Source organism: Salvelinus namaycush, chromosome 2 (genome assembly GCF_016432855.1).
Source record: "Salvelinus namaycush isolate Seneca chromosome 2, SaNama_1.0, whole genome shotgun sequence".
In the NCBI taxonomy this organism is placed as follows: Eukaryota; Metazoa; Chordata; class Actinopteri; order Salmoniformes; family Salmonidae; genus Salvelinus; species Salvelinus namaycush.
In genome coordinates, this window is record NC_052308.1 from 9,462,673 (window position 1) to 9,580,589 (window position 117,917).

At 44.1% G+C, this 117,917-nt stretch overlaps 3 protein-coding genes and 1 pseudogene across 8 annotated transcripts; 3 read left to right on the forward strand and 1 right to left on the reverse strand.

Moving 5' to 3' along the window:
• Positions 1–9,309: 9,309 nt before the first annotated feature.
• LOC120058677 (guanine nucleotide-binding protein G(s) subunit alpha) lies at positions 9,310–44,219 on the reverse strand. Of its 5 annotated transcripts, none has more exons than XM_039007426.1 (11): positions 44,082–44,219; positions 40,906–40,978; positions 36,399–36,453; positions 36,106–36,225; positions 28,646–28,743; positions 13,016–13,144; positions 12,820–12,878; positions 12,290–12,410; positions 11,960–12,090; positions 11,620–11,687; positions 9,310–11,455 (listed from the first exon to the last, which is right to left on the reverse strand). In XM_039007426.1, the coding sequence occupies exons 1-11, from the start codon at positions 44,155–44,157 to the stop codon at positions 11,309–11,311; spliced, it is 1,077 nt and encodes a 358-aa protein (XP_038863354.1). In that variant the 5' UTR covers positions 44,158–44,219; the 3' UTR covers positions 9,310–11,308. The 5 variants fall into 5 exon arrangements, with proteins under 5 accessions (XP_038863354.1, XP_038863360.1, XP_038863380.1 ...); XM_039007432.1 differs by lacking the exon at positions 44,082–44,219 and adding an exon at positions 42,873–44,036; XM_039007452.1 differs by lacking the exon at positions 44,082–44,219 and adding an exon at positions 41,165–41,187.
• A 16,807-nt stretch (positions 44,220–61,026) lies between these two features.
• LOC120058714 lies at positions 61,027–62,379 on the forward strand (annotated as a pseudogene).
• Positions 62,380–64,978: 2,599 nt separating this feature from the next.
• LOC120058725 (probable protein BRICK1) lies at positions 64,979–67,436 on the forward strand. Its single transcript, XM_039007470.1, has 3 exons — positions 64,979–65,258; positions 65,996–66,078; positions 66,191–67,436. The coding sequence occupies exons 1-3, from the start codon at positions 65,000–65,002 to the stop codon at positions 66,215–66,217; spliced, it is 369 nt and encodes a 122-aa protein (XP_038863398.1). The 5' UTR covers positions 64,979–64,999; the 3' UTR covers positions 66,218–67,436.
• A 223-nt stretch (positions 67,437–67,659) lies between these two features.
• Positions 67,660–87,145, forward strand: LOC120058736 (RNA-binding protein 5-B-like). Of its 2 annotated transcripts, XM_039007486.1 has the most exons (25): positions 67,666–67,777; positions 68,035–68,059; positions 68,776–68,941; positions 71,106–71,264; positions 71,488–71,557; positions 71,982–72,055; positions 72,875–72,958; positions 73,286–73,346; positions 73,714–73,776; positions 73,908–74,068; positions 74,291–74,388; positions 74,489–74,576; positions 74,659–74,730; positions 74,830–74,893; positions 75,651–75,742; positions 75,858–75,966; positions 83,022–83,113; positions 83,246–83,428; positions 83,647–83,787; positions 83,913–83,990; positions 84,104–84,292; positions 84,434–84,508; positions 84,645–84,748; positions 85,472–85,601; positions 85,987–87,145. In XM_039007486.1, the coding sequence occupies exons 2-25, from the start codon at positions 68,052–68,054 to the stop codon at positions 86,110–86,112; spliced, it is 2,487 nt and encodes an 828-aa protein (XP_038863414.1). In that variant the 5' UTR covers positions 67,666–67,777; positions 68,035–68,051; the 3' UTR covers positions 86,113–87,145. The 2 variants fall into 2 exon arrangements, with proteins under 2 accessions (XP_038863408.1, XP_038863414.1); XM_039007480.1 differs by lacking the exon at positions 68,035–68,059 and having other exon boundaries at positions 67,660–67,777.
• The last annotated feature ends 30,772 nt before the right edge of the window (positions 87,146–117,917 follow it).

Genomic DNA, 117,917 nt, shown 5'->3' on the forward strand with positions numbered 1-117,917 from the left:
GCCTATGCCCTCCCATAGCTGCGCCCCTGCCCAGTCATGTGAAACCTATAGATTATATATCAAGTAGTAATTATCTTTAGTTTAGATTTTTGTAACATAATTGTTCCATTATACAGATGTAACTTTAAACCGTCCCCCCGCCCCGACACGGGCGCGAACCAGGGACCTTCTGCACACATCAACAACGGTCGCCCACGAAGCATCGTTACCCATCGCTCCACAAAGGCCACGGCCCTTGCAGAGCAAGGGGCAACACACATCTAGGTTTCAGAGCAAGTGACGTAACTGATTGAAACGCTACTAGCGCGTACCCGCTAACTAGCTAGCCATTTCACATCCGTTACACAAAGCTGCAAAAAAATGATTGATTTCGTATCGTACACATAGCGTTTTATCGCAGATTTTTTATTTTGAAGGGAAAACCGGAATTTTTAATGTTGCTGCAGAAACGCTAATGCTGCTGCCGTGACGCTAATCCTGGGCAGCACGCTACAGTCGCCTGGGAGGGTGAAACATCCGTGAAGCGCGCCAATGCATGGACAATTCTTATCAGTGGTGTAAAGTACTTAAGTAAAAATACTTTAAAGTACTACTTAAGTAGTTTTGGGGGGTATCTGTACTTTACTTTACTATTTATATTTTTGACAACTTTTACTTCACTACATTCCTAAATAAACTAATGTACTTTTTACTCCATACATCCCTGACACCCAAAAGTACTCATTACATTTTGAATGATTGGCAGGACAGGAAAATTGTCAAATTCACGCACTTATCAAGAGAACATGGTCATAAGTATTGCCTCTGATCTGGCGGACTCACTAAACACACATGCTTCCTTTGTAAATTATTTCTTAAGTGTTGGAGTGTGCCCCTGGCTATCCGTAAATAAATAAAAAAAACAAGCAAATGGTGCTGTCTGGTTTGCTTAATATAAGAAATGTGAAATTATTTATACTTTCACTTTTGATACTTAAATATATTTTAGCAATTACATTTACTTTTGATACTTAAGTATATTTAAAACCAAATACTTTTCGACTTTTACTCAAGTAGTATTTTACTGGGTGACTTTCACTTTTACTTGATTCATTTCCTATTAAGGTATCTTTACTTTTACTGAAGTATGACAATTGGGTACTTTTTCCACCACTGGTTCTTATTATACCGTAGTCACAGAATTTCTAAACCCAGAGGCGCAACATCGCGAGACTTCCGGGAAAGCTTACTAAAACAGACCACACTGGGGTTTGGAGTGTGAGAAGTCAATGACAGAAGTGAACAATTCTTCCTTGGTTGTTAATTTTCGCGAAATCTAAAGGCACAACCTAGATTCGAGCCAATGTCTTAAGTAGTTGAACATATTACTCCAACCTCGTGAAAATGACAAACTGACACGTTTTCATTTTCGTAAAATACTGCTGTCGAAAGACTGCCTTCGATTTGAAGGCATGCACATGCGCAGTTCGGCGCGAGAGACCTTTTGACGTGTTTCTACGCATGAGCTTTGCTAGCCAACATCGCCTACAAGTGTGATCGGGGATTTCTATTCGAGAATCAGTTTTAGCCTATCTTCATACTGTACCAAATATTTTTTATAACTAACTCAAGATAGACCAGAGACAGAGCATATCGTTTCCAGTGGGAGCATAAAAATCATAGTGGGCATGACAAGCAAGGAGGTGGGCAGAGCCAAGCACGAGTTAGCGAGATCCTATTGGCGCGTTCTATCATAATTTGCATATTTCCGTTTGTGAACGACTACTCTGTGAAGTGCGCGTGTGCATTACCTAAATTCGCCCTTGCAATGCTTATAAAGAACGTTTTTTTTTTTTTTTACTTTGGCAAAGGGTAAAGTCTATCAAACTTTGTCCACTCTGTTCATAACAGACTCTTGTTTTGGAAACGGAAAACTGTATTGAGATGAAATGTTTCATTGATGAGAAAATTTGCAGAAAGTCTGCCAAAATCCATCTCGCTCCATCTTCTCTCGCTGACAGCCACTGGGCTTCCTCTCATCTCATCACACATTCACATTTATACATCCGGTGAAATATCTAATTGTGACAGTAAGGTCTTTGTGACTGTATTCTAACTGTACTGTCTTTGACTCAGTGGCATGGACGGCGATTACCGGACTTCTAAATAATTCTTTACACATGACCTGGGATGAATGTCAATAGTTTAAAATCCATCCATCTCGTTCATCTGCATTAATCTGAACACAGGTGAACATAATGTGTTGGATACCTGCCTAGTGCCTACCTGGTATTCGCTGTGACCTCTACATTTCTTTGAAATCAGCGTAGATGAAGAAAAGGAGACCAGGGAATGAAGTCTCTTTAGATGCAATCTTGGCCTAGTAATGCAATACTATTCAGCTGATCAAATCTCTGTGATATTCTTTGTTTAAGTAATTACCAGGTGAGTAATAAGACTACTTTCATCTTCCACGGAGTTACGTTTTAAAAGTTATAATAGGTCAGGCTACTGAATAAATGTTCCATCTTATGAAACTGTGGCAACATGCAAGGTTTGCGGATCCTGTTTCGAAGCTGACAGCTGATTGGACAAACAGATGATAACTGCCTCACACCATTGATGATCATCTATACAACATTAATTCCGGAGACCTTAAAGCTATAGAGAGCCTTAGTCTCAGAGACTGTCCAAAAACAACCGCTCGCCACTAGCCCTTCTAGGTTTTCAGAACTAAAATAATTGAATAAGTTTAAGCGACGTAACCAGGAAGCTCCCTGCTCAGCATTCAACACCATAGTGCCCTCCAAGCTCGTCACCAAGCTTGGGACCCTGGGACTGAACACCTCCCTCTGCAACTGGATCCTGAACTTCCTGACTGGCCAACCGTGGGTGTTGAGAATAGGCAACAACACCTCTGCCATGCTGACCACAGGGTTGTGTGCTTAGCATCCTCCTGTACTCCTTGTTTTCCCACAAGTGTGTGGCCACGCACGACTCCAACTCCATCAAGTTTGCTGACGACATGATGCGGTAGGCCTGATCACCAACAGCGATGAGACAGCCTACGGGGTGAAGGTCAGAGAACTGTCAGTGTGGTGCCAGGACAACATTCTCTCCCTCAACGTCAGGATGACCAAGGAGCTGATCGTGGACTACAGGAAACAGGGGGGTTGAGCTGCACCATTGAGAGCATCCTGACTGGTTGTATCACCGTCAGGTATGGCAACTGCACCACCTGCGACTGGAAAGCTCTACAGAGGGTGGTGCGGACCGCCCAGCGCATCACTGTGGGGCTATCTCCCATCCATCCAGGACGTACATGCCAGGCGATGTCGGAGAATGGCCCCAACAATAGCCAAAGACTCCAACCACCCAAGACATGGACAGTTCTCCATGCTCCTGTCCGGCAGGAGGTACCTGTGCATCAAGGCTCAGACAAAACAGACTATCCCCTGGCGTTAAGACTGTTAAATGTTGTGGGGTGGCAGGTAGCCTAGTGGTTAGAGTGTTGGACTAGTAACTGAAAGGTTGCAAGATTGAATCCCTGAGCTAACAAGGTAAAAATCTGTCGTTCTACCCCTGAACAAGGCAGTTAACCCACTGTTCCTAGGCCGTCATTGAAAATAATAATTTGTTCTTAACTGACTTGCCTAGTTAAATAGAGGTTTAAAAAATGGCTAACAACTACTCCCTCTCACACAGACTCTATGACCATCCACAGGTCTCTACCCACTCAGTCACAACCTACGCTGCTGCTAAAATGATTATTGGGTTCTGTGTGGCTCAGCTGGTAGAGCATGGTGCTTGCAATGCCAGGGTTGTGGCTTCCATTCCCACAGGGGACCAGTATGAAAATGTATGCACTCTCTACTGTAAGTTGCTCTGGAAAAGAGTGTTGTCTAAAATGTGATTAGATTTATTATTCCATTACGATTAGTATGTATCCAGCTACTGGTCACTATTACTCCTGTTTACATGTGTATATTACCATTGGATTTGAAATTATACAATGACTATGAGGTTAAAGTGCAGATTGTCTGTCTGCTTTAATATGAGGGTGTTTCCTCCATATCGAGTAAACCGTTTACAAATTACAACACTTTTAGTTTATAGTCCCCCCATTTTAGGGGACCAAAAGTATTTGGACAAATTCACTTATATTTGTATTGAAGTTGTAAAAAGTTAGGTATTTGGTCCCATAGTACGCAATGACTACATCAAGCTTGTGACTAGAAATGTTTGATACATTTGCTGTGCCCAATAGAAATGAATGGTAAATAATGTATTGTGTCATTTTAGAGTCACTTTTATTGTTAATAAGAATATAATATGTTTCTAAACACTGATACATTAATGTGGATAATACCATGATTACGGATAATGCTGAATGAATCATGAATAATGACGAGTGAGCAAGTTAGTGGCATAAATTCACTATGTGGAATACAAGTATGTGGACAGTCCTTCAAATTTGTGGCTTCGGCTATTTCAGCCACCTGTTGCTGATAGGTGTATAAAATCGAGCTCACAGCCATGCAATCTCCATAGATAACATTGGCAGTAGAATGTCCCGTAATGAAGAGCTCAGTGACTTTCAACTTGGTACCGTGCTAAGATTTCACCTTAACAACAAGTCAGTTTGTCAAATTTCTTCCCTGCTAGAACTGTCATGGTCAACTGTAAATGCTCTTATTGTGAAGTGGAAACGTCTCGGAGCAACAATGGCTCCACCGCGAAGTGGTAGGCCACACAAGCTCACAGAATGGAAGAGCAGTGCTGAAGAGCGTAAAAATCGTCTGTCGTTGAATGCAACACTCACAGTTCCAAACTTACTCTGGAAGCAACGTTAGCACAATAACTGTTTGTCGGGAGCTTCATGAAATGGGTTTCCATGGCCTAGCAGCCACACACAAGCCTAAGATCATCATGCGCAATGCCAAGCATCGGCTGGAGTGGCGTAAAGCTCGCCGCTGACGCGTTCTCTGGAGTGATGAATCACACTTCACCATCTGGCAGTCCAACAAACAAAAATCTCTGAGGAGAACGCTACCTGCCCGAATGCATAGTGCCAACTGTAAAGTTTGGTGGAGCAATAATGGTCTGGGGCTTTTTCATGGTTCAGGCTAGGCCCCTTAGTTCCAATGAAGGGACATCTTAATACTACAGCATACAATGACATTCTAGACGATTCTGTACTTCCAACTTTGTGGCAACAGTTTGGGCAAGGTCCTTTCCTGTTTCAGCATGACAATGTCCCCGTGCAAAAAGCGAGGTCCATAAAGAAATGGTTTGTCGAGATCGGTGTTGAAGAACTTCACTGGCCTGCACAGAGCCCTGACCTCAACCCCATTGAACACCTTTGGAATTAATTGGATGCCCGACTGCGAGCCAGGCCTAATCGCCCAACATCAGTGCCCGACCTCACTAATGCTCGTGGCTGAATGGAAGCAAGTCCCTGCAGCAATGTTCCAACATCTACTGGAAAGCCTTCCCATAAGAATGGAGACTGTTATAGCAGCAAAGGGGGACCAACTCCATATTAATGCCCATGATTTTAGAATGAGATGGTCGACGAGCAGGTGTCCACATACTTTTGTATCTAGTGTATCATCTAGTGTATCATATACCCCCCTCCAAAATGCTACCCTCTCCTGTTATTGTAATGGTGAGAGGTTAGTGTGTCTTGGGGGTATGATATTTGTGCGTCCGTAACTTTCTCACCCATCATTATTCACGATTAATTCAGAATGATCAGTAATCATAGTAGCATCCACATTAATGTAATAGTGTTTAGAAACATATTCTATTCTTATTTACAATAAAAGTGACTCCAAAATGACACAATACAGTATTTACCATTCATTTCTGAAACTCAACAAAAACAAACAGCAAATGCATCCAACACATTTGTAGAGTCACAAGCTTGGTGTAGTCATTGTGTGCTATGAGTATGGGACCAAATATTAAACTTTTTACTACACATCTATGTGAATTTGTCTCAATACTTTTGGTCCCCTAAAAGGGGAGGGGTTAGGCTATGTACAAAAAGTGCTGTAGATTCTAAACGGTTGACCCAATGAGGGTGAAAATGCCCTCAAATGAAAGCTGACAGTCTGCACTTTAACCATAGTCATTGTTCGTATCATTTCAAAAGAGCCAAAACAAAAACAGAAGTGTCACAATACTTTTGGAGCCCACTGTTCATCCACTACCGGTCACCTTTTTTTTTATTTATTTTTTTACATATAAATCCACCTCATCCACTCCAGTAAGGTACTGGCACTGACCTGTACAGTGCATTCTGAAAGTATTCAGAACTCTTGACTTTTTCCACATTTTGTTACGTTACAGCCTTATTCTCAAATTGTTTAAATAGTTTTTTCCCCTAATCAATCTACACACAATACCCCACATACCTCACTAGCCACTTTAAACAATGCCACTTCATATAATGTTTACATACCCTACATTACTCATCTCATATGTATATACTGTACTCTATACCATCTACTGCAACTTGCCATCTTGTTGTAATACATGTATCACTAGCCACTTTAAACAATGCCACTTCATATAATGTTTACATACCCTACATTACTCATCTCATATGTATATACTGTACTCTATACCATCTACTGCATCTTGCCATCTTGTTGTAATACATGTATCACTAGCCACTTTAAACAATGCCACTTTTTATGTTTACATACCCTACATTACTCATCTCATATGTATATACTGTACTCGATACCATCTACTGCATCTTGCCTATGCCGTTCTGTACCATCACTCATTCATATATTTTTATGTACATATTCTTAATTCCTTTACACCTGTGTGTATAAGGTAGTTGTTGTGAAATTGTTAGGCTAGATTACTTGTTGGTTATTACTGCATTGTCGGAACTAGAAGCACAAGCATTTCGCTACACTCGCATTAACATCTGCTAACCATGTGTATGTGACCAATAAAATTAGATTTGATTTGATTTAATGACAAAGCAAAAACAGGTTTTTAGAATTTTTTGCAAATGTATTAAAAACAAAACACTGAAATACCACATTTACATAAGTATTCAGACCCTTTAGTCAGTACTTTGTTGAAGCACCTTTGGCAGCGATTACAGCCCCGAGTCTTCTTGGGTATGACGCTACAAGCTTGGCACACCTGTATTTGGGGAGTTTCTCCCATTCTTCTCTGCAGATCCTCTCAAGCTCTGTCAGGTTGGATGGGGAGTGTCACAGCACAGCTATTTTCAGGTCTTTCCAGAGATGTTCGATCAGGTTCTGGCTGGGCCACTCAAGGACATTCAAAGACTTGTTCCGAAGCCACTCCTGCATTGTCTTGGCAGTGTACTTGTGGTCGTTGTCCTTTTGGAAGGTCAACCTTCGCCCCAGTCTGAGGTCCTGAGCGCTCTAGAGCAGGTTTTCATCAAGCATCTCTGTACTTTGCTCCATTAATCTTTTCCTCAATCCTGACTAGTCTCCCAGTCCCTGCCTCTGAAAAACATCCCCACAGCATGATGCTGCCACCACCATGCTTCACCTTATGGATGGTGCCAGGTTTCCTCCAGATGTGACGCTTGGAATTCAGGCTAAAGAGTTTCATCAGACCAGAGAATCTTGTTTCTCATGGTCTGAGAGTCCTTTAGGAGCCTTTTGGCAAACTCCAAGCGGGCTGTCATGTGCCTTTTACTGAGTGGTGGTTTCCGTCTGGCTACTCTACCAGATTGGTGGAGTGCTGCAGAGATGGTTGTCCTTTTAGAAGGTGCTCCCATCTCCACAGAAGAACTCTGGGACTCTATCAGAGCTCACCTCCCTGACCAAGACCCTTCTCCCCTGTTTGCTCAGTTTGGCCGAGTGGCCACTCTAGGAAGAGTCTTGGTGTTTCCAAACTTCTTCCATTTAAGAATGATGGAGGCCACTGTGTTCTTGGGGACCTTCAATGCTGCAGAAAAATGTTTTGGTACCCTTCCCCAGATCTGTGCCTCGACACAATCTTGTCTCGGAGCTCTACGGACAATTCCTTTGACCTCATGGCTTGGTTTTTGCTCTGACGTGCACTGTCAACTGTGGGACCTTATATAGACAGGTGTGTGCCTTTCTAAATCATGTCCAATCAATTGAATTTACCACAGGTGGACTCCAATAAAGTTGTAGATACAGCACAAGGATGATCAATGGAAACAGGATGCACCTGAGCTCAAATTCGAGTCTCATAGCAAAGGGTCTGAATACTTGTGTCAATAAGGTATCTGTTTTTTTATTTGTAATACATTTGCAACAATGTCTAAAAAAAACTGTTTTCACTTCGTCATTATGGGTTATTGTGCGTAGATCGATGAGGAAAATGTTTTATTTAATCCATTTTAGAACAAGGGTGTAACGTAACAAAATGTGGAAAAAGTCAAGGGGTCTGAATACTTTCCGAATGCACTGTACTTGCATTCTCGTGTTCTTTCACTCTCATCGTAGTTCTTGTCTGGTTTTTATTCTTACTTTCATGTTTTATTCAATTTTTTCTATGATTATCACTGAATTGTAGGAAAGAGCGCTCAAGGCAAGAATGTCACTGTACACCTGTTGTTTCCTGTGCACGTGCTTCCTGTGCACGTGGCGAATAAACGTTGAAACTTGAACTCATGATCTATCCAGTTGTTGTACCCGAACAAAGCCTCCCACCCCGTGTGTGTGTGTGTGTGTGTGTGTGTGTGTGTGTGTGTGCTTTACTCAGACAGTGTAACACTCTGCTTTTACAGCCGTAATTTAAGTCTTTGTACAAAATGTACAGGAAGTGTTAGACACATGGAAAAGCAACATACATTGAAAACACTCAATGTAAAAAATGTAAAAGCCAGGTGTTTTTTGGTGCTAAAATTACACTCACTTATTGCTGCAGCGAGTTGGGCTAGGAAAACACAGGAGACATCAACATAAATATACTAAATGAACGAAATAGCTGAAATCTGGTTTCCCACCACTGTCACAGTACCACCATTTGAAAAAGGCAAGGGCTATGCCTCAAGAGTGAGGCTTAGTCTACTCTCATGTTCAAATCTGGCAAAAGGTGACAAATAAATACATAAATACTACTATGCATTTGTAAAACACAGAGCCATGGCGGAGCATAGTCATATGGCTGAATGTGTACTGTCATTTTCTGTAGTACAGAGAGGGTCATCTTGGTTGTCACCTGGTAGTAGGGCAAGCCTGTAGAAATAGAAGAGGCTCAGTCTGGTGAATATGGACATGACAGAAAATGGTTGCTTCGAAAAATAAATGGTACTCAGCCTCTGCAAGGCAGAATTAAAAATGAACCAAACACTAATACATTTTTTCTTATTTTTTTAAGCAAAAATAATTTGGTTTATGTAGAAACAAGCGATGTTTTGCATTTTGATATTATCCTCTCCTTTAAAAGAGTTAAAGCTTAAAAAAAGAAATACAAATTAGTATAAGCTCCTCCCATTACACCCAGATTAAACGTAGGCCGATGTTGGTGACAAAAAACGAAGAAAATCTGGGGAGAGCTCACAATGGAGATACTATAGATAATAACATACATATAAAATATACAATCTGAAATATATTTTATATATATTAAATTGTGTTAGGGTTTAATATATTTTACTACAAAACATTAGGATGGGATGTCTGCTTATTTTTCTTCTAAAATTCTATTATATATAAAATCATAGGAAAGTAAAGCAAAACAAATGAATCAACGGACAAACAAATGTGGGAAAATGGTAACTAAGCAACAGATGGCAGCCTCGTCCCCTCACCCCACCCCTACCCAGGGTGCACCAGCACGGGGGGCGGCTGAGGCCTGCCTAGCTATACAGCGCAGTGAAACATACATTACATCTTAGCTCATTTTACAAGTACAGTCGTGATCAAGGCACAGGGATCTTCTACAAGTATTTTTTTTCCAATAAAGTTGTACAAAATAATACATTTTACAGTCTGTACAAGAATAATAGTCCAGCAGTAAAATAAAGACAGACAGACATACTGAATGCTCGGAGGCTGGGAGACAGGAGAGGAGAGGTGGCAGGGAATAACACAGGGATGTGTAGGGGTAAGTAATGAGGGCAGGACACAGGTGTGTGTGTGTGTGTGTGTGTGTGTGTGTGTGTGTGTGTGTGTGTGTGTGTGTGTGTGTGTGTGTGTGAGTGCGTGCGTGCGTGCGTGCCATGTCTGTCCTTTGCTCCCTCAACTTTTTATTTCCGTGTGTTGTGGTTATTCTTTCCTTGTTAAATAAAGCCGGTCTATAATCCCCAGGTGTTGAAAATAGTTCCATGTTTTGTGAGCTGGAGTCTGGTAGCAGCGGGAAGGGAGGGAGAAGAAGAACAGACGGGGTGATTTGGGAGGTAGGAAACAGGAGAAACAGGGTTAAATGGTGCACAAAGGCAGATCGCGCACACAGTGTACACCAACACACAACATGGGGAACTAAAAAACTTAAAAGTTGACTTGTGTTATTACAGGAATATATCATATTTATATATATACACACACACACACACACACACACACACACACACACACACACACACACACACACACACACACATATATATATATATAGAGCTTGGATTTTTTGCACTGCATGATGTTCACTGTATGCATGAATTCATGTATTATATGTTTAGATTTTTCTCCTCATTGATTCCAGAAAAGCAAGTCATGTGACAGTCTTGTGTCCGAGTCACACTCAGTTCTACATGCATCCATCCATCCCCAGGCAGAACGTGCTCACAACCTGCTTCTTTATTGGTTACATTCCTCCATTTTTCCTTCCCAGAGCCTTCTTCAGTGTACTGTACATACTGCATCTCTCGAGGACATCTCTTGCCAGAGTAACTCAAGACTGTGTGTGTGTGTGTGTGTGTGTGTGTGTGTGTGTGTGTGTGTGTGTGTGTGTGTGTGTGTGTGTGTGTGTGTGTGAGGAATATTTTCAAGTAAAAGAATGAATGTGAGACACTGAAAATGAGAGAGGAATTGCACATTGCAGACCTGAGCACAGTTTCAAAGTGCAGTGGCGTGTTCAGCAGTCCTAGCTTGTTACAGGTACAGTACTGTGTTTAGGAGTCTGTTGGCTTGTTACAAGTACAGTACTGTGTTTAGGAGTCTGTTGGCTTGTTACAAGTACAGTACTGTGTTTAGGAGTCTGTGGCTGCACTGTCACTTTCTTACTTTGAAACACAGTGTCCCCAGGAGAAGGTGTTTGTTTTTCAGGATGGAAGGGGAGGGCTGGTTGAGTGATGAGGGGACTAACTGATCAAGGATAGGCAGAACACTGAGAGTCTCTTCTCCCACTCACATCACAAGAGCTCGTATTGTCGTAGGTGCATCCTCTGAATGATGTCTCGACAGTCGTTGAAGACGCGACGGATGTTTTCAGTGTCCACTGCGCAGGTGAAATGGGGATAACAATAGTGCCTTCCGTCTCCACTGGCTGTGCTGATCCTCTGAAAAGGTCACACAGAAGAGAAGGGTTTCATTATCACATATGGCTGTGTGCATATTGGCCTGAGACTTCTATACACATTTGGTACTACTACAGTCTCACAATATGCTTGGTTTATTACACAAAAAGGTCAACAAAAAAGTGACTAGACATTAATGAATGTACCAGAAACTCATCACGTATGAAGTACTTTGCCCTTGTGACACGAGGATCCTCCCCTGGCTCTGGTGTTGCTGGGTCGGAAGGACAGAGACATCAAACTCAGTGGACATCAGTTATATACCAGCATCTGTTTAATCACTGTATACCAGACATTTTCATTTCCATCAGTAAAATAATCCATGTTAACAAGATTCATTCTTCACCAGAGAAGAGTTCGCAAAGTGTTCCGAAGTGTTCAAAGTTATATTATTACAATTATTACATTTCCAGATAAACTTGAAACGTTGACAGTCTTGAATAGTTCCAGTAGAGAGTTGCTCAGGAGTATTACTGTTTCCCTTACCATCATCTGGCGTAGTGTAGCGCCCAAACTCTGGGAAATACTCTTCAATTTTAGATTTCCCCGCAAGCACCTTCTCTGCTAGCAGATCCTGTTTGTTCAGGAAGAGAATGACAGAAATGGTCCGTAGCCACCTGAGGAGAGAAACAATAACAAAGGGAGTTGAAGTGGATGTATTCAAATCAATGACATTTTAAATTAGCATAAAAGGTCAACAATCCATATCGGCAACTGCTGTGGTTGGGAATCACACAAAACAACATTATGTCAAGGACAGGAGTGGCTTTGTAAGGGGGAGAGAACTGAAAGTGGTAGAGGCCAGAGAGATCTTGCCTGTTGTTCCAGATGTTCTTGAAGAGGTTGAGGGCCTCCTGCAGCCGGTTGGTCTGATTGTCTTCCCGGATCACCATGTTGTAGCTGCTACTGGCTACCACAAAGATAATGGCTGTCACATCTGGAGGGAGGGAGGGAGGGACGGACACACAGACAGACAGACAGACAGACAGACAGACAGACAGACAGACAGACAGACAGACAGACAGACAGACAGACAGACAGACAGACAGACAGGGAGACAGACAGACAGGGAGACAGACAGACAGGGAGACAGACAGGGAGACAGACAGGGAGACAGACAGGGAGACAGACAGGGAGACAGACAGGGAGACAGACAGGGAGACAGACAGGGAGACAGACAGGGAGACAGACAGGGAGACAGACAGGGAGACAGACAGGGAGATAACCACCACTGGGTTAGACATGATACAGGACATGGATGTGAAGGTGGATGCATCACATGCCATTTGCTTATACACTAATTGGAGGTAGAAATACAACAGTATTAGATGGTGCAGAGGCCTTACCATTAAAACACTGAATCCACTTTCGGCGTTCATCCCTCTGACCTCCAACATCAAACATACTGGGAGAGGAGAAAAGACAATGAGAGTTACTTACTGCCCAATATATCCACTGATAACAAGTAGTAGAAACACAGAGGGATCAACAGTTAACTAGGGTATTCATCTTGAAGAAAAATGGCTGCCATTTCAAACTCACTGAAAATTGACTTTGTCTACTTGGAATCTTGTCTCAAAAATCCCTGAAGTCAGTACTCTGCATCTCAACAGGTCCTGATCAGTAGGAGAGTAGTCACTCTGCTTCACAATTTCAATCTTTTCTAGAAAGCTGTAAAAGAGGATTACACATTTATTGACAGATATTAAAGGACACAATATGATATTTATAGAGTATATTGTGCATACAACTGACAGAAATACATAATTAGTACTATACCCAAATGGACAATACTCCAAGAAATATAACAATATTCTTCATTCCTGAGAGACAGATGACTGAAACCCACACAGTACCCAGAATTACCAAACATCAGCCTACCAACTCTGAAACATTCTCAAACCAGAACTATTGTCAAAAACCAAAACCTCACTGGGTGCTGCATTTGAGACATTAGATTTATGTTATCTGTCTGCGAATTCAGCCAACTACATGTTTCACCATACATTTCCTGTCAAACTAACCAGACCGTAAACATTCTCAAGATGGCACTAGCGGTCATTCCGCCTCTGGCAAATTCCATACCAGGCAGATTGAGACTCGGGCAGGGAGACTACAGTCACCAACCAGTAAAGCAAAAAGATGATAACACTTCCACAACCGACCAGCGGAGGGGTGTATTTATTCTCCACAGCGAGACCAGAGGTTTGCAGTGTGAGTCACCAGCCGTTTGCTCTGTCAGACACTGTAGTCACTGGAGCTGCTGCTGTAGTAGTAATAGTGAGGGGTGGGGGGGCTCTGTAAATGTTATATGCATATAGTTGAACCATTAAATATGTTTAAGCTGAATTTAGAGAGCTTATGGTCTACAGCTGACTGACTGTTGTGCCTTTAGACTGATGTGACTTGTTGTGGCCAGCCAGCAGACGGATCGGATCCACCCCTCCCTCTTTTTCTACATGTGAACCTGGACCCTAAGTGTGGACTGCCGTCATTGGTCCAGTCTACTGGGCAGAATGGTGTGACAAGCCCAACCTCACACCATGGTCATAGGCTACACATTTCAATATCAGAGAGGTATTGTGTTGTGTCGTTCCAACAGTCAAATACAATGACTGCTGTCTGAAACGAAGGTAAAACAGCTCAATTCCACAGTGAAGTGCAGTGATTCAGGGCATTACTGAAGATCCCCATGGAGACCAATAAACTTTGATTTGATTGGAGAATAGCTGTAGGAATGGGAGGCCTGGTAACCCGCCTCATGTCCAGAACCCCAACATTGACAATCAGTGTGCTGCCTGGCTGCCTCTCAGGGAAGAGGTATATAACCCTCTGAGATAACTAGGAATGTGACACACTGGTGTGAAATGTGACCAGAGGCCTGCAGGTCACACACAGAGAGAGGAGGGGGATGTCAGACAGACAGACAGACAGACAGAGATTCACATAGACAGACATGCTTCATGCTCACACACGCACTCGTGCGCCCGCACGCAGAGCCAGCTAGCTCCCATCTCCCTCTTGGGGCTGAGTGGCGAGGCTGTTCTCATACCACAACTGCTCTGATGTGCCCATGGATCCAGTCCAAAAACACATCTCAATTTTAGAATTTCTCCCTATTAATAGAGCTAGTCCTATAATAACCATCCCCCAGTAGTCAGACTGAATAATGATGTAGAAACACTAACCTGGTGTGCTTTTATTGGTGGCAGACTGACGTTTGTTTTTTATTTTCTTTAACTAGTTTGGTGATCTCAAAAGTATTTCTGGGATATAGTGTTTGTGTCCATTTGTCCAGCACTGGTAAATGGAAATTTAACTTACCACCCCAGCCTTTGAGATTTCCAGTAATTTCAGTATCTTTAACTTTATCTTTAACTTTAAGTAACAATAGCCTAAGTTTAATAACAGAGACATGTTCTACAAAGCAGGCTACAATGTGGCATAACTTAATAGCTCTGGGGCATTGCTCCAAAAATCTTAAAGACAACACACACACAAACACACATACACTGAATCACGTGAATTATATAACAATGATTATTTGTTTATATTTTCCACCAAAGAAAATGTATGGGATCTACTGATGCCAACCGATAACATTGTACAGTCAAATTGTTAATGGGTCAAGTTCACCTCATTGAACTAAAACCCCGTAAAATACATAATTTAAAAACGGTCAGAATTTTGAGGCATTGTCCTCTCACAATTTTCTATTTTCAACAAAACGTTAAACACATTCTGGTTTGTACAAAATGGGTTTAGTATAACATGGGTTTGCTTATTGTTGGTTAAGATTCCTAATAGTTGTTCTACTTCAGAAGGAGTATTTCTAAATATTTCCCTACATCTCATAATGTCATCCGCTGCACATCTGGACTTGTTTCTCAGCCGTCCCGCAGCCTATAACTGATCCACCACACACTGTTAGAGAAAAGACAACTCCAGCCTTTCCAATAGATTATAATATTCCACACCATGCTAGTGAGCAGTGTCATGGCAGTGTTTGCTAGCTGAGCACATGCGCAGAAAGAGACATGTGACCATGTCAAGATGCTAGATCAGGAACAGAGAGTGGGCCTGGAACATACATGGATACATTGATAGAGAGATTAACCATGCAAGTCTACAAGTCTATCAGTTTTGTAATACATTTGAAATGTGGCTTAATACATATTCCTTGAATAGGAATGACCTGATCCTAATCTTTACAAACATGTTGATTACAGATTGTAAATAGTATGATAATTAAAACCCTTACATTGGATCATCATTATTATAACTACATTAAATATATTATTGCAAACAACCCACTATTTCACTGTCCCTAACATCCCTCCGTATTTAAAGACACACACACACACAGAAGTCGCTCTGACACAGAAGAGAGGGAGAAAGAGAGAAAAGAGAGAGAATACATTACAGAGCTGCGCCAAAAATAGCTTCCTGGCGCCCTGGCCTCCAGCTTGGTTGTTATGGTGACAGAACCACAGGCGCTATAAATAGACTATCAGCTCCAAATCTTTAGTGACTGGAGTGGGGCCAGAGAGAGGGAGAGACAGACACAGAAAAGAAAGAGAGAGAGTGAGAGAGAGAGAAAGAAAGAGGCAGGGAGAGAAGAAAATAGGGGGAGGGAAACGTGGAGAGAGACCAGCAAAGGGAGGGTGAGAGCCCCCCCCCCGCCCAAAAGGGCTGTTGAGCACAGAATGCTGGAAGTAGAGAGGGAAAGGGGTAACAGGCTCTAAACAGGAGAGCATTCTAGAAATAACAACCGTCTGGGATCGCAACAATGTAACTACGTACGCAGACCAGGGGTGTATTCATTAGTCGGAATCTGTTTTGCAACGGACACGTTTACGGTTTACTCTACGAACCAAACTGAAGCAAACAGAGCAAGCGGGACGAAACCGGGAGGGACCTACCTGAATTTGTCCAGCTGCACGGTCGTAACACTGTAGTGCGTCTCACAATTTTCCTGGAGTGTATCCATTAGTCTCGTTTTCGTTACAAAACGTTTCGTAACAGAAAATGTTTCGCAATGGAATCCGACTAATGAATACACCCCAGGAAAGTTGCGAGACGCGCTACAATGTTATGGCCATGCACCTGGAACCAACAACTGTTTACCTATTCTCACGCTGGAAATGCAGTCAGCTAGATAAATAGGGAGGATTTTATATGCGTGCAGTGTGTGCGACTACACGAAAATACACACACACAAACTCAGGCCTTTCAGTTTGAAAAGCCCTCTTACGCTCTCCCCCAACCCTGTTTCCAGTGAAACCTCTCACCCTCCCTCTCTCTCTATCTCTCTTTGCCTCCCTCCCTCTCTCCTTCCTTCTCTCCCTCATGTGATGACTCAGTCCCAGCCATTTCCTGCAGAGACACTTCTACAAACCGGATGGGGAGAGAGAAAGAGAGAGAATGGGAGAGAAGAGTTTACCAAGTGAACAATGTATAGCAGAAAAGTGAAGATAGTGTGACTTTGAGAGAAAGTAGAACTGACAGGCCAGACTGAATGGTCTATAGCTCCGTTGATACATATGTCAGTGGCTAGTCGGCTAGGCCAGGGGTTCTCAAACTGGGGTCGCGGAGGTACTGCAGCAGGTCAACGGCCAGATCTAAAAATATTTAGTCATATTGTTTACGTTTCATAAAACATTACTAACAACAACAGATTTAATGAATGTTGGCCAAGGGATCCGGGGAATAAGTTTAGAGGGTGTAATATAGTACAATGTAATATTATTGTATTATCTAAAATGTATTTTCTTAACCCTGGGCAAAATGGGTCTGGAAGGCTCACAGGGATATTGGTATCCACAGTACTCTACCAATTATACATTTTAGAACTTAATACTTATTGTATTTCCCTAAAACATTTTTGTTTTTATTTTTACATAAATGCACTGTAATTTAAGCTTTAAACCTGCAAAATGTGTAGAATTACAGGACATGAGCTTTAAAGCTGCAACAACAACAAAAATCTTTGCCCAAGGACTATACTTTTTTTGAATAGCAGGAAATTAGCTTGAAAACTGCACACATTTCTCTCCGATGCCAGGAGGTGGGCCTTTAAAATGTTCCTTCCCAGGGCCCGAGACTTGGTTCATGCAATGCCGAAGTCAGATTAAAACTCCTTGTATACTATTTTATCTCACTAAAGAAGAATTTGCTATCACATAATTCTCGTGACAGGTTCCTGGCCCCAAAAAGTTTGAGAACCCCTGGCCTAGGCTACTCCACACAGCCCTATTTCCTCAGCATTCCTAAAGCTGTCCACATCAGCCTGAGAGGAACAGCTCAACAACCTCTCTCTGCTTTGTCTGCGGCATCGCAACTTCACTTCCCAGTCCTGTTCACTGAATTATGTAGTGCGTTTAGGTACAAATCTTATCAGGGAAACTGAGATACAAATGCAAAATGAGGCCTAGTTTATCAAGTTTGGTATGGAATACAGAATCAGTCCAAAGCAAACACAATTTTGACTTGAGGGACACATTGGGCTTTTTAAAAACCAGCGGAGGGCCGATTTGTTCGTCAAAAGCAATTTGCGGGCCAGAAAAAGGGCAGTTATTTGACATTTTTAATCTATTTAACTATCTGGTTTCGACATTCAAGAGTGGCCTGGAGTGTTTTTTACACCCCTCCCCACCCATGATTTTGACAGAGCAATGAGCAGTGCTATTGTCAGACAAGACCGTAATACTCCTAATACACAGGGAAAGAGCTTTTTATTTTGAGATTTATTTCTGTGACATTCATGTAGGACTGAGATTTATGCAGGTTAACCGTGCTCTCAGTAGGTCTCAGATCAAAACTACTTGACGTTTTGTTTTGGGTATCTGTTTGGTTTAGTATCTATACTACCATATCGTCTATACTGTATGTTACTGTTGGAACTTTTCAAGGCACTCCCCAAATTGACCCCCAATTCATAACGGGAGCCGGTAAAAGTTTGCTCTCAAGAATATGTAACGTAACATGTTTTATCACAGTTGTTAAGGAATGAAAATGTAGCGCTCAGCCAGAGAAAGACATTTTGACAACACAATAAGCAATACTTTCAACAACAGCCATTTCATAACTTCTAGGCCTAATATGTGATGCCCATGAGAGGGTGGTAATCTATGTGGTATAGAATGAAATGAAGCAGATACATGGTGCTCCCGAGTGGCAGAGCGGTCTAAGGCACTGCATCTCAGTGCTAGAAGCATCACAACAGACCCTGGTTCGATCCCGGGCTGTATCACAACTGGCCGTGATTGGGAGTCCCATAGAGCGGCGCACAATTGGCCCAGCATCGTTAGGGTTTGGCCGGGTTTAACTTTTTTTTTTAGTTAATCTTTATTGAACTAGGCAAGTCGGTTAAGAACAAATTCTTATTTACAATGACGGCATACCTGGGAACAGTGTTGTTCAGGGCAGAACCACAGATTTTTACCTTGGTTAGGCCGTCATTGTAAATAAGAATTTGTTCTTAACTGTCACGAGCTGTAACGTTCGTCGTCGGAATGAGACCAAAACGAGGCGTGGAAAGTGTTCATTATTTCATGTTCACAAAAACACTCAAACAAAATGACAAAAGGAGAAAAAACAGAAGCGCACAGTTCTGTCAGGGAAACAACCTAAACAGAAAACAACATCCCACAAATCCCAAACGGAAAATGACAAATTATATATGATCCCCAATCAGAGACAACGATAGACAGTCAGGGTGTGACTCGGGTGGGAGAATCTATGTTTTCTATTTCTTTGTTGTTTTTGCCTAGTGTGGTTCCCAATCAGAGGCAGCTGTCTATCGTTGTCTCTGATTGGGGATCAAATAATAGTTGTCATTTTCCGTTTGGGTTTTGTGGAGTGTTTTCTGTTTAGTATCTGTGCCTGACGGAACTGTTCGCTTTCGTTTTTGTATTCGTTATTTTGTTTGAGTGATTCTTGACAAATAAAGATCATGAACACTTTCCACGCTGCGCTTTGGTCCACTCTTCCTTACGACGACGAGCGTTACACAAGCCATGCAATCACATGGACGTTGTATATGAAGTGATTGCCTACAGTCTATTTCAGCACCTTTCGGACAGTCAACATGTCACCCTGTTGCATTGCTAAAATTATTAAGATACAAAACATCCTTAATTAAAAACAACACAGACAACCAAATGTGACAGGAAGTGCCATGAAAACATCAAAACCTAAGAATCTGATGACAACAGAGCAGAAGTGATTCCATGCGCCTGCCTCCATCTGACTGAGACTCAATTCAACCTCCTCCACAAGTCCTTATCACAGTTCTAATAACACATTTATCACAGTCCTTAGAACAGCCTTACCACAGTCCTTAGAACAGTCCCTAGAACAGCCTCATCACAGTCCTTAGAACAGCCTTACCACAGTCCTTAGAACAGTCCCTAGAACAGCCTCATCACAGTTCTTAGAAGAGCCTTAACCCAGTCCTTAGAACAGCCTTATCACAGCTTTATCACAGTCCTTAGAACAGCCTTATCACAGACCTTATCACAAGTCAGAGAGAAGGGAACACTACCAAGTCCTTATCACTGCCAGAGAGGCGTTGGAACACTACCAAGTCCTTATCACCACCACAGAGAGGGGGGGGATACTACCAAGTCCTTATCACTGACACAAGGGAATACTACCAAGTCCTTATCACAGAGACAGAGAGGGGGGGATTCTACCAAGTCCTTATCGCTGACACAGAGAGGGGGGAATACTACCAAGTTCTTATCGCTGCCAAAGAGAGGGGGGAACACTACCAAGTCCTTAACGTTGCCACAGAGAGGGGGAACACTACCAAGTCCTTATGTCTGCCACAGAGAGGGGGAAACACTACCAAGTCCTTATCACTGACACAGAGAGGGGGGAACACTACCAGGTCCTTATCACTGACACAGAGAGGGGGGAATACTACCATGTCCTTATCACTTATACAGAGAGGGGGGAACACTACCAGGTCCTTATCACTGACATAGAGAGGGGGGAACACTACCATGTCCTTATCACTGACACAGAGAGGGGGGAACACTACCAGGTCCTTATCACTGAGACAGAGAGGGGGGAACACTACCAGGTCCTTATCACTGCCACAGATAGGGGGGAACACTACCAAGTCCTTATCTCTGCCACAGAGAGGGGGAAACACTACCAAGTCCTTATCACTGACACAGAGAGGGGGAAACACTACCAAGTCCTTATCACGGCCACAGAGAGGGGGAAACACTACCAAGTCCTTATCACTGCCACAGAGAGGGGGAAACACTACCAAGTCCTTATCTCTGCCACAGAGAGGGGGAAACACTACCAAGCCCTTATCACTGCCACAGAGAGGGGGAAACACTACCAAGTCCTTATCACTGCCACAGAGAGGGGGATACTACCAAGTCCTTATCACTGACATAGAGACGGGGGAACACTACCAAGTCCTTATCGCCACCACAGAGAGGGGGGAACACTACCAAGTCCTTATCACCACCACAGAGAGGGGGATACCACCAAGTCCTTATTACTGACACAGAGACGGTGGAACACTACCAAGTCCTTATCACCACCACAAAGAGGGGGGGAACACTACCAAGTCCTAATCTCTGCCACAGAGAGGGGGGAAAACTACCAAGTCCTTATCACCACCACAGAGAGGGGGGAACACTACCAAGTCCTTATCACCACCACAGAGAGGGGGGAACACTACCAAGTCCTTATATTTGCCACAGAGAGGGGGAAACACTACCAAGTCCTTATCACTGCCACATAGAGGGGGATACCACCAAGTCCTTATCACTGACACAGAGACGGGGGAACACTACCAAGTCCTTATATTTGCCACAGAGAGGGGGGAACACTACCAAGTCCTTATCACCACCACAGAGAGGGGGGAACACTACCAAGTCCTTATCGCCACCACAGAGAGGGGGGAACACTACCAAGTCCTTATCTCTGCCACAGAGAGGGGGAAACACTACCAAGTCCTTATCACTGCCACATAGAGGGGGATACCACCAAGTCCTTATCCCTGACACAGAGAGGGGGGAACACTACCAAGTCCTTATCTCTGCCACAGAGAGGGGGGAACACTACCAAGTCCTTATCACCACCACAGAGAGGGGGAACACTACCAAGTCCTAATCTCTGCCACAGAGAGGGGGGAAAACTACCAAGTCCTTATCACCACCACAGAGAGGGGGGAACACTACCAAGTCCTTATCTCTGCCACAGAGAGGGGGATACCACCAAGTCCTAATCTCTGCCACAGAGAGGGGGGAACACTACCAAGTCCTTATCACCACCACAGAGAGGGGGGAACACTACCAAGTCCTTATCACCACCACAGAGAGGGGGGGACACTACCAAGTCCTTATATTTGCCACAGAGAGGGGGAAACACTACCAAGTCCTTATCACTGCCACATAGAGGGGGATACCACCAAGTCCTTATCACCACCACAGAGAGGGGGGAACACTACCAAGTCCTTATCACCACCACAGAGAGGGGGGAACACTACCAAGTCCTTATCACCACCACAGAGAGGGAGGAACACTACCAAGTCCTTATATTTGCCACAGAGAGGGGGAAACACTACCAAGTCCTTATCACTGCCACATAGAGGGGGATACCACCAAGTCCTTATCACCACCACAGAGAGGGGGGATCACTACCAAGTCCTTATCGCCACCACAGAGAGGGGGGAACACTACCAAGTCCTTATCACTGACACAGAGAGGGGGGAACACTACCAAGTCCTTATCACCACCACAGAGAGGGGGAACACTACCAAGTCCTTATCTCTGCCACAGAGAGGGGGAAACACTACCAAGTCCTTATCACTGCCACATAGAGGGGGATACCACCAAGTCCTTATCACTGACACAGAGACGGGGGAACACTACCAAGTCCTTCTCACTGACACAGAGAGGGGGGATACTACCAAGTCCTTATCACTGACACAGAGACGGGGGAACACTACCAAGTCCTTATCGCCACCACAGAGAGGGGGGAACACTACTAAGTCCTTATCTCTGCCACAGAGAGGGGGATACCACCAAGTCCTTATTACTGACACAGAGACGGGGGAACACTACCAAGTCCTTATCACCACCACAAAGAGGGGGGGAACACTACCAAGTCCTAATCTCTGCCACAGAGAGGGGGGAAAACTACCAAGTCCTTATCACCACCACAGAGAGGGGGGAACACTACCAAGTCCTTATCACCACCACAGAGAGGGGGGAACACTACCAAGTCCTTATATTTGCCACAGAGAGGGGGAAACACTACCAAGTCCTTATCACTGCCACATAGAGGGGGATACCACCAAGTCCTTATCACTGACACAGAGACGGGGGAACACTACCAAGTCATTATCTCTGCCACAGAGAGGGGGGAACACTACCAAGTCCTTATCACCACCACAGAGAGGGGGGAACACTACCAAGTCCTTATCGCCACCACAGAGAGGGGGGAACACTACCAAGTCCTTATCTCTGCCACAGAGAGGGGGAAATACTACCAAGTCCTTATCTCTGCCACAGAGAGGGGGAACACTACCAAGTCCTTATCACTGCCACATAGAGGGGGATACCACCAAGTCCTTATCCCTGACACAGAGAGGGGGGAACACTACCAAGTCCTTATCACCACCACAGAGAGGGGGGAACACTACCAAGTCCTTATCACCACCACAGAGAGGGGGGAACACTACCAAGTTCTTATATTTGCCACAGAGAGGGGGAAACACTACCAAGTCCTTATCACTGCCACATAGAGGGGGATACCACCAAGTCCTTATCACCACCACAGAGAGGGGGGAACACTACCAAGTCCTTATCGCCACCACAGAGAGGGGGGAACACTACCAAGTCCTTATCTCTGCCACAGAGAGGGGGATACCACCAAGTCCTTATTACTGACACAGAGACGGGGGAACACTACCAAGTCCTTATCACCACCACAAAGAGGGGGGGAACACTACCAAGTACTAATCTCTGCCACAGAGAGGGGGGAAAACTACCAAGTCCTTATCACCACCACAGAGAGGGGGGAACACTACCAAGTCCTTATCACCACCACAGAGAGGGGGGAACACTACCAAGTCCTTATATTTGCCACAGAGAGGGGGAAACACTACCAAGTCCTTATCACTGCCACATAGAGGGGGATACCACCAAGTCCTTATCACTGACACAGAGACGGGGGAACACTACCAAGTCCTTATCTCTGCCACAGAGAGGGGGAACACTACCAAGTCCTTATCACCACCACAGAGAGGGGGAACACTACCAAGTCCTTATCTCTGCCACAGAGAGGGGGGAACACTACCAAGTCCTTATCTCTGCCACAGAGAGGGGGGAACACTACCAAGTCCTTATCACCACCATAGAGAGGGGGGAACACTACCAAGTCCTTATCACCACCACAGAGAGGGGGGAACACTACCAAGTCCATATATTTGCCACAGAGAGGGGGAAACACTACCAAGTCCTTATCACTGCCACATAGAGGGGGATACCACCAAGTCCTTATCACCACCACAGAGAGGGGGGAACACTACCAAGTCCTTATCGCCACCACAGAGAGGGGGGAACACTACCAAGTCCTTATCTCTGCCACAGAGAGGGGGAAACACTACCAAGTCCTTATCACTGCCACATAGAGGGGGACACCATCAAGTCCTTATCCCTGACACAGAGAGGGGGGAACACTACCAAGTCCTTATCACCACCACAGAGAGGGGGAACACTACCAAGTCCTTATCACCACCACAAAGAGGGGGGGAACACTACCAAGTCCTTATCTCTGCCACAGAGAGGGGGGAACACTACCAAGTCCTTATCACCACCACAGAGAGGGGGAACACTACCAAGTCCTTATCTCTGCCACAGAGAGGGGGAAACACTACCAAGTCCTTATCGCTGCCACATAGAGGGGGATACCACCAAGTCCTTATCACTGACACAGAGACGGGGGAACACTACCAAGTCCTTATCACTGCCACAGAGACGGGGGAACACTACCAAGTCCTTCTCACTGACACAGAGAGGGGGAACACTATGAAGTCCTTATCACTGACACAGAGACAGGGGACAATTACCCAGTCGTTATCACTGCCACAGAGAGGGGGGATACTACCAAGTCCTTATCACTGACACAGAGACGGGGGAACACTACCAAGTCCTTATCACTGACACAGAGACGGGGGAACACTACCAAGTCCTTATCACCACCACAAAGAGGGGGGGAACACTACCAAGTACTAATCTCTGCCACAGAGAGGGGGGAAAACTACCAAGTCCTTATCACCACCACAGAGAGGGGGGAACACTACCAAGTCCTTATCACCACCACAGAGAGGGGGGAACACTACCAAGTCCTTATATTTGCCACAGAGAGGGGGAAACACTACCAAGTCCTTATCACTGCCACATAGAGGGGGATACCACCAAGTCCTTATCACTGACACAGAGACGGGGGAACACTACCAAGTCCTTATCTCTGCCACAGAGAGGGGGAAACACTACCAAGTCCTTATCACCACCACAGAGAGGGGGGAACACTACCAAGTCCTTATCGCCACCACAGAGAGGGGGAACACTACCAAGTCCTTATCTCTGCCACAGAGAGGGGGGAACACTACCAAGTCCTTATCTCTGCCACAGAGAGGGGGGAAACACTACCAAGTCCTTATCACTGCCACAGAGAGGGGGATACCACCAAGTCCTTATCCCTGACACAGAGAGGGGGGAACACTACCAAGTCCTTATCTCTGCCACAGAGAGGGGGGAACACTACCAAGTCCTTATCACCACCACAGAGAGGGGGAACACTACCAAGTCCTTATCGCCACCACAGAGAGGGGGGAACACTACCAAGTCCTTATCTCTGCCACAGAGAGGGGGATACCACCAAGTCCTAATCTCTGCCACAGAGAGGGGGGAAAACTACCAAGTCCTTATCACCACCATAGAGAGGGGGGAACACTACCAAGTCCTTATCACCACCACAGAGAGGGGGGAACACTACCAAGTCCATATATTTGCCACAGAGAGGGGGAAACACTACCAAGTCCTTATCACTGCCACAGAGAGGGGGATACCACCAAGTCCTTATCACCACCACAGAGAGGGGGGAACACTACCAAGTCCTTATCGCCACCACAGAGAGGGGGGAACACTACCAAGTCCTTATCTCTGCCACAGAGAGGGGGAAACACTACCAAGTCCTTATCACTGCCACATAGAGGGGGACACCACCAAGTCCTTATCCCTGACACAGAGAGGGGGGAACACTACCAAGTCCTTATCACCACCACAGAGAGGGGGAACACTACCAAGTCCTTATCACCACCACAAAGAGGGGGGGAACACTACCAAGTCCTTATCTCTGCCACAGAGAGGGGGGAACACTACCAAGTCCTTATCACCACCACAGAGAGGGAGAACACTACCAAGTCCTTATCTCTGCCACAGAGAGGGGGAAACACTACCAAGTCCTTATCACTGCCACATAGAGGGGGATACCACCAAGTCCTTATCACTGACACAGAGACGGGGGAACACTACCAAGTCCTTATCACTGCCACAGAGACGGGGGAACACTACCAAGTCCTTATCACTGACACAGAGAGGGGGAACACTATGAAGTCCTTATCACTGACACAGAGACAGGGGACAATTACCCAGTCGTTATCACTGCCACAGAGAGGGGGGATACTACCAAGTCCTTATCACTGACACAGAGACGGGGGAACACTACCTAGTCCTTATCACTGACACAGAGACGGGGGAACACTACCAAGTCCTTATCACTGACACAGAGACGGGGGAACACTACCGAGGGAGGGTCTTCACTTTCCCTCACTAACCCAGACAGATTTTCATTCCATGCCGACACCTTCATCATTGATGCTAAAGTTGTCTCTCTTTCCCCAACACACACACACACACACACACACACACACACACACACACACACACACACACACACACACACACACACACACACACACACACACACACACACACACACACACACACACACACACACACACACTCATTATTTCTCCTTCTGCAGCGAGCCTGAGTTAAAAATAGCTCTCCCTCTCCCCTTCTCTGCTTCTCCGTTTACGTAAGTACACAGCGGGGGGAGGGGAGCACTTCCGGTCTGGCTACCCAGCCCAGCATCTGATCCACAACACAGGCTGGGCTGCTGGGTGTGGGAGACTGGAGGAGGGCTGATATACATACCCCGCAATGCAGGAAAGACCTCCATCTATATGTCTCTCCCCTTTAGCCTGCACCTAACTGTCCGTCTACCTGCCTGCCTCTCCGTCTGTCGTCTTCCTGCCTTTCTGTCTGTCTTTGACGGTCCAGGAGCGGGTCGCATCCCCGGGCTAAGAATAACAAACCAGAATCACATTTCAAAACAAGGGAGAGATTTCATGATCATCTTGCTGCAAAGCTTTAATGCCCCCCCCACCAAGAGCATCCATCTTCCAACAACTCTGGATTCATGTGACCAGACATATAACATAGTCAGGTCTGACAGAGACAAAAAAACAGAAAAGAAGCAATTCCAGAAATGAAAAGCTATGAGCCAATGAGGGAAAGGTAAGCTCTACTGTAAAACTCTCCCTCCCAACACAGCTAACTCTCTCCCTCCCAACACAGCCAACCCTCTCCCTCCCAACACAGCTAACTCTCTCCCTCCCAACACAGCCAACCCTCTCCCTCCCAACACAGCCAACCCTCTCCCTCCCAACACAGCCAACCCTCTCCCTCCCAACACAGCCACAATGAAAATATATTAGAATATGCACAGATCTCCAGCACATACAAATAAAAAACCAAGCTATTGTAAAACACAATCTCAACAACAGCCATACTGTGGAGTGAAACAACAGTCATACTGTAGAGTGAAACAACAGCCATACTGTAGAGTGAAACAACAGCCATACAGTAGAGAGAAACAACAGCCATACAGTAGAGAGAAACAACAGCCATACTGTAGAGAGAAACAACAGCCATACTGTAGATTGAATCAACAGCCATACAGTAGAGAGAAACAACAGCCATATTGTAGAGTGAAACAACAGCCATACTGTAGAGTGAAACAACAGCCATACTGTAGAGTGAAACAACAGCCATACAGTAGATTGAATCAACAGCCATACAGTAGATTGAATCAACAGCCATACTGTAGAGAGAAACAACAGCCATACAGTAGATTGAATCAACAGCCATACTGTAGATTGAATCAACAGCCATACTGTAGAGAGAAACAACAGCCATACTGTAGAGTGAAACAACAGCCATACTGTGGAGTGAAACAACAGCCATACAGTAGATTGAATCAACAGCCATACTGTAGAGAGAAACAACAGCCATACTGTAGATTGAATCAACAGCCATACAGTAGATTGAATCAACAGCCATACTGTAGAGAGAAACAACAGCCATACAGTAGATTGAATCAACAGCCATACTGTAGATTGAATCAACAGCCATACTGTAGAGAGAAACAACAGCCATACTGTAGAGTGAAACAACAGCCATACTGTGGAGTGAAACAACAGCCATACAGTAGATTGAATCAACAGCCATACAGTAGATTGAATCAACAGCCATACTGTAGAGAGAAACAACAGCCATACAGTAGATTGAATCAACAGCCATACTGTAGAGAGAAACAACAGCCATACAGTAGATTGAATCAACAGCCATACTGTAGAGTGAAACAACAGCCATACAGTGGAGTGAAACAGCCATACAGTAGATTGAATCAACAGCCATACTGTAGAGAGAAACAACAGCCATACTGTAGAGTGAAACAACAGCCATACTGTAGAGTGAAACAACAGCCATACTGTAGAGTGAAACAACAGCCATACTGTAGAGTGAAACAACAGCCATACTGTAGAGAGAAACAACAGCCATACTGTAGAGTGAAACAACAGCCATACTGTAGATTGAAACAACAGCCATACTGTAGAGTGAAACAACAGCCATACTGTAGATTGAGGATGCCATTGTCAGCTGGACAAATTAAATAAGTCAGCAACAAAACAGTTAAATGAAAATAAAAAAATGTATACTTAACCTGTCCTGAAGTTTGAGTCTGCGTGTGTGTGTTTCATAAAGGGGCAAAGAGTGGGTGGGTACTTACTACTGTGCACAGTCGATCAGCTGGTACTCATTGGATCTCTCGAAGCAGGCCTTCACCCCCTCGTCTTGCCATAGGGTCTTAGCATGCTCATAGAACTCCTGCAGAACAACACAACACAGAGAACTGGATCAGGTCAGTACATGGGTAGACAGTTGAACCGGTTGCCAACTTGGACCCAACTCAGATTAGAAAAGTCCTTCAACATTGTTTACATTTCAGGTGTTAATTTCATTCAGGCAATAGAAAATGTAGCCCTAGGCTCTACCCCCACGGCACACCTGTACATCTCAAATTATTGGATAATTGAGCGATAGTTCACCTACATACAGTATGTAGGATCTTAATTTTAGCCAGTTTCCTACAGCAGGAAAATAATCCTGCAGCAACAGGAAATGTGAATTATGTGGATTATAGACGGGTTGGATGTTTAGGGAAAGGGATACCTAGTCAGTTGCACATCACGGAAAGCATTCAGCCGAAATGTGTCTTCCGCATTTAACTCAAGCCCTCTGAATCAGAGGTGCGGGGGGGCAGCCTTAATCAATGTCCAAGGCATCGGTGCCCTGGGAGAAGTTGTTGTTAGGGATTAACTGCCTTGTTCAAGGGCAGAACGGCAGATTATTCCACCTTGCCGGCTCTGAACCAGCAACCTTTATGTTACTGGCCCAGCACTCTTAACTGCTGGGCTACCACTAGCAACTACGACGCGTGCACAGCTATGGGGAAAAACAGAGTGGTTATCGCGACGTTGTCAGCCAACCCGTCTATAATTAATGGATATTTTTGTAGGGGTTGATACATTTTTGTAAGGGAAAATCAAATCTGAAATTATAAAGTGGAAATTACAAACTTCAGAAGTCTTTTTAAACTCCAAATACACTACCTGTTCTACATGCCTTTAGCCTATCAGAAGGTAAGATGAAGAAGCAATGGTTGTTTAAATCTATCCTATCTAACCTACCCAGGCATTTGGGCCTAGTCATATTATAGCAAACTACACCAGCTAATCCTGAGGAGGAGATAATTAATATGATCATATGTGTTTAAAGTTAGACTAAAACAAAATCCTGCAGGAGCTGCCCAGGAGGGTTGGCAATCCCTGGGCTAGCATAGAGGCTAATAGGCTGACCACACGCGACGCGAGCGTTGCAAAATAAATGTAGAAATCTATGTTTTTCAATTATTGTACCCACACTGCTCGCGAGCGTCTGCATTGCCAAGGGCTAAAATAGAAGTCCTTTCTATTTCTGACGCAGATCGCGCTGAAAGTCCTGCCTCTCCCATCTCCTTATTGGTTATACCCACGTGGGTGATTGAAAGATGAACTGTGTTGCCAGTCGGTGTAGTAATATTATGAAAGTTTAGATGCCAATCCCCATATAAATTCAAAGATGAAAAAGCCTGGAAGGAGGAGAGATGACTAGAAATGATTCAGTTGACTGTTTTATGTGTGGATAAATTGGCGGAGTAGAGGACCTTGTGCATTTCAGGTAAAATAACAACTCAATGTTTATATCCCAGGACAAATTATCTAGCAACAGCAAGCTAGCTAAATAGGACAAATTAGCTAGCAATTGCAAGCAAACTAGCTAAATTGCCATAAATGAAATGTCAGTCTCACTCTGACCACGCTGCAATCCTGACATTCACTCATGTTGTAAATCAATCAACGAGCATTTTAACGCTAGTGACTAATTAGTAGGGTCAAGTGTTTCTCCTAACCATGTGGCAGGTAGCCTTAAGGTTAGAGCATTGGGCCCGTAACCGAAAGGTCGCTGGATCGAATACCGGAGCCGACAAGGTGAAAAATATGTCGCTGTGACCTTGAGCAGGGCACTTAACCTTAATTGCTCCAGGGGCGCTGTACAATGGCTGTGGTCCTGCTCCCTGAGGGTGTCTCAGGGGGAGATGGGATAGGCAAGAAACACATTTCCATTATACCCTTGTGTGTAATAGGACAAATATAATAACCCCCCCAAAATATTATAACCAGGTAGGCTAAAACTCCTGTCCCTATTCTTGAGGTATCCCATCAGCGTACATAGCTGAGGACAGAAAGATAGCAAGACGCCTGTCCTGGTTCAAACTGGTGTTATATTTAGAGAAGGACAGAAGAGGAGGAGACAGATCAGGACAACGAACATATGGGTTGAGGAAGTTCACTGAGACATGGACAGAAGTTCACTGAGACATGGACAGAAGTTCACTGAGACATGGACAGAAGTTCACTGAGATATGGACAGAACTTCACTGAGACATGGACAGAAGTTCACTGAGACATGGACAGAAGTTCACTGAGACATGGACAGAAGTTCACTGAGACATGGACAGAAGTTCACTGAGAGAAAAGGCCAGTACGTACAGTAGAAGAAACCAAACTCTTTAAAACTTCTTAGGGATAGGGGGCGACATTTTCACTTTTGGATGAATTTGTGCCCAAATTAAACGGCCTCGTACTCTGTCCTAGATCATATGATATGCATATTATTATTACTATTGGATAGAAAACACTGAAGTTTCTAGAACTGTTTGAATTATATCTGTGAGTAAAACAGAACTCATATGGCAGGCAAATTTCCAAACAGGAAGTGAAAATTCTGAAATGGGTCGCTGTGAAAGGCATCGCCTATTCAATTGCCTTATATTTATGGATCTGTATGCACTTCATACGCCTTCCACTAGATGTCAACAGGCAGTAGAACGTGGAATGAAGCATATAGCTTGATGTGGGACCGGATGAGAGCCAATGGAGTGACTGGTCAGGCATATTGCCAGTTCTTGGCCACGCACACTACGCATGTGATGTCCTTGTCTGCAATGCGTTAGATAGACATGAAGAAATGCTCCGTTTGGGACGTTATTGGATATATATGAGAAAAACATCCTGAAGATTGATTCTCAACTGAGTTTGACCAGTTTATTCGATTTGTAATATCACTTTTTGAAGTTTTTGTTCATTAGCGTAAAGTTCGATGGACATGTGAACTACACATGCTAGCCAAAGTTGCTAATTCGACAGAAGTAATGGACATTATAAAACAAAAAAACGATTTATTGTGGAACTAGGATTCCTGGCACTGCATTCTGATGAAAGATCATCAAAGGTAAGGGAATATTTATGATGTAATTTTGTATTTCTGTTGACTCCAACATGGCGGAGAATGGCTGAGCGCTGTCTCAGATTATTGCATGCTGTGCTTTTTACTAAGTTATTTTTTAAACCTAACACAGCGGTTGCATTAAGAACCAGTGTATCTTTAATTATATGTTAAACATGTATCTTTCATCAAAGTTTATGATGAGTATTTCTGTATTTCACGTTGCTATCTGTAATTACTTTCGCTATTTTGGAGCCATTTCTGAACATGGCGCCAATGTAAAACCACGATTTGTGGCTATAAATATGCACATAATCGAACAAAACATAAATGTATTGTATAACATGATGTCATATGACTGTCATCTGATGAAGTTGTTCAAAGGTTAGTGATTAATTTTATCTCTATTTGTGGGTTTTGTGAAAGCTATCTTTTTTGTGAAAAAATGGCGGTGTGTTTTTGGATATTGTGGTGAGCTAACATAAATATATGTTGTGTTTTCGCTGTAAAACATTCTAAAAATCGGACATGTTGGCTGGATTCACAAGATGTTTATCTTTCATTTGCTGTATTGGACTTGTGATTTCATGAAATTATATTATATTAAAGAAAAGGAAGACACATGTAGTCAGTATATTCAAGGCATTGGCTAAGCTCAGGTTTCCTGTCCCAGGCCGTGTCCCTGTTCCCTTTCAGAACCCTAAGCAGAGCGGAGCGAAGCGGCAGGCAGAGTCAACCAGTCAGACTGGTTCCTGGTAGGCCCTAGCCTAGGGCAAGGAGATAGGGGGGAGGGCGAGAGGGAGGAGGAGGCGGCAGCAGCCAATCAGATAGTCTTCTCTGGCCAAACACACACAAACCCACATTAATATAATGAGTTAGATGCTTCAGAAGAGTAGTCAGAAGCCACAGACATTCCAATCCACCATATACAGTGCATTCAGAAAGTATTCAGACCCCTTGACTTTTTTCATTTTTTTTTTACATTACAGCCTTATTCTAAAATGGATTAAATAAATAATAATCCTCATCAATCTACACACAATACCCCATAATGACAAAGACAGGTTTTTGAAATGTTTGCAAATGTATTCAAAATAAAAAACAGAAATACCTTATTTACATAAGTATTCAGACCCTTAGATATGAGACTCGAAATTGAGCTCAGGTGTATCCTGTTTCCATTGATCACCTTTGATATGTTTCTACAACTTGATTGGAGTCCACATATGGTCAATTCAATTGATTGGAAATGATTTGGAAAGGCACACACCTGCCTCTATAAGGTCCCAGAGTTAGCAGTAAATGTCAGAGCAAAAACCAAGCCATGAGGTTGAAGGAATTGTCTCAGAGTTGCTCTTTGGAAATGGGAGAACCTTCCAGAAGGACAACCATCTCTGCAGCACTCCATCAATCAGGACTATGGTAGAGTGGCCAGACAGAAGCCACTCTTCAGTAAAATGCACATGACAGCCCACTTGGAGTTTGCCAAAAGGCACCTAAAGGACTCTGACCATGAGAAACAAAATTCTCTGGTCTGATGAAACCAAGATTGAACTCTTTGGCCTGAATGCCAAGCGTCACGTGTAACCTTTATTTAACTAGGCAAGAACAAATTCTTATTTACAATGACGGCCTACCGGGGAACTGAGTTAACTGCTTTGTTCAGGGGCAGAACAACAGCTCGGAGATTCAATCCAGCAACCTTTCGGTTACTGGCCCAACGCTCTAACCACTAGGCTACCTGCCATCACATCTGGAGGAAACCTGGCACCATCCCTAAAGTGAAGCATGGTGGTGGTAGCATCATGCTGTGGAGATGTTTTCAGCGGCAGGGACTTGGAGACTAGACAGGATCGAGTGAAAGATGAATGGAGCAAAGTACAGAGAGATCCTTGATGAAAACTTTCTCCAGAGCGCTCAGGACCTCAGACTGGGGTGAAGGTTCACCTAACAACAGGACAACGACCCAAAGCACACAGCCAAGACGACGCAGGAGTGTCTTCAGGACAAGTCTCTGAATGTCCTCGAGTGGCCCTGCCAGAGCCCGGACTTGAACTCGATCAAACATCTCTGGAGAGACCTGAAAATAGCTGTGCAGCGACTCTCCCCATCCAATCTGACAGAGCTTCAGAGGATCTTCAGAGAAGAATGGGAGAAACTCCCCAAATACAGGAGTGACAAGCTTGTCGTGCCATACCCAAGAAGACTCGAGGCTGTAATCACTGCCAAAGGTGCTTCAACAAAGCACTGAGTAACAGGTCTGAATACTTATGTAAAAGTAATATTTTTGGTTTGTCATTATGTATTGTGTGTAGATTGATGGAGAATTATTATTTTTTAAATCCATTTCAGAATAAGGCTGTAACACAACAGAATGTGGAAAAAGTCAAGGGGTCTGAATACTTTCCGAATGCACTTTATTTAGTGTAGATTGGCATAGATTCCTTTGGCACAGCAACAGACCATATAAAATATCTTCAAATCTATAGAAAGCATCAGGGCAAATTCTCACCAAGTTTCACGTTTTAGTCGTATGTATGGGATACACATGGTATACACCGTCCAATGAAATGCTTACTTGCAGGTTCCTTCGACAATGCAACAACAATAAGAAATAATACAAGATAAGAATATGAACAGTGGCTCAGTAGAATAAACATTTTAGCATCAGTATAATACAGGAAGTCACAATTTAAAGTCAATATTTACAAGTTTTACAGAAGGGGGGATTGGGGGGCAAACTCTCACCTAAAGTTGCAACTTCTGATTCAGAATAGGAAAACTGCTTATCCTGCCTGCCTGCTTATCCTGCCTGTTTGCCTGCCTGTCTGTCTGTCTGCCTATCCTGCCTGCCCATCTGCCTGCCAACCCTGGGAACAGGCAGTTTGGAAGGAATCCCTGAGGGTCCTGGTGGTTCAGAGGGGAACTCCCATCAGACCCATTTAGTGTTATTAAACACAATCAGTGTTAACAGGCACAGGCCATGCATCTCTCAGGTGAGAGCCTCATTCAATTGTGAGCATCCCAAGGAGAGCAAACCTGCTAATTACTGAACCACAAAACAGACAGACACCATTCTGTATTAGCTTTCATGGCTGATGTGATGTTCCTCTAGGAACTTATTGTCCTATTCCTCCATTCACTGACTCTGTCTATTCCTCCATTCACTGACTCTGTCTATTCCTCCATTCACTGACTCTGTCTATTCCTCCATTCACTGACTCTGTCTATTCCTCCATTCACTGACTCTGTCTATTCCTCCATTCACTGACTCTGTCTATTCCTCCATTCACTGACTCTGTCTATTCCTCCATTCACTGACTCTGTCTATTCCTCCATTCACTGACTCTGTCTATTCCTCCATTCACTGCCTCTGTCTATTCCTCCATTCACTGCCTCTGTCTATTCCTCCATTCACTGCCTCTGTCTATTCCTCCATTCACTGCCTCTGTCTATTCCTCCATTCACTGCCTCTGTCTATTCCTCCATTCACTGCCTCTGTCTATTCCTCCATTCACTGACTCTGTCTATTCCTCCATTCACTGACTCTGTCTATTCCTCCATTCACTGACTCTGTCTATTCCTCCATTCACTGACTCTGTCTATTCCTCCATTCACTGACTCTGTCTATTCCTCCATTCACTGACTCTGTCTATTCCTCCATTCTCTGACTGGTCCTATTCCTCCATTCTCTGACTGGGTCTATTCCTCCATTCTCTGACTGGGTCTATTCCTCCATTCTCTGACTGGGTCTATTCCTCCATTCTCTGACTGGGTCTATTCCTCCATTCTCTGACTGGTCCTATTCCTCCATTCTCTGACTGGGTCTATTCCTCCATTCTCTGACTGGGTCTATTCCACCATTCTCTGACTGGGTCTATTCCTCCATTCTCTGACTGGGTCTATTCCTCCATTCTCTGACTGGGTCTATTCCTCCATTCTCTGACTGGGTCTATTCCTCCATTCTCTGACTGGGTCTATTCCTCCATTCTCTGACTGGGTCTATTCCTCCATTCTCTGACTGGGTCTATTCCTCCATTCTCTGACTGGGTCTATTCCTCCATTCTCTGACTGGTCCTATTCCTCCATTCACTGACTGGATCTATTCCTTCCTGCCTTAAATTCAAACACATAGACCTATATCACGTTAGCAGCCAGTTTGACTAATGTTCATATTTTCAACAGTTTGAGGTGAAAATGTTTCTTTGGGGCAAGAACCCAGAATGAGACTGCAGTATCCAATTAGGGTTTGAACTAGTCTGTGTTAGCCCACTGAGCTAAACGTGTACCATCAGAGAACAACCCGGAAACATGCCAACATGACAGGGAGAATAAGTAGTTATTAATTAGAAAAATACTTACCGATGTAAATTCAAAATCCTTCTGATTTACTAGGTTTAGGATGTATTCGATTCGGAACTGGTGTGCTGGGTTGGCTAACCGGACTGGGGGTGTCAGTGTACTCATGGCTGTCACTATAGTCTGGAATGGAGGAAAAATAGAAAAAGCTTGATTTACAAAATCTACAGAAAAAAAATGTATGTTTTTGTAAATCTTGAAATGTATTAAAGATTTCCTCTATTGGGATACTAGTACTGATGACTCATGTAAACAATGTAACCAAGAGGGAGAAATCAGCAGTAAACAGCACTGACCTCTACAGCTTCTTTTATGTTGTTTTTAATGTCTTGAATTTTCTGTTTTTTCTCCCTGTGAAGCATGAAAATAGATATTTAGAATCACGATAATGAGGAAGTCAGTGTATAACAGCATAGCACCTTCATGTCATCAAAATCACCATAAAGGTGTAGCAATGCTTGACATGGAAAAGAAGAATGGCAGATTGGCAATCTTTACTCATTGACGAAGTCTGCAAACCCTAAACAAGGGCCCGACCACACAGATTTTGCATCCATAAAAAAAGGTTGCCAATGATTTTTCTATGGGGCTCATGCATTGATGGACGATAGAGAGACAATTTAATTTGGATAGATAGATGAATAGTGCGTTCTTCATGCATTTCATCAGTATGTGTAGCTGGGCTGACAGAATGTAGGAGTTTCAGTGACAGAGTAAAAGCAGTGCACTGTACAACTGAGAGGAGGCTCCACTACATTCCTCACACCAAGACCCCGAAAACACCCCGTTTAAAATAAACTGCCATACCAATCTCTTCTCACCTCTGCCATTCCACTCCTCTCCCTTATCATCCTCTCTCCCTATCATTCTGTCACTCCCCACCTCCCATCGCCTTCTGTCCTCCTCATCCCACTCTCCAGCACCTTGTACTGACTGGCACTGCCTGTCCCACTTCCAGTAGGTAGGTACAACATTCTAGCCTGATGGGCAGGCTGAGGCAACAACACGGAACTGAAGCAAGAACGATAGAGATCCCCTCCTTCCATATATTTATCAATAGGCTACACCAGGGTGTCTAGCTGTGGAACACAAACCCGGACAACATCTGTCCTGAATTGACCATCAATACAATCTGTATACGGTCCCTGCTATGGACTGACTGACTGGCTGATGTGTGTGCAAGTGTGTGCGAGTGTGTGTGTGTGTGTGTGTGCGAGTGTGTGTGTGTGTGTGCAAATGTGTGTGTGTGTGTGTGTGTGTGTGTGTGTGTGTGTGTGTGTGTGTGTGTGTGTGTGTGTGTGTGTGTGTGTGTATGTAATTTTGACCTACTATGTTTTTAAATTGCACTATTTCTATGAGGTATTAAAAGTATTATATGTTGCGTATGTCATGTAGGAACAGTCGTTCTTGTACGTCCAACAAAATGGACCCCTCTGGGACAATAAATTTGATCTGATCTTATTAAGACCTGTCAACTGTGCCATATGTGGAAGCCAAGGCGTTTTGACTGGGCCGTTATCGTTGTGGAGTGGTCAGAATCATGACCAGTAAAATGAACAATACAGCCACTGTACGTAACCTGAAACCCACGGAAATGGAACCTGAGTGAAGTCATATTGTTGGGAAACAAAAGCTTAAGGCAAATGACTGTTTTTAATGAGAGGTCCTACAGTATTGATGTTGGCATACTATATGCCATACTATACTGGCTATGAAAAGAAGTTAGTGAAACCAAAAACGTCAGTATTTTCTCTCGATGAGCAGGGTTACAAGAAGACCCACTAGCCTGAACGCAGTAGGCTATGCATGTGATTTCAAACGATTCAAAAACTATTTCAAGGATCTGTTGAATAATTGGTGCCATCTAACCAAACACTTGTTTAAAAACAGTTTATAAAATAGGCAATTTATAGAGCAATACACTTTGTAAATATTATCAATTAACTCAAGCAGTTTCACCTATAGTCATAACAAACACCACGTCTCTGGCGACAAACATTCATATACTCTCTGGGGTGGGGTGGAATTGCACACCCAAGATCATTGTAAATGTAGCTACATTGCAAGAAACAGGTGAATATGCATTAGCCAAAGTTCGCCATCACACTCGCACATACCCTCACAGTGAATTTACTGTTCCCTGCTACCTTGTCACTTTTTTATTTATTTTGTATGCTAGAGTATGCATATCATTTGACAACAACACTTACAATGCCTCTTACTTCAGGAGATCTCACTGATGATATCAGTATGTGTAATTCTGTTGTCAAGGTAACAACCTGTATCTGCTGCTACATTTACATTTGAGTCATTTAGCAGACACTCTTATTCAGAGTGATTTACAGTAGAGAGTGCATACATTTTCATACTGGTCCCCTGTGGGAATGGAAGCCACAACCCTGGCGTTGCAAGTGTCATGCTCTACCAACCGAACCACACGGGACCATGGCACCCCTAAACAAGCTGAACCCCAATATTTATGAAAAGGCATTTGTACGTTTTGACTGTGGTCCTGAACGTGGTGGACCCGGAATGAAAATGAAAATGCCACCCCCAGGTTAAAGGGAAGTGTGAACCCTCTTGTCTATTCAACCTGATTGGGGTGAATGCCAGTGTGAGATTGCCATTCAAGCCATATACTACAGTATCTATTTATTTAATAAGCCACGAGGGGGTGTGGTATGTGGCCAATATACCACGGCGAAGGGCTGTTCTTAGGCACGACGCATGGCGGACTGCCTGGACACAGCCCTTAGCTGTGGTATACTGGCAATATAAACTCAGCAAAAAAAATAAATGGCCCTTTTTCAGAACCCTGTCTTGTAAAGATAATTCATAAAAATCAAAATAATTTCACAGATCTTCATTGTAAAGGGTTTAAACACTGTTTCCAAAGCTTGTTCAACCATAAACAATTAATTAACATGCACCTGTGGAAAGGTCGTTAAGACACTAACAGCTTACAGACAGTAGGCAATTAAGGTCACAGGTATGAAAACTTAGGACACTAAAGAGGTTTTTTTTACTGAAAAACACCAAAAGAAAGATGCCCAGGGTCCCTGCTCATCTGCGTGAACGTGCCTTAGGCATGCTGCAAGGAGGCATGAGGACTGCAGATGTGGCCAGGGCAATAAATTGCAATGCCCGTAAGACAGCACTATAGGGAGACAGAATGGACAGCTGATCGTCCTTGCAGTGGCAGACCACGTGTAACAACACCTGCACAGGATCGGTACATCCGAACATCACACCTGCAGGACAGGTACAGGATGGCAACAACAACTGCCCGAGTTACACCAGGAACGCACAATCCCTCCATCAGTGCTCAGACTGTCCGCAATAGGCTGAGAGAGGCTGGACTGAGGGCTTGTAGGTCTGTTGTAAGACAGGTCCTCACCAGACATCACCGGCAACAACGTCGCCTATGGGCACAAACCCACCGTCGCTGGACCAGACAGGACTGGCAAAAAGTGCTCTTCTCTGACGAGTCGTGGTTTTGTCTCACCAGGGGTGATGGTCGGACTCGTGTTTATCGATGAAGGAATGAGCGCTACACCGAGGCCTGTACTCTGGAGCGAGATCGATTTGGAGGTGGAGGATCCGTCATGGTCTTGGGCGGTCTGTCACAGCATCATCGGACTGAGCTTGTTGTCATTGCAGGCAATCTCAACGCTGTGCGATACAGGGAAGACATCCTCCCTCCTCATGTGGTACCCTTCCTGCAGGTTCATCCTGACATGACCCTCCAGCATGACAATGCCACAAGCCATACTGCTCGTTCTGTGTGTGTTTTCCTGCAAGACAGGAATGTCAGTGTTCTGCCATGGCCAGCGAAGAGCCCGGAATTCAATCCCATTGAGCACGTCTGGGAAGGCTAGGGCCATTCCCCCCAGAAATGTCCGGGAACTTGCAGGTGCCTTGGTGGAAGAGTGGGGTAACATCTCACAGCAAGAACTGGCAAATCTGGTGCAGTCCATGAGGAGGAGATGCACTGCAGTACTAAATGCAGCTGGTGGCCACAACATATACTGACTGTTACTTTTGAGTTTGACCCCCACCTTGTTCAGGGACACATTATTCAATTTCTGTTAGTCACATGTCTGTGGAACTTATTCAGTTTATGTCTCAGTTGTTGAATCTTGTTATGTTCATACAAATATTTACACATGTTAAGTATGCTGAAAATAAACGCAGTTGACAGTGAAAGGACCTTTCTTTTTTTGCTGAGTTTATCACAAACCCCCAAGGTGCCTTATTGCTATTATAAACTGGTTACCAACGTAATTAGAGCAGTAAAAATAAATGTTTCGTCATACCCGCGGTATACGGTCTGATATACCACAGCTGTCAGCCAATCAGCAGTCAGGGCTTGAACCACCCAGATTATAAAGATGTAAAATCTAAACAAATACTCAGCCTGAGAGAATCCTAGGACCTCGGTTACCAGTTTAAAGTCTGTGTAATATAAAAGGAGTAAGAACCCTATGGGCTTCAGTAAGGCTGCGACGATACCAGCATCGCGATACTCATTAGTCTCGTGCAAGTAAACAAAACACGAAGCGGATTGAACTTCTTTAAGAAAACAGCCCTAATGTTGGAAACAAACATTAATTATTTTGTCATCCAGAGTCACATTTATTTAAAAGGACCAAAGACTTTGACCTGCTTCGGTTTTTCATTTTTTCCATGAAAAGAATATTGCTATACTGGTATCGTCCCGGCCCAAGCCTTCAGTGGCACAAAATAATCAGTGCTTGACACGGTTCTGCAAAGATTTATGAAATGACGGGAAATAATACTTACTCTGCATTGAAGCCATTCACATGCAATATTCGCATCTGTTTGACTATCGTGCTCTTCCCAGATTCACCAGCACCTGCAAACAGAGAGAACAGGAAGATAAATCTAAAGACCTTTCTTGAGGGCGATATCAATTCCCTTGTGCTAAATTCTTGGCATGCAAATCACACATTACTTCAGTGTTCAACCAAGTTATAACCTACTACAACTAGGTCCCAGAGTGTTTCCTGGTTAGATAACATGGTCAGGAAGAAATCCTAACCTCTAGTGATGACTGTCCACTAACCACGGGACATGGAATGCTGGGAACATTCTGGGATATTCTGAACAGTCATTCCCCACACATTGAGGAACGGAGAGAACAAACGCTGCTCCTTCGTGCTAACAACATGCTACTTGCTAAATGAAAATGAAAAGCAAACAGACCACATCCTAACTTGGGCCTGAGCATCTTTTTTTTTATATATATATATTTTTTTACTTCTCTCCAAGGGAAAAACACACCAATAATGTAGCGAGTTGACGAGGTAGACTTGTCATAAATACCTAGGCCCCTATAAAATCCAAAATGGTAACCAGGTTTCCGGGATCCGGTCAAACACATTCTTACTGTGCAGCAAAAATAAATATGGAATAAATAAATATGCAGCTCTTACATTTATTTTTGTTTTGTATGGTGAACATGGTTTTGTTGAATTATTGTATCCAAAGAATGTGAATTATTTTAGTGAATGAAGAATGTTGTTTTTGGATAAGTTAATAGGGACCCTAGTCATTGTCACTTCAGACAGGAATCAATCTCTGTATTGTTATTAGGCCTAATACTGTAAGGTCAAAAACATAGAACGGGATTTCATGTTGTTTGTATGCCAATGACGATTCAATTGCTCCAAAGATGAGCCTACCAAATCAAGCCAGTTAAAGGAAAAGATCAGTAGTTGGTCTAGCCAGCTATCCAAACTTGTTGTAATCATGGCCGAATACTGGCCGGGGACGTATGGCATGTGCCCAGAGGTCCTGACCTCCGGAGCCACCATTGATTTTGTTAGTCACTCTCAGTCAGATATCATATGAAGAAACATTTTGTAGAATTGCAGGAAATGTCTCTGTCCCATGGCAAAATGTGTAGAATTGCAGAAAACTTGCTAACTATACAGACGTTTTTATCTCAACATCAAATAATTCTGTGTAACAATTAACTACCTTACTGTGATTGTTTTCAATTAAAATGGTCAACAATAAACAAAAATAGCTTCTTAGCAAAGAGCAATTTCTCAAGCAATTTTGCTAGGACTGTTTGGGAGTGGTCTTAGAGAGGGGAAAAAAGAAAATTAGCTGTTATTGGCAGAGAGGTTTGGAACTCTGTTTTTTATCTTTCTTATTTACCCCAAAGCTCAATCCCACCAAAACAGGTTGAAATTCCAGGGAGTCTTTTCAAACAGTAAAAGGGCCATTATCATCGTGTTCACAATGTCACAGTAATATTCACAGTAATATTCTCATTGCTAGGCTTACACCACAAGCAATAATTCCACTAGTCAGGTGGCATCATATGCAACAATGTTGCTCTGGAAAAAGAAACAATGTTGCAAAATAAGGGTGCAAATCCTTTTGGTGGCTTTTCATGAACAGCTGCTTGAAATGACAGGTGTGCATTGACACACGTGTTGTCAGTGTAAGCCTTTTACAAGAACAAACTCCTATCGAAAATGACAGCAAAACCACACGTAAAACCCATTGCAATAAAACAAATAGAAGAGTCTTGGTTTAATGGACTGCCTAGGAAGAACATGGGCCTACATACAATACGGTCATTTACCATGTCAGACCCTTGTCATCCTCAAATGCCACAATAGGTATATGGCTGGGATACCCACATTAAACATGGCATGAAACACTTTTTTTTTTTTTTTTTTTTTTTTTTTTTTTTTCTTTTGGCATGAAACACTTAACCAATGTCAGAAACCTACCTAATAGCAGAAGCCGGTGAGTAGCTCGGTATATCTGTTTGTCTTTTTGAAGCTGTTTCTCTATCTTTTTGTTAGCTTCCCTCTGTGTCTTCTCCTCATTACGTTGGTCTTCGGATTTACTATTGCCCAGACAACCCATCTTCCCAAAAACCCAATACAAAGGTTCGGGGGAGGGGGGATTAATATAATAAATAATTTCTAGATTCCTAGATTGGGCCAAGAGAAAGACACCTTGCTCAAGATGGGTGACATTTGTATTGCCAGTTGCAGACTAAAACCACTGAAACCTGCAGAAGATCAAGATCAACCCAAGCCGTAGCCTTTATCTCAGTTATTAGTGTTAAATATCCATCGGCTATAATAGATCATTCAGTGAGAACAGAGTGGTGGTACTAATCACGACACTCAGGCCGCCCTCTCAGACAGTTGATTCCTATTATGTTTTCACTGTAAATCCGCAATATAGTCATCAAGATTCATGTCAGTGTTGAATATTATCCTTCAGCGTTACAATGTACATAAATGATCTCGAGTTGGGATTCCCAAGACGTGTTGCCGTAGAGCTGAAATCCACACTGAATTCTAGCAAAGGTCTCATCTAGAATCCATCATTGGTTTCACTCGTAGAATTCTGACTACTGCCATTCAAAACATTTGCGTATTTCCCTTTTTCTTGTTCAATCCGTCCTCAGCCCCAGCGTGACAGGCAAAGCAGATACAGAGGGTAGATAAAAAAATATTAATATTTCCACTAAAATGACTGCATGTGGATAATTATGCAGGGTTTCCTTCTTCATCCGAATGTATTTTAAATCCAAGACAAAACGTTTTTGTTGTAACTTTGTCAAATATATCCTGTTTTAGTCAATGATATTAATTTAATTCCCCTCCTCGTCACAGATGTTGGTTGCTTTTGGGGTTTGTCCAGATCAAAAAGGCCCTTCTCTCGGTCTTTTTCTTTACCGCTGTAATTTGTATTTCTCCTCACATCGGTAAGCTTTTCTAGACGAACATTGCCTTCAGTAGGTTGTTGTTTGTTTGTTGTATGCAATGCAATTTCCCAGATTCAGGTATATTTATGAAAATCATTCGTTATTTTCTTGTTTTTCTCGCGGGTAGAGCCCGCTGTCAGTCTAAGCTTTGTATTCCTTTTGAATTCGTATGGTAGCCTAAGCCTGGATATATGTGCATATCGATATATGAACATACCGCGGTAGGCCAATATAACAATTAATCCAACGATGACAGTTATTTTTTCATGTAAAGGCCAGATCTGCTCTTGCATAAATGTGAATAGATTCGTTTCTTTGAAGTATTTATGTGCATTTTTTCCTTTTCTCTGAGAATTGTACATTGAGATAGAAAGCGTTAAAGAGATGGGGTGGGGCAAACAGCTCTCACTGAACCCTGGGAAAGACCAGAGTGTAATCACATGATTGCCCAAAACGTCATGAAGTTGCTATTCCGAAGAGAAAAGGCGCCCTCTTTGAAGAACTGATCGTCCATACAGGGCAAGTGGACTACTGTAGCACAACAGATGCATCGTAACCATTATAACATGGATACACAGAATGTATTAATACTTGCCGGATCTCTATTCACTCTTGACTTCTTTATTCCCTCTCTAAACCGCTGAATGTTTTAGTGGAAATAAAATAAAAAACATAAAAGGATTTGTAAAGGGGTATTTTAAAACTGGTTGAAACTTCTCACTATTTTGCAAGCACCAAATAAGTACACCATTTTAACCATTTGTATTCATTTATTTTAAACCATCTTTAAATTAATAATAACCTAATTATAAACCACCCCTTTATAAAGAATGCAAGTATATTAATATACATTTGTTTATGGATTAATTTGTAGATATGAATAATAAAAACACATTGCACTTCTTGCCAGTTATAGGCTTACTAAATTTACTGCTTTACTGGGTCTTGCAATTTCCAAATATGGGACATATCAGCCCAGCCTTAAAAAACACCAGCCTCTATTAGCGTGTTTGAAAATAAATGTGGCCACATTGTGATCAGATTTCCCACTCCATTTAACAACATGTATCTGACCACAGCACAGACTGTATGAGTATGTGGCGTGAAGACACCAGGGGTCTGTTTCTGAATCACAGCAATATACAATTTATGTAAGTTCTCTAACAAATGACTATGTCTATGGTTATTTGATAGTTGCCCAATTATCATTTGTGTAACCTATGGTCATGTGTGTTGTCAATAACAATGAGAGACTAATATCAGAGCTCAAATTCTTCCGTTAGTGTTTTTGAACTTATTTTGTAAACTAGGAAGTCCTTCAGCTCATATGGTCGGATGAGTATCCCACTGTTTTGTGTAAATAAAAAAATGTAGGCCGGTATATTTCCTTTAACCATCATACAGGCCGGTAAATTTCCTTTAACCATCATACAGGCCGGTATATTTCCTTTAACCATCATACAGGCCGGTAAATTTCCTTTAACCATCATACAGGCCGGTAAATTTCCTTTAACCATCATACAGGCCGGTATATTTCCTTTAACCATCATACAGGCCGGTATATTTCCTTTAACCATCATACAGGCCGGTAAATTTCCTTTAACCATCATACAGGCCGGTATATTTTCTTTAACCATCATACAGGCCGGTATATTTTCTTTAACCATCATACAAGCCGGTATATTTTCTTTAACCATCATACAGGCCGGTATATTTTCTTTAACCATCATACAGGCCGGTATATTTTCTTTAACCATCATACAGGCCAGTATATTTCCTTTAACCATCATACAGGCCGGTATATTTCCTTTAACCATTATACAGGCCGGTATATTTTCTTTAACCATCATACAGGCCGGTATATTTTCTTTAACCATCATACAGGCCGGTATATTTTCTTTAACCATCATACAGGCCGGTATATTTCCTTTAACCATCATACAGGCCGGTATATTTTCTTTAACCATCATACAGGCCGGTATATTTTCTTTAACCATCATACAGGCCGGTATATTTCCTTTAACCATCATACAGGCCGGTATATTTTCTTTAACCATCATACAGGCCGGTATATTTTCTTTAACCATCATACAGGCCGGTATATTTCCTTTAACCATCATACAGGCCGGTATATTTTCTTTAACCATCATACAGGCCGGTATATTTTCTTTAACCATCATACAGGCCGGTATATTTTCTTTAACCATCATACAGGCCGGTATATTTCCTTTAACCATCATACAGGCCGGTATATTTTCTTTAACCATCATACAGGCCGGTATATTTTCTTTAACCATCATACAGGCCGGTATATTTCCTTTAACCATCATACAGGCCGGTATATTTTCTTTAACCATCATACAGGCCGGTATATTTTCTTTAACCATCATACAGGCCGGTATATTTTCTTTAACCATCATACAGGCCGGTATATTTTCTTTAACCATCATACAGGCCGGTATATTTCCTTTAACCATCATACAGGCCGGTATATTTTCTTTAACCATCATACAGGCCGGTATATTTCCTTTAACCATCATACAGGCCGGTATATTTCCTTTAACCATCATACAGGCCGGTATATTTCCTTTAACCATCATACAGGCCGGTATATTTCCTTTAACCATCATACAGGCCGGTATATTTCCTTTAACCATCATACAGGCCGGTATATTTCCTTTAACCATCATACAGGCCGGTATATTTCCTTTAACCATCCCATCATCGTCACTATTGCACCATGGTGTGAGTAGTTCATCTCCAAAGGCCTAAAAGACGTCAACCTTCAAATCTACAGGTAACTGCCAAAATAAAGGAAACACCAACATAAAGCGTCTTAATAGGGCTTTGGGCCACCACAAGCCAGAATAACTTCAATGCACATTGGCATAGATTCTACGAGTTTCTGGAACTTTATTGGAGGGATGTGACACCATACTTCCATGAAAAATTACATAATTTGGTGTTTTGTTGATGGTGGTGGAACAACGCTGTCTCATGCGCCTCTCCAGAATCTCCCAAAAGTGTTCAATTGGGTCGAGACCTTGGTGACTGAGACGGCCATGTCATATGGTTTACATTGTTTTCATGCCCATCAAACTATTCAGTGACCACTAGTGCCTTATGTATGGGGGCATTGTCATCTTATGGTGGCATAGCCATGGTAGCCAAAATAATGGCCAGCCCAGCATTTTAAACATGGCCCTAAGCATGGGATGTTAACTGCTTAATTAACTCAGGAACCACACCAGTATGGAAGCCCGTGTTTTCAATAGAATTTGTATCCCTCATTTACTTAAGCTTTTCCATTATTTTGGCAGGTACCTGTACATTATGATGAGGCTCTGAAAGATGCTTACATTTCAGGTGGAAACCCCTTCAACATTTCCAACAGAATTGTGCAAATAGCAGATACATTTTCATCCACCAAAAAGTTGGATATGTGTACTATACATACAAGGTTAAATGTGAAAATGTGATTATTTGATTCAACTTCGCATTAAGAAGCATAAAACCCATATACTTACATTGTAAACTGTTACAATGTGTACCTACACTGTAATTACACATGTAACTGTATAGGTTTTAGGCCACTTCATGCATGAAATATGACCACTGAAAGACAGCAAGGAGTTCACAAAATGCAGCTTCCGTGGCTAAGGTGTGGTTCAAATGTTTTACTATAGAGCATTGCTGTGTGGAATTCCTGTGTGTCTGCATTGACCCCCCTGTTCCTTTAATGGACGTTTCCCTCATAATACAGGGCAATTCTCTGTATTGTGTATGTACAAATGATTTGTGTTCAGGGTGACTGTAATAACAATAAGAAAATGTCTAAGCCCTTCAACCTGTGCCCAATTATTTCGCAGCAAAACTAATAGAATAGTTACATATGATTAACTGATAGTGAAAATTCCCAACTGAGGTGAAAAGTAGGAAAAGACTGTATGGCAATATATATATATATATATTTTATTTTTAAAATCAAATGCAATGCCCAACTCTTGCCAGTACGGGGCAGAATTTAGTTACAGTTGTATCATAACTGATGCTTCTCAGCAATCACACTGGATTCTAGGATTTGAGCAGTGGCGATTTTAGCATGTAAATCTTGATGGGGCAAACTCAACAAAAACAATTATATGCATGCCAGCAAAGCCACTACACAAGACAGCAAAACACTAAACAATACATTAATTGCACTATAACAGTAACAAACGGTGCCCACAAACTGTTAGGGCCTACATAAAGCTGTCCTAACAGCAGAACTTTCTTTTCAGCACAATGGAGTGAATCCTTACCACTGCTACACCTGGCTATCAGTGGAGCCTTGTCTGGCAACAAAACAGTTAATTCAGCCTCATTTACTGCCTTTTTAAAAAACATAGCTGATATGGCGGACTTGCTTAAACAAATGTGGTTTCTACTGACAATTGAGATGTACAAACTATGGCATAAGGGAACGATGAGCAGATAAGAGGCAATCCGTAATTTTGATTGAGACATTAATGAGCGAGCTAAGACGGACTTAGTGAATATAACTATTTGTTCAGCACTTTTGAAATGTACAGCGACAGAATTCAGATCATTGGCCGTTCTTACAGTATTCTCCTGTACACCAAGTCAGAACAGTAGGATAAATAAAGGGGGCACATAAGCAGACAATGAAATCTCTTTCAATACTCGATGATAACAATTCTCTAAAACAGGCTATAGCCTACATGTGTACCACCAAGTCAGAACAGTAGGTTAAGTTATGAGGGGGAACGGGACCAAATTATTAGGGTGAGGCACATGGGCTACTAACAGTTTACATTCATTTTGTTATTTAACCTTTATTTAACTAGGCATACACTTAGTATTACTTTCTTAGCTACAGTATACGTATCTCCCTTGCATATTACATAATTTATGCGGCAGAATACAATACATTTTTGGACTCACCTTGTGCTGTGCTCACTTGAACAGGAAGGTGGCGCGGCGGTCCTTCTTGTGGGCAAATTTTGTCACCATTCTCTGGATTTATGGTGCTTTCAAGACAACTGGGATATCGGAAAAAAACAAGTTGGAATCATGAGGTCAGGGATCTTGAAGTCGGAACTCTAGAAAGAGGCCAGAGTTCCCGACTTGGAATTCAGTGTTGGATGACCGTTCAAAACGTATTTTCCCAGTCGGCGCCCTTCCCCCCCCCCCCCCCCCCCCCCTCCCCCAGAGTTCCCAGTTGTCTTGAAATCACTGAAGTCTGAGATTTCCCAGTTCCGAGTTTTCAGTTATTTTGAAAGCGGCAGAAGTCATGCTGGATTGACAGCGTGGCCATTGTATTCAACATTCAACCTTTTCTGGCCCATTGTGTTGCATGTGAATGTTTATATTTTTAAGCTTTGAAAAGAGACCCTTAAACCCAGACTTGGACCCCCCCTCCCCTGAATAGCAGGCTAGTGATTGCTTTGCAATGCTTGCAGTTAGCCACCGATTCCTTCCAAACCCCTCATTGTTGAATGAGTTCCAAACCCCTCATTGTTTGCAATCATCAACTTGTTGTGTAATGTTTATGTCCAATGGCCGATGAGCACCGATACGTTTTATCTATAATTTCTCTTCACATGACAAGGATTTGCCAGTAGATTGTCGACATGATTCATGATGACAACTGCTTGTCTAGCTTGCTAGCTAAGATTTTGAAAGTATGATGGTGACATGATCAGTCCAATCAAAGCTACTGTAGATATAACATGATTTGATGTCATTTGATCTGTGGCAAATGTATTTAACTAGGCAAGTCAGTTAAGAACAAATTCTTATTTACAATGACGGCCTAGCCCGGATGACGCTGCGACAATTGTGTGCCACCTATGGGACTCCCAATCACAGCTGGATGTGATACAGCCTGGAATCGAACCAGGATCTGTAGTGACACCTCTAGCACTCAGATGCAGCCACTCGGGAGCCCCCGAGCACTCTAAAAATTAGGGGTTCAACAAGTGTTCTTCTAAGATCCTCAAAGTTCTTTGAAGAACCTTAGGGTTCTTGGCACTGAAAATGGCCCCCAAAAGGTTCTTCCAAGAACCCCATAGGAGGTGGGGTTCATCGAGGAACCTCCTTAGTTAGTGGGGGTTCCTGCAGAAACCTAACTGCCCAACTGAAACATTTGAATTTGAGAGGATAGCACTTAACTGAAAATGTAAAGATCTCCTCAATTTAAGGTAAGGTTTGTCCCTTGTATGATCTAAATTGATATGGTTTGATGATGATATCATCTATCTGTTCATATTTGTGCAAATCTTTCTAAAACAGAAAATGTACACAATTCAATTGATATCAATCAACAAAGAGGTAAGAATATGTATGCTAGTAGAATATGTTGAAGGCTAGCTGTATTGGGTGCAGATGACTGAACTGCTCACTTTTGTGTCTGTGTCTGCAGGTATACAGACGAGGAGGCATACAAAGGTATGTCAATTGTGGTATGTTATGCAGATCACATGTACCATTCTCCTCCACTTACCTCTTCAATGAAAATCCCATAGTCCTCTACATTATGGACAAACTATATGTATGAAAACCCTTATCAAAACAGTTTTTTTCATGAACATTTACCACAAAAACCAAGGTATGAATACTGTTGTGTGCATGTTTTGTTAATCATCTGTATAACTACTATTTTTTGGATTCACAGACTTTACCCTCCCTACATCTCTGATGAATATAACAGGAAACCTGTTCGATCACCATGCACTGCAACATTTTTCTGTCTATGGATACGGAGAACATCAACACATTAACATCAACATGACAGACGATATACCCATTGGACTTGGGGTTCTGTTGGGAATTTACCTCATATTTGGCTTTTTTCATTCTGCTTTGCCACTAAAATCATAATAAACACTGACAACTAAAATATTGTGTTATTGTTGTTATTGTTATGCATATTATTATTAGTAATAATAGGGGAGATGGGGGGTAGTTCAAAAATTAACCCCAAAAGGTTATTTGAGGATCCATTAAAAGGGGTTCTTTGAAGAACTCTTTTAAAAAGGTTATTTGAAGAACTTATAGGGGTTCCCCCACAGTTTCAATTTGAAGAACCCCTAAAGGACACTCCTGGAAGCTTTTCTTTTTTGAGTGCACCACCACAGAAAGCACTGCGCTAGGCTGAAACACCTGCATTTTGGAGCTGCCTTACTCAAAGCAAAAAAGAGACCATGTTTGTATGTGGCTTTATAAACTCAATTATTTTTTACATTGTTTGCAAACTGATATGGGACATGTATTAATGCCAAAATAACATGCAAAACAGGCAAAAATAAATACATAATTATATACACTTGTAACGTCCTGACCAGAGTTCTTATGTGTTTTGCTTGTTTAGTGTTGGTCAGGACGTGAGCTGGGTGGGAATTCTATGTTGTGTGTCTAGTTCGTCTGTTTCTGTGTTCAGCCTAATATGGTTCTCAATCAGAGACAGCTGTCAATCGTTGTTCCTGATTGAGAATCATATATAGGTGGCTTGTTTTGTGTTGGGGATTGTGGGTGGTTGTTTCCTGTCTTTGTGTTTTGTCTGCACCAGCTAGGACTGTGACGGTTAGTTTGTTTTGTCATTTTGTATAGTGTCTTGTTTTGTGTTAATTAAATCATGGAAAATTACCACGCTGCACATTGGTCCTCAGATCCTTCTCGCCTCTCCTCGTCTGAGGAGGAGGACGACTTAGACTGCCGTTACAGAACCACCCACCAAACTCGGACCAAGCAGCGTGAGTACGAGCAGTAGCGGCCCACTACACAGGAATCCTGGACATGGGAGGAAATTCTGGAGGGTAAAGGACACTGGGCTCACATTGGAGAATATCGCCGCTCTCGGGAAGAGATGGAGGCAGCTAAAGCCCAGGAGCGGTGGTATGAGGAGGCAGCACGGAAGCGTGGCTGGAAGCCCGTGAAGAAACCCCAAAAATTTCTTGGGGGGGGGGGGGGGGGGGGGGGATAAAGGGTAGTGTGGCGAAGGTAGGTAGGAAACCTGCGCCCACTTCCCATGCTTACCGTGGAGAGCGGGAGTACGGGCAGACACCGTGTTATGCGGAAGAGCGCACGGTGTCTCCTGTACGTGTGCATAGCCCGGTGCGGGTTATTCCACCTCCCCGCACTGGGCGGGCTAGATTGAGCATTGAGCCAAGTGCCATGAAGCCGGCTCAACATATCTGGCCTCCAGTACGTCTCCTCGGGCCGGTGTACATGGCACCAGCCTTACGTATGGTGTCCCCGGTTTGCCAACACAGCCCAATGCGGGTTATTCCACCTCCCCGCACTGGACGGGCTACGGGGAGCATTCAACCAGGTAAGGTTGGGCAGGCTCGGTGCTCAAGGGAGCCAGTACGCCTGCACGGTCCGGTATATCCGGCGCCACCTTCCCGCCCCAGCCCAGTACCACCAGTGCCTACACCACGCACCAGGCTTCTAGTGCGTCTCCAGAGCCCTGTTCCTCCTCCACGCACTCTCCCTGTGGTGCGTGTCTCCAGCCCAGTGCCTCCAGTTCCGGCACCACGCATCAAGCCTCCTGTGCGTCTCCAGAGCCCTGTACGCACTGTTCCTTCTCCCCGCACTCGCCCTGAGGTGCGTGCCCTCAGCCCGGTACCACCAGTGCCGGTACCACGCACCAGGCCTATAGTGCGCTTTGAGAGTCCAGTGTGCCCTGTTCCTGCTCCCCGCACTAGCCTTGAGGTGCGTGTCTCCAGTCCGGTACCACCAGTTCCGGCACCACGCACCAGGCCTACTGTGCGCCTCAGCAGGTCAGAGTCGGCCGTCTACCCAACGCCGCCTGCACTGCTCGTCTGCCCAGCGCCGTCTGAGCTGCCTGCACTGCTCGTCTGCCCAGCGCCATCTGAGCCATCCGTCTGCCCAGCGCCATCTGAGCCATCCGTCTGCCCAGCGCCATCTGAGCCATCCGTCTGCCCAGCGCCATCTGAGCCATCCGTCTGCCCAGCGCCATCTGAGCCATCCGTCTGCCCAGCGCCATCTGAGCCATCCGTCTGCCCAGCGCCATCTGAGCCATCCGCCTGCCCAGCGCCATCTGAGCCATCCGTCTGCCCAGCGCCATCTGAGCCATCCGTCTGCCCAGCGCCATCTGAGCCATCCGTCTGCCACGAGCCTTTAGAGCCGCCCGTCTGTCCCGAGCCATTAGAGCCGTCCGTCAGTCAGGAGCCGCTAGAGCCGTCCGTCAGTCAGGAGCCGCTAGAGCCGTCCGTCAGTCAGGAGCCGCCAGAGCCGCCAGCCAGTCAGGAGCCGCCAGAGCCGCCAGCCAGTCAGGAGCCGCCAGAGCCGCCAGCCAGTCAGGAGCCGCCAGAGCCGCCAGCCAGTCAGGAGCCGCCAGCCAGTCAGGAGCCGCCAGAGCCGCCAGCCAGTCAGGAGCCGCCAGAGCCGCCAGCCAGTCAGGAGCCGCCAGAGCCGCCAGCCAGTCAGGAGCCGCCAGAGCCGCCAGCCAGTCAGGAGCCGCCAGAGCCGCCAGCCAGTCAGGAGCCGCCAGAGCCGCCCTCCAGTCATGAGCTGCCCTCCAGTCATGAGCTGCCCTCCAGTCATGAGCTGCACTCCAGTCATGAGCTGCACTCCAGTCATGAGCTGCCCTCCAGTCATGAGCTGCCTTCCAGTCATGAGCTGCCCTACAGTCATGAGCTGCCCTACAGTCATGAGCTGCCCTACAGTCATGAGCTGCCCTACAGTCATGAGCTGCCACTCAGTCATGAGCTGCCACTCAGTCATGAGCTGCCACTCAGTCATGAGCTGCCACTCAGTCATGAGCTGCCACTCAGTCCGGAGCTGCCACTCAGTCCGGAGCTGCCATTCAGTCCGGAGCTGCCATTCAGTCCGGAGCTGCCTCTCTGTCCGGAGCTGCCTCTCTGTCCGGAGTTGCCCCTCTGTCTTGAGCTACCTCTCTGTCCTGAGCTACCTCTCTGTCCTGAGCTACCTCTCTGTCCTGAGCTACCTCTCTGTCCTGAGCTACCTCCTAAATCATGTGGGGGCCTTGGGGAGGATTCTTAGGCCGAGGTCGTGGGCGAGGGTCGCCACTCAAAGGACGCTAAGGAGGGGGACAAAGACAGTGGTGGAGTGGTGTCCTCGTCCTGCGCCGGAGCCGCCACCGCGGACAGATGCCCACCCAGGCCCTCCTCTTGAGTTTTAGGGGTGCGTTCGGAGTCCGCACCTCAGGAGGGGGGTACTGTAACGTCCTGACCAGAGTTCTTATGTGTTTTGCTTGTTTAATGTTGGTCAGGACGTGAGCTGGGTGGGAATTCTATGTTGTGTGTCTAGTTCGTCTGTTTCTGTGTTCAGCCTAATATGGTTCTCAATCAGAGACAGCTGTCAATCGTTGTCCCTGATTGAGAATCATATATAGGTGGCTTGTTTTGTGTCGGGATTGTGGGTGGTTGTTTCCTGTCTTTGTGTTTTGTCTGCACCAGCTAGGACTGTGACGGTTAGTTTGTTTTGTCATTTTGTATAGTGTCTTGTTTTGTGTTAATTAAATCATGGAAAATTACCACGCTGCACATTGGTCCTCAGATCCTTCTCGCCTCTCCTCGTCTGAGGAGGAGGACGACTTAGACTGCCGTTACAACACTGCTCAAAAAAATAAAGGGAACACTTAAACAACACAATGTAACTCCAAGTCAATCACACTTCTGTGAAATCAAACTGTCCACTTAGGAAGCAACACTGATTGACAATACATTTCACATGCTGTTGTGCAAATGGAATAGACAACAGGTGGAAATTATAGGCAATTAGCAAGACACCCCCAATAAAGGAGTGGTTCTGCAGGTGGTGACCACAGACCACTTCTCAGTTCCTATGCTTCCTGGCTGATGTTTTGGTCACTTTTGAATGCTGGCGGTGCTTTCACTCTAGTGGTAGCATGAGACGGAGTCTACAACCCACACAAGTGGCTCAGGTAGTGCAGCTCATCCAGGATGACACATCAATGCGAGCTGTGGCAAGAAGGTTTGCTGTGTCTGTCAGCGTAGTGTCCAGAGCATGGAGGCGCTACCAGGAGACAGGCCAGTACATCAGGAGACGTGGAGGAGGCCGTAGGAGGGCAACAACCCAGCAGCAGAACCGCTACCTCCGCCTTTGTGCAAGGAGGAGCACTGCCAGAGCCCTGCAAAATGACCTCCAGCAGGCCACAAATGTGCATGTGTCTGCTCAAACGGTCAGAAACAGACTCCATGAGGGTGGTATGAGGGCCCGACGTCCACAGGTGGGGGTTGTGCTTACAGCCCAACACCGTGCAGGACGTTTGGCATTTGCCAGAGAACACCAAGATTGGCAAATTCGCCACTGGCGCCCTGTGCTCTTCACAGATGAAAGCAGGTTCACACTGAGCACATGAGCACATGTGACAGACGTGACAGAGTCTGGAGACGCCGTGGAGAACGTTCTGCTGCCTGCAACATCCTCCAGCATGACCGGTTTGGCGGTGGGTCAGTCATGGTGTGGGGTGGCATTTCTTTGGGGGGCCGCACGTGTGCTCGCCAGAGGTAGCCTGACTGCCATTAGGTACCGAGATGAGATCCTCAGACCCCTTGTGAGACCATATGCTGGTGCGGTTGGCCCTGGGTTCCTCCTAATGCAAGACAATGCTAGACCTCATGTGGCTGGAGTGTGTCAGCAGTTCCTGCAAGAGGAAGGCATTGATGCTATGGACTGGCCCGCCCGTTCCCCAGACCTGAATCCAATTGAGCACATCTGGGACATCATGTCTCGCTCCATCCACCAACGCCACCTTGCATCACAGACTGTCCAGGAGTTGGCGGATGCTTTAGTCCAGGTCTGGGAGGAGATCCCTCAGGAGACCATCCGCCACCTCATCAGGAGCATGCCCAGGCGTTGTAGGGAGGTCATACAGGCATGTGGAGGTCACACACACTACTGAGCCTCATTTTGACTTGTTTTAAGGACATTACATCAAAGTTGGATCAGCCTGTAGTGTGGTTTTCCACTTTAATTTTGAGTGTGACTCCAAATCGAGACCTCCATGGGTTGATAAATTTGATTTCCATTGATAATTTTTGTGTGATTTTGTTGTCAGCACATTCAACTATGTAAAGAAAAAAGTATTTAATAAGAATATTTAATTCATTCAGATCTAGGATGTGTTATTTTAGTGTTCCCTTTATTTTTTTGAGCAGTGTATATATATATATATATATTTTTTTTTAGCTAAACAGGTGGGGCTCAAAATAGGTGGGGCTCTGCCCTACCTGCCCTGAATGACATGTCGCCACTGGATTTGAGTTTCAAAATAATTAATCTGGCTAAGAATAAAGATGTAATAAAATTAAACAAGGTATCTCCTTTTTTGTTTTCTACAAATTAGCATTTTAGCACAATCATACGTCTACTTCTGTTTTTGTAAAAACAACATTTCAAACTGAAGTAAGAGGTCCCCTAAGGACACAGAAGATAGCCTTAGCTAACAGGGTGGAGATTATCAACAGAACAACCAAGAGAAGCAAGGATTAAGATAATACCTAACTAACTCGCACCTGGCTAGATTACAAGAGCATTGTTCACAAGCATAAGTAGGTTCTCATTCTGCTCGTGTCCAGTCTGTTCTTAAACCTACAGACCCGCATGACTGGTGTATTTTGGTCACAGAGCCCACACAGTTATTCCACTTGTGTCTGCAGACTGCCCTCCTTTCCTTGTGTAACGTAGAAAAAAGGGACAGTCTGCTTTTCAAATTCTTGTCTTGTTTTGGTCTCTTTTCTCAAAAAGCAAGCATGTGAGAATCTGCCTGTTCTCATATACCCTCAAGGCAGCATTAGCCTCTGAAAGCTATGATAGCATGTCGTTTCTTAATTCACTCACTAAATAAACTGTAGGCTACAATAAGTCTTGTGTTTGTAATAACAAGCGATGAATAGGGCTGTATGTACTGCTGTTGCATATTTACACTTACAACAAACAGTCCCTCAAAAAGAACGTGTTGTTTGGACATGAATAAGCATAACCCACAGTGGTGTAGAGAAGGCAGCGGAGATATCAGTGTAGATAGCCAGCTCGATATCAGAGGGAACTACAACGTATATGTCTTGACTCTTGATATATTGGTAAAATGACATTAGTGATTTATCAAGTGCAGGGCCTAGCCTATATAGGGTAACTATATCCAATTTCAGTGTGAATATTCTGCTGAATAAAAACACAGAACTAGCTTATAAGCAGTCATAGCAGATCGGTTAGGTTACTTGTCCAGTTAGCAAATGATCACAAAGCTGAGATCCTTATGGACATATGGCCAAATATACAGTGCAGAGCACAACACTTTAAATTAGGTCGTTTAACGGTTCAATTAACTTACCCAATAGCAGAAGCCTGTGGGTTTGTTTGTACTCCCTCTTCTCTGCTTTCAAACTCTTGTCTATGTTCCGACTTCTCTTTATCTCAGCTTTGATCCGTGCTTTCTCCTCCACTCTGCGTTGATCCCGAAGCTCCAGGTCGGAACAATTATCCTGCTGCCCGGGCTCGCCATCTAGCCCAGCATTAGCACCCGTTCGCCCGCTGTAGGTTATTGATGAGTGCGGTCCTATAATCCTAGATCTAAAACTATGACACATCCCCATAACGAGGCGCCAGGTTATAATGAAATTAGCTAACACTGACTGAGCGTGGAAGCACCATTATAACAGTCCCGCTGTTTATTTTCACATCCCGTTAGCGGACATGGGGTCCGTGCAAGGACCAAGGTGTCCCCTTCTCGCACTTCAATGTTTTTTCTGAAAACGTAAAAGCCACTCACAGTATCTGACGAATATGAAACTGAATGACTCACAGTTTCAGTGCTTCTAGTGTGATATATTTAAGTAGATAGCTTGTTGGTTTGCCATATTTTGATATCGAAGTGCTTCCTCATCCTTCCTCTTTCCTGTTACCATTTTTAGGAGCAACAGGGGAAGGCAGAGGAAAAGCCACGCTTTTGAGTCACATGATTTGCGTCATTCATAGCCTGCCTTAGCACACCTGATTCATTCTCAAATCAATCAATCACTCTCACATAATATACATACTGTACTCTCACAGAATATACATACTGTAGGTCGGGTTATAGCTTCAAGGCTCTTTTCAGTGCCAGAGTACTTTCTGTCAATCACCGTATTCTTATCGGCAGACTCAATAGCCTTGGTTTCTCAAATGATTGCATCGCCTTGTTCACCAACTACTTCGCAGACAGAGTTCAGTGTGTCAAATCGGATGGCCTGTTGTCCGGACCTCTGGCAGTCTCTATGGGGGTACCACAGGGTTCAATTCTCAGGCCGACTCTTTTCTCTGTATATATCAATGATATCGCTCTTGCTGCTGGTGATTCTCTGATCCACCTCTACACAGACGGCACCATTCTGTATACATCTGGCCCTTCTTTGGACACTGTGTTAACTAACCTCCAAATGAGCTTCAATGCCTTACAACACTCCTTCCGTGGCCTCCAACTACTCTTAAACGCTAGTAAAACCAAATACTAGCATCACTACCCTGGACGGTTCTGACCTAGAATATGTGGACAACTACAAATACATACATTTACATTTAAGTCATTTAGCAGACGCTCTTATCCAGAGCGACTTACAAGTACATACATTCATACTTTTTTTGTACTGGCCCCCCGTGGGAATCGAACCCACAACCCTGGCGTTGCAAGCGCCATGCTCTACCAACTGAGCCACACGGGGCCAGTGTCTGGTGTCTGGCTAGACTAAACTCTCCTTCCAGACTCATATTAAACATCTCCAATCCAAAATCAAATCTAGAATCGGCTTTCTATTTTGCAACAAAGCCTCCTTCACTCACGCCACCAAACTTACCCTAGTAAAACTGACTATCCTACCGATCCTCGACTTCGGCGATGTCATCTACAAAATAGCTTCCAACACTCTACTCAGCAAACTGGATGTAGTCTATCACAGTGCCATCCGTTTTGTTACCAAAGCCCCTTATACCACCCACCACTGCGACCTGTACGCTACATATTCGTCGCCAGACCCACTGGCTCCAGGTCATCTATAAGTCTATGCTAGGTAGGGTCTCCCGGGTGGTGCAGTGGTCTAAGGCACTGTATCGCAGTGCTAGCGGTGCTCGAGCCCAGGCTCTGTTGCAGCCGGCCGTGACCGGGAGGTCCATGGAGCGTCTCACAATTGGCCCAGCGTCGTCCGGGTTAGGGAGGGTTTGGCCGGCAGGGATATCCTTGTCTCATCGCGCACTAGCGACTCCTGTGGCGGGCCCGGCGCAGTGCACGCTGACCAGGTCGCCAGGTACAGTGTTTCCTCCGACACATTGGTGCGGCTGGCTTCTGGGTTGGATGTGCGTTGTGTCAAGAAGCAGTGCGGCTAGGCTGGGTTGTATTTCGGAGGACGCATGGCTCTCGACCTTTGCCTCTCCCGAGTCTGTACGGGAGTTACAGTGATGAGACAAGACTGACTGACTACCAATTGGATACCACGAAAAAAGGGGTAAAATACATTTTAAAAGTCTATTGGTCACGATAACAGTACTGTATATCTCACTGGTCATACTTTGCTACTATGGCCTATTTATTGCCTTACGCCATTTTCTTTTTTTTCCTATTGTTATTGACTGTTATTGACTGTTGTTTATTCCTGCTTTGCTTTATCTTGGCCAGGTCGCATTTGTAAATGAGAACTTGTTCTCAACTAGCTTACCTGGTGAAATAAAATAAAAAATAATTAAATCCCCAAAGCCAACACCGCCTTTCCTTCCAGTTCTCTGCTGCCAGTGACTGGAACGAATTGCAAAAATTGCTGAAGATGGAGACTTATATTTCCCTCACTAACTTTAAACATCAGCTATCTGAGCAGCTAACCGATCGCTGCAGCTGTACATAGTCCATCTGTAAATAGCCCACCCAATCTACCTACCTCATCCCCATAAGGGGAAAAAACGGTGTATCGCTCAATATTTAGATGAAGATGGATTATATTAACACTACTGTTAACTGTTGCGTTGCTATCATGCGGTGCCTTTCCTGTTCCCAGGAAATATCACTTCTTATTTAGTGTATAGTAGTCGGACATGCGGATTTCAAAAAGCTTTAAATATAAGGTCAGGTGTCCTTTACCTTAAAAACTCACAAATATGGATATTAAAAGCGAATTTTATGCATTTTCAAAAGTTTTTTTCAGTGGACGTAGGAGTTTTTGCCATGTCCCCGGAGGTTATTCATCAACTTCTACGAGAAATATAAGCCATAAAATAATACAATATTTGAAAAAATTCTTCATTATTTTATAGTTAAATTCTCTCTCATAACTTTTTTACATGATTATTGTATTTATTATTATTTTATTTAAGATTTACTGTGTGTCCCTGATATCACTTTCCACCCTGTTAGTTTGTTGTAAATTTTCCATTTAAGAAAACAACCCTTTCCTACAATGACACCACATTCAGGAAGTGTCATAATTTATTTGGTGGGAAAACAACGGTGCAAAGGTAAATAAATATAAACACTCAGTTTTATCTATTTTACCATGTTTCATGTTGTTAGTCTGTATTTCCCACTCATACATTTACACCTTGTTAGGCAAAATTATATATACAAAAAAAATCGAAATGTTAAACTATGTTTGTTTGTTAAAATCCTGTTCAAGTGTTTACCATTATTCTAGCTCAATCTTGGTCACTCACGGAGCTATGGCTAATTTAATCTCCAAATGTCCACCTTATTAGGTTCCACCCTGTTAAGACCTTTTTTCTGAAGGAATAAAATATTATTTTATTTTCCCCCTTAAAATTAAGGTCCAAAAGGCACTACTGTGTATGTGTTATAGATTTTTCAGATTGGACCATATCGGATTAGGGATGTTTGTGATTGACTAGAATTCATCCCGCGCCAGGTGGCAGAGGAACCTCTCTAAAATTGCCAATAGATGGCAGCAAATTCTAACTGTAGCTTGGTACAGCCAGAGACAGCTTCATAATGTTTTGTATTTACTCCAACCTTAATATATACTCAAATTAAGGACATTCGTTAGATGGATAATTCCATATAATTAGTACCACAAAAAGACTTTAACTTTATTTAAAACTAATTTCTCCCACATTTTTCACCATCTGTGGTTCTCGAAACTGCGACTTCCTCAAACTTTGAAAAGTCGCACCTCCCCTTTTCAGTAGCTGTACAAAAGCTAAGAGAACGGAAGGCATCCGAAAGTTAGACGTCGATGCTTCATGAAATGGCTGGGAAAATAAAGACGTTTTACGACCTTTCAGCTAAATTGCTGTCTGGAGATTTGCTACATTTCTCCTCCCTAAAGGATAAAGTTGTGCTTATTGAAAATGTGGCGTCACTCTGAGGAACAACAACCAGGGACTACACTCAGATGAACGAGCTCCATTCGCAGTATTCCGAAAAGGGGCTCGTGGTTCTTGGGGTGCCCTGCAACCAGTTTGGCCATCAGGTAAGCATTCACTTATTTTTCTATATGAATTTCAATTTCAATATTGCAGATTATTCAGTCTTATCTTTGAAATGTGGTGGTCAAGTAGTGGTCAACTCTCAGACTGCGAGCCCAAATGTAGTGTGGCGCAGTTGTTGCAACATTGTAGATTGGTATTAACAACAATTGTTAAACTCTATGTCTGTGTAATACTTTTGGGACTCATCATTGAGACATTCTTAGTTTTTCCCCCCATGTTGTTAACATGCTTCAATTCAAATAATTTCTGAAACAGATTTATTGTTTATTGATTCTGATTCTGTATAAACAGGAGAATTGTAAGAATGATGAGATCCTGAGGTCCCTGAAGTATATCCGTCCAGGAAATGGCTTTGAGCCCAAATTTCCACTTTTTGAGAAGATGGATGTGAATGGGAAGGATGCCCACCCCTTGTTTGTGTATCTCAAGGATAAATTGCCATTCCCCTCCGATGACTCCATGGCCCTCATGAGCGACCCCAAGTTCATCATGTGGAGCCCTGTCTGCAGGAATGACATCTCCTGGAACTTTGAAAAGTTCCTGGTCAGTCCTGATGGAGATCCTTACAAGCGCTACAGCAGAAGGTTCCTGACCAGTGACATTGAGGCAGATATTAAGGAGCTACTCAATGTGAAATAAAACGTCCAGGCAGAGCTCTCACAGGGGTACAGTGGTGGTGGTGATAAGGATGTAGAGGGCCACAGGGACAACACAGAATGTCTTCACTCTCCTGTTAATCAGCAGTCACACATTTTCTTCATCACAATCACAATATCCCTTCACCAGTACCAACGGCTTTTGCTAATAGCATCTGCCTCTGTAGGAATACACCTGCTGCATTTGTTTCAATTGGCTTTGCTCTCCTGTGCAAGATACTCTTGTTTTTTTTTTTTTACTCTTTACTGAATGAAGACATTCCTTAAAACCTTTTTTTGTGAGGGGAGTTTCTGATAAAGATGTAAAGTCCTGAATCTAACAGTAGTGTATTACTCATGTATAGCAAAGACCAGTCAGTGGAAAAATAAATGTAATAAAAACATGTTTTTATTGGTTTTCATTTCTCAAATGTAATTCTACATTTGAGGAGTAATAACAGGTTGATGGTTGATATTAACATACAATCAAAGTTACGGTTTTACAACAGAGCAATGTTCTATAGATTGTTACAATCAAATAGTTTTAATATTGGTTATAAATACTATAAACTGAATTAATGGTGTATAAAAAACAGAAACTACAGTAACTTGAACCAATGAAATATGACAGCCTAGATGTCTCTTTACAAAATAAAGTAGAGATGGATACATAAAAAACTGCAAATTTGCTGCTGAATAATTCACTTCTCGGATTGTTTTATGTACTGTAAAGTGAGCCCAGATTTAATCCTAATTTCAGACAGGTTTGTCTTGAAAATCTTTCCTTAGGTTTCTGTTGATAACAACTCCTATGTCACGATGCTCTGTGTACAGATAACTGGCTGAATGAGGGCCTTGTCATTGAGTACAGAAGTCATTGTAATAAACAGAAAGATCATACTCCCTTTCCATCTGCAACACAATCTCTAACATGCAGTGGTCCTCCTCTGAACTGGACACATCTCCATTGCTGCTGCTTCTGTCCTCTACTAAGCTGTCTGAACTGTGTTCCTCTGGTGATAGAAACTCCTTGTCTACGTCCTGATTCCCACACACACGGTGCAGCTCATTCTCAAACTCCAGTTTAGCCACTAGATCCTCCAGAGTCTGGATATCTGAAGTCCCTTTGCAGGGGACACAATGCAAGCTTTGAGTGGTTGGTGTTTGCCATCTCCTTTATGTGATAGCTTTGTGTCTTTAAACTAGTACAAGGGCTGATCTTAAACATTCATTTTGTTGAACATTGAAATGTGGCAAAATGAAAAATAACCACCAGCGTGTGAACATCACAAATTGTGTTTTAATACTAATCTTTAATACTTAGTGTTTTAATACTAGTCTTTAATAATTAGTGTTTTAATACTAACCTAAAACTTCAAGTAGATCTTTAGGGAATGGAGCTTCGGATTTCCTTGACAGTGCAAAGCCCTCCCTTTTATGCCTTGACTTCTCTTGCCTTTTGAATGACAAAATTACAAATTAACTCAAAATAACATTGCTATAATATAGCCTATTGTAATTAAGTCTGTTTGCTTTTTATGTATCCATAATCTCTATACCTGACAAGTGGTTCCTCAAATTGGAGTTTTGTTTGTGAGTGACTGAGTGAGTCCTCGCTGGATTTATCAAGAGAAGGTGTAGAGATCTCTAGTGCTGTAATATCCTCCATTGCACGGTCCAAGGCATCAGTTAGCCCTTGTCCTTGTTTACACTGTTTCAGGCTTGTTGGAGAGACTAATGCTGTACAAATTAAATGGTTATGGTACAATAGTGGCTGTTATCCCATAGCGTCCGCTGGAAGTGCATCAGCAGTTGTCCTATTTTAAAGTCAGTCACTGACAGAGTCAATTATTATATATGTTTTATTTATTTAACCTTTATTTAACTAGGCAAGTCAGTTAAGGACAAATTCTTATTTGCAATGACGGCCTACACCGGCCAAACCAGGACGACGCTGGGCCAAATGTGCGCCGCCCTATGGGACTCCCAATCACGGCTGGTTGTGATACAGTCTGGATTGCAATTAGCCCATGTCAACTAACATTTTATAGTTTGCTAGGTGAGTTAGTCGAACCAGCTATCTAAACCTTGTAGTAATTATGGCCGAATTACTGACCAGGCACTCAAGGCACGTGCCTAGGGGCCCTGACCTCCAGGGGGCCTCCATTGATTTTGTTAGTCACTCTCACTCAGATATCTGTAGTAGAATGTGTAGAATATCAGGAAATTAGCTTTAAAACTGCTAAATGTTTTCTCCATCCCAATTTAAAATGTGTATAATTGCAGGAAAATAGCTTTAAAACTGCATTTTTCTCTCAACCATAGGTGAAAATGTGTAGAATTTCAGGAAAATAGCTTTAAAGCTGCAGATTTCTCTCTCCACTGCCACTTAAATGTTTTGCCTATGAGGTGCCCCCCCCCCAAAATGCTTGAAACAGCCCTGAGTGGATGACCCATGTTTCTGGGCATATTGACCCTGACCCCATTGACATTTGATAAGGCAAGTTTCTTAGCTATTTTTTATTGATTATGGAAGTATAGAAATTGTCATTGTTGGTATGCCTAAAGCTTCAAGCTAATAGCAACAAAAAAACATAGCTAAACTAGCTACCTTTGTATTTCGGCACCATGGGACAGCGATCGGGTGTTAGCAAGCTAGCCTATATATATCGTGTCAAGCGATCTGAAATAACAAGTTCGTTAACATTAGCTATTGTGTGTGGTGCGGGTTAGTGCTTGTTGGCCTCACCATTTTCGTTGATTTTGCTTGCTTGTTAGATAACTCTGACTGATTGTTAATGTTAGCTAGCTAACTTGCTAAACAAGGTAAACTTCTGAAGATCTTGACTTGGAATCTGCAACCGCCATCAGTGTCTCGTGACTAAGTAGCTAGTTGGACGTGTTGAATGTGGCTCGTGAGCTAGCTGATTATGAACATGTAAGCTCTTTTGTGTGAGTTTATGTTGCTGACAAGGTTTCTGAAGTTGACATTTAAAATGGTTAAGGTAAGGATTAGGTAAGGGTTATGGTTACGGTTAGAGTATGGACGTCCCAAGTATCCCGGATAGCTCTGACCATGCGATCAACCCACACAACCCCCCTTGGTGACAGCATTTGGCGCACCCTACCAGACAGCGGAAGTATTGAGTTTAACAAACTCGTAAAGATGTCCGGCCAGGATGACCCAGTTCAAAGAGAAATCCATCAGGATTGGGCAAATCGCGAGTATATAGAAGTGATCACGAGTAGCATCAAGAAGATTGCCGATTTCCTAAATTCATTTGGTAAGCTTTACCCAAGGCATTCCTTCCTGCTTTCGTACAGTGGCTCGCTCGTTAGCTAGCTAGCTAAACAAGCAATCGACCACTCCTAGTTAACGTTAGCTAGCTAACGAATAATTGCTAGCTAGCTTGGACTACGTACTGGTAACAGTATTTGATAGCTGGCCAGCGTGTAATGTTGTTACTGTCTTGTGAGCTTGTCATGACCTGAGAGAGCATAGCCCTAGTGCAGTCCATTGATAGTTGCTTATCTAGCCCGCATACGACACTAGCTTTAGGTAGCAGTGGTTGTTGCACAACAATTGCCAGTGTTATTATGAATGTCCTGGTCCCAGATATAATCTACATGCCTTCTTTAGCCAACTCTAATTTGGAATGCCAAGTAGTGTCTGAGGAGTTGGTTACACATTGCATACAGAGATCTGGGTTAATGCTATATTGTTATACATGTTGTTGTTTTTTACTATTGTCTGGCATCACACAATCCATATGTTTGAATTGAGTGTCGTGTGGATTGTGCTATGACCTCGAGGTTATATTTACTGTAGTGATCTACCTAAAATGAACTTGAACTTGACCCTAATAGCTTAATAATAATAGGGCCAAGCCAAACTGTACACGGCTGGCATGGCTACGCATCCAGCACAGTTGCTGGAAAGGACATGGAAAGGACACGGAAAGGATGTGAAATGAATAAGAATAAAACATCAAGTGAATTTTCATGTGAATTTATTTTCCAGATATGTCCTGTCGGTCCCGGTTAGCCACTCTTAATGAGAAGCTAACTGCCTTGGAGCGGAGGATTGAATACATTGAGGCAAGGGTAAGTGGTTTTGAAATATGCACATGATGGTATGAAGTTATAAAATACTGGTACAGAAAAAAATCTGTTGGAACATCTGAAATTCATTATGTATCTGTTTCTCACTCCCAAGGTTACTAAAGGTGAAACCCTGACCTAGACCTCCGGATGACTGCTGAAACATGAATATACCACTTTTCCTAATTTTCTGTTAATTATTTTATACGTACTTACTGTATAGTTTACATTTGGCTTTGCCTAAGCATCAGACTTTTACCATGGTTACTCCATGGATATCAGTCTGAAAGAAGTTGCTGTTAAAAAGATGCAATAGTCTCTACAAAGCAGAATGTTTACTAAAATGATATTTACACTTACTCTACCAGTTGTACATGCAGGTGGTCCTTTTGGCAGTAGGTGGAGATAGGGTATCCACAGGAAAGTGTTGTTTACCTGACTTTTTGTGGCGCCAGTAGGTTCTGACGCTTGTATTTTCAATCTATTGACGCATTGCACGTGATGCACAATATGTAGACAATAGCCGAATATAGTTGACCGAAGATTATTTCCTCGCAATCAGCTGGAAGTGTTTGCCGTTCGGTTAGGCTCAGTCATATTGTGTAAGTGTTTGTCAAGTGCAAATTACATCAGTATTGAAAATAAAATACAAACGATATACAGACTAGCGTACTGAAGGTTGGGTCGATAACACTTACCTGTGGATATTTTGTATCAGATTACCTCTGACATAGGGACAAAATTGGCGGGCAACAAGTAAAGTAAGCTGAAATGAAGTTTGTTCAACATTCTGACTTGTAATGGGACTGTTTGGGAATGTTGAGCCTACATATTAATGACAAGTGTGTAAGTATTTCACTCATTGATTATACGAAGAGGCTGCATTTGGCTAAATTTGTTTTGGACCTTTTTTGTTTGATTCTGAACATATACCTGACTATTTTGTGTGTTAACTGTTTTAAACTCCATACTAAATTCATGAGAAGGCTATTTCATCCATTTTTGATGGTTCAAGCATTTAGTGTATTATGTGCACTCAATCGTAGAGTGGAGAAGGACAAGCTTATTACTCAAGAAATCACTGTACAACTGCATTCTTGCTTTGTTTATCTTGCCAAGTGAATGTCTAAGCATACATCCACCTGTGTTTGAAACATTTGTACAGTTGATTTACCTGCTGTAAATCATGAATGACAAAATCAAGATTTTGAGAGTCTTATGTCCCCAAGTGCCAAGTTGACACTGTTGCTGTTTGTGTGTATTTATTAATCTTCTATTACTATCTCATGGTCATGTTTGTACAGTACATAGTGACAATTGTTTTATGGCAAAAAAATAAAGAAACTAACATTGAAAGTGCAGCTATGTGTCATTTTCTCCAGACAAAAAGTTTGTGTAGTAAAGATGATTAATTCTCACGCTCAAGCTCCCGATGTTGCCTTTCATTAAATGTTATGTGAAATGTTTCAGGCCTGTGAAAACCAGGCAGGACAGGCTACACCTAGCCTCGTACGAAGGCACCGCTCTCCCTTGAAAAAACTTCGTTACCCAACATGCATCGTCGTTTTCCACGTTCCCGCCCTAAGCATCTTGGGAAGGAGAAAGTGTTGACGAGTCAAACAACCATTTTTCCCTTTGAAATGTGCAAGTCCTTTAATTGTTTTCAAACATCTGTATACTATTTTAAAGCTTGTTTAAACTGGTGAGTTACAATGCTTCTGTATAGTTATACTCCTATGCTTTATTATTTGTGTTCTTAACCTAGGTACCAGCTAGCTCAAGGCAAGAGTATCAATCAGCTAACGTTAGCTTGAAGCGTACGTCATTGTGTCTCCATCTTGCCTCTGCTTTCAGCAGACAAGCCAACTATCGAGCTAACTAGGTTGTATTTACATGCTGGAATAATAATACCATTTTTTTTCTTGTCCTCCAATTCCACACATCTCCACCCTTTGATAGTCGTGACAACCATTGAAATGGGACGGTGAGTTTCAATCAGCATAAAAATATTGTAGGTACTGTAGTGTCTCGCTAGCAAGTCGGCTAACGTTAACAAGCTACTTTTTTGTTTGACCTTTTATTTAACTAGGCGAGTCAGTTAAAAACCCATTCTTATTTTACAATGACGGCCTACCCCGGAAAAACCCTCCCCTAACCCGGAAAAGCTGGGCCATTTGTGCCCCGCCCTATGGGACTCCCGATCACCGTCGGTTGTGATACAGCCCGGGATCGAACCTACTAAGTTAGCAAACTTACAACTACACTTGCAATAATATTTCGGTCAAAGTAATTTAGCTTGCTGATTTTGGCTTATGTATTGTTTACTATTCCATACTTTGCTAACACGAACAAGTAAGCAACTCTCCCTCCTACTAAACTGGCTAGGGCGTTAGGCAGCGCATCATCAGTGACATTCACAGTATGAGAACGCACAACCCGTTCTCAGCATTTCATATTTAGTCTGAGACCAGACTGGAATGCAGTGGTTTGTTGGATAACCCTTTTGACTAAATCCACACACAACAATTTCAGCTTGAAGAATAATTCAGAATTGGGAGGATTACATTGCTAACTGTAAATAAAAGTACTTGGAAGTTATCTTGACCAATAAACAATTGCATTGGAACCCATTCTTTATTCCTTGAGTGTGTCAAATTTCAATCTGCTTTTGACTGTGTGTATGCCTGACTGTGTGCACAGGTTGAGTCGCACAGAGCGTAGTGGCAGATATGGCGGCAATGATCTGGGCCGGGGTGAGTCAGAGTGGCGTGAGAGGGGAGAGCAGGACATGCGCCGATGGGGCGAAGAGAGACACAGCGAACGCTACAATGGAGGAGAACGCCGAGGGAGCAGAGGCAGTCCAGAGGTATGTGTTCTGAGTCAGACACCCAGTGACATGACTTGTAATGGGAGTGCATCTAAAACCAATCTCATTGACTACTAGTAGAGTCCCCTGATCAGGGTCCGGTATCGACGCTGGCACGGGGCCAGTAAAAACATGCCGGGCCAGTGAATCTCGTCTGTCCTGACCGGGCCAGTAACTTTTCAGCACATTTTTGCCTTCTGGTTCAACATTTACCTTTAGTGTCGCGTTCTACCATTGAAAGGCATTAAAGACTACAAGTGGAAAATTCATGCAATTTGAACAATTTGATTGGTCGTTCATTCTAACACCACCATGCTCCAGCGAGTCACAACTTTCCGAGCAGTACATGAGTTGATGCCATCACACATCACACGTGAGCTGTCCAGAGGAAAAAGAAGCGCCCATCAATCTACTCGCTGAGCTTATTTATTTTAGGGGAACGTGATTTACAAAAGTAAACCTTCAATAGTGAACATACTAACAAAATGCTGGCTACTGTTGGTAGTCTGCAAAAAGAAGCTACAAAAAAAACAACTAGTCTTGGCTAGCCTACTGTATGATCTGCATCATACAAATTTTGTGCTTCAGTTGCACTTCTCCACTCGGATGAAGAATGACCATTGGTGAATTTATCAGCAGACAGCGGTCTGATTTGATGTGTAGCTACTTTTCTCGTGTTGCCAATTTATTTATTTATTTTCAGTAAAATGCCAGATTAACTTCAAGCTAAACATGGGGAAATATAGCTGGCTGTGTTTTTTCTAGGAAAAACATTATAAATGTACCTTGCTTTTTCATTGTTAGCTCATTTACTTGTGACTGCTAGTGAAATAGTGTTTCACGTCTGTTGTCATCTGAGGAAAATGAAGCCATTTTCTGTGTATGTTTTGCTTTAATGTTTTTTATGTGAAGGAAAACTACACTACTACATATACAAAAGTATGTGGACACCCCTTCAAATGAGTGAATTCAACTATTTCAGCCACACCCGTTAATGACGGGTATATAAAATCGAGCACACAGCCATGCAAACTCCATAGACAAACATTGGCAGTAGAATGGCCTTAATGAAGAGCGCATTGACTTTCAACGTGCCACCATCATAGGATGCAACCTTTCGAATAAGTCAGTTCGTCAAATTTATGCCCTGTTAGAGCTGCCCCGGGCAACTGTAAGTGCTGTTATTGTGAAGTGGAAATGTCTAGGAGCAACAACGCCTCAGCCGCAACGTGGTAGGCCATGTTTTTCATGGTTTGGGCAAGGCCCCTTAGTTCCAGTGAAGGGGAATCTTAATGCTGCAGCATACAATGACATTCTAGACAATTCTGTGCTTCTAACTTTGTGGCAACAGTTTTAGGGAAGGCCTTTTCCTCTTTCATGACAATTCCCCCTCGCACTAAGCAAGGTCCATACAGAAATGGTTTGTCGAGATCGGTGTGAAAGAACTTGACTGGCCTGCACAAAGGCCGCACCTCAACCCCATCGAATACCTTTGGGATTCGCCCTAACAGCCCTAATAGCCCAACATCAGTGCCCGACCTCACTAATGCTCTTGTGGCTGAATGGAAGCAAGTCCTCACAGCAATGTTCAAACATCTAGTGTTGCCTTATTATCTATCCTGATGCCTAGTCACTTTACCCTGCTTTCATTTACATATCTCCCTCAAATACCTTTATTATCATCTATCCTGATGCCTAGTCACTTTACCCTGCTTTCATTTACATATCTCCCTCAAATACCTTTATTATCATCTATCCTGATGCCTAGTCACTTTACCCTGCTTTCATTTACATATCTCCTTCAAATACCTCATACACCTGCACATTGATCTGGTTCCCCCTGTATATAGCTCCATTCTTGTATATTTTATTTTATTCCTCTTGTTGTATTTGGGGCATGTGACATACAATTTGAATATATATATATATAATACACAAATCACATTTTTGACTGCACTGCCCCTTTAATATATATATATTATAATAACCAGATGTAGCCCATTACAACCTATAGGCCCTGCATGAACCCAATGAATTTAAGAACTACATAATGTCCTAGCCAGTAGAAATTCTGTTCTGGACAGTAGGTTTTTGGCTATTTGGGATAGTTAGAACAAAAGTTAGCATTGGTCCATGCTGATGCACACTGTTTTATCCACTCCAGCAGAGAGACAGGAAGCGACGGAACAGTGATAGATCTGAAGACTGTTACCACTCTGATGGAGACTACCCTGAGCAGGAATACAGGGAGGAGCCAGGGGAAGAGAAGGAGAGTAAGACAATCATGCTCCGGGGCCTGTCTCTTCACATTACAGAGGGAGACGTAAGTTCCTCTTTCTCTGCTTTAGACCCACAACCTGTGGTTTGGTTGGGTGCCATTTTCTCTGCGAAGAAGGGTGGGGGCTCTACTGTATAGCCTACTCTGCGAAGAGTAGGCTATACAGTGAAACTAAAGGAGACATTAGTAACTATGTATAATGTCAAGTGAAACGTGTTCCAGAACTTAAGGCTATGGATTTAATGTCTGTCCTTCTCTTGCCATCCAGATCCGAGCTGCCCTGGACCAGCTGGAGGGACCCCAGCCAATAGATGTCCGCCTGATGAAAAAGAGGACAGGTGAGACCCAGGTGTACCACGCAGCCCCCCCCCCCCCCCCCACACTATATTTGACTACAGGGCCAATCTGCTTCAGTTGACTTCAGTTTTGCCATAGCAACATAAAAAATCGGAAATTGTTAAGAATTAATGTCAAACAAAGAAACAATATTTTATTTTCTCTTAAGATGTGGAGCGAAAAGGTAAGAAAGGCCATCAGCCAGCCAAGCTGTTTTAAATGAGAGAAACAAACTGATCATAGAGGCACACTGAGTATGTATGGGCCAGTGTTATCCTGCAGCATTTCTTGCTATGGCAAAACCCAAAAGGAAGGGCCCACTGTTTGCCGTACTGGCCCCTGAAGCAGTTTGTGACAGAGTTTGAATGTTGTGCACATGGACTCTGACTAACACTCCTCCCGTCTATATTTGAATGCTGTCTCTAGGTATAAGCCGAGGTTTCGTCTTCGTGGAGTTTTATCACTTGCAAGATGCTACCCGATGGATGGAGACCAATCAGGTTGCTTCACAATCGCCAAGTCTAGTTTTTTTTCTTTTTTTCTTGGGGCTCTTAAAAAAGACAACCAAATGGCAACCAAAGTGATATGAATAAGAACTGAGGTTTTGAAGGAAATTTGGATTTTTAGTTGGAGAATACAATATTGGAATCTGAATATGGTATCCAGAAAGACTGCATGGTTTTAGAGGTTTATTTAGCCTTTCACTGATCCTAACTCCATCTCAGAACCCCCCCCCCCAATATTTTCATGGTGTAAGACTAAGTTAAGACAAGACAAGACAATTGAGCCATGTAGCCTAATTTATCAGAAACTTAACTTAAAACACTTGATTTTCAAACCAGCTTTGAGATTGTAGTACCTTGCAATCTGGCTGGTAAGAGTTTCCTGATTTAAAAAAAATTGGCCTTAGGCCATCGGGGGACAAATGGTGAATTTTTACTCCTTATAGCCCAGTGGCCTCTCCAAATTTCACCCTTTTGATTTCTTTGATTTATGCTGTGCTTCTTAGCAAATTCATTTTCATTCAATGTCTGTTGTGGGAAGCCTATCCCTGGTTCTAGGAAAGCTGATAAAAGTATCTCATGTTTACATTATACACACTGCTCCGGCTCAGTCTGGACACTCGGGTCCCAAACACCTTAAGAACCCTCTGTACACAAGCTCACATACACATCTTTCCGTCTGTCTTTGACACAAACTCCAACCGGGGGTCCCCTTCCTTCTCTGCCAGCACTGCTTGTTCTTTGGTTGCAGCTAGAGTGAGACCTGTGCCTGCCAGGAAGCTTGAAATGACCAACATTTTGAACCTCCTCTTGCAGAAACTCCTGGTCATCCAAGGCAAGAGTGTGGCCATGCACTACAGCATCCCGCGACACAAGTTTGAAGACTGGCTCTGCAACACTGTAAGTTTCTTCTGTGGCTTGACTCCATGTCCAACCCTGCTGCCCACACTATATTTACCTTCCACTCCTATCTGAAATGCTGTAGTGACAACGTTAGGCCCTCAATTGTTAGTTACCTTATAGTCCAGAATGAGCTCCTGCCAAATGAGTTTGAGCACGTCGTTAGGTATAGGGATCCCTGATTTCATTAGTTGCCAGGGTGAGCATTTGGCTCAGGTAAGTACCGTATGCTGCACCGCTGTTAGTTTGCTATTCATCTGAGGCAGCAGTGTCCTGGACATAAGTAGCTGTATTATCAATAAAAATGATGTGACCGGTTGCTTGCAGTGCGGCCTGTACAATTTCCGGAGGAGGCTGAAGTGCTTCAGGTGTGGAGCAGCTAAAGCTGGTAAGTAGTTCCTGAACCAGGAAGCCACTGCCTGCACCCATCTGGATGGCCTGAGACAATGTTCAGGCAAGAGGGGCTGCGCACAGGACCAGTACAGAATACTGATATATCTATACTTTAGAAATGCCAACCTATTAACACGACTGTCATCATGGCCCCATAAACACTGACCAATCATATTCCTTAGTATTGTGAACAAATCAGATTTAGCTGAAAACGTACGTGAGAATTGACTGGCGGAATAGCGATGATGTCAAATCCCTGTGGAGCGGATTTTTTTTCTCCTAACTCATGTCCTGGACTCTGTCATGGGTACTGAGGGTGAGGTGACGCTAATGCCCTGCTCTCATTCTGTCTGCCTTAACAGAGGGTGAGACCAACACCACTGGAGTCACAGAGACCCAGCAGAGTGGAGACTACTACGGCGACAGTGAGTACCTCTCCACAAATGGGCAGCCCACAGACACACACACATAATGTCCTGTCAGATGTCATGGGGGAGGGGGGTTTGAGAAGAGCCAGTGAGAGACTTTAGACTGTATGTGTTCATGTCCTCTCCAGCAATCATCCTGAGGAACATAGCCCCTTTGACCACGGTGGAGGCCATCCTGACAGCCCTGGCCCCCTACGCCAACCTGTCACCCAGCAACATCCGTCTCATTAAGGACAAACAGACGGGCCAGAACAGAGGCTTCACCTTTGTACAGCTCTCCTCCCCTCTGGTATGCCATCCTTTAAGCAGACGTCTGCACATATACACATGATATGGTCTTTGATTTGATGTTCTCTACAGAACATCCTCTAACTTCATTTATGTCCCTTATGATTATGAATGGCCATATTGCTCAACTGGTGCTTCTCATCTTTGGCTTGATTTAGTGAAATCTGTATAAATGTTTCTGTGTAAAATAGTCTTAAGTGCTTTGTTTTTTTCTGCGTCACAGGAGGCATCTCAGCTCCTAACCATCCTTCAAGGACTACAGCCTCCTCTCAAGCTGGATGGAAAGACCATTGGTGTGGACTATGCCAAGAGTGCCAGGAAGTGAGTGTCCTGTCACAGATGTCAGTGGTTTTCAGTAAATTATGTCCTCAAAGGGTTAGTGATGGCAGCGTCTCTCTAATCTTGACTCTCCTCTCTTCAGGGATCTCTTGCTCCCAGACGGTAACCGGATCAGTGCCTTCTCTGTGGCCAGCACAGCCATCGCTGCTGCCCAGTGGTCCTCCAGCCAGGTAACCCCACACACCGCTCACATTCAGCTGTGGTCTTTTGTTTAGCCACACACATACTAAGATGCAGTGTATTCCTTCCTAGCCTCAGCAGTGTGCTGAAGGACATCTGTCAGAGTACAGCTACCTAGAGGAGGGCTACGCTTCCTACACACAGGTATGATGATCGGTGGGGAGGTTACCCCAGTCTGGAAATCCCTGGGGTATATTGCAGATGCTCCAATGTGACTGACTGACTTCCTTTCTGTGTTGCTAGGACTACCAAGCCTACTACCAGCAGGCAGCAGGAGACCCTTCCCAGGGGAACGGAATACTGGGAGGTAAGAGGAAACATACAGTCTGCAATTCATTCCGTGTCGATGCCTTTAACAGATACTTTCCCTGTAGAGAGGTCAGTAAGGCAGGGCTGTCCTTTTGTCAGCTCTGTTGTACAGTGTTTCTACAGAACCCTTAGCTGCTTTAACAATTAGTGATAAAGACGGTAAGGGGTGTTGGAATCCCAGGTGGTGGTGTCAGTGTTCTACATCAGTACGCTGTTGACACTACTTGTACTTACTTGTACTGTGAAGGATGTAGGAAGCACTGGAAGCATTATGAAAATCATTGACTTGTATGGTAAGGCATCAGGTGCTAAAGTGAATATGGAGAAGACTGAAATAATGTTTGTTGGGGATATCAATGCAAATAAGTGTGAGATTCCATTTAAGGTAGCAAAGGATTTTATGAAGGTGTTGGGAGTAAACATTGGTGTAGAGGAGAAAGCGGCAAAAGATATAACTTGGACTGGGATCCTTAATAACGTCAAACAAACGCTGAATTTCTGGAAAAATAGAAAAAATAAAGTTAAAAGGTTAAGTAATTGTAGCAAATGCTTTGGTATTATCTAAATATGTGTATGTTTTGAGAGTTCTAGACATGCCAGAGTGAGTTTTAAATGAAACAAAAAAATTGTAATTTTAATATGGGATGGTAAAGGAGTTCATAGCCTTCTGATTTGAGAAGGTCCAACTGCTATCTGTTTCCAAAAGAGGTGTTGGTAATAGCATGTTATAAAGCCTGGGAGTCTTGTATTGACAGCGGCTCCAGGTGTCCCAGCAGCTACAGGAGTGGTGATCTCACAGGGTGCACAGGTCTACCAATCCAACCTCATCAGTCACACTGCCACACAAGTAAGTCCTATGTATTTAACCTATGAGCCTGTCACGACACACAGCCTTATTTACTGCACTACTCACAATGTGCTCGCTGTAAAGATTCCCACAATTACCAATTATGTCTTTGCAGGCGTTGCAACTGGAAGCAAAACAGACCGGAATTCACTCGGCAGCTGCGACCATGACAGCGCCGGTTTCCACAGCCACAGCGACACTCTCTGGACTGGCCACTGACACAGGTTAGAGCCTCACTCACTCACCTACCTGTCTGACTGACACAGGTTAGCCTCACTCACCTACCTGTCTGACTGACACTGGTAAGAGCCTCACTCACCTACCTGTCTGACTGACACAGGTTAGCCTCACTCACCTACCTGTCTGACTGACACTGGTTAGCCTCACTCACCTACCTGTCTGACTGACACAGGTTAGCCTCACTCACCTACCTGTCTGACTGACAGTGGTAAGAGCCTCACTCACCTACCTGTCTGACTGACACTGGTAAGAGCCTCACTCGCCTACCTGTCTGACTGACACTGGTAAGAGCCTCACTCACCTACCTGTCTGACTGACAGTGGTAAGAGCCTCACTCACCTACCTGTCTGACTGACAGTGGTAAGAGCCTCACTCACCTACCTGTCTGACTGACAGTGGTAAGAGCCTCACTCACCTACCTGTCTGACTGACACTGGTTAGCGCCTCACTCACCTACCTGTCTGACTGACACTGGTTAGCCTCACTCACCTACCTGTCTGACTGACACTGGTTAGCGCCTCACTCACCTACCTGTCTGACTGACACAGGTTAGCCTCACTCACCTACCTGTCTGACTGACACTGGTTAGCGCCTCACTCGCCTACCTGTCTGACTGACACTGGTAAGAGCCTCACTCACCTACCTGTCTGACTGACACTGGTAAGAGCCTCACTCACCTACCTGTCTGACTGACACTGGTAAGAGCCTCACTCACCTACCTGTCTGACTGACACTGGTAAGAGCCTCACTCGCCTACCTGTCTGACTGACACTGGTAAGAGCCTCACTCGCCTACCTGTCTGACTGACACAGGTTAGAGCCTCACTCACCTACCTGTCTGACTGACACTAGTAAGAGCCTCACTCACCTACCTGTCTGACTGACACTGGTAAGAGCCTCACTCACCTACCTGTCTGACTGACACAGGTTAGCCTCACTCACCTACCTGTCTGACTGACACTAGTAAGAGCCTCACTCACCTACCTGTCTGACTGACACAGGTTAGAGCCTCACTCACCTACCTGTCTGACTGACACTAGTAAGAGCCTCACTCACCTACCTGTCTGACTGACACTGGTAAGAGCCTCACTCACCTACCTGTCTGACTGACACAGGTTAGAGCCTCACTCACCTACCTGTCTGACTGACACAGGTTAGCCTTACTCACCTACCTGTCTGACTGACACTGGTAAGAGCCTCACTCACCTACCTGTCTGACTGACAGTGGTAAGAGCCTCACTCACCTACCTGTCTGACTGACAGTGGTAAGAGCCTCACTCACCTACCTGTCTGACTGACACTGGTAAGAGCCTCACTCGCCTACCTGTCTGACTGACACTGGTAAGAGCCTCACTCGCCTACCTGTCTGACTGACACTGGTAAGAGCCTCACTCACCTACCTGTCTGACTGACACTGGTTAGCGCCTCACTCACCTACCTGTCTGACTGACACAGGTTAGCCTCACTCACCTACCTGTCTGACTGACACAGGTTAGAGCCTCACCTACCTGTCTGACTGACACAGGTTAGAGCCTCACTCACCTACCTGTCTGACTGACACTGGTAAGAGCCTCACTCACCTACCTGTCTGACTGACACAGGTTAGCCTCACTCACCTACCTGTCTGACTGACACTGGTTAGCCTCACTCACCTACCTGTCTGACTGACACAGGTTAGCCTCACTCACCTACCTGTCTGACTGACACTGGTAAGAGCCTCACTCACCTACCTGTCTGACTGACACTGGTAAGAGCCTCACTCACCTACCTGTCTGACTGACAGTGGTAAGAGCCTCACTCACCTACCTGTCTGACTGACAGTGGTAAGAGCCTCACTCACCTACCTGTCTGACTGACAGTGGTAAGAGCCTCACTCACCTACCTGTCTGACTGACACTGGTTAGCCTCACTCACTCACCTACCTGTCTGACTGACACTGGTTAGCGCCTCACTCACCTACCTGTCTGACTGACACAGGTTAGCCTCACTCACCTACCTGTCTGACTGACAGCGCCTCACTCGCCTACCTGTCTGACTGACACTGGTAAGAGCCTCACTCACCTACCTGTCTGACTGACACTGGTAAGAGCCTCACTCACCTACCTGTCTGACTGACACTGGTAAGAGCCTCACTCACCTACCTGTCTGACTGACACTGGTAAGAGCCTCACTCGCCTACCTGTCTGACTGACACTGGTAAGAGCCTCACTCGCCTACCTGTCTGACTGACACAGGTTAGAGCCTCACTCACCTACCTGTCTGACTGACACTAGTAAGAGCCTCACTCACCTACCTGTCTGACTGACACTGGTAAGAGCCTCACTCACCTACCTGTCTGACTGACACAGGTTAGCCTCACTCACCTACCTGTCTGACTGACACTAGTAAGAGCCTCACTCACCTACCTGTCTGACTGACACAGGTTAGAGCCTCACTCACCTACCTGTCTGACTGACACTAGTAAGAGCCTCACTCACCTACCTGTCTGACTGACACTGGTAAGAGCCTCACTCACCTACCTGTCTGACTGACACAGGTTAGAGCCTCACTCACCTACCTGTCTGACTGACACAGGGTAAGAGCCTCACTCACCTACCTGTCTGACTGACAGTGGTAAGAGCCTCACTCACCTACCTGTCTGACTGACAGTGGTAAGAGCCTCACTCACCTACCTGTCTGACTGACACTGGTAAGAGCCTCACTCGCCTACCTGTCTGACTGACACTGGTAAGAGCCTCACTCACCTACCTGTCTGACTGACACTGGTTAGCGCCTCACTCGCCTACCTGTCTGACTGACACAGGTTAGCCTCACTCACCTACCTGTCTGACTGACACTGGTTAGCGCCTCACTCGCCTACCTGTCTGACTGACACAGGTTAGCCTCACTCGCCTACCTGTCTGACTGACACAGGTTAGCCTCACTCACCTACCTGTCTGACTGACACTGGTTAGCGCCTCACTCGCCTACCTGTCTGACTGACACTGGTAAGAGCCTCACTCACCTACCTGTCTGACTGACACTGGTAAGAGCCTCACTCACCTACCTGTCTGACTGACAGTGGTAAGAGCCTCACTCACCTACCTGTCTGACTGACAGTGGTAAGAGCCTCACTCACCTACCTGTCTGACTGACAGTGGTAAGAGCCTCACTCGCCTACCTGTCTGACTGACACTGGTAAGAGCCTCACTCGCCTACCTGTCTGACTGACACTGGTAAGAGCCTCACTCGCCTACCTGTCTGACTGACACAGGTTAGAGCCTCACTCACCTACCTGTCTGACTGACACTAGTAAGAGCCTCACTCACCTACCTGTCTGACTGACACTGGTAAGAGCCTCACTCACCTACCTGTCTGACTGACACAGGTTAGCCTCACTCACCTACCTGTCTGACTGACACTAGTAAGAGCCTCACTCACCTACCTGTCTGACTGACACAGGTTAGAGCCTCACTCACCTACCTGTCTGACTGACACTAGTAAGAGCCTCACTCACCTACCTGTCTGACTGACACTGGTAAGAGCCTCACTCACCTACCTGTCTGACTGACACAGGTTAGAGCCTCACTCACCTACCTGTCTGACTGACACTGGTAAGAGCCTCACTCACCTACCTGTCTGACTGACACTGGTAAGAGCCTCACTCACCTACCTGTCTGACTGACAGTGGTAAGAGCCTCACTCACCTACCTGTCTGACTGACACTGGTTAGCCTCACTCACCTACCTGTCTGACTGACACTGGTTAGCCTCACTCACCTACCTGTCTGACTGACACTGGTAAGAGCCTCACTCACCTACCTGTCTGACTGACACTGGTAAGAGCCTCACTCACCTACCTGTCTGACTGACAGTGGTAAGAGCCTCACTCACCTACCTGTCTGACTGACACTGGTAAGAGCCTCACTCGCCTACCTGTCTGACTGACACTGGTAAGAGCCTCACTCACCTACCTGTCTGACTGACAGTGGTAAGAGCCTCACTCACCTACCTGTCTGACTGACACTGGTTAGCCTCACTCACCTACCTGTCTGACTGACACTGGTTAGCGCCTCACTCACCTACCTGTCTGACTGACACTGGTTAGCCTCACTCACCTACCTGTCTGACTGACACTGGTTAGCGCCTCACTCACCTACCTGTCTGACTGACACAGGTTAGCCTCACTCACCTACCTGTCTGACTGACACTGGTTAGCGCCTCACTCGCCTACCTGTCTGACTGACACAGGTTAGCCTCACTCACCTACCTGTCTGACTGACACTGGTTAGCGCCTCACTCGCCTACCTGTCTGACTGACACTGGTAAGAGCCTCACTCACCTACCTGTCTGACTGACACTGGTAAGAGCCTCACTCACCTACCTGTCTGACTGACACTGGTAAGAGCCTCACTCACCTACCTGTCTGACTGACACTGGTAAGAGCCTCACTCACCTACCTGTCTGACTGACAGTGGTAAGAGCCTCACTCACCTACCTGTCTGACTGACACTGGTAAGAGCCTCACTCGCCTACCTGTCTGACTGACACTGGTAAGAGCCTCACTCGCCTACCTGTCTGACTGACACAGGTTAGAGCCTCACTCGCCTACCTGTCTGACTGACACAGGTTAGAGCCTCACTTGCCTACCTGTCTGACTGACACAGGTTAGAGCCTCACTTGCCTACCTGTCTGACTGACACTGGTAAGAGCCTCACTTGCCTACCTGTCTGACTGACACTGGTAAGAGCCTCACTTGCCTACCTGTCTGACTGACACTGGTAAGAGCCTCACTTGCCTACCTGTCTGACTGACACAGGTTAGCCTCACTCACCTACCTGTCTAACTGACACTGGTAAGAGCCTCACTCACCTACCTGTCTGACTGACACTGGTAAGAGCCTCACTTGCCTACCTGTCTGACTGACACAGGTTAGAGCCTCACTCACCTACCTGTCTGACTGACACTAGTAAGAGCGTCACTCACCTACCTGTCTGACTGACACTGGTAAGAGCCTCACTCACCTACCTGTCTGACTGACACTGGTAAGAGCCTCACTCACCTACCTGTCTGACTGACACTGGTAAGAGCCTCACTTGCCTACCTGTCTGACTGACACTGGTAAGAGCCTCACTTGCCTACCTGTCTGACTGACACTGGTAAGAGCCTCACTTGCCTACCTGTCTGACTGACACTGGTAAGAGCCTCACTTGCCTACCTGTCTGACTGACACTGGTAAGAGCCTCACTTGCCTACCTGTCTGACTGACACTGGTAAGAGCCTCACTCGCCTACCTGTCTGACTGACACTGGTAAGAGCCTCACTCACCTACCTGTCTGACTGACACTGGTAAGAGCCTCACTCGCCTACCTGTCTGACTGACACTGGTAAGAGCCTCACTCGCCTACCTGTCTGACTGACACAGGTTAGCCTCACTCACCTACCTGTCTAACTGACACTGGTAAGAGCCTCACTCACCTACCTGTCTGACTGACACTGGTAAGAGCCTCACTTGCCTACCTGTCTGACTGACACAGGTTAGAGCCTCACTCACCTACCTGTCTGACTGACACTAGTAAGAGCGTCACTCACCTACCTGTCTGACTGACACTGGTAAGAGCCTCACTCACCTACCTGTCTGACTGACACAGGTTAGCCTCACTCACCTACCTGTCTGACTGACACTAGTAAGAGCCTCACTCACCTACCTGTCTGACTGACACTGGTAAGAGCCTCACTCACCTACCTGTCTGACTGACACTGGTAAGAGCCTCACTCACCTACCTGTCTGACTGACACTGGTAAGAGCCTCACTTGCCTACCTGTCTGACTGACACTGGTAAGAGCCTCACTTGCCTACCTGTCTGACTGACACTGGTAAGAGCCTCACTTGCCTACCTGTCTGACTGACACTGGTAAGAGCCTCACTTGCCTACCTGTCTGACTGACACTGGTAAGAGCCTCACTTGCCTACCTGTCTGACTGACACTGGTAAGAGCCTCACTCGCCTACCTGTCTGACTGACACTGGTAAGAGCCTCACTCACCTACCTGTCTGACTGACACTGGTAAGAGCCTCACTCGCCTACCTGTCTGACTGACACTGGTAAGAGCCTCACTCGCCTACCTGTCTGACAGACACTGGTAAGAGCCTCACTCACCTACCTGTCTGACTGACACTGGTAGGAGCCTCACTCGCCTACCTGTCTGACTGACACTGGTAAGAGCCTCACTCACCTACCTGTCTGACTGACACTGGTAAGAGCCTCACTCACCTACCTGTCTGACTGACACTGGTAAGAGCCTCACTCACCTACCTGTCTGACTGACACTAGTAAGAGCCTCACTCACCTACCTGTCTGACTGACACTGGTAAGAGCCTCACTCGCCTACCTGTCTGACTGACACTAGTAAGAGCCTCACTCACCTACCTGTCTGACTGACACTGGTAAGAGCCTCACTCACCTACCTGTCTGACTGACACTAGTAAGAGCCTCACTCGCCTACCAGTCTGACTGACACTGGTAAGAGCCTCACTTGCCTACCTGTCTGACTGACACTGGTAAGAGCCTCACTTGCCTACCTGTCTGACTGACACTGGTAAGAGCCTCACTCGCCTACCTGTCTGACTGACACTGGTAAGAGCCTCACTCGCCTACCTGTCTGACTGACACAGGTTAGCCTCACTCGCCTACCTGTCTGACTGACACTGGTAAGAGCCTCACTCGCCTACCTGTCTGACTGACACTGGTAAGAGCCTCACTCGCCTACCTGTCTGACTGACACTGGTAAGAGCCTCACTCACCTACCTGTCTGACTGACACTGGTAAGAGCCTCACTCGCCTACCTGTCTGACTGACACTGGTAAGAGCCTCACTCGCCTACCTGTCTGACTGACACTGGTAAGAGCCTCACTCGCCTACCTGTCTGACTGACACTGCAGGTTCCAGTGCAGAATGGAAACAATAGAACTTGTGGAATGCTTTCCGATTTAAAATGATCTACTCTGTTCAAGCCAAGTGTTTGACTCTTTTAATATTCCATACTCTGTCTTCATCCTCAGCTGTACCTGATACCTCTACCTACCAGTATGACGAATCCTCTGGCTTCTACTTCGACCCTCAAACCGGCCTCTACTACGACCCAAATACCCACGTTAGTACCCACACACCAGTCTGTGTTTTCTCTTGCTGTTCTGCGTTCTTCCACAATGCCGTCTGAGTTGTGCGAACACTTGGGTCTGTGGATGTATGTGTTTTGATAGTTGTAGTTTCTCCTTTCCTTCAGTACTACTACAACTCCCAGACGCAGCAGTACCTCTACTGGGACAGTGAGAAACAGACGTACGTCCCTGCCTCAGCCGCCGACCAAACTGAGCAGAGTGCGAATGCATCAGCAGCAGCTAGCAACGAGGCTAAGGAATCCAAGGAGAGGAAACAAGAAAAGCCCAAGAGCAAGACGGCTCAGCAGGTAGGCAGAGGGATATCAAGGCAGCATAACTTTAGACTTGTGATAATTGTGTGTAGTTTGTTCAACTGTATTTGTCTGAGGGGGCAATTGGTTCTGCAGCAGAGGAGCACACAAGGCTTAATACACATTAAATACACATGGATTACAGAGATACACAATGATACTGCTGAATACCGTGGTTGGTGTGTCTGACTGAGTTGTTCTGGTTGGCCTTTCAGATCGCTAAGGACATGGAGCGCTGGGCGAAGAGTCTGAACAAGCAGAAGGAGAACTTTAAGAGCAGCTTCCAGCCCGTCAGCCAGGAGGAGAGGAAAGAGGCCGCGGCTGCTGACGCAGGCTTCACACTCTTCGAGAAGAAGGTAGCCATTTTAAGTCTATCCATGATAGTTTGAATCCTTTAGAAAACCCATCCAGGAAATCTTAACATTGACTTGATGGCAGATTGACGAGGTGGACTGAGTAGTGTTGTGGTGTGACTTTACAGCAGGCTGGAAGCTTGGAAATGCTGATGTTAGAAGCAGTGCAGCGCCCTGAGGAGCAGGTCCCAACCAACTCAGCCAAGGTAAGATATTGTTACTAGACTCCAATGTATGAGCTGCAATTTTAGAGTACATTTTCCAGTCTGGTATGGTAGCTACCTAGTTAATATACAACCATCTGGTTGTCCTTCTCCAGGTTGGCCTGGTGGCAGCCTACAGTGGAGACAGTGACCCAGAGGAAGGGGGTGCAGCAGAGCTGGAGCACGGTGGTGGTGAGCAGGACCAGCTGACAGACTGGAAGAAGATGGCGTGCCTGCTGTGTAGGAGACAGTTCCCCAATAAGGACGGCCTGGTGCGCCACCAACAGCTCTCAGACCTCCATAAGGTACTTAGCACTGACTCGAAGGTAGAACTCCACAATAGTCCACTTTCTCAACTGTTATGAAAAGCTAATATGGGAAAGGAAGAGCTTGAAATGTATGAATGAAGTGTAAAGGTCTTTGACTTATTTGTCTTCTTATCCCAGCAAAACCTGGAGGTCCACCGCAGATCTAAGCTGAGTGAGGCTGAGCTGGAGGAGCAGGAGAGGAGAGAGACCGAGGTAACGGCTCAAACATGGAGACGATGCTGCTTTAACTGTTTTAGTTGGGGTTCAGTTAATAGAAACCCTGTGATCAGGTTTGTTACTACATTCATTCTCACTCTGTGTCTCTTTCTTGCTCTCGGTCTGTGAACAGATGAAGTACAGGGACCGGGCTGCGGAGAGGAGAGAAAAATACGGCATCCCTGAACCCCCAGCACCCAAGAAGAAGAAATTCACCGCACAGCCAGCACCAGTCATGTTAGTGCTAGTGTTAAGCCGTGCACATACTTCTTAAGCCTTGTTCACACTGGCAGTTTGAAGTGACTCAAATCCATATTCTGATATTCCAAGACACATTTCAAACCACCTTCGTAGGTGGTTTGAAATCAGATACAAATCGGATTCCTTGCCCAACGGTCAGATCTGATCTATTTGCACTCAAGTGGTTTCTAAACAGTTATTTTGAATATGTTTGCTTGCTAGCTACTCTGACAAGAACCATGTGAATGTGCTAAACCGCTAGCTAGCTAGTTGACTGCTGTGGCTAGCCAAAAAGGACTCATTTTGAAAGTTGGTTAATCTTATCCTTTGAGGCGTTAAGTGTTCTTCCACTATGATTTTGAACATTCAAAGCAACTGGGAAACTTCTATGGCAGGCATTGTCACCTTAACGTGCTACATAACTTCTGACTGATAGGAAGCACGAGCACCACCAGTCAGCCTACACCACTGCACACACACCCATCGTTACTATGACAACTAGCATAGCCATATCAGCAAATTACTGCTGGCTTAACAAACACACCTGATTTGGTCGCTTGTAACTTGCTGTTTGGACAGTCAGTATTCCAAAACAGATTTGAAAAACAAAACTGTTTTGAGCATTGTGAACCAGGCATACGTTGACTCAAGAACCTACATTGATGTTCTGTGACATGAGATTGGGTAATAATGATTGTCGTGTCATTTCCCCCTCTGCAGTAACTATGAACAACCCACCAAGGACGGTCTGAACAGTGACAACATAGGGAACAAGATGCTGCAGGCCATGGGATGGCAGGAGGGCAGAGGTCTGGGCCGTAACCAGCAGGGCATCACTGCACCTATTGAGGTGAATCTCGTCCAGTTAAACCAGTAATAGTGCTGCTTCAACCCAACAGCTAAACATAAGGAAACTGTTAAGGTGTCTTTCATATACAACAAGTCTGTTAAGTTTGCTGTATAAATGCAGAGCCGTGGTATAGGTAACATTCCCCGGCACGTCACATATACAACTTTCCACCGGAGACCAGGGTTCAATCCCTGAGCACACCCTTCCCACTGTCTTTCTCTCCACCTAATTACCCTACTGTCTGAATGTGTTTAAACACCTAAGCAACATATTGGAAAATAAGTATATTGAGATGGATAGAGATTTTTTTCTGTTATTTAATATGCCAATGATTCCAGTGTCATATTGCTTTACTGATCACAGGCCTGCTGTCATCTCTCTACAGGCTCAGCTGAGGGCAAAGGGAGCTGGTCTTGGAACCAAAGGCAGCAGCTACGGCCTGTCTGCCTCTGACACATACAAAGACGCTGTGCGCAAAGCCATGTTTGCCCGCTTCACTGAAATGGAGTGATTTGCCCAATCCACCTGCCTCCTAAGAATGGACACATCCTTCTGGACCTGGGCCCAGATTCACAAAACACTTCTTATGTAAAAACTTAAGAAGCTTCTTAAGAAAATAAAAAAAGATGTTCGTAAGTGCAATTCCTCAACAATATCTTAAGATTTTATGATTTTCTTACTATCTTCTCAAATATCTTCTCGAGATGTTTGTTGCTAAGCAACCGTTTTAACTAGCAATGCCAATCATGTTACCGTATTTCATACTGAGATTACTATTCTAAAACATGTTCTTGGGTTTAAATAATCAATACTGATACTTTCAGATGAAGTTTGTGTGAATTAAACATGTTCAATTGTTTTCAATTGCTTTTTCTCTCACTGCCCTGAGTTTAAGACGAGGGTTTAGCTATCTTGGAATTAACAACATTTCCATGAACTTTATTTTCAAGAATCTAATTTCTTAACTTTTTGCTTAAGGAGAGGCATAAGAAATGTTCCAAGAATCTTTTTTGAGGAATAGCAACTTTGCTTAACTTCAGTCTATAGTTAAGGAAAAAATGGCAGTTAAGAAGACATTTCTTCATAAGAAGATTTTGTGAATCTGGGCCCTGGTCCTATGTTCCCTTCCTTTCTGTGTGGGGCCATCACCATCATCCATGGGTATCCTAACATCCTTCCCTACAGTCATCCATTAAAAAACACCTTGAGATGAGCTGAAGGGATTGTAATGGCGGCATGGAGAAGATGACACGCTCGATAAGGGGATTGGAGGGAGAATTATGTTTACTGTACTCATTAGTCTAGCAGGGAAGAGAGGCATAAAGAAAGGACTGGTCTTTATTGGAGATCGTGTAAAACTATGAATTATGTAACTTATCATTTGTGTATATATACGCACAGTACATTATTTCCTTCTGTAAGAATGAAGATATAGACATGTTTTTCTCCTTTTTTTGTGGCAATAGTATTTAAATGATTGTACAGTCTGTATGATATGCATTTTCATTTTGTACAGAAAATATTAAATAAGATTGATCACTCAATTCGTGTGGAACATTGGTTGTAAGTGATGAGCGTAGCTCCCCAGGTATTGTGCAGTATAGTGCACTCTGGATAAGTCTGCTAAATTACAAAAATATACATTTACAGTTCCGCTCCTCCCTGGTGACTCACTACCAGTTAATGGCGTTCCGCTCCTCCCTGGTGACTCACTACCAGTTAATGGCGTTCCGCTCCTCCCTGGTGACTCACTACCAGTTAATGGCGTTCCGCTCCTCCCTGGTGACTCACTACCAGTTAATGGCGTTCCGCTCCTCCCTGGTGACTCACTACCAGGTAATGGCGTTCCGCTCCTCCCTGGTGACTCACTACTAGGTAATGGCGTTCCTCTCCTCCCTGGTGACTCACTACCAGGTAATGGTGATCCTCTCCTGCCTGGTGACTCACTACCAGGTAATGGCGTTCCTCTCCTCCCTGGTGACTCACTACCAGGTAATGGCGTTCCGCTCCTCCCTGGTGACACTACCAGGTAATGGCGTTCCTCTCCCTGGTGACACTACCAGGTAATGGCGTTCCGCTCCTCCCTGGTGACTCACTACTAGGTAATGGCGTTCCTCTCCTCCCTGGTGACTCACTACCAGGTAATGGTGATCCTCTCCTGCCTGGTGACTCACTACCAGGTAATGGCGTTCCTCTCCTCCCTGGTGACTCACTACCAGGTAATGGCGTTCCGCTCCTCCCTGGTGACACTACCAGGTAATGGCGTTCCTCTCCCTGGTGACACTACCAGGTAATGGCGTTCCTCTTCTCCCTGGTGACTCACTACCAGGTAATGGCGTTCCTCTTCTCCCTGGTGACTCACTACCAGGTAATGGCGTTCCTCTCCTCCCTGGTGACTCACTACCAGGTAATGGCGTTCCGCTCCTCCCTGGTGACACTACCAGGTAATGGCGTTCCTCTCCTCCCTGGTGACTCACTACCAGGTAATGGCGTTCCGCTCCTCCCTGGTGACTCACTACCAGGTAATGGCGTTCCGCTCCTCCCTGGTGACTCACTACCAGGTAATGGCGTTCCGCTCCTCCCTCGTGACTCACTACCAGGTAATGGCGTTCCTCTCCTCCATGGTGACTCACTACCAGGTAATGGCGTTCCGCTCCTGCCTGGTGACTCACTACCAGGTAATGGCGTTCCTCTCCTCCCTGGTGACTCACTACCAGGTAATGGCGTTCCTCTCCTCCCTGGTGACACTACCAGGTAATGGCGTTCCTCTCCCTGGTGACACTACCAGGTAATGGCGTTCCTCTCCTCCCTGGTGACTCACTACCAGGTAATGGCGTTCCTCTCCTCCCTGGTGACACTACCAGGTAATGGCGTTCCTCTCCCTGGTGACTCACTACCAGGTAATGGCGTTCCGCTCCTCCCTGGTGACTCACTACCAGGTAATGGCGTTCCTCTCCTCCCTGGTGACTCACTACCAGGTAATGGCGTTCCTCTCCTCCCTGGTGACTCACTACAGGTAATGGCGTTCCGCTCCTCCCTGGTGACTCACTACCAGGTAATGGCGTTCCGCTCCTCCCTGGTGACTCGCTACCAGGTAATGGCGTTCCTCTCCTCCCTGGTGACTCGCTACCAGGTAATGGCGTTCCGCTCCTCCCTGGTGACTCGCTACCAGGTAATGGCGTTCCGCTCCTCCCTCGTGACTCGCTACCAGGTAATGGCGTTCCGCTCCTCCCTGGTGACTCGCTACCAGGTAATGGCGTTCCGCTCCTCCCTGGTGACGCTACCAGGTAATGGCGTTCCGCTCCTCCATGGTGACACTACCAGGTAATGGCGTTCCTCTCCTCCCTGGTGACACTACCAGGTAATGGCGTTCCTCTTCTCCCTGGTGACTCAGTACCAGGTAATGGCGTTCCTCTTCTCCCTGGTGACTCAGTACCAGGTAATGGCGTTCCGCTCCTCCCTGGTGACTCACTACCAGGTAATGGCGTTCCTCTCCTCCATGGTGACTCACTACCAGGTAATGGCGTTCCGCTCCTGCCTGGTGACTCACTACCAGGTAATGGCGTTCCTCTCCTCCCTGGTGACTCACTACCAGGTAATGGCGTTCCTCTCCTCCCTGGTGACACTACCAGGTAATGGCGTTCCTCTCCCTGGTGACACTACCAGGTAATGGCGTTCCGCTCCTCCCTGGTGACTCACTACCAGGTAATGGCGTTCCGCTCCTCCCTGGTGACTCACTACCAGGTAATGGCGTTCCGCTCCTCCCTGGTGACTCACTACCAGGTAATGGCGTTCCGCTCCTCCCTGGTGACTCACTACCAGGTAATGGCGTTCCTCTCCTCCCTGGTGACTCACTACCAGGTAATGGCGTTCCTCTCCTCCCTGGTGACTCACTACAGGTAATGGCGTTCCGCTCCTCCCTGGTGACTCACTACCAGGTAATGGCGTTCCGCTCCTCCCTGGTGACTCGCTACCAGGTAATGGCGTTCCTCTCCTCCCTGGTGACTCGCTACCAGGTAATGGCGTTCCGCTCCTCCCTGGTGACTCGCTACCAGGTAATGGCGTTCCGCTCCTCCCTGGTGACTCGCTACCAGGTAATGGCGTTCCGCTCCTCCCTGGTGACTCGCTACCAGGTAATGGCGTTCCGCTCCTCCCTGGTGACTCGCTACCAGGTAATGGCGTTCCGCTCCTCCCTCGTGACTCGCTACCAGGTAATGGCGTTCCGCTCCTCCCTGGTGACTCGCTACCAGGTAATGGCGTTCCGCTCCTCCCTGGTGACTCGCTACCAGGTAATGGCGTTCCGCTCCTCCATGGTGACACTACCAGGTAATGGCGTTCCTCTCCTCCCTGGTGACACTACCAGGTAATGGCGTTCCTCTTCTCCCTGGTGACTCACTACCAGGTAATGGCGTTCCGCTCCTCCCTGGTGACTCACTACCAGGTAATGGCGTTCCGCTCCTCCCTGGTGACACTACCAGGTAATGGCGTTCCTCTTCTCCCTGGTGACTCACTACCAGGTAATGGCGTTCCTCTCCTCCCTGGTGACTCACTACCAGGTAATGGCGTTCCGCTCCTCCCTGGTGACACTACCAGGTAATGGCGTTCCTCTCCTCCCTGGTGACTCACTACCAGGTAATGGCGTTCCGCTCCTCCCTGGTGACTCACTACCAGGTAATTGCGTTCCGCTCCTCCCTGGTGACTCACTACCAGGTAATTGCGTTCCGCTCCTCCCTGGTGACTCACTACCAGGTAATGGCGTTCCGCTCCTCCCTGGTGACTCAGTACCAGGTAATGGCGTTCCTCTCCTCCCTGGTGACTCACTACCAGGTAATGGCGTTCCTCTCCTCCCTGGTGACTCACTACCAGGTAATGGCGTTCCGCTCCTCCCTGGTGACTCACTACCAGGTAATGGCGTTCCTCTCCTCCCTGGTGACTCACTACCAGGTAATGGCGTTCCGCTCCTCCCTGGTGACACTACCAGGTAATGGCGTTCCTCTTCTCCCTGGTGACTCACTACCAGGTAATGGCGTTCCTCTCCTCCCTGTTGACACTACCAGGTAATGGCGTTCCGCTCCTCCCTGGTGACTCACTACCAGGTAATGGTGTTCCTCTCCTCCATGGTGACTCACTACCAGGGAATGGCGTTCCGCTCCTCCCTGGTGACTCACGACCAGGTAATGGCGTTCCTCTCCTCCATGGTGACTCACTACCAGGTAATGGCGTTCCTCTCCTCCATGGTGACTCACTACCAGGTAATGGCGTTCCGCTCCTCCCTGGTGACTCACTACCAGGTAATGGCGTTCCGCTCCTCCCTGGTGACTCACTACCAGGTAATGGCGTTCCGCTCCTCCATGGTGACTCACTACCAGGTAATGGCGTTCCGCTCCTCCCTGGTGACTCACTACCAGTTAATGGCGTTCCGCTCCTCCCTGGTGACTCACTACCAGTTAATGGCGTTCCGCTCCTCCCTGGTGACTCACTACCAGGTAATGGCGTTCCGCTCCTCCCTGGTGACTCACGACCAGGTAATGGCGTTCCTCTCCTCCATGGTGACTCACTACCAGGTAATGGCGTTCCTCTCCTCCATGGTGACTCACTACCAGGTAATGGCGTTCCGCTCCTCCCTGGTGACTCACTACCAGGTAATGGCGTTCGGCTCCTCCATGGTGACTCACTACCAGGTAATGGCGTTCCGCTCCTCCCTGGTGACTCGCTACCAGGTAATGGCGTTCCGCTCCTCCCTGGTGACTCGCTACCAGGTAATGGCGTTCCGCTCCTCCCTGGTGACTCGCTACCAGGTAATGGCGTTCCGCTCCTCCCTGGTGACTCGCGACCAGGTAATGGCGTTCCTCTCCTCCATGGTGACTCGCTACCAGGTAATGGCGTTCCGCTCCTCCCTGGTGACTCACTACCAGGTAATGGCGTTCCGCTCCTCCCTGGTGACTCACTACCAGGTAATGGCGTTCCGCTCCTCCCTGGTGACTCACTACCAGGTAATGGCGTTCCTCTCCTCCCTGGTGACTCACTACCAGGTAATGGCGTTCCGCTCCTCCCTGGTGACTCACTACCAGGTAATGGCGTTCCTCTCCATGGGGCTCTTAAGCAGCCCAGGACTGAGTTTGGGAAAGCCTGATTTAGCAGGCACTCTAATCCAGAGCGACATCGAGGTTAAGACCCTAGTTCAAGGGCACAACAACAGATATTTTGTCTAGTCGGCTCAGTCATTCAAACCAGCAACCTGTTGGTTACTGCTCTTAACCACTAGGCTACGCTCCCTCTATCCTATATCCTATGCTCCCTCTATCCTATCTCTCCCCAGTGGAACATTCCTCCCTGGGCTTGGCTGCTCTGCCAGTTCTTCTACATGCTGGTCTATACACTGGCCTGGATGTGTACACAGCCCTGCTATTCAATGTCCCCTTAGTATACCCTCCTATTCCTCAGCTGCCTCACCTACTGTCTCATGGGCCTGTACTACAGTCCTTGCTATTCAGGGGATGTCCCTAGCCCATTGAAGTTGACATTTTAAAATGGTTAGTGTTTGTTAAGGGTTAAGGTTAGGATAATGATAGGGGTTAGGATTTAGGGTAGGGATGTCCCAAGGATCCCGGAAAGAACTGACCCCTGTACTACCTGTGTGCCCTCTAGAACCTGGCTGCTGCCTTCATGATCACCAAGAGGCTGTCGGCCAGAGCAGAGAGATGTCTCTGCTGGTAGAGATGCCTGTTCAGTATGTCATGTGAATACAGTGTCTCTAGGGATCAGGTTCATGTTTGTGAATGATTTGTGTGTAATTGCTTTGGAACTAAAATAATAACCCATCAATAACTAGTCTAGAGCTACTTTATATATCAGAAAATACATGGACTGTATTTGTCTCCTTAACCATATAATATAATGTAGCTAAACTCGCATAGATCCTGCAGAGTAGAGGAAGATTTTATCTCTCCTGATACGTTCCTGCCTACCTGGGCCTCTCTCTGTGGCTGCAGTGGTTCCTCTACATCGCCCAGGGCCCCCTCACCGTCTCCTTCCTGTACTGTACTGGAAACTACCCCATGTCCTGCCACCCCCTCTCTGCCTTCAGCATCAACCTCCACGTGGTCAACTTCCTCCAAATCCTGCTAGACCTGGTTCTGTCCTCCACACCCATCCTCCACCTCCCCTACATGCTGCTGACTGGTCACCTCTACGTGTGCTGCTCTATTGGCTGGCCGGCTGCACTAACATATCTACAGGGAGGTGTACCCTGGGATTTGCACTGGATCTGCCTGCCCCTGTTCCACACCCTGTGGAATGTGTGTTTGCGGAGGGCCATGCTGGCTCCAGGGGGCAGCAGGTAGCCCTCTGTAGAGGGGTCTGGTGATATGGAGCAGCAGGGCCCAGGGATCCTGCCGCCTCTGTCTTTGGACCTGTCTGGTGAAACCGGAGGGGATTATGAAACACGATCCCCTCTGTCCTTGACCACATGCAGCTATCAGACAGTTACTGCCTCGGTATGAGGATCGCAGCCTGGGACTGACTGGATACTCACAGCCTGACTTGACTGACTTTCTGGGTAGTTCCAGAATCCTGGGGACTGTGAAGTCAAGCAAGTGCCTCCTTGTCATGATCTATTTTCTTAAAGTTTAGCCATTTCTAAGTGTCTATAGTATCTGGATGTCTCGTTATGTCATTTTCAGCAGAATTACATGTATTTGCAAGAAGCCTTGGCTTCCTCAAACTAATACTATTAAAATGACCTGTCTATTGTATTATTCATTGTTCACTACCAGTAGTTAATGTTTCTCAGGGCATGTAGTCCGGGCCTTAGCTTCAAAAAGTGACAAAACCATTAAGCGGTGGATTAAAGCGTCAAATTTGGGATGTATTTATTTATTTATTGGTGCCCAAAAATTGGGTCATGGCACCACTTTTTTTAAATATATTTTTTTAATCCAATATGGCCACCAATACTGAATCAGATTTTGAAAAGGTGATATTGCTGTTACATTTTTGTTGCCATTTATTCAACAAATATTGTGTATTTGTGAGTAGTGGACCAGTCTTAAACAATATGCCATTATATTTAATCAGCACCCTGCCTAAAGTGCCAGAAATGGCCTGGAAACACCAGAAATCAACCTGTAAATCACTAGAATTTCAATTAACTATTACATGAATCACCTTAACATGGTGTTTAACAGTTTATAGACTTTTGTTATCAAGTTCAAAAATTGCCAACACACCCTAGGAGTTACATTATGTACTTTGAAATGGGTAATTTACTCAGAACGACCATCTCCAGTTTGTCATATTCAAACAGGCTTTTAGATTACGCTACAACTTATCAAACTGGAACCATAGCCATGTCAAGAAAAGCTAACCACAGTTTTTGGTAAGTTTGTTAAGTTTTTGTTTGGTGGACTGCACATAGATGGCCCTATGTCACACAATAGGATAACTTTTGGATGGCTCAGGTTTGACAGCTGCCTTCAGGAAAAGAAGACTCATTCTTGAAGTCAGCACACTTGACTAAAACCAGGTACTGGCCTCAAGGTACTATGCTTCATTGTCAAAACTCCTGAAAGATGCACATGCACTTCTTTTGATACATCGAATTGTCATACTTCTGGATCCTGCCAAAAACACAAGATCTCATGCGTGCTGCATGACCAAGCCCATGAACAAAACAATGAGCGGGTAAAAGGTGCAGGGGAAGCCATTGGTCTAACAGAGAACCCCACTGCCTTCTGGAGATGGATAGTAGCAGGACCTGAGCAGGCTAGTCTACCGGTTGATTTTGAATCCCAGCTTTTGAATGTAGAGACCCCTTTAACACAATCTTCAACACGAGCAAAGTTCATCACACCAGTAGACAGAAAAACAGGTGGCCAGTTGCAACACAATTTCAAGCATGGGGAGTCCATTCCAAGCTTAATGTCCAGAGCTTCTGGTTTTGGATACAAACACAATTGTGCAAGCAAATCTGTCATTAGAACTGTTCGTACCATTGAGAAACTATGCACTTTTCAATATCTGAAATATTTGAAGGAAATCATTGTGGATAGGAACACAAACAGTACATCCTTCCAACAGAGCATTAAGAGGAATAATGTACCACTGCTTAACAATGCTAAGGCAAAGCCAGTCACAAAAGAGAAGAAAGTAACAATCAGCATTAAAAAGCGATCAAGTTCCGAGATGGAAATCTGCATGAGTTTTTCTCTCCCGAGAATACGAATGTCATCCAGCCCTTTCAAATAACAGAATGCTTAACTTGCCCCCAGATCCTATCTGCTAGGCCTGATCGCTGTAGATTCCTACCCACCTGTGCCTTCTTCTTTTGATGCATACCCACAAAGTTTCCACATTTGGCAAATATGGCTGTAGTCTCTTCCAGCCTGGGGTAGAGCACCAGTTACAATAACATCAATATTGAGTGGGACAGATGCAAAGACGATAGTCTAAAAGCCTCAACAAAAGAGGAGTGAGGAAAAGGCGTCAGAAAGAAAGTTGGGGAGACAACCAAGCTTCCATGTAAGTTCTGTGACTTTCTTAGAAATCCTTTTAACGAACAGCTTTTCAAAATGTTGACACAGAAGGTGTGTGCCAATGAATCTGAAGATGGAAAAGAGATCTATGTTACAACTGATGATTCTGTGGTGTCAAATGGGTCTCTCTGACATCAACACCAGAATGTAACCATGAAGAGGCAGACAAAAGAGTATGACTTTATCTTAAAGATGCCCTTCAAAAGGGTACAAAGACAAATATAATTTAAACAGTGGATACTGACAATGTCCTCCTTGCTGGGCTGTTCTTCCCTTTTAATCAAGGAGTATCCAACCTTAAAGCTGTGGGTTGCTTTTGGTATGCGCTCCCAAGTGGTGCAGCATTAACTAATAAAACAAATGTTCCCACTTTCAATCTCTCATTCACCCCTCAGTTACGTGTTACTTGTCCATTCACTCACTGACCTTTTCACACTCTTTCCCTCAATCACTCACTCGCTCTTTCTGTCACTCATTCACTCCCTCACTCACAAACTCCCTCTTTCACTCACCAGGGATGGAAATAGTACTCAAATATCCTATTCAAAGAGATGCACTGTTACTTTAATGACATTTTATTAAAGTAGAAGTAAAAATACCAATTACAACTGTCATTACTGTAATTGAGTAGCTTTTCCAAGTACTTGTACTTTTAGTATTTTTCAAAGTCATTTCCAGAGGTGACTGATGCCTTTGTTTCCATGTCAGCTGAACCATTTCTGGAATCGTCCACTTTCACATTGCATAAGAGAGACACCTGTGTTCCCTATGGGAAGACAATACGCCGAGATGGTGTCAATGATCTGAGGAAGGATCTCTTCTCCAAGAGGTCATTCTCAATGGAGAATGCCCCCCACAACAAAGGCTGTACTGCCGCAACAGTCAAACCAAGCAGTGTTTCAAACAAGTATTTGGTTATTAACAAGTCTGAAAATCATTTATTCGGCACCATCACCAGAAAGATTTGGACGGTTGATTCCTGGGCACCTTTGTGGACACTTACCAAAGGCTACCAAACCTTGCAGGGATCATCTGAGGTATGGCTGCAAAGGTGAGCCCCTCTGTTCTCGGAAGAGTCTAGGCTAGGATGATGGATTATCATGCACTGCATTATGCCATTGTGCTGGTCCATTTGAACCAGGGCCCTAAATCTTTTATTTTCTCCACAAATCAGAACTTAAAGAATACATTTGATATGACATTAAGTAATATGTTATTTTATGACAATTCACAGTAACTCACTTCCTGGTTAAGTTTACAATGGGCACCCTTTCTGGGATGGTTTTATGTCTCCTGAGGAATGTTTTTACCAAATGTGTGTATGTGTGTGTGTGAGAGAGAGATGTTTTTACGAAATGTTAGTAATTTGTGGGTTTCAACCTTCTGTTACATTTCAATCTGTCCACAATATCCTTAAAACCCTGGACACTGTCTTTTCACAGGTTATCCAGATTGTGTTTGTGTTGTCATGCCACACACACACACACACACACAGAGATAGAGAGTGAACACTCAAGGTGTTCACTGAAGGTCTTCTCTTGGCTATGTCAGTCAATAATAGAGAAGACAAACATGCGTAACTTCTACAGACCTGGACTACTGTTCAGTCGTGTGTTCAGGTGCAATTGGCTCAGAACAGGACAGCACGGCTAGCCCTTGGATGTACGCAGAGAGCTAGCATTAATAATATGCATGTCAAATCAAATTGTATTGGTCACATACACATGGTTAGCAGATGTTAATGCGAGTGTAGCGAAATGCTTGTGCTTCTAGTTCCGGCAGTGCAGTAATATCTAACAAGTAATCTAACAATTCCCCAACAATTACCGAATACACACAAATCTAAAGGGGTGAATGCGAATATGTACATATCAATATATGAATGAGCTATGGCCGAGCAGCATAGGCAAGGTGCAAGAGATGGTATAAAATACAGTATATACATATGATATGAGTAATGTAAGATATGTAAACATTATTAAAGTGGCATTGTTTAAAGTGACAAGTTATCCATTTATTAAAGTGGACAGTGATTGGGTCTCTATGTAGGCAGCAGCCTCTGAGTTAGTGATGGCTCTTTAGCAGTCTGATGGCCTTGAGATAGAAGCTGTTCAGTCTCTCGGTCCCAGCTTTGATGCACCTGTACTGACCTCGCCTTCTGGATGGTAGAGGTGTGAACAGGCAGTGGCTCGGGTGGTTGTTGTCCTTGATTATCTTTTTGGCCTTCCTGTGACATCGGGTGCTATAGGTGTCATGGAGGGCAGGTAGTTTGCCCCTGGTGATGCGTTGTGCAGACCGTACCACCCTCTGGAGAGCCTTGCGGTTGAGGGTGGTGCAGTTGCCGTACCAGGCTGTGATACAGCCCGACAGGATGCTCTCGATTGTGCATCTGTAAAAGTTTGTCAGGGTTTTGGGTGAAAAGCCAAATTTCTTCAGCCTCCTGAGGTTGAAGAGGCGCTATTGTACCTTCTTCAGCACACTGTCTATGTGGGTGGACCATTTCAGGTTGTCTGTGATGTGTATGCCGAGGAACTTAAAACTTTCCACTTTCTCCACTGCTGTCCCTTCAATGTGGATAGGGGGTGATTCCTCTGCTGTTTCCTGAAGTCCACGATCATCTCCTTTGTTTTGTTGACGTTGAGTGAGAGGTTGTTTTTCTGACACCACACACCGAGTGCAATCACCACCTCCTTGTAGGCTGTCTCGTTGTTGTTGGGAATCAAGCCTACTACTGTTGTGTCATCTGCAAACTTGATGATAGAGTTGGAGGCTTGCATGGCCACGCAGTCGTGGGTGAACAGGGAGTACAGGAGGGGGCTGAGCACGCACCTTTGTGGGGCCCCAGTGTTGAGGATCAGCGGGGCGGAGATGTTGTTTCCTACCTTCACCACCTGGGGTGGCCCGTCAAAGTCCAGGACCCAATTGCACAGGGCGGGGTTGAAGCCCAGGGCCTCCAGCTTGATGATGAGCTTGGAGGGTATTATGGTGTTGAATGCTGAGCTGTAGTCAATGGATAGCATTCTTACATAGGTATTCCTCTTGTCCAGATGGGACAGGGCAGTGTGCAGTGTGATGGCGATTGCATCGTCTGTGGACTTGTTAATCTCTCCTGGCTCAAAGTAGAGGAGAGATTGACTTCATCACTACTTGTATTTGTGAGAGGTATTGACATGTTGAATGCACCGAGCTGTCAGTTTGAACTACTGGCACACAGCTCGGACACCCATGCATACCACACAAGACATCCAGAATAAGCAGGAAGTAAAAACAGCAAGTGTGCCCAGCAATCTGTGCTGTGATTTGTTGAATTAACTCAACTGACATTACAAAAAATACATTCCTTGCATGAGCAACATCAGTTAATATAATTTAAATACATTTTCTACATTACCATGGAAATGATTGCATTCCAGTACCCAACCTGGTCTCAGAGCATTTCATATTATTATGTACGTAAATGTTGATGCTCCGTTTTAGTATGATATGTAAAAAATGGTATAGTATGTATTAATTAGTGGATGTCCATCACCCATTTCGTATGAAATTTGTAGTATATGTTACGAATTTGTACAATATGTTACAAATTTGCAAACGTAGGATATGTTAAGAATTGTAGCTAGCTGGCTAACATTAGCTAGGCTAGGGGTTAGGGTAAGAGGTAGGGTTAAGGTTAGGGTTAGTTTAGAAGTTAGGTTAAACGTTTAAGGTTAGGGTTAGGGGAATGGTTAGTTAAAAGGGTTAAAGTTAGGGTTAGGAGAAGGGTTAGCTTAAAGGGTTAAGGTTAGGGTTAGGGAAAGGGTTAGTTAACATGCTTAACAACATAACAAGTATTTTCATAGTAGCTAAAAAGTAGTAAGTAGTTAAAAAGTTGGCAATTAGCTAAAATGCTAAAATTGTCCGCGATGAGATTAGAAATCGCAACCTTTGGGTTGCTGGATGTTCGGGTTATACATTCACCCTACTTTTGTTTTTGCTTTAAGTAACCATCTGTCTTAAGTAACCATACCAAATACAACATACACTACATGATAAGTATGTGGACACCTGCTCGTTGAACATCTCATTCCAAAATCATGGGCATTAATATGGAGTTGGTCCCCTTTGCTGCTATAACAGCTTCCACTCTTCTGAGAAGGCTTTCTACTAGATGTTGGAACATTGCTGCAGGGACTTGCTTCCATTCAACCACAAGAGCATAAGTGAGGTCGAGCGCTGATGTTGGGCGATTAGAACCGACTCGCAGTCGGCGTTCCAATTCATCCCAAAGGTGTTCATGGGGTTGAGGTCAGGGCTCTGAGCAGGCCAGTCAAGTTCTTCCACACCGATCTTGACAAACCATTTCTGTATGGACCTCGCTTTGTGCACGGGGGTGTTGTAATGCTGAAACAGGAAAGGGCGATACCCAAACTGTTGCCACAACATTGGAAGCACAGAATCGTCTAGAATTTCATTGTATGCTATAACGTTAAGATTTCCCTTTACTGGAACTAAGGGGTCTAGCCCGAACCATGAAAAACAGCCCCAGTGACAGTGAGTGTATCCATGAGTTTACCAGTCAAACTGCCAGGGATAGATTTTCCAAACATGTTCTATTCATTCTTTTTCTATGCTCAAGTCTCTGTTGGCAGTAGTTGTGAGGTAGGGGTGGGTGTCAGCAGTGGGATTTTACACTCTTGCCTGAGTCACACTATAGGGCTGACCCAAACCATACTGTGCTGCCTGGCTCTAATATTTTGTTTTAACATGGTCCTTTCCGGCACTGTTTCAGCATCTATGGGGGATGCTTAACCAGGCCAGACCAGCACCAGCTCGGCTCGGCTCTTTTAGACCTTATAGTGTGAATCAGGCTTCAGTGTGTTCAGGGAAATATCAGCTGACTGGGGGAGCCTGTCTACACACGACTTGATGGCCTCATGTTTAGCTCTCATTATCCCAGCTCTGTTTCCCTTTGGGAAAAGAAAAACACACCTACTTACAATGCTGCCTGCATGTGATGTATCACATGGTATTAAAGGATGTTGTGTGCACCTGGTATCCACAGAGACGACATTGTAGGAATTGAGAAACAGTTATTAAAAATACATGTCGATGGTCTTAAACAATACCTAGTCTGTTGACATTCTAACTCACTTGGCATGTGTATGCAATTTTGAAATGGACAGTAAAGCTAGCTGTCTTTTACACATGTTGATGCAAGTACAGACGATGTTGTGGTACAGTACAATACAATATACTTACGTGCACTTATGAAATGAAAGTTTGATGAAGAATTTGTTACATTGACATTTTTTTATAATAAAATTAAAACCAAAAAGTTATGAATTGGAAACAAATCCATCGAGCTGCGAGGGCACTTCCTCATAGGTGGGTGTTAAGAGTAGAAGTTCAAAGGGCAGAGGTGAGGGCACTGGTTGACCTCTTATCTGTGCACGTGCCTCCCATGAAGTTATAAAAGTGCCTTTTCATTCTTCCTGTTGTATGACATGGACACATTGCATGATTGCACATGATTTATCTTTAAGAAATCTGATAACCTTGAGGCCTTTACTGTCCAAAGCCACTATTATTCTACAGTGTTGTTGCTGAAAAGACCAATGGAATTTATCATGGGCAGTCAGATACTACATCACTTCATTCTTCATGAGACAGAGTACATTATTGTGTCTCCCTCTCTATCTACGCCATTATATTGCAATGGGCTTGAGTCTGTGGGTTCATTCTTTCCAGAGGTCTAAGCTTTACCCAGGTTTCCAGCAGAGCATGTGTGTGTGCTGTGGCGCAGGCAGGTTTTTTCTGAACAATGGATGTGGTGTAGCAAGGTCACGAGGGTTCTGTGAAAACTCTCTTAAGCTCAGTGTCTTGGGAAACATAATAAACATATTCACTGTTGAATGAGACATCCTGGGTGTCATAGAAGGGTTCAGTGAGGTGTAGCATGTGACTTAGCAAGTTGATTGAGAGCATATTCTCATTTACAGTGCTTTATATTGTAATGATCCTCGCTAATGAGCCATGTTATCTCTACCGCTGCGATGCCTAGGTTCACGCCAGCGTCCCAGGTTTGCGTCTTTGTTCCTCTGTTTGCTACATTGGTTTCATAAGTTGTATGGTAGCTGTGAGGCCATCATAATGCACGGCCGGATGTGTGAGGAGGCTGAAGTGGTCGAAGTTCGTACTGTCCCGTTCGCAGGGGGCTGTGTATCGATCCTCACGAATGAGCAATGTTATAATTCCCAGCAAGTGAGTTAACCTAAGGTGTTGCATTTCACGCCAGTGACCCAGGTACAATATTATAGTCTCTTTTATCCCTGTGAGACCCAACATTGTAAAATGCAACGTTTCCTAAATTGCATTCTGTAAACTCAAAAATAATGTCAAACACTACATAGTGAATATCCGTAGACCCAGATCTGTCTCTTAGTAGTTAGTCTCTGTTGTGTTTTAGTGGGATTTTTGTGGCATCAGTAGCCTCTAAAACACAGATCCTCAGCTAGATTCAGCTGCGGGACGATTTTTTCTTGAGCGGATAGTGAGAGGGCCGGAACATAATTACAAATAATTTGTAGACTGCTAATTGACCGCAAGAAACCCAAATGGATATAATATTTGAATAAAACATAACCATTTAAAACCTTGCTTACATTTGTATACGATCACATATATCACTCTATTATGCGTGGGAATACTTTGTAACAGATTTCCAAAATTGTAATAGTGATTTGCTGATGTTTTTACAGTCTTTCATGTCAAAAGTTTGTTTATGTATTTTTGCTCAGAAAACATGGGGGGCCAAATAAAATCCCTCACGTACTGCCAGTTGGGGAGCCCTGCTCTAAAACATTACAAACTAAATCTGTCCCCTCGTCTGGCACCACACTGGTCCCCTACACAAGCATATGTTGTAGGCCATCCATGCAAGTAAATTACTTGAAATTCTTCTCTAAGATGTGGTGTTTATGTAGATATTTTTGGGGGAGAAATAAACATTCTGAGCCTGATCTAGAGGTAGTTTGGTAAGTGTTGCAAACACGCAAACAGGGGCTTATTAAAGGGTTACCAAACTGAGACATACACTCTTAGAAAAAAGCATTCCCAAAGAGTTATTCGGCTGACCCCATAGGAGAACCCTTTTTGGTTCCAGGTATAATCCTTTTTGGTTCCAGGTAGAACAATTATTTTGCCTGAAACATAAAGGGTTCCACCTGGAACCAAAAAGGGTTCTTCAAAAGGTTATCCTATTGGGACAGCAGAAGAACCCTTTTAGGTTCTAGACAGCACCTTTTTTTCTAGGGCCACATTCATTTATTGATAGACAAGTTAGAGAGATTGTTTCCCTTCCAAATTCTGCAAATATGCAAAACCAAATACTTCAAGAGTAACTTTGGTGACCCCTCTACACATCAAAAGAACAAAAATGTATATCTTTAAAAAAAATGGTGGTTTATGATGTCAGAATACTGCCATTGACGACCATTCATTTTATGGTAAAGACGTAAGAAAGTAGTTTATCTCTCCAAATTAAGTGAGAAAGGACAACCAAATATTACTAAAAGTACAGTGAGTTAGATGTTCTCCATACATAGAAAACCCACAAAATAGTTGTCATTCCAAAATATTTTGGGGATAGCGAAATACAATTTTTTTCTATTTCAGACAAAATTGGACTTTATTATTTTCATACATGTACTGTATATACACCGAGTATACAAAACATTAAGAACACCTGCTCTTTCCATGACAGACTGACCATGTGAATCCAGGTGAAAGCTATGATTCCTTATTAATGTCATTCGTTAAATCCACTTCAATCAGTGTAGATGAAGGGGAGGAGACAGGTTAAAGAAGGATTTTTAAGCCTTGAGACAATTAAAATCAAATAACATTTTATTGGTCACATAGACATATTTAGAATATTTTTTACAATTTATTGCAGGTGTAGTGAAATGCTTGTGTTCCTAGCTCCAACAATGCAGTAGTATCTAACAATTCACAACAATACACACAAATCTAAAGTAAAAGAATGGAATTAAGAAATATATAAATATTAGGATGAGCAATGTCGGAGTGGCATTGACTAGAATACAGTAGAATACAGTATATACATATTAAATTAGTAAAACAGTATGTAAACATTATTAAAGTGAGTAGTGTTCTATTATTAAAGTGACCAGTGATTCCATGTCTATGTATATAGGGCAGCAGCCTCTAAGGTGCGGGGTTGAGTAACCGGGTGGTAGCCGGCTAGTGATGGCTATTTAACAGTCTGATGGTCTTGAGATAGAAGCTATTTTTCAGTCTCTCGGTCCCTGCTTTTATGCACCTGTACTGACCTCACCTTCTGGATGGTAGCGGGGTGAACAGGCCGTGGTTCGGGTGGTTGATGTCCTTAATGATCTTTTTGGCCTTCCAGTGATATCGGGTGCTGTAGGTGTCCTGGAGGGCAGGCAGTGCCCCGGTGATGTGTTGGGCCGACCGCACCACCCTCTGGAGATCCCTGCGGCTGTGGGCGGTGCAGTTGCCGTACCAGGTATTGATACAGCCCGACAGGATGCTCTGGCACCTCTCAGATTTGAATTTGCTTGTTCCGGCCCGTATTTTTCCGGACCCGGTAACTCTCGCGGCATGATTGTAGATATTCTAATAAAAGCGATCAACGTTCAATCATGTTGCCTCCTTGTTATTTCCCCCGCCCCCCAGACAGACCATCATGTAAAAGCACCGTGATCCTTCTGTGTAATCATCTTATCCTGCAACATTGATTCCAGACCTGCTCTCTTATTTGTACATAGAGGCTTTGAGGAGGGCCGGTGGGGTAAGTAATTGATCTTGACACAGGTCTTGGTAGTGGTGGTCAGCTAGTAAAGAGGTGCCTAAAGAATCACGCTACGTAGCCTAGGCTAGTCATCTCCCTACTGAATTTGAATCGTGAGAAAGCCAAATAAAAAATGAATAAGAAAAGGCAATAGAGTTTGATGACATCTTTCAAGTCCTAAAATCCAGAGAAAGATGGTGAATCAAACCCAGAATGAGCCAGAGAACTGTTCGTGCCGGGGTAGAGGAGTGAGGGGAAAACTGTTCCTGATGGCGATGCCTTAGCTAGCAGCTCTGTTAATGCCGCCAGTTCAGCATCACCACCGGCACCTCCACTAGATAGTAGGCCTAATAGTGAGTCAGACACAGAGGGAGATGGGGAGCTGGTGGAAGGGGGGGCAGTGCATCCACCGACAAAGTGCTCGGAGCAGGTACAATTTGCAGTTCAAGAACAAGCAAACGTATAACACCTGGCTTGTCATGCAGAATAAAAAATTGGGTTATACAACATGCAAAAAGGTAGGGAGCTTGGGACTAGAAATGACTGGAGGTATTAAACTAGCAAAAGAGTGTGTGGGATGTACAGTCGTGACCAAAAGTTTTGAGAATGACACAAATATTAATTTTCACAAAGTCTGCTGCCTCAGTTTGTATGATGGCAATGTGCATATACTCCAGAATGTTATGAATAGTGATCAGATGAATTGCAATTAATTGCAAAGTCCCTCTTTGCCATGCAAATGAACTGAATCCCCAAAAAACATTTCCACTGCATTTCAGCCCTGCCACAAAAGGACCAGCTGACATCATGTCAGTGATTCTCTCGTTAACACAGGTGTGAGTGTTGACGAGGACAAGGCTGGAGATCACTCTGTCATGCTGATTGAGTTTGAATAACAGACTGGAAGCTTCAAAAGGAGGGTGTGCTTGGAATCATTGTTCTTCCTCTGTCAACCATGGTTACCTGCAAGGAAACGTGTGCCGTCATAATTTCTTTGCACAAAAAGGGCTTCACAGGCAAGGATATTGCTGCCAGTAAGATTGCACCTAAATCAACCATTTATCGGATCATCAAGAACTTCGAGAGCGGTTCAATTGTTGTGAAGAAGGCTTCAGGGCACCCAAGAAAGTCCAACAAGCGCCAGGACCGTCTCCTAAAGTTGATTCAGCTGCGGAATCTAGGCACCACCAGTACAGAGCTTGCTCAGGAATGGCAGCAGGCAGGTGTGAGTGCATCTGCACGCACAGTGAGGCGAAGACTTTTGGAGGATGGCCTGGTGTCAAGAAGGGCAGGAAAGAAGCCCCTTCTCTCCAGGAAAAACATCAGGGACAGACTGATATTCTGCAAAAGGTACAGGGATTGGACTGCTGAGGACTGGGGTAAAGTCATTTTCTCTGCTGAATCCCCTTTCCGATTGTTTGGGGCATCCGGAAAAAGGCTTGTCAACAGTGCCAACAGTAAAGCCCCCTGAGACCATTTATGTGTGGGGTTGCTTCTCAGCCAAGGGAGTGGGCTCACTCACAATTTTGCCTAAGAACACAGCCATGAATAAAGAATGGTACCAACACATTCTCCGAGAGCAACTTCTCCCAACCATCCAGGAACAGTTTGGTGACAAACAATGCCTTTTCCAGCATGATGGAGCACCTTGCCATAAGGCAAAAGTGATAACTAAGTGGCTCGGGGAACAAAACATCGATATTTTGGGTCCATGGCCAGGAAACTCCCCAGACCTTAATCCCATTGAGAACTTGTGGTCAATCCTCAAGAGGCGGGTGGACAAACAAAACCCCACAAATTCTGACAAACTCCAAGCATTGATTGATTATGCAAGAATGGGCTGCCATCAGTCAGGATGTGGCCCAGAAGTTAATTGACAGCATGCCTGGGCGGATTGCAGAGGTCTTGAAAAAGAAGGGTCAACACTACAAATATTGACCCTTTGCATCAACTTCATGTAATTGTCAATAAAAGCCTTTGACACTTTTTTTTTTTTTTTTTTTTTTTCTTTTCTTTTTTGGGGTGGATCAGCTTAATATTGCGGAAAGAATGTTGCTTCCAATGTAATTGTCTGCATCATTTCCAATCCCCCATATTTTTTTGGGTAAATATATATATCCATACACGCATGCATACATATATACATATATACATACACATACCTATATAGACATACATACTTTTTTAAAGAATATACCTTTATTATTATTCCCCGCAACCCTACCACCGCTCCCCCAATTGGAGTAAACTAATAAACACTTCTGCTTTTACCTTCAATTTATACATCTTATACCTATTTTACAGACACAGACTACTTTATAATAGTTCTCTCTTGTTTGTTCTTAGTCCTTCCTCTATTTCTGTTGTCCATCCAATTTTATTTCCACTTGTAACTGTGCTATTTCACAAAAGCTCCGCACCTATACAAATTTCACAGATCCCGTATGCCCTACATTGTTTATCTTGTTATTAGTCCCACCCTTCAGTTCCACTCAACCCTTCCCATCTATCTTCCAACATCATCCATTTCGGATTTTTATTTGCCATATATTTTTCAACTGTGCTGTGATGCTTCACAAAAGATTTGAACCTTCCTATTCTCATAGCTTCTACAGATTGTAAATTAAAAATAAACATTTTTGCTAAAATAATTATTATATTATTGATTGATTGACTATGGCTTTTCAAATCCCCCAGTATTGCTATCTGTAGCGTTAGTTCTAGGCAAATGTTGCAATTCTTCAGCCATTCCTGGACCTGTGACCAAAAACGAGCTACATATGGACAATACCAAAATAAATGATCTAATGACTCTGCCTCCTCACAACAGAATCTGCAGAGCTGGGAAGATTGTATACCCCATATATATAACATTCTATTAGTTGCAAGAATTTTGTACAGTAATTTAAATTGAAAAATTCGAAGTTTTGAATCCGGCGTTGTTTTGCGTATCAATTCATAAACCATGTGCCATGGAATGGGTACATCGAAAATCTCTTCCCAACTATTTTGCAATTTATATGGCACAGCTGTCAGTTTTTTGGTCCTTAAATGAAATTGGTATATGTTTTTATTTATCACACTTTTCTTTAACCATTTATGTTCTTTAATACAGGGCCGACATACAAGTTCCTTACTTTTTTCCCCTTCTACTTGCCTCTTCCATTTTTGTGGTAATGCTGCAATTAATTGGTTGTAATTTTGGGTAGAGCAGACATTTCCATATGTCTGTGTTAGCTGCATGTGTGACATAACTCCACCAGTCCTATTTATGATATCATTCACAAAAATTATACCTTTTTTAAACATTTCTTCGATAAATACAGTTTTTTTATCAATTACTATATTTGAATTTAACCACAATATTTGTTGTACTATTTGTTCCGTCCTTTCAGGTGGATTAAACTGAAATTGCAACCAACTTTCTAAGGCTTGTTTAAAAAATAAGGATATTTTGGAGATTATTTCCTTTTCAAACAACCGAAAGTGAGCAGGTGTAATCTGAATAAAGGGAAAAAGGCCCTTCTTGAACATAGGATGAGACATTCGTACCAATTTACTAGAGAACCAGTTTGGATTTAAGTATAACTTTTGTATGACTGATGCCTTTAGTGAGAGGTCTAATGCTTTAATATTTAATAATTTCTGCCCTCCGAATTCATATTCGTTATATAAATAGGCCCTTTTAATTTTATCTGGCTTGCCGTTCCAAATAAAATGGAATATTTTTTGTTCATATAATTTAAAAAGCAGGTCACTAGGTGTAGGCAAAACCATAAGCAAATAGGTAAACTGTGATATGACTAAAGAGTTAATCAGGGTGATTTTTCCACAAATAGACAAGTATTTTCCTTTCCATGGTAGCAAGATCTTATCTATTTTTGCTAACTTTCTATAAAAATTTATTGGAGTGAGATCATTTCTTTCTTTTGGGATTTTTATACCGAGTATGTCCACATCTCCGTCAGACCATTTAATTGGTAAACTACATGGCAATATAAAATGTGTATTTTTTAGTGATCCAATACGTAATATGGTACATTTATCATAATTTGGTTTTAATCCAGAGAGGATAGCAAAGGTATCTAGATCCTCTATGAGGCCGTGGAGAGACTCTAGTTGTGGTTTTAAAAGAAAACATGAATCATCAGCGTACAATGACACCTTAGTTTTTAAGCCACGGATTTCTAATCCATTAATATTAATGTTTGATCTAATTTTAACAGCTAACATTTCGATGGCAATAATAAATAGATATGCCGATAGTGGACAACCTTGTTTTACTCCTCTAGATAGTTTAAAACTTTCTGAGATGTAGCCATTATTTACTATTTTACACCTAGGGTTACTATACATAATTTTAACCCATTTTATAAGAGATTCCCCAAAATTGAAATATTCTAGGCATTTATATATAAACTCCAGTCGTACTTTATCAAAAGCCTTTTCAAAATCAGCTATGAAAACCAGACCTGGTGTCCCCGATATTTCATAGTGTTCTATTGTTTCCAGTACTTGCCTTATATTATCTCCAATGTATCGTCCATGTAAAAAACCTGTCTGATTAGGATGAATAATATCTGACAAAACTTTTTTTATTCTATGCGCCAAGCATTTTGCTAGGATTTTTGCATCACAACACTGAAGTGTAAGAGGTCTCCAATTTTTTAATTGGACTGGATCTTTATATATACCACTTGGGTCCTGTTTCAGTAATAACGATATCAGACCTTCTTGTTGCGTGTCTGATAATCTACCATTTATATAGGAGTGGTTAAAACAAGCTAATAATGGTCCTTTGAGTATATCAAAAAAAGTTTTGTATACTTCCACTGGTATGCCATCCAGCCCTGGAGTTTTCCCATCCTTAAAGGCCCCAATTGCATCAAGCAGTTCCTCCTCTGTAATTTGGCCTTCACATGAGTCTTTCTGTACAGATGTTAATTTTACATTATTAATAGGAAAAAAATCCATACAATTAGTTTCAGTTAGTGGAGATGGAGGAGCCTGAAACGAAAACATATTCTTAAAGTACTTTACTTCCTCTTTCAAAATATCATTTGGTGAATCATGCGTGACTCCATCATTTGTAACAAGTTTTAATACATTTTTTTTGGTAGCATTTCTATATTGAAGATTGAAAAAGAATTTGGTGCATTTTTCCCCATATTCCATCCAGTTCGCTTTATTTTTATAATATATTACACTGGATCTTTCTTGAATAAGTTCCTCCATTTCTTTTTGTTTTTCCTCTAACTTATTCTGTGCCTCTATGGTACCGTTTTTATTGCTATCTAACTGTACTGTTAGTCCTTCAATTTCCTTTGTTAATATGGACTCTTTTGATCTAAATTCCCTTTGTTTTATAGATGAGTACTGAATTGCATGGCCTCTAAAGGCACACTTAAAAGTGTCCCATACAATAAGGGGATCTGCTGTACCTATGTTATGTCTGAAAAAGTCAGTTATAAAATCTTCTGTCCTAGTTCTAAACAATTTATCATCTAGTAGACTTTGATTAAATTTCCAATATCCTCGCCCACGTGGAAATTCTGTAAGAGAAATATATATGCCAATTATGTGATGATCCGACCGCATTCTGTCCCCTATCAACACTTTTTTAACTTTTGGTGCCAGAGAGAATGGTATAAGAAAGTAGTCAAGACGACTAGCTTGATTCAGCCTCCGCCATGTATATCTCACTAAATCAGGGTATTTAAGTCTCCATATATCCACTAATTCCAATATATCCATGACATTCATGATTTCCTTAAGTGCCTGAGGGTGATAGTTTGTAGTGTGAATTCCTTTCCGGTCTATAGAGGTATTTAAGACCGTATTAAAATCTCCCACTATAATAATAGAGTCTAGTGTTGCTTGTAGAGTTGATAAATTCTTATATATATTTTCAAAGAAGCTTGGATCATCATTATTCGGACCGTATAGGTTAACAAGCCATATTTGTTTATTGTCCAATAACATAAGCCTTTGACACTTATGAAATGCTTGTAATTATACTTCAGTATTCCATAGTAACATCTGACAAAAATATCTAAAGGCACCGAGGCAGCAGACTTTGTGAAAAGTAAGATTTGTGTCATTCTCAAAACTTTTGGCCACGACTGTACAGTAAATGAACATCCTATGCATCGTACGTAAAAAAACAACAATAACAAAGAGACCTCAGAAAAAAGGTTTTTGAACATGACCTAACCAAGACGCATTTGGTGGAAGCAAGCCTTGTAGACAAGGCTAAAGAGGACACCCAGGTTATAGATCAAATCAAACTGTATTTGTCACATGCGCCGAATACAACAAGTGTAGATTTGACCGTGAAATGCTTACTTACAAGCCCTTAAGCAACAGTGCAGTTCGAAGGGGGAGAATAACAATAATGGGGCATTAACAAATACACCATGACAGCGCAATACACAAGGGGTGGAACAGAGGTACCCACAGGACAAACAGAATAATATTAGTCTGAGGAGAGATTAAATAGCATTAATACAACAAAAATAATTCTAAACACACCTTTAGTTTACAAAGGTGTGGGGGCACCAGTACCAAGTCAGTGTGCAGGGGTACAGGTTAGTTGAGGTCATTTTTACATGTAGGTGGGGTGAAGTGACTATGCATAGATAATAAACAGTGAGTAGCAGCAGTGTACAAAAGGAGGGGGGGGGGGGGGGGATCAGTGTAAATTGTCCAGTGACGATTTTATTAATTGTTCAGCAGTCTAATGGCTTGGGGGTAGAAGCTGTTGAGGAGCCTTTTGGTCCTAGACTTGGCGCTCCGGTACCGCTTGCCGTGCGGTAGCAGAGAAAACAGTCTATAATTTGGGTGACTGGAGTCTCTGACAATTTTATGGGCTTTCCTCTGACACCACCTATTATATAGGAAGCTTGGCCCCAGTGATGTACTGGGCCGTACGCACTACCCTCTGTAGCACCTTACAGTCAGATGGCGAGCAGTTGCCATACCAGGCGGTAATGCAACTGGTCAGGATGCTCTCGATGGTGCAGCTGTAGAACCTTTCGAGTCTCTTGAATCTTTTCAGTCTCCTGAGGGGGAAAAGGTTTTGTCGTGCCCTCTTCACGACTGTCTTGGTATGTTTGGACCATGATAGTTCGTTGGTGATATGGACACCAAGGAACTTTAAACTTTTGACCCGCTCCACTACAGCCCCATCGATGTTAATGGGGGCCTGTTCTGCCCGCCTTTTTCTGTAGTCCACGATCAGCTCCTTGCTCACATTGAGGGAGAGGTTGTTATCCTGACACCACACTGTCAGTTCTCTGAGCTCCTCCCTATAGGCCGTCGGTGATCAGGCCTACCACTGTTGTGTCGTTAGCAAACTTAATGATGGTGTTGGAGTCGTGTTTGGCCACGCAGTCGTGGGTGAACAGGGAATACAGGAGGGGACTTAAATACACACCCCTGAGGGGCTCCACTGTTAAGGATTAGTGTGGCAGACGTGTTGTTGCCTACTCATACCACCTGGGGGCGGCCCGTCAGGATGTCCAGGATCCAGTTGCAAAGGGAAGTATTTAGTCCCAGAGTCCTTAGTGATATGCTTCGTGGGCACTATGGTGTTGAACGCTGAGTTGTAGTCTATGAACAGCATTCTCACATAGGTGTTCCTTTTGTCCAGGTGAGAAAGGGCATTGTGGAGTGCGATTGAGATTGCATCATCTGTGGATCTGTTGGGCGGTATGCGAATTAGAGTGGGTCTAGAGTGTCCGCGAGGATGCTGTTGATGTGTGCCATGACAAGCCTTTCAAAGCACTTCATGGCTACTGACGTGAGTGCCACGGGGCGGTAATCATTTAAGCAGGTTACCTTCGCTTTCTTGGGCACAGGGACTATGGTGGTCTGCTTGAAACATGTAGGTATTACAGACTCGGTCAGGGAGAGGTTGAAAATGTCGGTGAAGACACTTGACAGTTGGTTCGCGCATACTTGGAGTACACGCCCTGGTAATCCGTCTGGCCCAGCGGCTTTGTGAATGTTGACCTGTTTAAAGGTTTTGTTCACATCGGCTACCGAGAGCTTTATCACACTGTCATCCAGAACAGCTGGTGCTCTCATGCATGCTTCAGTGTTGCTTGCCTCCAAGCGAGCATTAAAGGCATTTAGCTCGTCTTGTAGGCAGACTCTTAACTGAAAAAATAGACACTACAGCCAGATTCTCCAGAACAGCCTTAGGAGGCTAAACGTCACAGCCACATGCCCGCTCATGGCTTGAAGAAAACTAAGGTAGGATTTTTTTTTCTTTACAAACTTGTTCAGTACTGTGAAGGTAATCTGATTATGTGCTTCATATTATCATATAGGCAGGAGGCCTATATATTCTATTGTGTTTTGCTGTAGCCTACATTGATTTATTTTATTTTAAGTTATATTCCGATATTGTTATATTTGTTCTACTGCTACGTTGATGTCTTGAAAATTACATGAAATTCAGGTCTTGTAAGCCCCACAGCTGAGTATGTGTGATTATGCATATGGCAGGTGTTCTGCAGTGTCGTTTAAAAATGTTGCTGTACATTGATGTCTAGAAAATTAGGCAATAAGAAATTCGGACTTGTGTAATTTAGGGAAAGGGGAGGGGGTTGATACCTAGTCAGTTGTCCTACTGAATGTATTCAACTGAAATGTGTCTTCCTCATTTAACCCAACCCCTCTGAATCAGAGAGGTGCAGGGGGCTGCCATAATCGACATCGACATCTTCGGCGCCTGGGGAGGTTCCTAATCCCTGAGATGTCTAAAATGTTTTGAATTAATCAGCACCTTGGAGAGTGCTGTCCGTGTAAGCACCAGAGACAGTAGGCTACTCGGCTGTTTACTCTGTCTGCTGTGCAGACACGTTGTGTTTGACGTGGGTGGGTGGGGGGGTGGGGGTTTTGGGCTGTAGAATGATTTAAGTAACTCTTTGAAGAGGGAGGGTTTCAGATTTTTTTGTTTTGGAAGATGGGCGGGGACTTCCACCATTGGGGTGCCAGAACAGAGAAGAGCTTGGACTGGTCTGAGCGGGAGCTGCCCTCCAGTAGGGGTGGGAGGACCAAAAGACCAGAGATGGCAGAACGGAGTGCACGGATGTAGGGTTTGAGCATAGTTAGGGAGGGGCAGTTCCTCTTGCTGCTCCGTAGGCAAGTACCATGGTCTTATAGTCGAGGCATGTAGGAACCTGTCCTCTGTCTCCCTGCCAGAGGAATAACAGGGTTTAAATATCCTCTCAGTATGGTCCTCACTTGGACCATACCATTGTTAACTAATCAACAATCAACCCCTTCAATAAAGGCATCAAAAGAAAGAGTTGATATTAGCGGACTAACAAACAATTAGTTTGTACACAAACCAATTGAATTGACAGCATTTAACCAAACTCTAAACATACGCAGCTCTGTGACACCACTGTTGCTTAATAAATAAATAAATGAACTTTTGAAACTTTTGTAAACACTTTTTATTTGGTCAAACCCTGGGACACACGATAATGTGACAAGTCACGGTTCATGTTTGGGGAGCCTCTTGTTTGTTAGTTGAGTTGGAAGTTGAGAACTTCTGTTGACTTTGCTCTTCTGTATCCTTTGAAGCGAACGTTGAAAGAGATCATTGCTCTGTGGGTTTCTGAGATCAAGGTCAGTGTTTGTGTTTTAGATGGGGAGAGAGGTATCAGAAGAAAACAGACAGTTGGACAGAAAAATTAGATGCTACGTCCGTTTTTGGACTTATAAATGAATAATACATACCCATTGATTCTTGAAGGATACAACTTATGCCTCCTGAGCTTAGTTCAACTGTCGTACCCTATCAGAACTCAAAATATAACCTTGTTTTGCTCCAATGTTTGTTAACAATGTAAATTAACACTGTGGTTATAGCATCAAAACATGGTAAAAACTAAGGTTGCACATTTTGGGGAATATTCAGAGGTGGACACTTTCCGTGGGAATTAACAGGAATATATGTGAATTAATGGCAATATATGTGAATTAATGGAAATATATGCATATTTACCAAATGATTAAATCCTTCCAATAGAAATTTTAAAAAACTATTTAGTTATGAATTGAACTTTAATGAAATGAGTTGACTCTTCACATGGGATGATTTCATTGAACAACAAAAAAAAGGGAATATTGAATGATCCCCAATGATCCATCGCATCTCCAAAAAACCTTTTCAACATAGATCTGTAAAATGATAGTCTAGAAACTAAAGCTTTGGTTGTCTTCCTCTCAGGCTTCCATGTCTTCTCCCTGGACCTCCTCAATGACCACCTCTTGAACATCAGACTCTGAGGCCTCATCTTCACTGTCACTTTCCAACCTTGTTGAGGATGGTTCGTTGTCAGGCCACCAATTTTTCAACCCTTGTATTGGTCAGCCTGTTGCGTGCTTTGGTGTGTGTGTTCCCAAACAAGGACCAGTTGCGCTCTGAGGCAGCTGATGTTGGTGGGATTTGGAGGATGATGGAGGCAACAGGGGAAAGAGCCTCAGATCCACAAAGTCCCTTCCACCAGGTGGCTGATGAGATATATTGTCACGACTGCCATATTGCATCTCGATCCCAAAGCCCTTGCTTGGAAGTGTACTTCACCAGACTGCCAAGAACCTCGCCCTCATCCAGGCCAAGGTGGCGAGACATGGTAGTGATGACACCATAGGCCTTGTTGATCTCTGCACCAGACAGGATGCTCTTGCCAGCATTCTTGGGGTCCAACATGTACACTGCGGCGTGCATGGGCTTCAGACAGAAGTCTTCACGCTTTTGATGTATTTCTGAACTGCAGTTTCCTCTGCTTGGAGCAACAGTGAATTGGGCAGAGCAGTACAGATTTCTTCTCTTACATCTGCAAGCAGAGTCTGAACATCAGACAGGATGGCATTGTCTCCCTCAATCCTTGCATAGGTTTAGGTTCCAGGCTGCTTACCACTCTCTCCCAAAATACATCATCCAGGAGGATCCTTCTTGATGGGGCTGTCCATATCGGCAGACTGTGATATGGCCATTTCTTGGAGAGACTCCTTCCCCTCCAGGAGACTGTCAAACATGATGACAACACCACCCCAACAGGTGTTGCTGGGCAGCTTCAATGTGGTGTGCTTAGTCTTCTCACTTTGCTTGGTGAGGTAGATTGCTGCTATAACTTGATGACCCTTCACATACCTAACCATTTCCTTGGCTCTCTTGTAGAGTGTGTCCATATTTTTCAGTGTCATGATGTCCTTGAGGTACAGATTCAATGCATGAGCAGCACAGCCAATAGGTGTGATGTGAGGGTAGGACTCCTCAACTTTAGACCAAGCAGCATTCATGTTCGCAGCATTGTCTATCACCAGTTTTTATTTTATTTATTTTTATTTATTTCACCTTTATTTAACCAGGTAGGCCAGTTGAGAACAAGTACTCATTTACAACTGCGACCTGGGCAAGATAAAGCAAAGCAGTGCGACAAAAACAACAACACAGAGTTACACATGGGGTAAACAAACGTACAGTCAATAACACAATAGACAAATCTGTATACAGTGTGTGCAAATGAAGTAAGGAGTTAAGGCAATAAATAGGCCATAGTAGCAAAGTAACTACAATTTAGCAATTAACACTGGAGTGATAGATGTGCAGATGAGGATGTGCAAGTAGAAATACTGGTGTGCAAAAGAGCAGAAAAAACAAAAACAAATATGGGATGAGTTAGGTAGTTTGTTGGATGGGCTATTTACAGATGGGGTGTGTACAGCTGCAGCGATCGATAAGCTGCTCTGACAGCTGATGCTTAAAGTTTGTGAGGGAGATATAAGTCTCCAACTTCAGTGATTTTTGCAATTCGTTCCAGTCATTGGCAACAGAGAACTGGAAGGAAAGGCGGCCAAAGGGGGTGTTGGCTTTGGGGATGACCAGTGAAATATACCTGCTGGAGCGCGTGCTACGGGTGGGTGTTGCTATGGTGACCAGTGAGCTGAGATAAGGCAGAGCTTCACCTAGCAAAGACTTATAGATGACCTGGAGTCAGTGGGTTTGGCGACGAATATGTAGCGAGGACCAGCCAACGATAGCATACAGGTCGCAGTAGTGGGTAGTATATGGGGCTTTGGTGACAAAACGGATGGCACTGTGATAGACTGCATCCAGTTTGTGGAATAGAGTGTTGGAGGCTATTTTGTAAATGACATCGCCGAAGTCAAGGATTGGTAGGATAATCAGTTTTACGAGGGCATGTTTGGCAGCATGAGATCAAAGGGTACACAGAGAGACGGCAAATAAGTCATTACTCATATTACTACGATTAAAGCATGCAGGATGATTTGTCAAGTCTCAATTAAGACATAACCATGGGGATGCCGCATGGTTACACATTAAAGACTTACATTGGAGTCAGAGACTCAGACATTTAATCTGGCGGCAGGTCAAGAAGTCAACTGTCAAATTCAATCAAGCTAACACTTTACATTAATTAAGGTATACTTAAAAAGCATTCATAAAGGGGTTTATTAGTAGTTAAAAAATGTTATTTCTAAGTTTATAGATAGTTTATGAATATGTAATAAACCGCTATAATACATTGGCTGAAATCATTACCTCAATCAGTCGATTTGCAATGCTGACAAAATCAACATAGTAAGATCCAAACAGTTAATAAATACTACGCAAGTTATTTCCTGTACTTAATTTCTTCACAAATTGTTTATTTGATTATTTGGTACAAAGTGTACCCTGTAAACCAGAGTGACCCAGTGGATTAGTCACTAGTTATTGGAATTAAAGAAAGGCAAACAATTGTTGGTTGTTAAATCACTTAAAAAAATACTGTTGGAAGCTGTGTCTCAATGTTGACCTTATTTCAGAGTGGCTGTGTGACAGGATTCTCTGGACGCCTCTACTTTACGGTGACAGGCATGTTGTACAAACGTCTTTGTCTGCTGTAACTATAAACAGCATGATCAACATGTTGTACAAACTGTACTATAAATGACATGCTCAACATGTTGTACAAACTGTACTATAAATGACATGCTCAACATGTTGTACAAACTGTACTATAAATGACATGCTCAACATGTTGTACAAACTGTACTATAAATGACATGCTCAACATGTTGTACAAACTGTACTATAAATGACATGCTCAACATGTTGTACAAACTGTACTATAAATGACATGCTCAACATGTTGTACAAACTGTACTATAAATGACATGCTCAACATGTTGTACAAACTGTACTATAAATGACATGATCAACATGTTGTACAAACTGTACTATAAATGACATGCTCAACATGTTGTACAAACTGTACTATAAATGACATGCTCAACATGTTGTAGCCAATTTAGATGACATCAGATTTAGATTCAGAAAACATAAGGAGCAGGTAGATAGACCGTATAAGTAGTGGTGGTCTTTTTTCAGCTTTTCAGGCTCCGATATGGCAGCATTTCTATGGACATTACATCAAGCATACAGTATTCCAAATGCAAATTGTGTTATGTTACAACCTTATTCTAAAATGGATAAAACATATATTTTTTTCTCTCATCAATCTACACACAATAATGACAAAGCAAAAACAGGTTTTTAGAAATTTTTGCAAGACCTTTTACTCAGTACTTAAGCACCTTTGGCAGCGATTACAGCCTTGAGTATTCTTGGGTATGATGCTACAAGCTTGGCACACCTGTATTTGGGAAGTTTCTCCCATTCTTCTCTGCAGATCCTCTCAATACACAATGGCACAGACAGAGATGGTTGCCTCGCTTCTGGTACTTAGGAGACTATGCAGTAAATCGTTTTTTAAATGTTTATTTCTTATATTGTTAGCCAGGAAAATCTCAAGTGTTATTACATACAGCCAGGAAGAACAACTGGATATAAAAGCGTTGTCAATTTACAAACATTACGACCAGGAATACGACTTTCCCGGAGCAGATCCTTTGTTCATACCTCCACCCTGGACATGCGCCTCT

Bases quoted from the DNA above. Each gene is read 5' to 3' on its own strand.
- LOC120058736 (XM_039007480.1), top strand. From the start codon at position 67,716: ATGTGCAAGTCCTTTAATTGTTTTCAAACATCTGTATACTATTTTAAA. The intron at 72,056-72,874 runs GTTGCTTCACAA...CTCCTCTTGCAG, and splicing joins GATGGATGGAGACCAATCAG to AAACTCCTGGTCATCCAAGG. The intron at 74,731-74,829 runs GTATGATGATCG...CTGTGTTGCTAG, and splicing joins GCTACGCTTCCTACACACAG to GACTACCAAGCCTACTACCA.
- LOC120058677 (XM_039007432.1), bottom strand. From the start codon at position 43,011: ATGGGTTGTCTGGGCAATAGTAAATCCGAAGACCAACGTAATGAGGAG. The intron at 36,226-36,398 runs GTCAGTGCTGTT...CCTCCATTCCAG, and splicing joins ACATAAAAGAAGCTGTAGAG to ACTATAGTGACAGCCATGAG. The intron at 12,411-12,819 runs GTAAGGCCTCTG...CCCTCCCTCCAG, and splicing joins GTGGATTCAGTGTTTTAATG to ATGTGACAGCCATTATCTTT.
- LOC120058725 (XM_039007470.1), top strand. From the start codon at position 65,000: ATGGTTACGGTTAGAGTATGGACGTCCCAAGTATCCCGGATAGCTCTG. The intron at 65,259-65,995 runs GTAAGCTTTACC...TTTATTTTCCAG, and splicing joins CGATTTCCTAAATTCATTTG to ATATGTCCTGTCGGTCCCGG. The intron at 66,079-66,190 runs GTAAGTGGTTTT...CTCACTCCCAAG, and splicing joins TTGAATACATTGAGGCAAGG to GTTACTAAAGGTGAAACCCT.